The sequence below is a fragment of the Saccopteryx leptura genome, chromosome 1, assembly GCF_036850995.1.
Source record: "Saccopteryx leptura isolate mSacLep1 chromosome 1, mSacLep1_pri_phased_curated, whole genome shotgun sequence".
Lineage (NCBI taxonomy): Eukaryota > Metazoa > Chordata > Mammalia > Chiroptera > Emballonuridae > Saccopteryx > Saccopteryx leptura.
In genome coordinates, this window is record NC_089503.1 from 259,836,946 (window position 1) to 259,963,701 (window position 126,756).

The 126,756-nt window shown below is 50.5% G+C and overlaps 7 protein-coding genes across 13 annotated transcripts; 3 read left to right on the forward strand and 4 right to left on the reverse strand.

Moving 5' to 3' along the window:
* The first annotated feature begins 2,464 nt into the window (after window positions 1–2,464).
* On the forward strand, window positions 2,465–16,374 carry PIK3R2 (phosphoinositide-3-kinase regulatory subunit 2). Of its 5 annotated transcripts, none has more exons than XM_066349833.1 (17): window positions 2,606–2,741; window positions 4,063–4,175; window positions 4,286–5,031; window positions 9,215–9,307; window positions 9,625–9,675; window positions 9,752–9,883; window positions 9,961–10,156; window positions 10,821–10,906; window positions 11,056–11,164; window positions 11,253–11,351; window positions 11,487–11,667; window positions 11,754–11,879; window positions 13,480–13,622; window positions 13,820–13,996; window positions 14,515–14,586; window positions 14,757–14,927; window positions 15,181–16,374. In XM_066349833.1, the coding sequence occupies exons 3-17, from the start codon at window positions 4,710–4,712 to the stop codon at window positions 15,386–15,388; spliced, it is 2,166 nt and encodes a 721-aa protein (XP_066205930.1). In that variant the 5' UTR covers window positions 2,606–2,741; window positions 4,063–4,175; window positions 4,286–4,709; the 3' UTR covers window positions 15,389–16,374. The 5 variants fall into 5 exon arrangements, with proteins under 5 accessions (XP_066205957.1, XP_066205930.1, XP_066205920.1 ...); XM_066349844.1 differs by having other exon boundaries at window positions 2,619–2,741; window positions 4,078–4,175; XM_066349823.1 differs by lacking the exon at window positions 4,063–4,175.
* Window positions 16,375–18,465: 2,091 nt separating this feature from the next.
* IFI30 (IFI30 lysosomal thiol reductase) lies at window positions 18,466–22,803 on the forward strand. Of its 3 annotated transcripts, none has more exons than XM_066349885.1 (8): window positions 18,466–18,603; window positions 18,850–18,912; window positions 20,021–20,203; window positions 20,292–20,366; window positions 20,780–20,872; window positions 21,662–21,786; window positions 21,995–22,048; window positions 22,133–22,803. In XM_066349885.1, exons 1-7 carry the CDS (start codon window positions 18,547–18,549, stop codon window positions 22,011–22,013), a joined length of 615 nt encoding a protein of 204 aa, XP_066205982.1. In that variant the 5' UTR covers window positions 18,466–18,546; the 3' UTR covers window positions 22,014–22,048; window positions 22,133–22,803. The 3 variants fall into 3 exon arrangements, with proteins under 3 accessions (XP_066205982.1, XP_066205966.1, XP_066205974.1); XM_066349869.1 differs by having other exon boundaries at window positions 18,482–18,603; window positions 21,662–21,814; XM_066349877.1 differs by lacking the exon at window positions 18,466–18,603 and having other exon boundaries at window positions 18,635–18,912; window positions 21,662–21,814.
* Window positions 22,804–24,650: 1,847 nt separating this feature from the next.
* MPV17L2 (MPV17 mitochondrial inner membrane protein like 2) lies at window positions 24,651–27,518 on the forward strand. The gene is made up of 4 exons (XM_066349911.1): window positions 24,651–25,452; window positions 26,175–26,345; window positions 26,991–27,067; window positions 27,193–27,518. The coding sequence occupies exons 1-4, from the start codon at window positions 25,266–25,268 to the stop codon at window positions 27,376–27,378; spliced, it is 621 nt and encodes a 206-aa protein (XP_066206008.1). The 5' UTR covers window positions 24,651–25,265; the 3' UTR covers window positions 27,379–27,518.
* A 687-nt stretch (window positions 27,519–28,205) lies between these two features.
* RAB3A (RAB3A, member RAS oncogene family) lies at window positions 28,206–34,131 on the reverse strand. Its single transcript, XM_066349899.1, has 5 exons — window positions 33,991–34,131; window positions 32,651–32,878; window positions 30,824–30,942; window positions 29,882–30,006; window positions 28,206–29,013 (listed from the first exon to the last, which is right to left on the reverse strand). The coding sequence occupies exons 2-5, from the start codon at window positions 32,876–32,878 to the stop codon at window positions 28,823–28,825; spliced, it is 663 nt and encodes a 220-aa protein (XP_066205996.1). The 5' UTR covers window positions 33,991–34,131; the 3' UTR covers window positions 28,206–28,822.
* Window positions 34,132–43,650: 9,519 nt separating this feature from the next.
* On the reverse strand, window positions 43,651–82,584 carry PDE4C (phosphodiesterase 4C). Its single transcript, XM_066370933.1, is given in 20 exon segments — window positions 43,651–43,869; window positions 44,130–44,190; window positions 44,192–44,250; window positions 45,931–46,113; window positions 47,064–47,193; window positions 47,416–47,485; window positions 47,488–47,586; window positions 47,589–47,615; window positions 48,181–48,274; window positions 48,354–48,478; window positions 48,819–48,850; window positions 48,981–49,034; window positions 49,112–49,177; window positions 50,098–50,201; window positions 50,203–50,290; window positions 60,001–60,055; window positions 60,058–60,239; window positions 60,296–60,350; window positions 82,308–82,409; window positions 82,560–82,584. Coding segments are annotated over 20 exon segments (1,830 nt in total).
* Window positions 82,585–83,318: 734 nt separating this feature from the next.
* On the reverse strand, window positions 83,319–113,651 carry IQCN (IQ motif containing N). Its single transcript, XM_066371646.1, is given in 6 exon segments — window positions 83,319–84,236; window positions 88,904–89,163; window positions 89,166–89,687; window positions 90,051–91,896; window positions 91,898–91,992; window positions 113,597–113,651. Coding segments are annotated over 6 exon segments (3,696 nt in total).
* A 5,981-nt stretch (window positions 113,652–119,632) lies between these two features.
* On the reverse strand, window positions 119,633–121,593 carry JUND (JunD proto-oncogene, AP-1 transcription factor subunit). Its single transcript, XM_066349923.1, has one exon. The coding sequence runs from the start codon at window positions 121,342–121,344 to the stop codon at window positions 120,304–120,306; it is 1,041 nt and encodes a 346-aa protein (XP_066206020.1). The 5' UTR covers window positions 121,345–121,593; the 3' UTR covers window positions 119,633–120,303.
* Window positions 121,594–126,756: the final 5,163 nt, after the last annotated feature.

Sequence of the window (126,756 nt, forward strand, 5' to 3'; positions counted from 1 at the left end):
GTGACCTGGACAGTCTGTAATTTCCCTCCACCACAAAACAGAGTCATCCCCATGATGGACAGAATGCTGAAGGCTGCTTCCCATCAACATAGCCTCCATTTATAGACCAGTCTGGCTAGAGTCTGCCTCCAGTCCTTTAGGCTTAGGGGATATGAGAATTGGGGCTTGAATTGATGAGTAGGAGTTTACCAGATCTGGGCAGAGGGGTCACCCACTCCACTGGGGAACACTAATGGCCCAAGAGGCAGAGGCCTCAAATGGCACTGCCAGCACCGAAGAATGTCCACCGTGTTCACATGTTTGATGCCCACCAGGGTGAACACTAGAACATGAAGTGTCTGAAACACCCCCTACACCCCCTGAGCATTCCCTCAATGTGTCAGATCCTCCCTGGGATGAAATTCGACTAGAAAACCCAAATTGGGAGTAGTGAAGCCCAAGTTTGAATCTTTTTATTATTATTATTATTATTTTTACAGAGGCAGACAGAGAGTCAGAGAGAGGGATAGATAGGGACAGACAGGAACGGAGAGAGATGAGAAGCATCAATCATCAGTATTTCGTTGCGACTCCTTAGTTGTTCATTGATTGCTTTCTCATATGTGCCTTGACCACGGGCCTTCAGCAGACCGAGTAACCCCTTGCTCAATCCAGCGACCTTGGGTCCAAGCTGGTGAACTTTTTGCTCAAGCCAGATGAGCCCACGCTCAAGCTGGCGACCTCGGGGTCTCAAATCTGGGTCCTCTGCATCCCAGTTTGATGCTCTATCCACTGCGCCACTGCCTGGTCAGGCAAGTTTGAATCTTGACTTCACTGTTTGGCTCTGGGAAAATGGCTTCTCCACACTGTGCCTGAGTTTCCTTGTGTTTACAAAACTAATCCCAGTGACTTTATTACGTACTTACTATGTGCCAAGCTCCTTTACTTGGCTTCTCAGCCAGCCTTGAGAAGGCTGGAGCTGGTGTACAAATAACTGAGGCCTGATGAGGGGCAGAGACTTGTCCTACAATTGCATGCATGGTGAGAGACATGCAGCTAGGCCCTGCTGTGGGCCTTGTCAGCAGGGGAGCTTCAATGCAAAGTTCGATATGGGTACATTTGACTCCAGCCAGTGTGCCATGTGACCCACGGGCATCTCAGCCTGTTTCCCATTTGGAGGTGGCTGGCAAGATTGCTGTGCCCCACATGGTTTTGTGCACTTTCCATACTGCGACCTGCTCTGTGTTACCCCCATCCCTCCCCCAGCACTGCCTAGTGTTGGAGCTAGACCAGGGCTGTGCATGACTTGCTTGTTTCTTCCACCGTGGAGCTGACAGTGAATAAAACCCACACTGACAAAAAGGAGGTCTAATGTCTGGATTTGTGACCAAGGTGCCAAAAAGAGAAGAGTGGGGTGGGGACGGGGTGAAAACAGATCCTCGGTTTGAAATAATTTGAAGTGGGTTTTGAATGCTGCATAGGAATTCACTGAGATTCTCCCGGATGGCTTCTCTGGCCCTGGCCTCCTGATGCTCTGTTCTAAAGTTTCATTCAGCTCTGGTTGGATAGCTGGGTTGGTTAGAGCGTCATCTGGAAGCGCACAGGTTGCCGGGCGATCCCGGTCAGAGCGTACAGGAACAAATCAATGTTCCTGTCTGTCTCTCTCCACACCCTACTCTAAAATCAATTTTTTAAAAAAGTTTAGTTCAGACATTTGCGGCTCTGAGCACTGTTAATAAATCATTTTTGTGTCCTTTTTATACTTGTTTGGGCTGTGCCGTAAAATTACCCCGGTTTCCACCCGAACCCAGCCGTCTGCATTTGGTCCCCTGTTGGGGGTGTTTTCGCCCTGGCTGGGCTCGAGTTTGTTCAGCTGTTTCCGGACGCTCTGAGCTGCCATGGAAACGCCGTCAACCCCAGTTCCGGCTGGGTTCACAAATTTCTGTAATAGCCTCTTACCCACTCGGCCGCCTCCTCTTTTACTGAGCGCGGCGCCGCATCACCCGCCCTCTGGAGCAGTCCATTCTTCAGCAATTTCTCGAAGCTGGTGGTCTGTCTCTGGGTCTGAACTACGGCCTCATTTGGGAACTTCTGGACGCTCTGATTCTTTCCAGAAGTTCCGCAGTCTCGGGGCTTAGCCTCTGTTCGCTAGAGCACGCTCGGCCATTTCCGGAATTGCTCGGGCATCTCTAAATTCGGCCGAGCCCAGTTGAGCCCAGCCGATCCCAGCTTTCGGATCACTCGTGTGACCGATTATGCTCGGCCATTTCCGGGATCACTCGAGTGTTTCTAAATTCGGGCAGCCCAGCTGAGCCCAGTCTCGGGAATCACTCGTCTGATCTGATTGCGTTCGGCTATTTCCAGAATCGCTCTGGCGTCTCTAAGGCCAGCCGAGTCCAACCGAAGCTAAACTCGGAATTCACTGACCCGATTGCGCTCGGCTGTTTCCGGAAATGAATGGCTATCTCAGGGCCACTCGCTACTCTCCAATCCCTTGGGAATATGTTCGGCCCTTTCCGGAAGCACTCGGAAGTACCCAAGCTCCGCCTTAGACTCTCGTCTCCCGTCCCACCCGAATATGCTCGGCCATTTCCGGCGAAGGTTTGCTTGGCGGTTCGGAACCTCGGCGGAGGCGGAGGCGGAGGCGGAGGCGGGGATCCCGGGGTGTGCGGACCGCGGCGGCGGTGGTGGAGCCTCGGGGTCTGGTTTGGCTCTACGTTGCGGCCGCCAGGCGTTGGCGTTAGCGTTGGCGGCTACGACCAGTAAGTTTGGGCCGGCTAGTGTGGCAGGCGGGGCTGGGGTTGCGTGTAAATGCGGGGGTACACCTAGGCAGAGTGTGTGTGGGCCCGTGGGACCTCGGGAACCACAGAAAACAGGAGGCCTCGGGCTCGACCTGGCAGCCATGCAGTCACCCCACACGATGGGGCGGGACGGGGGCCTCCAGACTAAGATCAGGCGCTGGAGTCGCGGCCTGGAATGAAGAGAAGCCCTTGGGGCGTCGAGGAGCAACGAGGGGCTCTAGGCATCGTGTGGGCATAGTTGGGTACAAAGGTCGGGGTCGGCTCCACTTCCGGTCTCTGGAGTGGGCTGCGGAGTTCACGCAGGCCTGAGTGTGCGTCTGAACTCTCGTGAACGCGTAGGCTCAGCGTTGAGCCGCGGAGCCCCCGCCAGGCCTGGCTCTGCTACCTCGCCTCTTGGATTCTAGAAGTGCTGTGTCCCCGTCCGTACACCTGGCGTGTGCAAACGAGTGCAGTTAAGTGGATCCAGGAGGTTTCCTAGACATTACCTTTCTGGACCTCAGTTTCCCCACTGTAGATTGAGGGCACGGGGGCCAGGGAGCAAGTAACTCGGGGCACCTTGGAATGTGGAGCTCCCTGCTCAGACAGCTCCTGGGGCTCCATGGCCGTGGCAGTGGTGGTGGGGTAAAGCTCCAACTCTGCCTGGCAGAGGCCCTGCATGGTAGTTGGCTTTCTTAGAGCTGCCCTGAATTCTTGGCAATTAACTTCCTGCTTTCAAGCCTTTGCATATGACCAGTGCCCCCTCCTGTCTTTAGTGAGGACCTCCCACCCGCGCCTCTAGAAAGCACCCCTCCAATTCAACCTCTCAAGAGGATAGAACCTGCAGAACCAAGACTGGGAATGTGTGTGTGCTGAGCTGTCTCCCTGAAACTGGCAGCTACAGTGCTCTCCTGCCATCCACCCATCACTCTGGGGCTAAGGTCCCCTCAGCCTCCTACCAGCCCCTCATGTCCTGCTCTGTCAGCCAGGACTCCTGCTTTTGCAGGGATCAGAGATTTCTTTGCCTGTGTGTGTGGAGGAGGTACTCTGCTGGTGCCTCCTTTCCTACCCGTTTGTGCGCCTCCTGTCTCCTGGGCTCAGCAGCTCCGACCCTTCAGAGCTCTCACCACACCCTGAGCATTCCCTGTTGCCTTAGGCGCTCTGAGTCTTAACTATCTGGCCATGTGGCTGCTACCTCCTTTCATCTATTCTGGGCCTTGAATTTAGGCAAATCTGGGGTTTTGAATGGTAGCTTTCTGGCCAAAGACCTCCCAGCCCTGAGCCTCAATTTCCCCATCTCTAACAGAGATTGTTTACCCAGCATGCAGTATGCCTGGGGCAGGTATTCCAAGGAAGGGCACTTTACAGCTGGAGAAACGGAGATGCAGAGAGAGACAGGAAATAGCCCAACGTGACCCAGTGAGTCAGGGGATTCCAACCCAGGATTTGGGCCTGTCTCTGAGTTGGGGGTGGAAGGAATCAGGCCTGGCTTACACTGCCTTGCTCTTGCCTTGCCCATCTTCCCCTAGGTCAGCGTCCCTCGAGCATGGTGACAACCTATGCACTTAGCCCCCTTGTCTGGCGCAGCCGGAAGAGCTGCCAGCGTTGGGCACCAATGGCTCTCTACGTGAAGGAGTGAGTGGCCTAGCCTGGCCAGCCCTTTGGATTGAGGGGGCTCACAGTAACTGAGAGACCAGAGATGATGTTGCCGACCGCCTCCCACCACCTGACAAATGATGGACCGAGCAACAAGTGACCCTTGTAAGGGTTGTGGAACAATGACAGGAAGCAAGGCGTGAGCATCCCCTAATAGTCACCTGTAACTTTTTGGTGGAATTAGAGGTCTGAGCACCTTAAGCTGACCCAGTGGACCCTCCTGGTCCCCATCCCAGCTGATGGGGCCACTGGGGCTCTGAGCAGCCACTTGACCATACAGAGCCCCCCCTACCTACCATGGCTGGTGCTGAGGGCTTCCAGTACCGTGCCCTGTACCCATTCCGCCGGGAGCGGCCAGAGGACTTGGAGCTGTTGCCAGGCGATGTGCTGGTGGTGAGCCGGGCAGCCCTGCAGGTGCTGGGTGTAGCCGAGGGCAGTGAGCGCTGCCCGCAGAACTTAGGCTGGATGCCTGGTCTCAATGAACGCACTCGGCAGCGTGGTGACTTCCCCGGTACCTACGTCGAGTTCCTGGGGCCTGTGGCCCTGGCCCGGCCTGGCCCTCGCCCCCATGGCCCCCGCCCACTGCCTGCCAGGCCCCAAGAAGGGCCCCCTGAGCCAGGTGAGCTGCAGGTAGGGGCCCTATAAGGGGTGGGGGGTCCCCTTCTTAGATCCTCAGTTTCTTCATCTTTTCAGTGAAGCAGTGGTGCCTCTTCCAGGGGAGGAGGAATAAGGACATTTCGTCAGTTAACAAGTGTTGACCACGCTGATGTCAAGGGCTGGGTGCAGTTCACAGTGTTGGGAACACAGGGGTGGACATAGGCCTGGCCCGGCCTCATGGGCCTGGTTTAGGAAGTGACAAGAATGTGATTAGCTGATGACAAAGGCTGTGAGGAGGGAGCTGGGAATAAAGGGTTCCAGTCAGTGGGCCTAGCAGGGCAGATGCCATAAGGTGGGAATGGGATGGGTTCAGGGAACAGACAAGCATGGCAAGGTGGAATGAGGAAAGGAAGGCTAATAGGGGCCGTCCTTCAAGGACATCATGGGATTAATTTTGAAGAAAGTGGGGGACTTTTAGTAGAATTCAGAGGCTCAATTTAGCTTCATTTATGTGGTTTGCAGCCTGGATCCCTTGAGGTACTCTCTTTGTTACCCTGGTTTTACCTGGTTTTCAAAATGAAGGGAGCCATGAAGCACAAAAAAGGTGTGATGCTCAATAAAGGCCATGCAGTGCCTGGCCAGGCGGTGGCACAGTGGATAGAGCATCAGACTGGGATGCAGAGGACCCAGGTTCGAAACCCCGAGGTCTCCAGCTTGAGCGTGGGCTCACCTGGTTTGAGCAGGGCTCACCAGCTTGAGCCCAAGGTCGCTGGCTCGAGCAAGGGGTCACTCGATCTGCTGTAGCCCCCCGGTCAAGGCACATATGAGAAAGCAATCAATGAACAACTAAGGCACCACAACAAAGAACTGATGCTTCTCATATCTTTCCCTTCCTGTCTGTCCCTATCTATCCCTCTCTCTGACTCTGTCTCTGTCACAAAAAAAATAAAGGCCATGCAGTATGGTGCGGTATAAGGACCCCATAACGTCCCCAAAGATCCTTGGACATCCCCCCTTTCAAGGGGTGTGCTGGGAGTAGAAACTCAAGGACACTAAGCATACATTGAAATTTCTGTATATTGGGCAGGGGGTGGGTTCTAGCCTGGGAAATCAAGGCTCAGATTGTGGGGAAGAGATTGTGACTACTGAGTGCCCAGTGTGATCTGCTCTGACCTCATGGCAGCCCAATGAGGCCCATGTACAGATGGGGAGACTAAAGTGTAAGGGGGTCAGACCACTTTCAGGACCACCCAGTAAAGGCAAAGGTCTTAGAAGGTACCATGTCCCTGACTAATGACCTGTCTGGTTTTCTGCCAGAGGGACACTGATGCCCACAGAGCCCCATGCCATGGCGTGGAATGGGGGAGCCAAGGCTGTGTGGTGTTATCTTGGGATTTGTAGCATCTGGCGTCTCCAAGCCCAGGCCTGTGTCCTGCCTGGGCCTGGAGGAGCAGGAGGCAGCCACATCCGGGCTCCCAGCCAGAATCTCCCTCTCCCCCGGTAACAGCTGCCTCCCTTCTCTGCCTGGCCCAGGTCCAGCTTCCACCCACTCAGGGTGGCAGCCCCGCCTTCTAAATCTTCCAGGGCTGAGTGACATGGTGGGGAAGGGCCTCTCCAGGCCTCAGTTTCCTTATCTGGAAATGGGGAGGATTGGTCTCTGTACCTTCAGGCCCTGCCCCTCCAAGACCCTGGGACCGCTGGAGAGCATGCTGCAGTTGCCTGTGTTTCCTCATTTCCACCCCAGGCAGAGTGCTGAGTGCAGCGCCCCAGTGTCACCTGGGCTCTGCACCCACAGTGAGGTTACTCCCACTCTGAGCCTCAGGTCCTCATCCATAGAATGAGGTTACTCCTGTTGTGATGGAACCTTCCCATTTCACAAACTGGTCACCAACAGGTTTCAGAGTCAAACTGCAGAACTGGCTGCCCCACTAGCTGGATCTTTACCTGCCTCCTCTTCCATTGTTCTTTCACTGTTTGTTTGTTTGTTTTTTGCCTTTTCATAGCTAGGTCTTTACAGCTTGAGGCACCACCTGGCCTATCACTCAGGGAGGCCCCACAGGCCCTGGCTTGCCCCTGTTGTGTACCAGGGTGTCCCTCTGCATCAAATGTTGTCCATGCAGGCAGAGTTCCTGAATGCAAAGGGCCCCCTCGGAAACTCACAGCCTGAAGGGGCTGGTCCAGGGAAGCCCCTGGAACTCTCTGGGAGTGATTTCAGCATTTTATTTATTAATTTTATTTTATTTTTAGATTTTGTTTTTATTCATTTTAGAGAGGGGAGAGGGAGAAAGGAGGAGGAGCAGGAAGCATCAACTCCCATATGTGCCTTGACCAGGCAAGCCTGGGGTTTCAAACAGGCAACCTCAGCATTCTAGGTCAACACTTTATTCACTGCACCACCACAGTCAGGCCTATTTTATTTTATTTTTAATTTATTGATTTTATTTATTTATTTATTTTTTTACAGAGACAGCGAGAGTCAGAAAGAAGGATAGATAGGGACAGACAGGCAGGAATACAGAGAGATGAGAAGAATCAATCATCAGTTTTTCGTTGTGGCACTTTAGTTGTTCATTGATTGCTTTTTCATATGTGCCTTGACCCTGGGGCTACAGCAGACCTTGGCTCCAAGCTGGTGAGCTTTGCTCAAACCAGATGAGCCCGCGTTCAGGCTGGCGACCTCCGGGTCTCGAACCTGGGTCCTCTGCATCCCAGTCTGACGCTCTATCCACTGCGCCACCGCATGGTCAGGCTTTAATTTATTGATTTTAGAGAGAGAGGAAGGGAGAAAGAGATAAACAGCTGTTGCTCCACCTAGCCGTGCATTCATTGGTTGCTTCCCATATATGTCCCAGCCAAGGATCAAACCCACAATCTTGGCGCATCAGGACGATGCTCCAACCAACTGAGCTACCTGGCCAGGATGGTTTAAGCATTTTAAAAAGTGGGGAGATACCTTTTTCAAGGCAAAATGACTTAGAAAATAAGGAAATGTCTTCAGAGTGAGGTATTCTGACCTAGACAGGGATGTTTTCTTTTTATTCTTTCTCAACCACTTTGTTGTTCCCACTGAGAAGGAAGAGATGTTGCCAGTTTCTCAGTTGAGGAAACTGAGACACAGAAACAGTGGGACCTGTGCCTGAGGTGGCACAAAGAACAGTAGCAGGGGCTGAAAACTGCTGTATGAGTTTCCTGGGCCCACTGGCACAATCTCCCATAAACCAAGTGGCTTTAAACCACAGGAATGTATTTTCTCACGGTTCTGGAGGCCAGAAGTCCAAGATCAAGTGTCAGCGGGCCACACTCACTCCAGAGCGTCTAAAGGAGGATTCTTTCTGTCTCTTTCAGCTTTTTTTTTTTTTAGGAAGCATTTTTTATTTATTTATTTATTTTAATTTTTTTACAGAGACAGAGAGAGGGATAGATAGGAACAGACAGACAGGAATGGAGAGAGATGAGAAGCATCAATCATCAGTTTTTCGTTGTGACATCTTAGTTGTTCATTGATTGCTTTCTCATATGTGACTTGACCGTGGGCCTTCAGTAGACCGAGTAACCCCTTGCTCGAGCCAGAGACCTTGGGTCCAAGGTGGTGAGCTTTGCTCAAACCAGATGAGCCCATTCTCAAGCTGGTGACCTTGGGGTCTCGAACCTGGGTCCTCCGCATCCCATCCCAGTCTGATGCTCTATCCACTGCGCCACCGCCTGGTCAGGCTCTTTCAGCTTTTGGTGGGTCCAAGTATCCTTTGCTTAAGGCTGTATCACCCTAGTCTCTGCCTCTGTCATCACATGGCTTCTCGTATAGACACCAGTTATTGCATTTAGGGCCTTAAACCCAAGATGATCTCATCTCAAAGTCTTTCCCTTAATTATATTTGCAGAAACCCTATTTCCAATTAAGACCACAGTCACAGATACCAGGGATTAGGATGTGGACATCATTTTTTGGGGACACTAATCAAACTACTACACCTGATCTCTGAAGTTGTATGACTGATATTTTGATATAGAAGATTGTTTCCCACTAATGTAGGCCTCCTAGCCTGAGCCACAGGGCCTCTGGCTTCCTCAGGGTGGTGGTCCCCAGATGCCAGGCTCTTGCCTGAACTGGACCCTGCCTGGAGTTGCCCCAGCTGATGTGGAACAGGCCAAGAAAAGGGCTAGGGTCCTTCTAGGGACCCCATCAACATGCTGTCCCCTCTTGCCAGGCCTCACACTCCCTGACCTGCCCGAGCAGTTCTCCCCGCCTGATGTGGCTCCCCCAATCCTGATGAAGCTTATGGAAGCCATTGAGCGGACAGGTAAGCCTCAGCCTGGCTGCAGTCCCTGGACTCCGCTTGCTTATCCGTGGTGATGGGCAACTGATCCCTTAACACTGCTGTTGGGCTGTCTCTGCATAAGAGTAGGCTATGCCCAGAATATCTGGGCCTACATGTTGAGCTGAGGAGGGACTGACTCCCAGGGGAAGATGGGACTGTAGACACCAGACCTGTCATTGCATGGTCTACATCCTGTACTGACAGCTCTCCCTTTTATCTCTGGGAGGATTAATAGCCACCCCAGTCCCCGTATGGGGTCAGGGAAGCATTTGACAGCTCTCCCGCTCCTCCCCCTTCAGGGCTAGACTGCGAATTCCTCTACAGGCCTGAACTGCCAGCCCCCTGCACAGGTGAGGAGAAGCTTCAGTGGATGGGGGAGGGAGGTGACCCCAACAGCCCCACCTACTTGACCCCCTGTATCCACAGACTGGTCCCTGAGCGACATAGAGCAATGGGACTCGGCAGCCCTAGCAGATGGTATTAAGGGCTTCCTGCTGGCGCTGCCTGCGCCCCTCGTGACACTGGAGGCCGCTACCGAGGCTTGCCGTGTCCTGCGGGGTGAGCCTAGTGGGGATCCCTGGGCAGGGAGGGGCCGGGGCTGAATAGCCCGGCTCACTCTGGCGATCTGTCTGCAGAGGCCGCAGGGCCGGTGGGGCCGGCGCTGGAGCCCCCGACACTACCACTGCACCGTGCGCTTACACTGCGCTACCTGCTCCAGCACCTGGGCGGGGTGGCCCGGCGCTCCCCCGCCCCAGGTTCCGCTATGCGAGCCCTTGGCATTGCCTTCGGGCCGCTGCTGCTGCGTGCACCGCCAGGGGTCGCACCTGTCGGGTGAGCAGCCGGTGCCTAAGGGGGCGGGGCCTGGGAAGTGACTCAGGTTTAGGTGGAGGAGGAAGGGCCCCCAGGCAGGCGTCCCCAAACTACACCGGCGGGCCGCATGCGGCCCCCTGAGGCTATTTATCCAGCCCCCCACCGCACTTCCGGAAGGGGCACCTCTTTCATTGGTGGTCAGTGAGAGAAGCACTGTATGTGGCGGCCCTCCAACGGTCTGAGGGACAGTGAACTGGCCCCTTGTGTAAAAAGTTTGGGGACCCCTGGAAGGCTCTGTTGGGGGTGGGTAACAGGCCACAGCTGCTATAATGGGGGCAGTAGGAAGGAAAGTAACAAGGGAGTGAACTTGGGCTTCAGGAAGACCCAGTCCCAAAGGGCTTGGGACCTAGACCAGAGGAGAGGCACTGTGTGTAGTGCCTGTACCTTTGCTTCTACTTCTCCCACCCTAGGTGCTGGACTCATTTAGGCCTTGTGTGAGCATTTATTGAGCGCTTACTGCACATACATAAGCAGCAGTTGGCTTCCCATGCCTGCCTGCATCATCTGCCCTGCTGCCCAGGTTTCATGTGTACCCACCCCCCAGGTGTGCAAGCACATTCAGGACCATGTGCACACCTGTGTGCAGATACCCCTACCCAGCATTCACTGCACTCCCTTCCCCCAGGACCGAGTCCAAGCCGGACTTCCCAGCTCTGCTGGTGGAGAAATTGCTTCAAGAATACCTGGAGGAGCAGGAGATCACACCCCCAGGTGACTCTCCCCTTTGTATCATTTCCCTCTCATTGTTGGAGGGCCATGAGTGCTGACTCGAGGCCCCACCAGCATCAGCAGGCTTGGTTGCGCTGGGGGCTGACCCCAGTATAGAGATGGTGCTCATTGTATGTTTTCTTGTCCTCCAGCTCTGCCGCCTAAACCACCCAAGGTAAAGCCAGCCCCCACAGGGCTGGCCAATGGGGGGAACCCACCTTCCCTGCAGGACGCTGAGTGGTACTGGGGTGACATCTCCAGGTAGGGTTGTGAGGTAGGGCCATGTGATGGGCAGGGCCTGAAGGACAGGGTCTCTTGTGGGTGGCCCCGATCTTGGGTGTTCCTACAGGGAGGAGGTGAATGACAAACTCCGGGACACACCTGACGGCACCTTCCTGGTCCGAGATGCCTCCAGCAAGATTCAGGGGGAGTATACACTGACGCTCAGGTATACTCACTGTCCCTTTTGGGATGATTGGGGTAAGAGATGGAATGGAGATGTGTGTGATATCAGGTCTGGGAAACCTGGGAGTCAGGCTGGGGGTCCCACTGGGTGCTGACATCTCCTCTTATCTACCCCTAGGAAAGGCGGGAACAACAAGCTAATTAAAGTCTTCCACCATGATGGGCATTATGGATTCTCAGAGCCTCTCACCTTCTGCTCCGTCGTAGACCTCATCACCCACTACCGCCACGAGTCACTGGCTCAGTACAATGCCAAACTAGACACACGCCTCCTATACCCTGTGTCCAAGTACCAGCAGGTCTGGGGCCTGAGTGGGAGACAGCAAGGGTGGTTCTGGGCCTCAGTTTCCCAGGTGGCTTCATTGATCACACTGGATGTCCTCAGGACCAGATTGTCAAAGAAGATAGTGTGGAGGCAGTAGGTGCCCAACTCAAAGTCTACCACCAGCAGTACCAGGACAAGAGCCGGGAGTACGACCAGCTCTACGAGGAGTACACACGCACCTCCCAGGTACCTTGGGCCAGCACACATGGGGAGACTGAGGCACGGAGGCCAGTGGTGAGGCCATGGGGACAGATGACTACTTCCAGGTCACATAACGGTCACTTAACACTGGGGACTTCCCTAAAAACATAGAAGTAAATGTACATGATTATAAAATAAAAAAAAAAGAACAAATGGGCCTCTCAAGAACAGCTGGCTAGGACCTAGGATGTGTGTCAGTTGAGCCTGTGCCTCTCTCAGGACCTCAGTTTCCCTGTCTGTAAACTGTAACTGTGGGTCTTTTTTTTTTTAATTTTAGAGAAAGAGGAAGGGGGTGAGGAAGAGAAACATAAATTTATTATTCCATTTATTTATGCATTCATTCATTGATTTTTATATGTGTGTGCAGGGATCGAACCTGCAACCTTAATGGTTCAGGACAATGCTCTGAGTTACTCGACCAGGGCCAGAACTGTGGATGTTAATGCCTTCTCTGTCCCCTTAAACCTAGAAGTTATTCATAGTAATGACAATAATCTAATGTGGAGTGAGGCAGACAGTCAGGAGGTCGCGTTAAAGAACAGCATCTTCTAAAACAGGGAAGGTGAGGTTTTCTCACTCTGGGACTGTGATGATAAACTCCTTTGAAAAATTGAGGTGCAACTTACTTAAGGCAAATATCCGTCAGTCTGGGAATGGCTTAGTCTCTCCTGGGGCTCCTGAGGGATTTCTTGTCCCCTTTTTACTAATGGGTCAGTCAGCTGAGGCTCTGAGCAGACAAGATGCCTGTCTGGCATCTGCTAGGAACATCATGACCCTGGACATGACTTAGGCCCTCTGAGCCTTAGTTTCTCCATTACTAGTTCTGACTTTACCTGGCCTGGTAGCTCAGTTAGGTAGAGCATCGTCCCAATATGCCAAGGTTGCAGATTCAATCCCCAGTCAAGGCACATACAAATATTAACCAATAAGCGCATAAATAAGTGGAACAATAAGTCAATGTTTCTCTCTCTCTTTCTTTTTCTTTTAAAAAATTTTTTTAAATCACTAAGTTTTTTAAGAAATAAAAAAGATAGGCCTGACCTGTGGTGGCGCAGCGGATAAAGCGTCGACCTGGAATGCTGAGGTCGCCGGTTCGAAACCCTGGGCTTGCCCAGTCAAGGCACATATGGAAGTTGATGCTTCCTGCTCCTCCCCTCCCTCTCTCCCCCCTTCTCTAAAATAAATAAATAAAATCTTAAAAAAAAAAATTAAAAAAGATAGTGTGGCTTTATAGGAAGCTGTTGGCAGGTTCTGTGAGATGGTGCACAGGAAGTGGTTGGTACAGCATCTACTCCAAAGGAGAGCCCAATGAACTGTAGCAACTAGATTTATCATTAATTCTCAGCAGGACTAACAAGTTCAGGAGTTTTTAAGTTGCCAAAAGGAGGTCATAAAGGAGGAGTGGGTTTGGGGAGTGGGGAGTTGAAGGTTGAGTAGGTATTTGGTGCAATAGGAGCTAGAGGAATGACATGCCCAGTGGATGGAACAGCTTGAACAAAGTCTCAGTATTGGAGTTGGGATCTTCCATCACCCTCTTGACTTGAGAAGAGTCCCAGAAGATACTAACATTCACTCCCTCCTTCAGGAACTTCAGATGAAGCGCACTGCAATTGAGGCCTTCAATGAAACCATCAAGATCTTTGAAGAGCAGGGCCAGACTCAAGAGAAGTGCAGCAAAGAATATCTGGAGCGCTTCAGGCGTGAGGGCAATGAGAAAGAGATGCAGAGGTGAGTCTGGCTCCTCTGCCCTGCCCTACTCCACCCTATCTAGTACAGTGTAAGTTGGGTAAGAAAGGAAGTAGAGGGGACAGCTGGGGTTCCAGGAGGAGGAAGGGTCAGTTGAAATGGGCTTTGAAGGTGAATAGGAGTTCGCCAGAGGCAATATCAGGAAGCCACCTAATGTCTCTGAGCCCCTCCTCTTCCAGGATCCTGCTGAACTCGGAGAGGCTGAAGTCTCGCATTGCCGAGATCCACGAGAGCCGCACAAAGCTGGAACAGGAGCTGCGGACACAGGCCTTGGACAATCGGGAGATTGATAAGCGCATGAACAGCCTGAAGCCAGACCTCATGCAGCTGCGTAAGATCCGAGACCAGTACCTGGTGTGAGTGCCCTGCATTTGCCCATGGCCTCGTTGAGAGGACATTGGCAAGGGTTCTTTTCCCACTTGGGCCTTAGATTCTTCTGTGCACCTGCTGTATGCTGAGCACTGTGTGGAGCAACCATGCATATATTTTTGTCCTCTCCAAGTCCTTTGTAAAGTTTCCCCTTTCTAGCTAGGGAAGCTGAGGCGCAGAACAGGTAAGTTCAATACGGAGGCTAACAGCACTGTGTGCAGCCCCTAAGACTGAGCCTCTGGTAGTGACAAGACCCCGCTGGGTGGTGAGTTCTGGAAGCTCCATAAATGTTAACAGAAACAATAAATAGGATGTTTCCTGGCAGAGCCACCCAGGATCTGCCACCTTCAAGTTGCCCTTGGATAAGCCAAGGCTGGCCCCTTGTGTCAGCTGGCAGTATTGCACCTAAACCTCTGGTCAGCCCTTGCCTCCAGCCAAGCTGGACTGGATCCCTATGGGCTGGCCCTGCCTCTGCTGCCCAATCCACTTTTCCTCTTCTTCCCAGGTGGCTCACCCAGAAAGGCACCCGGCAGAAGAAAATCAATGAGTGGTTGGGAATCAGAAATGAGACTGAGGAGTAAGTGGCTACATGAAATGGGGTAGGGAGGGCTTCCCAGAAGATGGGCCATTTTTGGTGGGTTTTGCAAATGAGTAGGAGTTTACCATGAAGGGAACATTGCACAGGATATGGGGAGCCTCAAGAGGCACACGAGTAAGTGACCAGGCCCCTCCCTACCTCCCCCACAGCCAGTATGCACTGATGGAGGATGAGGATGACCTCCCCCACCACGAGGAACGCACCTGGTACGTGGGCAAGATCAACCGCACGCAGGCTGAGGAAATGCTGAGCGGCAAGCGGGATGGCACCTTCCTCATTCGTGAGAGCAGCCAGCGCGGCTGTTACGCCTGCTCTGTAGTGTAAGTGCCTGTGGGGGTAGAGGATCCACAATGTTCCTTCCAAGAATTCTTATTGAGCACCTACTGTGTGCTGGGCCTTGGGAAGAAGACCCCCAAGACTGGGAAGAAGGGATTATTGGGCATAGGGGAGGAAGTGGGGACAGTATCCAGGGCCAGAGATGACAGGGTGTAGAACAGGTTAGGTCCAGGAATTGTGGAAGCTGCTGGGTGAGCCCGAGTGGTGCCCACCTGACCCCATTTGTCCACACCACAGGGTAGACGGCGATACCAAGCACTGTGTCATCTACCGCACAGCCACTGGCTTGGGCTTCGCAGAGCCCTACAACCTGTATGGATCTCTGAAGGAGCTGGTGCTGCATTACCAGCACACGTCCCTAGTACAGCACAACGATGCGCTCACTGTCACCCTGGCTCACCCCGTGCGAGCCCCGGGCACTGGGCCCCCACCAACAGCCCGCTGACCCCAACAGCACAAAGCTGCCTGGGCCCAGGCAGCTGCAGCCCACGGCTCCATCTTTCTGTCTCTATGTTTCTTTCAGGTTCTGTCTGTCTCTCTTCTTTGTGAATCTTTCCCTGTGTCCATCTTTTTTACTCCATGTCTTTACAACCTGTCTTCATCATCTCTCTTCTCTGTTTGCTTGTCTCTCTCTTGCTTTCTGTGAGTCTCTGTCACTCTGTCTTTTTATTCCCATCTGTTGTTCTCTTTGTCTTAGTCTCTGTACCTCTGAGTCTGTGTTAGGGGAGCACACCTCCTCTACCCCATGTTCTCTTTCCCCATGGGTACTGTCCTCCCCATGGCTCTGGCTACCCTTGCAAATCCCTGGGGTCCCCTAAGCCCCACCTACCTATACCTGCCGTGTTTACAAAGGCCCCTGGGGTGCTCAGCCCCAACCTGGGTGCCCCAATTTTTAAGCCATAGACCTGGAGTCAGGGCAGGGAGGAACTTTGCTGGGCTGTTTCCAAGAACCTCAGCTGTGACATTTGGGGCCGGGCGGGTCCCGCCCCACAGACCCAACTTCCCCCCACAGACCCAACTTCCCCTCCAAACCCTGAAGTGAAACCAGCGACTGGTTATCCCCACAATGGCGCTGCTGCCAAGAAGGCCCCCGCCCCAGGAAACAAAATTATTAAAAATAACCTTGTGAGCTGGCCCTACCCAGCCTGGGGCCTCCACGAATTGAGACTGCTATAGGTACTGCTGGGGCAGCTGAGATGTGCCACTGCCCACAGCACCTCCACTCAATACTCAGTTCAAGGCTTCTTGATTATGTTGGGTTCTGATTTTATGTTTCCTTGACTGTAAAGCCCATTTTCTCTCCTTTTTTGGGACGAGAGCCCTGGTTTTCTATGCTGCCGTGGACCTCCTCCTGCCTGCCCAGCTAGGCTGGCAGGCGGGTTTTGTATGGTACCTTGATACTGATGTGAATATAAAACATTGAACTCAGTGGATGGCTTCTGTTGTCAGTGGAACTTCTGTGTTTTGGGAGCCCTGACATTCAAAGAGTCACAGAGAAATGGGTTTGAGTTTAACTCAGGCTGCCAGTGAGGGCCACCAGCCCCTGTCCCCCAGTTCAGCTGCTTATGTCCAGAGAATTTGAGAGACCTGACCAAGGTCACACAGCAGACAGGTTCAAACCCTGAGCCCTGCCCCATACCCTGGCCTGCTCAGGGGAGCCCAGATCCCAGCCCAGCTCCTTACTGGGCCCCAGGCTGGCCCTAGGTTTGAGTCCCAGCACTCAGCCACCAGCTATGCCCCTGAAATGTAGCTCATTTCCAGTTGTAGTCAATAGTCACAACCCATGCTACCCAAAGGGTTCCTCCATGTTCTTGATGCCTTCAGGCCCAGTCTCTCCCTGCTGACTCCCCTTCATACCTGCCTCTGACACTGAAGCCCAGTGGACACTGAGCTGGGTGCTTAGTGTCTATGACCCAGACTCCTGTTTACCATCCCCAAGGTCCCTGTCCCTTGACCCTTCCTACGCCCAGGGCTGGGAGCCTTCTGCCCTTCCCTCCTTTCCCCATACAGCACCAATCAGGGCCCAACATGCCTGGGACACTGACCCAAGTCTGGTTCTCACTGGGCTCTCCAATGGACAGGAACTGCCTGACCTCAGCCCCCATGCCATCCAGGCATTGTTCCTATTCTGTGCCCAGTCAGGAGGCACCCCATGACTGCAGCCCAGGGCACTGTCTCCCCTGCGGTCCCCACCCATGCTCATAGGATAAAGGTCACCTTTTCAACCCCTCACCCCAGCCAGTTGAGTGAGCCTGTAGTGGGGGGGAAGGGACAGATAATAGACCCGGGAGTTCTCTAGCCAGTGTCTGCACTCCCCCACCAGCTAGGTTTCCGTGATAAAGTTGCCTTCCTTCTCTGATCCTTAGTCTCCTTTAACCAAGTGGAGTCTATAGTTGTTACCTGGGCCCCCAACAGAATATCTCTGAGGGTCACATAATCAGATGGGTGGGGTTATATGTATGAGTCCATCCAGAATTATAGCAATTATATTTATAATTTCTCCCATTCTGCCCTGCACAGAGCACCCAACTAGCTCCCAAAACTGTTTCATTTTGCAGAGGTTTCAGGAAGGAAATGGGTTTTGCTAAGAGTCCAAAGGGGATCATCCAGCCATGGGAAATTCTGGCTCCCAGCCTGCTGCTGTGAATATCTGTGCAGGCTGGCGCTTCCCTAGACGGGAGAGGAACACAGGCTGCGGCTCTGGGAACTTGGCTGTATTCCAGGCTAGGTGTGGGCATTTCCTCCTATGGAATCCCATCCTCTGTGACTGCATTTGAGGCCCTGCAAAGTGTGACTATTTCAATCATTCCCCAGGCTGTTCTGTCTGCCTGCACCGCTGTCCTGTTTCAACCCCTCCCAGGGTCACAGCCCAGCTGGCCCCGTCCCCACCCCCAGTCAAGGGCAACTCTTCCCTCTGCCTGAGCCCTCTATGGTGGCTTTATTTCCCAAACCTCCCTCTTTTCCCATTTTATAGAGCAGGAAACAGGCTCCATGACTTGAGGTGCCCAGCACAGTCCTGGGGCTAGCTGGGGTCTGGCTGAATCTGCTGGTTTGGCTTCCTACACGGCCACCCTCATGGACAGAGTACAGGCTTTCGGTAATTACCACTCGAACCCTTGTTTATATCTCCCAATGGGAGCTTGCTGAGGAACAGGATGCACCCCCGTCACCAGTCACTTCTCCCCCTTCCCCGCCTCAGGGGTGGGGAGGCCAAGAGAAATGAACACTCCTCTTGCTCTGGCTTCTGCTTTCTGGCCCAGCTGTGGGCCAAAGCTGAGTCAACGCCGCTGGACTTGTATCTGGGCTGTGGAGCGGGACAAGGGGCGGGGGCAAGGGACAGGGCCGGTGGGTTGGGAATGATGGGGGTCCGGGACTAGGCTAGGGAAAGGACCTCGGGCTGCGTAGCCAGTGCCTACTCCCAGGCAGGGGGTCGAGCCCCTACCCCTGGTCCTCCTTAGTGCTCGGGCTCCCGGGCTAGAGGCGGGGCCGTGGCGCTAGGACACACTTCCGTCTCCCTCGGTCATCCCACATCTGTTCCAGGCGCTTCGGCCCCAGCTTCACATGTCTGGGCTGGGCTGATCCGCGGGGACGGGGTGGGGAGTAATGAGAACCGCAGAGCGGCTGGATGACCTCGTGACTGCTGGCCCAGCACCCGACGGGGTAGGGGCGGGGGCGAATTGGAAAGGCAGACCCAGAGAGAGAAGGGCAGGCACCTAGAGACGCCAGCTCGGCTCCGAGAGGCGTGGGCCCCGGGAGGCGGGTCCGACCTAGGGGCAGGGCCACCTCCTGGTTAAAGACTGCTTCTTTCTTCCCCGACGCTGCTCCCGCTGCCGCACCTGTACCCACGCTGTAATGGCCTGGTCGCCACTCCTGCCGTTCCTGCCGGTACTGCTGCTGCTGCTTCAGGTCCCGTCGGCTGTGCGCGCGTCCCCGCTGGACACTGTCGTTGAGCGGGAGACCCCCTGCAAGGTAGGAACGGCAACACTGCGGGAGGGCCAGCGGAGACAGGCATCCATGCTGGGTAGGTGGCTGGTCCCTTCCCCTAGATCTGGCTGGGGCAGCCCAGGGTCTGGACGGAACACACCAAGTCAGTGCCAAAGCCCGCCCTATTTAATCCCAGGCACCGCGGCCACACTCTCGGAGTCCTTTCGCTTTCCCATCTCAGGCTAAGAAGCTCGGCTGTCCCCACCCGCCTCCATCCCCCCCATCCCCGCCTGCCCCACGCAGGGGTGCATGGACGCCTACTGTGTACATCTGGGATGAGAATTGGGTCTCCTCTTGGAGGCTAGGGGAAGCCCAGACAAGCCTGCCTATCGTACCCACATCCCTACTGGATGCACTTGGACTGCTTCTGGTGTCCAGCAAACACATGCCCCGGAGGCTGAGCAATTTATTCACAAACCTGGCCTGCCCCACTCAGCTGAAGCCGGAAGCCAGCACTTATTAGGTGCCACCTCCTCAGTGGACTTGGGAGGGGTTCATGTGGGCACCTTTAGAGGAAGAGGAGTCAGAGCAGGTGTAGGTCTAAGGCTCTGGGCACGAAGTGGGAACAAATGAGCATCCATTAGTCTTCTGTGGTATGCACCTCCAGGAAGGCAGGATTGAGGTCAGGGACCAGAAATGTGCTTGCCTTGAATCCTTACTGCAAATGGTTTTCCTGGGTCAGAGGTTTTACTTCACTTGAAAGAATACAAGAGCCATGCATGAATTAAGTGCCTACTGTAGCAAGTCTGTCACATCCATTTTGCAGCCAAACAGATTTAGGGACACAGTAAAGTCTCAGAACCAGGAGTGCATTCAGAATGGAGCACTTACTATTAGCATCTCCCTTACTGCAAAAGAACCAAGAAAGGCTATACTTATCTGACCTGTGGTGGTACAATGGATAGAGAGAGTATCGACCTGGAATGCTGAGGTCACTGGTTTGAAACGCCTGGCTTGCCCCATCAAGGCACATATGATAAGCAACTATGAGTTGATGCTTCCTGTTCCTCTCCTGCCCTCTTTTCTCTCTAAAATAAACAAAGTCTTTAAAAATAGGGGTGCTACACTTGATCACACCCCTTCCTCTGCACAGGCTGGTGACCTGTGCCCACAGGTGCCCATTGGGAAGTCCCCCTGGCCACCTGTCAACGTGAGCCTCTACTATGAGGCGTTGTGCCCTGGCTGCCGGTCCTTCCTGGTCCGAGAGCTGTTTCCAACATGGCTGATGGTCCTGGAGATCCTCAATGTCACACTGGTGCCCTATGGAAACGCCAAGGTACCTGGGCACCAAGGAAACTGAAGCTTGTGGCCATGGTGGAGGGGCACCTGGCAGACTGGCCAGCATTCACTCCACTGCCTTACAGGAACAGAATGTCAGCGGCAAGTGGGAGTTCACATGCCAGCATGGGGAGGAGGAGTGCAAGCTCAACAAGGTGGAGGTGAGCAGCCCCAGAGTCCCACGTGGGGGGCACAGAGGCCTGGGAGGCTATGGTGGTAATAAAGGTGAAACCCAGGCTCTGGCCAGGTAGCTTGGTTGATTAGAGCATCAACCTGATATGCAAAGGTTGTCAGTTCGATCCCTGGTCAGGGCACTTATAGAAATAAATCAGTGTTTCTCTCTCTCTCTCCCCCTTCCTCTTTCTCTAAAATCAATAAATTAAAAAAAAAAAAGGTGAAATCCAGACTCAGAGGGGATTGGAACCAGCTCTCTTCCCTGCCTGTGTGCCTCCATTTAATCACAACTTCATTCATCTCTTTGTTAGTGGACATCCATGATTTTTACCTGAGTGCTTTTAGGGTGCTCTGGGCTCCCTCACATCTTTGCCTGCCCACTCCCTAACCCCACCCTCAGGCCTGCTTGTTGGACCAGCTGAAGGGGGATGAGGCCTTCCTAACCATTGTCTGCTTAGAGGAAATGGATGACATGGAGAACAATCTGAAGCCAGTGAGTGACACCATTTATACAGCCCGGTTGGGGGACCTTGGCCTTCTCTGCGCTCAGATAAATACAAGTTCAATTCCTGGCCCCAACTGCCACTCTCTGTATAGCCCCAGGGAAATGTTCTTCCCTCTCTAAGCCTCAATCTCTGACTCAAGGGAAGAAAGATCTTTGGGGACATGGGTAGATCAGGGAGTGCTTTCTCTAGGAAGAGCCTCTGAGCTGGGCTCCAAAGAATAGGAATGCACAGGGACACAGATGATAGTCCTCCTCTGGGGTATGGGTATGACAAAACAGGCTTGCCCACCTCTCTGGAGGATTGTGAAAAAGAACTCCCAAAGGAATGACTCATCTTCCCTGATTATTTATTCATTCATCAAACATTTAGGCCACCCAGGAAGCCTTACTCTGAGACATCCCAGTCCTGCAGAACCATAGTGGGGCTGGCAGAGTACAGAGGAGGAGAGAACCCTCAGTAAATGCTGAGGGAACTGGAGGATGGGGTGTTCCTGGTGGAGGGAACAGCACAGATAGAAGCTCTGAGGAAAATGTAGGGGTCAGGGACTGTGGGTCTGGTCATAGGGAACTCAGGAGCACCTAAGGCCCCTGCCTCAGGGGCTTCCACTTAGGCATGTATGAAGCACCAGCTATTTACCAGCATTGTTACATTGCTGTATACCCAAGTGTCCCCTATTGCCAGTAAGAAAGCAGAAACTTGGCTTGGGGGCCCATGGTGGGAATGTTGGGGAGTTAACAAGATGAAGCTGAGGCTAACTGGCCCTCCTCTTCCCTCAGTGCCTGCAGATCTATGCGCCAAAGGTGTCCCCAGATGCCATCATGGAGTGTGCAATGGGGGACCGTGGCACACAGCTCTTGCACATGAATGCCCAACTTACAGATGCTCTGCAGCCGCCCCACGAGTATGTGCCTTGGGTCGTTGTCAATGGGGTAAGAACACTTGTAGCCTTCAGGTTGGCCCCCAGGCAGTAACCAGGGTGATGGATGTGCCTACCAATCTGGGAGGCAGGATGGAGGGGCCAGGTTAGGGCCATTTGCAGCCCCTTCTGGACCTGGCATGGGTTGCTCAGGGCAGGTGGCACTTGTGAGCTCCTGTCTTGGTTTGTGCAGAAACCTTTGGAAGACATGAGCCAGCTCCTATCCCTCGTGTGCCAGTTATACCAGGTAAGTCAGACAGGCAACAAAGGAATTCTACAGGTGTGGATAGGGTCTCCTTTCAGGCCCCCAGTTCACAACCGTCTCCTTCAGGGTGAGAAGCCAGATGTCTGCCCACTCATGGCAAGCTCCTACAGGGAAAGGCATGTCTGCCTCAAGTAATGGCTCCTGCCCTTGGATGGAGCTGAAGGAAGAAGAATGAGTTTCCACCTGCCCTCATTTTTCTGATTCCTGACTCAGCAGCTATGGCTCGTCAACCGGATAACTTACACATTCTATGAAGTCCTGACTCAACATTTTGACCCAAGATCAAAAAACTTGCCCCACTGAGAATGGTGCTACATTGAGGCTAGTTTAATAAACCCTACTAGATGTTGTGACAACATTCCTCCATTTTCCCTATCCTTCCTAGCCTGTGACAACTGCTTTTCTTCTGTTAGAGTTTTACTTTTTTAGATTCCATATATAAGATCATACAATATTTGTCCTTCTCTGACTTTCACTCAGTATAATGTCCTCTAGTTACTCCATGTTGTCACAAATAGCAGGATTTCCTTTTTTCTTTTATGGTCAAATAATACTTGTGTTGTCCCTTATGTTCAAAAGAATCTCAAAGAAAGAACTTCCTTGGCAGATCTAGTTAGATTTGCCCTGATAATTTACACAGGAGAATTCAGTTTGCTTTGCTGGAAGTTTCTGTAAGGAATTTCAGGTTGGACTCTGAAAACCCTTTATCATTGGCTAACTAAAGGTGAGAAACTCTACCAGGTTTTCCTTGCAGTATCTATTCTTCTTGGTGAATTACTTTTTTTTGATACCCCCAAAATATTACGAGAATCTTGGTGGGCCAAGATCAACTAGAAGACTGACCCTGCATACCAGCCAGGTACGCAGAGGTGGATTAGGGTTGGTTAAGGCCCCAAGTGCAGAAGAAAATATTGGGCTGCTTACATTAGAAAAAAGTATAAAGTTGGGGGTTTGCAGGGCCCTTCAGAAGTCAGGGCCCAGGGTGTGCGCTTGGTGCTCCGCCGTTAAATCCATCTCTACAGGTACGAACAAATTTTCCTGGGGTTTGTAACATCAGCTCCCAAAAGTGAAACTTGGTTTCTTGAATGTGATTGTTGACAAAGTTTACCTGACTTTGTCTCATGAATCATAATTTGACTTTTTTAACCTTGTTGGAGGATTTCCAGCAAGATACAATAAGATCTAAAGTCTTGATTATGAGATTGAGGTACTAGACAGCACTAGGCAATGCTGAAGGACAGTTTTTCAAAAAAAAAAACGGTAAAATCCTGATTCTCCTATAGATGTAAAAATGAGGACATGTTAAAAATGATTATTAACTCATTATTAATGAGGAGAACTAGTCAGGTGTTAACACCATTTTAAGAGATCCACAGAACAGACATATCGAAATATTAAAATGAACACACAAAGTTAGACAAAAATAATTGGAGAAGAATGTCTCTCTACCTGGCTGAATTCATTTGCATATCCATAGGCAAAAATTACTTTTGCTGTTATCAGTTATAACTATAGAGTTATAAAAAGTTTCCACAGAAACAATACCCTAAAGCAGTGGTCCCCAACCCCCGGGCCGTGGACCAGTACCGGTCCATGGGCCATTTGGTACCAGTCCGCATTGAAAGAATAAATAACTTACATTATTTCCGTTTTTTTTATATTTAAGTCTGAACGATGTTTTATTTTTTTTAATTTTTAATTTTATTTTACTTATTCATTTTTAGAGAGGAGAGAGAGAGGGAGAGAGAGGAGAGAGAGACAGAGAGAAAGAAGGGGGGAGGAGCTGGAAGCATCAACTCCCATATGTGCCTTGACCAGGCAAGCCCAGGGTTTTGAACCGGCAACCTCAGCATTTCCAGGTCGACGCTTTATCCACTGCGCCACCACAGGTCAGGCCTGTTTTATTTTTTTTAAATGACCAGATTCCCTCTGTTACATCCGTCTAAGATTCACTCTTGACGCTTGTCTCAGTCACGTGATACATTTATCCGTCCCACCCTAAAGACCGGTCTGTGAAAATATTTTCTGACATTAAACCGGTCCGTGGCCTATAAAGGTTGGGGACCACTGCCCTAAAGGATGTCCTGTAATACAGGACAAAGAGAAAAAAATATTTTTTTTTTTAGTAAAGTGACATGTACTAAAAAGTTGAGTTTTTGCAGGCCATAGTCTTTGTTGCAACTCTTCATTGTAGTGAAAGTAAACAACACAAACGGTCATGTATGTGTTCCAATAAAGGTTTATTTTAAGGTCACAGAAGTTTGAATTTCATATAATTTTCACATACCCCAGAATATTATTTTGATTTTTCCTGACCAATGCAAAAATGTAAGAAACATTCTTAGCTCTTGGGCCTCACAAAAGAGACAGTGACAGGATTTGGCCTGAGGGCTGTAGTTTGTGACACCCTATTCCTGTCGGTAATGCATAGATTTCCATTGAAACTGACATTTTTCCCTTACAAGAACACAGGAAGTAACATGGGAATATAATTTTATGTGCAGCAGGAGAGTTTTTGCGAAATAAGTTAATGCATGTAATGTTCTGGGAACAGTGCCTAACACTTTTATTATTATTCTGGCACTAAGGTCAAATGCCCAGCTAAAGACCAAAGTCAATTTCTGGACCTGACTCCCACTGGGCTGCACGCGTAATGGAACTGTAGCTCCGCCTCCAATACCAGAAGTCTGTGGGATTAGATTTACGACCGGTAGCTGTAAGGCCACAGTTCTGAATTCTCTCTCAGGAATTCCGCGAGAATCTGGAAGTCTGGAGGTCTACTAGACCAGACAGCATGGTAACTATCTAAGATTGACCATCTCAACGCGGAAGGCGGGACAACAGGCTTAAAGGTGGTCTGAGATTAGCCAGTGCAGTATTGAGTATGAGTGTGGCTACGGTTACCCGTTGGCGTTTGCAGAAAGGGGTGAGGAAACGCGTGTGAGACGTCAGCAATTGGCAGGCGTAGTGTGGCGCGATGCTTGCTTGTGATTGCGCCATACGCTGTGTGGCTTCGTTCAGCGATTGGCCAAGAGATAGTATGTCGGCCTTTTATTGGCTAACATCTCTCGGGGCGGGCAAACTGGAGCACTGAGCGGTCAGCGCTTGGCCAGCGGTTGGATATTACGGTCACGGTACGCACGATTGGTCGGCACCGGCAGGTTGGTTTGTAGCACTGGTTCCTGGTTCTCCGCACGCGATGGCGTCGGGTGGCTGGCGCTGGCTGCGTGGCTTATGGGCGGCGGGCAAGCCCATGTTTCAAGGCCGTGCGCTGCTTGTTACCAACACTCTGGGTTGCGGCGTGCTCATGGCGGCTGGGGACGGGGCGCGCCAGTCCTGGGAGATCCGCGCCCGGCCCGGCCAGAAGTTCAACCCACGGCGCTCAGGTAAGGAGACAGGCGCTGGTGGCTTTTGACTTCAGGGAAACTTTGACCCAGACCTCAGCTTTGAAAACCCCTAGACCGGACCCGCGGGCCGTGACCTCTAATCCGTGGCCTGTGTACCCGGCAGGACCCTTGATCTCCACGTGCACCCTAGAACCTGAAAGCTCCTACCTGGTTCTCCCCTCCCACTTGGGGTTCTCGGTTTCCTCCTACCACGGTCTCTGTCCTATCCCTTCCCCAGGTCTCCATTTCCTTGGGGGTCTCCGTCCCCTCCTAAGGGTCTTCGTTCCCTCCCATACTTGGGGTTTCAGTCCACTCCCACCCTCGGATCTCGTCCCCGCTCGCCCCCTAGTCCGTTTCCCTATCTCCTGCATTGAGGTTTTGTGCAGTAGCCTAAGAAGCTGCACCCCGGGGTAGTCAAGGGCGCGCGGCATCTGGACCCTGCCAGCCTGGGATTGCAGCCCTGGCCCCAAGGTTCCCTACTCTCTGTGCTTTGGTTTCTTTCACTGGAAATAGGGGCAATGGTAGAATGCCCTCTCAGGGTGGTGGAGGGATGAAGTGAGATGTAAATGCAGTCCCTGGAATGGTGCCTGGCAGTGCCCCCCCCCCCCCCGTAATGGAATAATATCTGGGTGGGCTCTGGGAGGGCGTTGGGCTTACCCAGGGAGGGAGTGGATTGGGGGAGGGGGGTGCCGTGGCCCTCCTGACTCTTGGACTGCCCTCAGCGAGCATGTTTGCTGTGGGCTGCAGCATGGGCCCCTTCCTGCACTACTGGTACTTCTGGCTGGACCACCTGCTCCCTGCATCGGGCCTCCGTGGGCTTCCAAACATCCTCAGGAAAGTCCTCATAGACCAGCTGGTGGCTTCTCCCATGCTGGGTGTTTGGTACTTCTTGGGTAAGAAACCCCATGAGCTTGAGCTTTGCAAATCCTTATAGGTCAGGAGGGGCAGAGCTAGGCTTGTGTTAAGAAGGATGCAGAGGTACATTCTGATGTACTTCCTGTGTGGGTGGGCCCAGACGGGAGGTTGGGTCACAGTGGTGAGAAGACCTTGTGGGGGCAGGTATGAATGGTAGAATCAGACAATGGTTCTAAGTACAAGAGGGATGAGGACAGTGTCTGATGGAGCTGCCCTGGGAGGTTCCCAAGGGAGAGGAACTCAGCTGAGATTTGAAGGAGCCAGCAGGTAGAGGAACAGGCCGAAGGAAGAAGAGCTGAGGCTGGGGTTTGACAGGGCACGATCACCCCAGCAATTACCTCTAGGAATAAAGTCCTAACTTGTTCCCTACCTTCCAGGCTTAGTTTCCTCATCTGTGAGGGACAGGTAATATAACAGCCTCAGCATCAGGAAGGGTGTGTCTCCCTCATTAGGACCCACTTGATTTGTGTTGTTTCCCCACACCTACCACCCTATTGTACTGCCACTGCAAGACTTAAATGTCAGGCCCCTCTACCTGGGACACTCTGTCTCTCACAGGTCCTGCCCCACTGGTTCCATCATTGGGACTCCCCAACCCCTGATACTTTTGATTCCCTCCCCAGGTCTTGGTACCCTAGAGGGCCAGTCTCTGGAAGAAAGCTGCCAGGAGCTGCGGGACAAGTTCTGGGAATTCTACAAGGTGGGCATGTCATCACAGGCCTCACCCAGCCCATTCTTTCTCCTCCTCCTTACATCTCTGCCACCCTACCCCTCAGAGCATCATTCCTGGCCCTGACCTTTACTACCCTCTCTCCTTCCCCACAGGCTGATTGGTGTGTGTGGCCTGTTGCACAGCTGGTGAACTTTCTCTTTGTGCCCTCCCAGTTCCGAGTCACTTACATCAATGGCCTGACACTGGGCTGGGACACATACCTCTCCTACCTGAAATACCGGGTGAGGGCAGCGGGCAAACCAGGCACCCAGGATACTCCTCAGGGGCCACACTTGTGAGCCCCAAATGGCAATACAGCTTCCCTCCAGGGCGAGGGTTTCCTGTGCCCTTGACAACCCACACTCCATGGTGGACGGGCAGGGAGCTGAATCCCAGCAGGGGTGAAGACTTGAGCCCCTCTCAGCTGTCCAATATGACCTTGGCCAGGTCCCTGCCACACCTTTTCAGCAAGGCTGACCTCTCCCCCCACCACACACACAGGTGGAGGGCTTGGTGAGGAGTCCAAAGGTATGAATGTGGCATGTGATCAGACCCCCTTGTGTGGATAGATCCCAGGCCCCCTGATGCCCCCAACATGAGTGGTACTGTGCAGACTGAGCTGCCGCATCCCCTCAACAGGATGCCAGACAGGTTAAGACTGATTTCCAGCCAACCACCCACCTGGACGGATGGGGTAGTAAGCTAGGGTCTTGGGCCGAGTTCCAGCCCCACCCCCCACACTTGGGTATCTGATTGGGCTGCCTCTTCCAAGCCCACTACCAGACCTTAACTTCTCCATTGGAGCACAACCATGAAAATGGACAGTCATTCCTCAGGTCTTCTCACTGGGAGCCTCTGTGACCAGGCTCAGCACTGGGCCCTAGCCAACCAGCCAGTCCCAAGTACCAACCCCTCAACACTACTGTGGACTGGACTCTGAGCTCTAGAACAAGGTAGGGAGCTAGCCTACAGCTGGCTCCCAGGATCTGGAGCCTTAGGCAGGGCCGTGTAGCACCAGTGTGATCTTCTGGTCATGGACTGTGGAAACTTCATTAAATTATCTCTGACTGAAAATGTCATGGGTGATGACAGCCAGCACTGGCAGGCGGCACTCATAAACACAGCATCGTCCATTTGTTTTATTGGGTGTGTGTAGTGTCACGACATCTCCTGGGGGGCTGGGGGTACATTTGACACTCATGAGGTCAGACAGGTCTGTGGAGTTGTGTTCCCAGGGTGTTGAGTAACCACAACAGCCCCCTCCCCCCCAAAACATAAATTTGGGGGCCAGGAACTAGGTGGGCTATTGCCAGGCTCTGACCTATCTTGTGGTCCATGCTGAGATCTCACTGTGGCCTCGGCCCACCATGTCACAGCCAAGAAGCTGGCTAGCCTTGCTACCTCCTATCACCCCGCCCTCAGGTGTCATCTGGTCCCTTCTTCAAAACCAAGAGCTATTGATGGGGGTGAATTTTTAAAGGGGAGGGGTCTGGAGAGAAGAGCGGTGAGTTCACAGGGCCACGACACGCCACAGCAGAGCAGAGACGGGGCTTTATGTATATAGGATGGTGCAGGGGGTGGTGGTGCCAAGCCCCCAGGGGACATCTCCAATAAATAAATAAATAGCTACAATAATAAATAAGGGTGACAGGCTAGGGCTAAGTTAGGGCAGGGGTCTCGTGCCCATGGCTAGGAGGGGCCTGGTGGGAGGAGGAGGGTAGGGCAGGGACGGTGGGCCAGCTCTCAGCAGGCACAGTCCTGGTGAGGGGGTGCCTGCTGGTCCGTGAGCTGTGGGCCCTGCTTGGTGCCGGTGATGGCAGGGTCAGCTGTGTCAAGTGACTCAGACATCTTTTCGCAGATGACGTCTACTAGGCGCTCAAAGGTCTGCTTGACATTAATGTTGTCCTTGGCACTTGCCTCAAAGAACTCAAACCCTGTGGTCAGGAAAGGGAGGGGTGAAGACCCTGGGCCCCTCACTCCCAAAGACACTTCTCTAAGGCCAGAAATAACCTGGAAGTTCCCAGTGCCAACTAACTGTAAAGGCACTGGCAAGTCCCATAAGGAAGTAACATTGAACGGGGTCACACCTGTGTTTTCTGCATTTCTTAATCCTACAACTATCCCCTTCTCATTGTCCCCAGGGCCCTGGCAAAACCCACTGCCTTGTTCCCACCACCTAGTCCAGCCCCATACACTGTCCCTGGTGGCATCTGACATTTAAATCCAGCCGTGCCAGCCCCTGCTCACACTTTCTGTGGCTCTCTTGCCACTGGAAGAGTCCAGCTCTTCCGTTTGGGGTCAGGACCTGTGTGATTGGCCACAATCCATCTCAGTTACCCTCATGCTGCAGCTGTGTCAAGTGTTTGCCAAAATGCATAGGCTTTCCCTCCTCTGGCCTTTGCCCAAGTTGTTCCCTCTGCCTGAAGAACCTCCCTTCCATCAAGTACCAGATGCAATGTACCCACCCTCCTCCACAAAGCCTTTGAGGCAGTCCCCACTGAACTTCCCCAGCCCAACTCCCTCCATCCCACAGAGCTGGAGGCCTCTTGATCCAGCAACGCCCAGTATGAGGCTGGGCAGTAAGGGTGTCAGAATGACTCACTCCTGCATAGTGAACTACAAATCTATCAAGGTCTACCTCAGATGGCTTCTAGGTCAAGGCTAGTTTGCAGAAAGTATAAATTGGGTTAGAATCTAGGCCCCATCTGGCTTTGCTGTGAGACCCTGGGCATGTCCCCTTCCCTCTCAGGGCCTCGGTGTCCTTCTTCTAGTCTGTAGATGTCCAGTCCTCTGGGTACTCACCAAGGTGGTCAGCCAGCTGCCGGCCGCGTTCTGACGACACCACTCGCTCATCCTCCATGTCACACTTGTTCCCCACCAGCAGCACCTGGGCGTTATCCCATGAATAGGTCTTGATCTGGGTTGACCTGGAGGAGAGGCAACAAGTGGCATAGGGCTGAGAGGAACTGAGCTCTGCTCCCTCACCTCACAGCAAACGCCCTATTAATCGTTATTCCTTGAATATAGTGGGTTATCCCACAGCCTCTGTCCTGCCAGAAATACTGCTGTCCCTGGGTGTCTGCTTCAGCAATTCCCTGATCTTCAAAATCTCTTAGGCAGCTTCTCCCACTCTTCCCAGATCCCTGTCCCCAGAGAAAAGTTCTTCTTCCTCAGTAAAATCAGAAATTTTCTTAAAATTTATCATTACTTCTATGCAGAAATGTTTTTTTTTTTTTAAGTGAGAGAGCAAGAGGGGCGGGGACAGGAAGGGAGAGAGATGAGAAGCATCAACTCATAGTTGCAGTTGTTCATTGATTGCTTTCTCCTACACACCTTGACCAGGGGGCTCCAGCTGAGCCAGTGACCCCTTGCTCAAGCCAGCGACCTTGGGGTTTCAAACCTGGGTCCTCAGCATCCCTGGCTGATGCTTTATCCACTATGTCACCACCTGGTCAGGCCCAAAATGGAAGTATTTATGTCCTTTAACCTGTATAAACTGTCCTTTTAGTTTCTGTCCTCTCCTCCCCACAAAACCTTTTTTCCTATGTTAGTTTCTTTTATTCCCATTATTTTGAGCCAGTGATGCTGTGTTTTAATGATTATAGGTCAACAACATGTCTGGGACACCAATATTGTTATTTACATATCTGCTGGGGGGCTGGGGTGCCCTCATCAACCTACATCCCAGGCTTTTGCACCAAACCCGGCTCAGAAGACAGCCTGAGTGGGTGAGGATGTGCTTACCAGTCCTGTACGGCATTGAAGGACTCCTCGTTGGTGATGTCATACATGAGAATAAAGCCCATGGCACCCCGGTAGTAGGCTGTAGTGATGGTTCGGTACCGCTCTTGCCCTGCAGTGTCCTGGGAAAGAAGATATGGGATCAGAGACGACCCACATGTAAATTCCTCAGTGGAAATGAACTCTGAGATAGTCCAGTTCAGCTCCCTCAAGACCCAGAGAAGAGCAGGGCTTGCCCAGAGGTACAAGGGGCTAGGGAGAGCCAGGCTGCTGCCTGCACCAAGAATATGGTGCTCGATCACCCTAGAGTCTGGTACTTGCAGAATCACTCCCTCATTCATCAATACATATGTACAGGGCACTACCATGTGCCATATACCACACTGGCATTGGGGACACAGCTGTAAACAAAGTAAATAAAAATCTACCCTTGTGGAACTAAGCTCAATGCAGGAAACATAATAAACACATGAAAAAGAGGAAAATGTCCTATGTCAGAAAGTGATAAAGATTGAGGAGGAAAATAAGGCCTGACAGCAATGGGCAGTATGGGCTGAGGCAGGGTTTTAAAACCTAAAGGAAAGGCCCTGGCCAGTTGGCTCAGTGGTAGAGCGTCGGCCTGGCGTGCAGGAGTCCCAGGTTCGATTCCCGGCCAGGGCACACAGGAGAGGCACCCATCTGCTTCTCCACCCCTCCCCCTCTCCTTCCTCTCTATCTCTCTCTTCCCCTCCTGCAGCCAAGGCTCCATTGGAGCAAAGTTAGCCAGGCGCTGAGGATGGCTCTGTGGCCTCTGCCTCAGGCGTTAGAATGGCTCTGGTTGCAACAGAGCGACGTCCCAGATGGGCAGAGCATTGCCCCCTGGTGGATCCCAGTCGGGCGCATGCGGGAGTCTGCAGACTGCCTCCCCATTTCCAACTTCAGAAAAAGACAAAAAGAAAAAAAAAACATTAAAATGTTTTTTAAGGAAAACAAACAAAAAAAACCCTAAAGGATCTGGCCTGTGGTGGCACATTGGATAGATTGTCGACCTGGAATGCTGAGGTCACTGGTTCAAAACCCTAGGCTTGCCCAGTCAAGGCATAAAGAAGCAGCCAATGAACAACTAAAGTGAAGCAACTATGAGCTGATACGTCTTACTCCATTTCCCCTCCTGTCTCTGTAAAATCAATAAATAAAATAAAATAAAAAACAAAAACAAAAAAAACTAAAGGAAGTGAGGCATGTGGCAGTAAGGGGAAGGACAATCCAGGCAGAGGACACAGCCAGGCCAAAGATGCTGACGTGGGACTGCCCAGTGTGTTTGAGGAACAGTGAAGAGGCAAAGGCAGCAATGAAGGGAGACAGACCAGGCAGGGTCTCCTAGGCCAGAGGAGGGGTGTGGGGTTTACCCAGCATGAGGAAGGAGACCTGGCAGCTAACAGGCTCCTTCAGGTCTCTGTGGGGTTGGGGGAGGCAGTCAGGACCGTGGGGGAGATGGCTGTGCCTGTCCCAGGCAATGAGGTTGGGAGCCAACATTTGGTGAAACCTCAGACACTCACATGGAAGAACCTGCAGATGAGAAACTGAGGCACCAAGCTCAGTGATGCTCCTGCAGATATCAGGTAAAGGAAAGACCCAGCATTGCCCCCCCACACACACATCCCTGCAGAGTACTGATTAGGGCATTAGGCTCTGATGAAGGAGCAGGGGCTCTTTCTTCTGTGCCTTTGATACACAGTACGTACATGGTAAATGCCCAGTTGTGTGAATTAATGAAAGAGATAGGCAAAGCTGGGGCTGCTTTTCCAGGAAGGGAAAGTGTTGGAGCCAGGAGCCCCCAGCTGGACCCACCCAGATCTGCAGCTTGATCCTCTTGTCGTTGCGGTAGATGGTCTTGACCTTGAAGTCTATGCCCACGGTGCTGACAAAGGCAGGCGTGAAGGAGTCATCTGCATAGCGGAAAAGGAAGGATGTCTTGCCCACGCTGCTGTTACCAATGATAAGGATCTTGAACATGTAGTCGAAGTTCTGGTCCGAGGACTCCTTCTGTCCATAGCGCGAGTCTGTAGCGGACGCCATCTGGGGATGTGGGGCGCAGGCTAGTGTGAAGGGTCCCCTACTATTCCTAGGCCCAGGCCCAGAATGGAGAAAACTCCAGAGCCACCGAGAGAAACTACTGTGCCACCAGAAGCCCCAGTACTAACTGTGGTGCCCAGGGAAGAGGGCCCACTGTGACCTTGAAAAGAGGGGAAGGAGGCAGTATTTCAGGAAGGAGCTCAGAGAAGCCGGGATGGGGTAACCCTTGCAGCCCCCTCCTGCAGGCCTGTGCCCCAGGTCAGCTGTAACCCTAAACTCTATGGCTGCTCTGGGAGGGGGTGACTGAGGCTGGCCCCGCCCCCCATTAATCATTTATGTTCTTCAGAACCTAACGAAGAAACACGTGGACCGTCTGAAGGGACGCACGTATGCAGCCCCTCTTCCCCCCCCCCCCCCCACTCTTATGCTGAAGGAGACCAAGCTGAGGCAGCTGCATCATGTGATAGGGGTGGAGCGTGCACACACTGACGTGCACACAGCACGGTACACACCCATAAACGCGCGTGCACAGGAGGGTCGAACTTAGTCGTTACATAGAGACGCAGACACCTGTCTGCACACCGACATGCGTATACAAAGATGCAAACCCATACGTGCACACGGCGCTCTCCACTCATGCAAGTGTGTGTACGTAGCCCACATGGGCACGCATCCCCGTGTACTTATACACACGGCCATGCACGCACACGCACAATCCATGCGTTTTCCTCCAGAAGCGTGCAGCAAGGACACACTTGGATCAGGACCCTCAAACGAGCAGAGCCAGGTACACATGCAAGGGTACACACGGGCACCTACCCCCAAACAGGCGGCCGAGCACACGCGTGTGCACACCCCGCGCACGCGCACGCACAGCTTCCCGCAAGGCACTCACCTCCCCTCCCCCTCCGCCGCAGAGGCGGGGGTTAAGGGGAATGAGGGTCGGGCAGGTGAGGGGAGCCAGTGTCCTACTCCTCCCCAGGTCCACGACCGCTGCATCCTCTCTCCATTTACCCTCTGCCAACCTCGGCCTTCCCCCTTGCCTCTGCCATCAGCCAGATGACGGTTATTTAGGTGCTTTGAGCGGTAGCGCATTGGGCCACCCAGGAGCTCACCTTGCCCTGCACCAATGCGGTGGCGACCTAAGCGACGAGGACCTTTTTTGGCAGCGGCGGTGACAAGCTCCCAGCACGCTGATGCGGGGCTGCGCGGCAGCGGCTCGAGCCCCTGCAGTCTGCGGTGACGTCCTGCATAGAGCGGGGCGGGGCCTCACATGCAGATATAGCAGTGACGCCATCCTGGGGCGGAGCCGAGCTAGAAGATGTGGCCCTCTGACGCCCGCAGAGCTAGGAGGGGCTGGACTCCAACACAGATTGACGTACAAGTGGGGCGGGGTCCAGCGTGCGTATCCAGTAGAGGGTGGTAACGTCACAGGAGGAGAGAAATCTCCTGCCGGCTCCGCCTCTCCCGTTATGGAGGCGGGCCTTGCGCCAACCTCTCACTGGCTTAAGCTTCGAGTGCTGGATCGAATAGCCAATCAGAGGTTATTATCTTCCTTCTGTCCAATGGTGGCTCCCGAGCTGTTGTGGACGAGGCTGAGGCTTTGGCTGAGGTTTTGGCTGAGCCTGGATCGTGAAGCAGTGTTCCTTCTCCCTGCTACAGCTCACCCCAGGTGGGAAACTCCGGCAATCCCCATCCAAGCCAGGATGCTCTGACCCCTGGTCAATCGCACCCTATTCCCAATTTCAGAAAAGAACAGAGGTCGAGAGCTGCTCCATACCCCCTACTTACGGGTTTTAAAATAAATAAGTACAAGATAAGAAAAAGTGGAAATAGGAGTTGAGAGAGACCCCATCCATTTTCTGAAGTCTAAGACCCCCATAGTGGGCTGGGCTGTTTTTGAAATAAAAGAAGAAATAGGAAACAAGAGAGCCACCTCTCCCCACCAATTCCCAGAAAAGAAAGAAAGGGGCTGATGGGCGCTCTGACAAGCCCTCCCCTACCTGCGCCCCATTTTCCGGGGAAAAAATTCTAAGAAAAGGCGGAAGTAGAGCAGAGAAATTGCCTGCCCCCTAAACCTGTGAAGCCTACAATAAAAGACCCGGGAACAGAGAGGGTGCGAGCGAGGCTTAGAGACCCAACAAAGAAGACGCGGAGCTAGAGGAGGCCTCACCCATCCCTGGTTCCTGAGTTAAAGACAGAGCCGGAGAGACCCCTTTCCTCTATCGTGGGGAAACAAGACTCCGAGTGGAGACTAGGGGATGGATGATCCATCGTTGCCCTGTGCCCCTAATCTTGAGGAGGAAAAGTCAGAATTGCGAGTGCGGGAGAACGAGACCCTCGCCCCCATTCTAGGTCCCTGTCCCCACCTCCCTCTAGTCCACAGACCCAGCTGGGGCGTATGGCCTCAAAATAATCCTGATCCACTGATTGCTCCCCAGGAGGCAAAGTCGGGCTGGGAAGCTCCTCCTGTTTATAAAATGCTCCCCAGTCCTGGCTAGGTAGCTCAGTTGGTTAGAGCTTATTACCCATGAGCCAAAGTTGGGGGTACCATCCTGGATCAGGGCACAAACAGGAAGCAACTAGTGAACACACAACTATGTGGAGCAATAAATCAATGTTTCTCTCTCTCTCAAATCAATTTTAAAAATTAAAAAAATAATAATAAAAGCTCTCAAACTGCGGAGACCAGAATAATTTAGCACATCACGGCTGCGGCCTCAATCCAGGCATGCCCCTAGCGTCCTGAAAGTATGAACCGTCCCCGGAGCTCTGCTTGCGTTTGGGAAACCTGTTTTACCTAAGGGTAACATTTTTGTCCCTCTCCCCTACTTCAACCATAAAAGCATCTCAATCCCACTGCAGAGAACTGAGAAAATTCAGAAAAACATACATACCTACGTAAGTCTACCCCAGGTTCTTCTCCCTTCCCGCAGAGACTGGCAGCCAAGTCTCAGCTCTGGGTGGGACTCTGGGTCCGGCTGGTCCAGGCACGCAGTGGAAATGAGGACCTGCGAGGCAACTCTGCTGGCTCCCTGACCTTCCTTCTTCAGGCTTCATATGAGGGTGGTACTCAGAAATACCTGTTTTTACCTCAGGGAAAAAAATCCCACAACAATGTGCACCAGCTTCTGCCCAGAGAAATTTGTGTTTTAACATAAAACAATGCAAGGCCTTTATTACTACGAATGAGCATTTAGCTCTGGAATTAGGAATGGTTGAATGAGGGGATATATTTTGGCTGTCTCCTGCATGTCAGTGGCGACAGAGCTCACTGGAGGAAGCACCTCAAACCCTCCCAGATCCCTCCCCACTCAGAATAAAGTCCAAACTCCTCCCCAAAACCCAGGTCCCTGTAAGGTCCCCACCAGCTACCCTCATCTCATCTTTCCTCTCCAGTCAGACATTCCTCTGGGTTCCAGGTGTGATGCTGCCTCAGGACATTTTCACCTGCCCTTCCCTTTGCCTGGAGCACATTTTCCCCAGCCCTCCCCTCATTCTCCCCTCACCTGGTTCTCTCATCCCCTTCAGGTCTCTGATCAACACCACCTCCTTCCAGAGGTTTCACCCTGTCACCTCCTACCATGTTATCATATTTTTTCTTCCTGACACATCAGGAATGACTATGTTGATGTGTTTATTCATTAACCATCTGTGAGCTCTGAGAGCACCTTGACCTGTGACACAATAAGTGACCTGTGATGAAATGACATGGATAAATGAATGAATGATTGCAGGAAGAGTGACTTTGACCAGGGATTTTACAGAATACCTCCCTGAGGAAGTGACATTTAAGCAGGAATCTGAAGGAGGAGGAAGAGGAGTTCGAGAGTGGGGGAGAAGCAACTGAATTCAAAGACCCTGAGGCTGGAACTCACTAAACAAGCTTAAGCAGCAGCCCCTCTCCAGTTCTGTTAGGGAGGTGAAGCAGGCCTTTTTCTCCCTTAACAGAGGGCAAATTGAGGCCCTGAAAGTCACCCTAGGGATTCACAAAGGCTGAAAGTTCCAACAGGCCCTGAAGACCTTCTGCCACCTTCTTCTTTGGGTCTAGGGTGGGCCAAAAAGGCAAAGACCCCAACAGCATAAAATGGGGGACTTGGAGCAGGTGAGAGACTTCAGTCCCCTCTCTATGGACCTCAGTTTCTACATCTGTGAAATGGAAGAAGAAAGAGGCAAAGTTGATTTGAACTTTAAGCATGTATCTCAGTGCTTGGCTCAGGACACACTTTCCTTAAATGTTACCTGTTGTTGCGAGTATGGGACCCTCGCAAAGAGCCCACTTTATCCATGAAGTGACAAATGCTTCAGGATGTTAAGGGACTTGTTGAAATTGGCAAAGTCTATCTTTGGGGACACTGAAGATGGTGCAGTGGACCTGGCCCAGGCATCCTGGAATCATGGTCTGGAGAGCATGCTGGACATGAATCAAAGAATCCCTTAGAACTTTCATCAGTGTCAGCACAGGAGGGAGGGTCAAAGACGACATCCCTGAGGAGGATTTACTGAGTTGAGACCCAAAGGGTGAGAATGAGGAGGAGAAGAAGCATTCCAGGTGGTGGGTAGAGCATATGCAAAGGAGGCCCTGAGGTGGAGCCATGTTTGGGATATGGAAAGCCAGTGTGGGTAGAGTGCAATTAGTAAGAGGGAGTTGGAGGAATGCCTCTGGCCCAGATTGAAGGGGCATATATGAGTGCTCTTATGAATGGGTGGAGAAAAACCCAGGGGAAATAAGGTGAAATGCTGAAGGCAGATGGTTTATGGGTGAGGTTATAACTGAATTTTTAAAAATATATTTATTTTTTATTTTTTAGTGAGAGAAATAGACAGGGACAGACAGGAAGGGAGAGAGTTGAGAAATATCAACTTGTAGTTGTGTCACTTTAGTTGTTCATTAATTGCTTCTCATATGTGACTTGACCAGGGGCTCCAGCTGAGCCAGTGACCTGTTGCTCAAGCCAGAGACCTTTCTGTTCAAGCCAGTGACCATGGGGTCATGTCTATGATCCCACGCTCAATCCAGCAACCCTACATTCAAGCCAGCAACCTCAGGGTTTTGAACCAGGGACCTCAGTGTCCCAGGTCAACACTCTAGCCACCGTGCCACCAGCTGGTCAGGCAATTTATTGATTTTTTTTTTTTTTTTTTTTTTTTAAGAGAGAGAAAGGCAGGAGGAAGGGAGGAGCTGGAAGTATCATCTCTCAGTTGCTTCTTGTATGTGCCTTGACTGGGCAAGCCCAAGGTCTCTAACTGAGGACCTCAGCATTCCAGGTTGATGCTTTACTCACTGCGCCACCACAGGTCAGGTTATAACTGAATGTTATTCTTCATATTTCCATTATTTCCAAACTAGCTGTACCCAGCCACGCGTTGCTGTGGCTCAGTCTGGTTAAATGGAAAAGAAAGAAAAGAGAAAGCACACGTTTCTAATATGTTTAATTTCACAATGCTTGTGGGTATACAATATTTTTTGTTGTTCCATTGTCTGGTTTGCCGAGTCTAGAACACACACATATAATTGTCCATGTGAGAAGCAATCTGTGTAGATCTAAAGCGCATCATTCTAAAGATTGGCCCTGAGCTTTGTTGATGGTGATTGCAAACGCCAATCAAATTGGAAATTGCAATTTCTTAAATTGAAATGGCATATCCGTTGGAATCATAAGAATGTGAGGAATGAGGACATCTTCACCTTTGAAAGGTCCTGTCAAGATTCTTGCTTCTGGCCCTGGCCGGTTGGCTCAGTGGTAGAGCATTGGCCTGGCGTGCGGGAGTCCCGGGTTCAATTCCCGGCCAGGGCACACAGAGGAAGCGCCCATCTGCTTCTTCACCCCTCCCCCTCTCATTCCTCTCTGTCTCTCTCTTTCCCTCCCACAGCCAAGGCTCCATTGGAGCAAAGTTGGCCCGGGCACTGAGGATGGCTCTGTGGCCTCTGCCTCAGGCGCTAGAATGGCTCTGATTGTGGCAGAGCGACGCCCCAGATGGGCAGAGCATCGCCCCCTGGTGGGCATGCCGGGTGGATCCTGGTCGGCGTGCAGGAGTCTGTCTGACTGCCTCCCCATTTCCAAATTCAGAAAAAAAAAAAAGATTGTTGCTTCTACGACATTGCTCATTTTTTACAGCGCACAGACCCAAACACTTCATGTTTTACCATGAAATTCATCAGTGATTTCAGCTTCTGTCTGAAAACACGTGCTGTGATGTCATGCCTATCCACTGGCGACTGGCCAGGAAGTAAGAGCTGTTGTATATCGTCTCAAGCTGGATTGCATGTGAATGTAATGAATAGGTCTGGATGCCCATGGTGACGAACATACGCAATTGCATCTTGAGCATACTCATGCATATGACGTGGACTGCCTGTATATGAAGATGGCAAAATCATTAGTCTTCCAATGTTAGTTGTATTACTGTCATTTACAACTGCATCTCGCAAATGAATGGTATTCTTCAGAGCGAAACTTGGTCTGATTCAAACGGATGAAAATCAAACGTTCTGTTTAGATTTTTGCATACATATCTACGATGTATTGGTGAAACAACTGACAGCATTTCCAAATGTGATTGTCTTCATTCTCTTGAATCGTTAATCGGTATGAATAAAAGTTTATTGCGCTGCATTTCATATTTGTTTCTTCGCCACTGACTGGATTTATCATCTTAACGTTGAAGTGATATCCATTGGCACCATCCCCAAAATGATTGGATATTGCAGGGCATCATAGCATTGATGAGTTCCTGCAACTTTTGTCAATGGATTGTTTCTCCAATGAAGAACAATATCTCTAGGTTGGAATTGATCTCTGACTAAAACAATTGCCACTTCGTCTATAGTTGAAGCATTGAATCTTCGCACATGTTCTCCAGCAGCTGTTTTGTCAGCATGAATAACAATCTTGTGTGTATCAGATGGCATCATGTCAATTGCTGTTTTGAATAAACACACTAAATTGTTTTTTTCATGAAGAAGCTCTTGCAGTTGGGAAACGATGGACCTTTTTATGCCAGTAGAAATTCCACAATGTGCATTCAATTCATCATTGCCATTACCGATGAAATACATTTGTAGGAATTTGGTAACAGAAGCAGGGAGCTGGCTTTACGATAAATTTGACCTTTCACTTTGAAAGTCGGCATGAATTGAGCTGTTACAATTTCTGCACCGAACAACGTCATTTGGAAGCATGAGTTCTATTTCCCGATGTCACATAGGAAATGCTTTTATTTGGCGGTATATCCGGCAAGCAAAGTTTTTTTTTTTTTTTTTTTTTTTTAATAAATATTTTATTTATTCATTATAGAGAGGGGAGAGAGAGAGAGAGAGAAGGGGGGAGGAGCAGAAAGCATCAACTCCCATATGTGCCTTGACCAGGCAAGCCCAGGGTTTTGAACCGGCAACCTCAGCGTTTCCAGGTTGACACTTTATCCACTGCGCCACCACAGGTCAGGCTCCAGCAAGCAGAGTTTTTAATGGCTCTGGCGGTTCTCCAGGTTGAGGCAGTTTAATTTTTCCAGCGGTGCTACACATTCTTTTTGTTTCTCCATTAAATGTCGGAGCCTTGCAGTAAGGACACACTTCAGTCATAGTGCCGATGAGAACATGCCGGCTCAAACTATAATCATCAGCCTGACCAGGCGGTGGCGCAGTGGAAAGAGCATCGGACTGGGATGCAGAGGACCCAGGTTTGAGACCCCGAGGTCGCCAGCTTGAGCGCGGGCTCATCTGGTTTGAGCAAAAGCCCACCAGCTTGGACCCAAGGTCGCTGGCTCCAACAAGGGGCTACTCGGTCTGCTGAAGGCCCGCGGTCAAAGCACATATGAGAAAGCAATCAATGAACAACTAAGGTGTTGCAATGCGCAATGAAAAACTAATGATTGATGCTTCTCATCTCTCTCTGTTCCTGTCTGCCTGACCTTGTCTATCCCTCTCTCTGACTCTCTCTCTGTCTCTGTAAAAGAAAACAACAACAACAAAAAAACAAACAAACTATAATCATCAGCTGGGTTGTACCAGAATGCAAGGCTATTGTAATCGCGTGATTGCTGAGCACGGAGTCGTGTTTGACACTGATCTGCTGTTTTTCATTGACGTCTTTCAGCCACTCTCAGCCTGTTGCGTTCATTCTGTTGAGGATGAAGCAGATCTGAAGCTGCAGAATGCTATCGCCATGCTCACAACTGTGCTTCCTCAAGTCTGGCTGCATGTAAATGGATTGTAAATCGGAAACATTGAAATGGAATTGTAAAATATTTAGTATAGCGTGTGTTGCTTTTATGTCCAACAGATGGCGCTGTTTTTCAAAAAAAGCATGGTATTTTTTGTTTTTTTTGGTTTTTTAAATTCATTTTTAGAGAGGAAAGAGAGAGAGAGAGAAGAGGGGAGGAGCAGGAAACATCAACTCCCATATGTGCCTTGACCAGGCAAGCCCAGGGTTTCGAACCGGCGACCTCAGCATTTCCAGGTCGACGCTTTATCCACTGCGCCACCACAGGTCAAGCAAAAAAAAAAGCATGTTTTTACCTGTCACAGGTGTGACATCTATATATAATAGTAGGTATATAAAAAAGGGTGTGTATTTGAATGCAACGTTGTATCAAAATTTCAAAGCAATCGGTTAAAAACTTTTGGAGATTTAAGATTTTGAACAAATGAACATTTACATTTTTATTTACATAGATTATCTATAGTGAACCTGTATTACTTGTAAGTAAAGGGGGAGGGAGAAAAAGTTGTAAATAATCATCCCCTAAATCTCTGCCTTTTATAGGTCTGGAAGGAAACACACTAAGTTCATGACCTAGATGATGGTTAATTCTTCATCTGTGGAACTTGATCATTTATTGTGATGATGATGAATTATCAATGGAATAATTTAGTAATGAAGCCAGCTGTTCTGGAAGCCAGAGGCTGCTGCGAGGAACTGTGTAATGCATAAATTTTCAGGCATGCTGGGAAGAAAGTTGAGGGGTAGAATACTGAGTCTTCCAGGAATTGAACCTGAGACTTGAACACAGAACCGCCTTGTCTTCTACCAGTGAGGCCGTTCCCACCCAGGCTGAGCTCCAACAAGCAAGATGTGGCGGGCCAGGCAAGCAGGAACCCCCAAATTCAGCGCACCTCTTGCCACCAGGGGGCGCCACTGGCTAATGTACAGAGCTTAGCTGCGTGGCCTTGAGCAGGCAACAGGATCGCTCTATGCTTCAGTTCCCCTATCCATTAAATAGACGTAATACTAGTTTAGGGTAATAGTGTTTATTTATCCCAGAAAAATGTTCAGTGCCTCAAATTTCCAAAATATTTCAGAGTGGTTACAGACAATATCCCTCAACCAAAGTTTACACAAATGCTAGGATCAGGCTATAGAGGGGAAATTAAGGCCTAGGAGGCCTCTCTAGGGGGAGTCTTGGGCCCCCTAAGAATCAGGAGATTCTGCCCTGGCCGGTTGGCTCAGCGGTAGAGCGTCGGCCTGGCGTGCGGGGGACCCGGGTTCGATTCCCGGCCAGGGCACATAGGAGAAGCGGCCATTTGCTTCTCCACCCCCACCCCCTCCTTCCTCTCTGTCTCTCTCTTCCCCTCCCTCAGCCAAGGCTCCATTGGAGCGGAGATGGCCCGGGCGCTGGGGATGGCTCCTTGGCCTCTGCCCCAGGCACTAGAGTGGCTCTGGTCTCGGCAGAGCGACGCCCCGGAGGGGCAGAGCATCGCCCCCTGGTGGGCAGAGCATCGCCCCTGGTGGGCGTGCCAGGTGGATCCCGGTCGGGCGCATGCGGGAGTCTGTCTGTCTGTCTCTCCCCGTTTCCAGCTTCAGAAAAATACAAAAAAAAAAAAAGAATCAGGAGATTCTGACGGGGAGGATTATGTGCTTTTGTTATTGTTCTATAAGAGGGAGAATGTGGGGGGGCCAGCAGGGGTTCCTGGGGCCAGAGAGAACAAGTACACCCAGAGACACCACTGAAGACAGAAATTACTGAAGACAGAAATTACATCTACTTAAGCAATAACTGATGCACAAGCAGCAACAGGCCACATCAGTCTTCAGAGATGTCCCCACACAAAGCCCTCTCTTTGCTGCCCCCTTACCATCCCATCCAGAGCTTCAGAACACCAGAGTTTGAACTGGACAAAACTTAGTGCCACACATTCCCCCATTCAAGGCATTCTGCAGGGAGAGGAAACGGGGAGGCAGGCAGACAGACTCCTGCATGCGCCCAACCAGGATCCACCAGGGGGCGATGCTCTGCCCATCTGGGGCGTCGCTCTGTTGCAACTAGAGCCATTCTAGCCCTGAGGCAGAGGCCACAGAGCCATCCTCAGCGCCCGGGCCAACTTTGCTCCAATGGAGCCTCGGCTGCGGGAGGGGAAGAGAGAGACAGAGAGGAATGAGAGGGGGAGGGGTGAAGAAGCAGATGGGTGCTTCTCCTGTGTGCCCTGGCTGGGAATCGAACCTGGGACTCCTGCACGCCAGGCCGACACTCTACCACTGAGCCAACCGGCCAGGGCCTAAGTCTCTCCTTTTACCCCAGCCCTCACCCCTCAGGGCTGTGTGTGTGTCCTCCAGATTAAGATCCCCTCCAGGATCCACCACACCACTCAGCACAGATGTTTTTAACCCCCATGAATGCAGATCCCTCTCCCTGCAGGCCAGGGAAAATGTATCCCAGCCTGACTCCACACAGTCCAGGACAGACCACACCCTAAAGCCACACTCCCCCATTGACCAGCCAGGGGTCAAGCCAGAACTCAAGGGGTAGGCTCCACCAGTCTTTTCCCTCCCCCATGCCTAGTGCTTGCCAGCTTGACTCAGTTGCCCTCCAACCTGGGACTTTTCCACTGAGGCCGTGTGCTTGTCACACATGGGGCTGATGTCCAGGCCTGACTCTCGCTCACGGTCGCCCTGCTGGAAGAACTCAGCCATGATGCGGTTTGTCCACTGGCAGTACAGGGGCAGTGGCTTAGTGGAGTTGCTGAGGTCAGCACAGTGCACCAGGTTCTGCAAGACCTGGGGAGGCCAGAGCTCGGGAGGGCTCAGGCCAGACCACACCCAGGCCCAGTTAACCCCTACTACAGGCTGGCCCCATGAATACATCCCTCTTACAGATAGGAAAACTGAGGCCTGGAAGGGGAAGGAGGGCTGAGGCACAATCATGTGAGTCTTGGTGCTTCCATTTCTTCAAGTTTGACACATAGTCAACACTTTCATAAATGCAGCTAAATGAGAAGCATAGGAACCGAGGCCCTGGGGTCTGCCTGGCTACACACTTGGATGCGGTCAAAGTAGTTGTCCAGCAGCAGAACTCCCAGGCTTGTCACCTTCTTGGTCCACCATGGTCTTGAGGTCAGCTAGGAGGTTCATGTGTTTGGACATGTCAGTGGCTAGCACCTGGGGGCAGGTGAGAGGGGAGTGGCAGGTATGAGAACTGCACCCACCCTACCCTTTACTCCCAAATGTCACACCCACTCAGACCCTCAGCCCTCTGAGCTACAGTGTGCTCATCTGTGAAATGAGGAAATGCAATGAGATTGGCTGCAAACCCAGCTCAGAAAAAGAGCTGAGTCAGCAGTCAGAGCTTCAGGGTCACTGGGCTCATGGGGGTGCATCCCAGATTTTAAAGATTCAATATGGGAGCTGAGGTGAGGTATCCTGAGGGCGGCAGTGAGGCCCAGCCCAGGACATGGCCTGTACAAAGGCCCTGGCACTGGACGGACTGAGAGACAAAGAGGAAGCAATTATAGTTGGAGTAAGTGAGGTCGACAGGAGCAGAGAGGGCCTCAAGGAGGAGTTCGGCAACTTATCTAGAGGTCCATGGGAGCCACAGGTGGTCTGGAAGCAGGGAGGGACCCAACCTGGTGCTCCCTAAATCTCCCTGTGGCCACTGTGCGCCTGGAAGGACTGTTTTCAGCAATTTGGAGAAAAATTCAAAGTTTGGCCCCAAACACAGCTGTTTAAAAATTAACTTTGCTGGACCCGTGTGGACTCAGCCCAGGAGAAACCATACCCAGCCCATGGGCTTCTCTGAGAATCAGACAAAAGTCTCAAAAGTTCTCAAACCTCCAGTCAGCCCCAAATGATGCCCAGCACCTAAGGTCCCGACTCTCTCTCACCAAACTTTTAGTTTCTCTTCACAGGGAGCTTTGGCTTCCTCTGAGCTCTGCCCACATGCTGTTTCCTCTTCTGGGAACCCTTCTCACCAGCCCCCACATGCCCCACCCTGGGGGTCCCATATTCAGTGCTCCCTCCTGGGGAAGCCCTATCTGACCTTGTGCATGTCTCCATCACAGTTCTGTCTACAGATCATTCATCACAGCTCTGCTTGGGGGTCCCCATTATGGCTCCCACCACATGTCCATTTTCCCCATAAACCAGAATCTCAGAAGGCCAGAACTGTCTCAGTCATTGTACAGTGCAAGCACACAATAGGTGCTCAATAAATGCTTGTAAAATGAATGAATGAAAAGCAAGATCCCAAAACTTACTCATATCTTCCAACCTGGAAACTATCAAATGGACAGACTAAAGGCTCAGAAAAAGTTGCGTCTGAAACCCAGAAGCTCAGTTTCCATATTGCTGTTTGTGAAACACAGCCAGGACCAAGGACCTGGTCACCCCACTCAGGGCTTAGAGGGTCATTGCCCCATAGTTTTGTTTTGTTTTTACAGAGACAGAGTCAGAGAGAGGGATAGATAGGGACAGACAGATAGGAACGGAGAGAGATAAGCTTCAATCATTAGTTTTTCATTGCGACACCTTAGCTGTTCATTGATTGCTTTCTCATATGTGCCTTGACCATGGGGCTACAGCAGACCGAGTCTGCTCAAGCCAGCGAGCTTGAGCTTTGCTCAAACCAGATGAGCCCGCGCTCAAACTGGCGACCTCGGGGTCTCAAACCTGGGTCCTCCACATCCCAGTCCGACGCTCTATCCACTGCGCCACTGCCTGGTCAGGCCATTGCCCCATGTTATAGACCAGGAAACTCAGACTCAGAGCAGAGATGTGTCCAGGTCTGACTGAACCTCCAATCTGGCCTAGCTCACCCCACTCCATACATCGCTGTGGCCTCACCATGTCGACGATCATCCTGCACATACTCAGCCACTGCTTGGTGCTGAGGCTCTGGAAGATGTTGCAGTTCTCTGCCTGCAGTAGCTTGAAGCCCACAGCCAGGTGGTGGTTCTCCAGAACAGAGGCATCATTGTACATAAGCGCAAGCTCTGAGTTTGTGGAGAAGGTGGAGAGCCTCAAGATCTGCCTGATCAACCCACTTCACCAAAAGGTAGGTTTGGTGAATTCTTGGCAAACTCCTACTCATGCACTGAAGCTTCACTCTAATGCCCCCTCCTCCAGAAAGCCTTCTATGACCCTGTTTCTCTCTCTGGCCATGATCTGACTCCATAGGGCTGGGGACAACCGTGTTCAGCTCTGCCTCCTGAAGACTGGCAGCTCCTTGGGGACTTGGCATGGCAGGAGACAGTTTGTACTAAGTGCTGGTTGAATAAATAACAGCATCTGTCCACACAGACTCTGGAATCCTTGGGTGAGAGGGCTCTACTCTCATCCCAAGCTCTTCTGAGATGTATACAAGAGGTGCCCAATAACTGCTTATTGACTGAGTTTTTCAGATACCTCAAAGGACCCTAAACTTTAAAAAGCTCAGTGGGGCCTGACCAGGCGGTGGCGCAGTGGATAGAGCGTCAGACTGGGATGTGGAGGACCCAGGTTTGAGACCCCGAGGTCACCAGCTTGAGCGCAGGCTCATCTGGTTTGAGCAAAAAGCTCACCAGCTTGAGCCCAAGGTCACTGGCTTGAGCAAGGGGTCACTCGGTCTGCTGTAGCCCCCCACTCAGGGCACATATGAGAAATCAATGAACAGAGATCACTAAGCTGAACAGTTATTATTGATTGTCAATAAGCCTCAGCCCTGAGCCCAGGCCTTAAGAGGCCCAGTCTGGAAGGAAGTAGTGTGGGGGTCAAGGACAGACCAGACACGCAGGACAGAGATCAGGTGAGTTCAGAATTGAGGGCACCCTGGAAGATGGGACATTTGAGAGAGGGACTGAAGTTCAGAAGGAGAGAAGGCATAAAAACAGTGTGTGCTGCTGCCTGGAGGCTGAGTTCCTAACTGAGGGCCTGTGATGAACCAGAAACGGGAACTGCTCAAGACATTTCAGATTCCAGCAGACGCGCTTGTCACCTACCTGCTGACTCTGGAGGGTCACTACCATGCGGATGTGGCCTACAACAACAGCCTGCATGCTGCTGATGTGGCCCAGTCTGCACATGTGCTGCTGGCCATGCCTGCACTTGAGGTATGGCCCTATGGGCAGGCTGGGCAGGTGCAGAGTAGGGAGAGCCCGCCCCTCACCTTTTATACTCATGCCTGCTCAGGCTGTATTCACAGACCTGGAAGTCATAGCTGCCATTTTTTTTTTTTTTTTTTTTTTTTTGTCATAGCTGCCATTTTTTTAAGTGCTATCCATGATGTGGACCATCCGGGAGTCTCCAACCAGTTTCTCATTAACACCAGTGAATCGGAGGCCCTGCCTCCACCTGTCAATCATATGATTTCCAATGGTTCCATCCCTGCTTTTTGAGCCTAGTCCCTCCTGATCAGTCTGGACCCAAAGCGTGGGATGGTGGCTGTGGAGAGGCTGGCACTGTGGGGGAGTCCATGAAGGCTGCTGATCTGGGACATGGGCCTTGAGGGCTCAACGGGGGTCCCCTGAGTAACTCCACCTCAGTCTGCTGGTCTGGAGGGAGAGCAGGGTGGGACTCAGAGAAGCCAATTCCCCTGCTAGGGTTGTACTGTCTAGTTTCAGGTCCTGGACTTTGCTAAGCCTCAGGATTAACCTATTTCATTTTTACCTGGATCAAAGTAAGCTCAAAGCAAAATACCGTCCCCCCTTCACACACACAAAAGCGAAGTCCCTATATTGCCTGTAGCTACCCCTCTTTTCATAGCTGATCTCAATAACCTCTTCTGATGGTCATGGCTCCTGAAAATCTGAGGCTCAGTGTTTTTCTCCAAACAGGCCAACGTCCTTTCTATCTCCCAAGCTGGAGACCCATCTGCCTGGTTTCCTCTATCTCCTTTTTGGAAAACTTTTACTCATACTTCAAAACCCTAGTTTTAATTTCCTCCACCTTCTGGAAGTCCCTTCTGTTCCTCCCTCTGGTCCAGCCTTCACCCATGAGACTTGGGGTGTCCATATCTGGCTCTGTCTCCCCCAGATTGAGTTCTGTAATAGAAGTCTTTCTTTTCTTCCTTCTTCCTACCCCGGCATGCTGCCCAGGCAGTGGCCCACCACAGCTCACCCAAGAAGGTTTGGGAGATGTACTCTGACACCTGGTTCCCAAAATGGCTGGTTTCTGACAAGTGAGTCAACTCTCGGTTCAGTATCCGCTTGAACTGTAAGAAAAGGTGAGGACAGTGATGAAGGGGCACTGTGGATGGAGGCAAGTGATCTCAGCTCTCTAGCCTTCCTCACCTTCTTGGAGGCCCTCTCCCCCACTGAGTGCCGGGTCTGCAGTGCCTCCAGCTGATCCAGACACCAGTCCAGCTCTTCCAGTGTCCCCAAAGCCAGATTCTTCCCAGTGTTCTCTGGGGGCTGAGCTGTTAAGGGCCTGTCCCACCCCCACTCAGGGACCCACACCCTTCATACCTCCATCTCTATATTTGGACCCTAGAGCCTTTCCAAGTAGGGCCACTTAGGACCCCAGAACGAGTTGCAGATCTGTCCCTAAGTGGCTGTGTGACCATGGGCAGTTCTCTGCCCTTTTCTGGGCCTCACCTTCCCCATCTACAACATGGGCATGGAAGATTCCATCCCTGAGGGTGTTTTGGGAGTGTTACAATGAGCGCAGCCTAAGGTCTCTTGGGCCGAGGAGGTTACCATGGAGAAGAAATTGACAGTGGTCCCACAGTGAGAGGAAGGAGGAGAGAGGGGACTGACTGCCAGATGAAGGGTTCCTGACAGATGCCTGCCTGCATGCAGTACAGTCTGCTCAGGGGCGGTCTGCCTCACCCATATGGCCCGCCCCCACCTAGCGCCAGCCCCTCCACCCAGCCCTGCTCTTCTCTCTGCCAGGCTTGACCCTCGCCACTCCAGGTATACTTGGCTGCCCTGAAGCCTTGCAGGTGTGCTAGCACCACAACATTGCTCCGCAGACTGGCCAGGACCAGTCGGGAGGGGGGATGATCAGTATTGTAAAGGGGGAAGGTGTCGACTTCACCTGCTTGGCTCACACAGGGAGGGGGGAGGTGTGGACACCCACCTGGGCAAAGTGTGTCACAATCATGTCTTCTGCATGTCTGTGGGAAGATGGGATATCAGAAAGGGCGACCAGGGAGATCGCCAGCGTGTTCCCATCTTCCAGCTTTTGCCCACACTATACCCTCAGCTGAGCACATCCTTCCTTCATGACTCCTCCTGCTGGCTCCCTACTGGGCTCAACTTACCTGACCCTTCCCTGAAAGCCACTACAGTCCCCTCGACCTCAAACATGGGAGAAATGGAGTCCTGAGGGCAGCAGGGATATTATATTTCCCTTTCTATTATGGCTACCAGGAAGCTCAAATCAAGGTGTCTGTTCAGTTGCTACTAATTGTCTGTAATGTTTCTGGATTGCCACCCAACACCAGCTTATAGTCAAGCACAGATCACCAGATAACCATTCTAAGAATACTCAACTGGGCCCTGGCTGGTTGGCTCAATGGTAGAGCGTCGCCTCTGCGTGTGGAAGTCCCAGGTTCGATTCCCTGCTAGGGCACACAGGAGAAGCGCCCATCTGCTTCTCCAACCCTCCCCCTCTCCTTTTTCTTTCTCTCTTCCCTTCCTGCAGCCAAGGCTCCATTGGAGCAAAGTTTCCCCAGGGGCTGAGGATGGCTCCATGGCCTCTGCCTCAGGCGCTAGAATGGCTCTGGTTGCAACAGAGCAACTGCCCAGATCGCCAGAGCATCGCTCCCTAGTGGGCATGTCGGGTGGACCCCAGTCAGGCGCATGCGGGAGTCTGTCTGACTGCCTCCCCGCTTCTCACTTCAGAAAAATACAAAAAATACAAAAAAAAAAAAAAAAAAAAAAAAAGAATGCTCAACTGAATAAGTGGCTGCTTGGCAAACTCCTACTTAAACTTCAAAGCCCAGTTCCAATGGCCACTTGAAGGAGGTGTGCTGAGTGGAGGAATAAAAGAAGGTGAAATAGACAAGAAGGTGTCATCCCAGCTCAGACTCACAGGTCACTGGCCACAGAGGAGTTCCAGGACATGGGCTTAGGCGAGAGCTGGTAGTCACTGTCTGAGCAGTACAGGAAGGACTCATGCCGCTGGCTATGTTGAGCCAGGGGCCTGGACGACCTGGCCAAAGCCAGGCCCGACCTGAGGGTCCAGGGCTCTTCTCCCACAGAAGAGCACATTTTTCAGGTCAAAGCTGGAAGCAGGGGGGGCATGGTCAGAGCCGAGGGTCCTGGCGTGCAGATGGCCTGTGTGGTTCAAACCTGTTTTTTCACATCCTCCCTGGAGCTTAACTGCGGGCCATGAAGGAGTAGCCTACAGTTTGTCCACCTGCCTTACAGTCACACCCCTACTCAGGGACCCAGCACCCCTCATGCCTTGGTCTCCACGTCTGTACCCAAAGCCTCCAGGGCATGAGTTCAGATCTGTTCCCAAATGTCTGTGTGACCATAGGTAGGTCTCAATTTTTTTTTCTGTACATCAACGGCCCTGTCTCTGATATAGGCGTGGTCTAGGCTTCTCCAAGGGCGCTTTTAGGGAGTTAAAACTGAGCATGAGGACAAAAACTGGGCGTCCATATTACTGAGGAAACTGAGGTCCCAGTTTCTTGGTAAATTCATTGGGACTGGAAACGGCTTTCTCGCTGTCCTCTCTGGAGGGGACTGGGTCCTGCCTAGGTCCGATCAGTTGCAAGGTTCCCCACAGCAGGGAGAGGCCCCGCCCCCAGCCCCCTTGGCCACGCCCTGGAACACTCTGTTTCCTCCTCCAGGCCCTACCCTTAGCCTATTTGTTCCCGCCCCAATCTCGTCAACTACGCCCTCAGATCTTGTACTTCCCTGCTTGATTTTCACCCCAATGCTCTGCCTATTCTCTTCCACCTCCGGGCTTCTTGCATGGACTGTGCCCTCTTCCCGGAGCACCATCCTCCCCACAACAACCCCTACTCCGAGCAATCTCCAGTTCCTCCCTCCCAGCTCTCTCATTCCTGCGTCTCCCTCCCGCACACCCTGACTAGGTAATGGGGAATCTATGCTCATACTCCTTGGGGTCAGAGGTCAGAGAAAGAGTGGGAGAGGATGTGGGCAAGAACAGAGGTCTGAAGAGGGAGTTAGCAACAGGGGAGAAGGGCTGCCTGAGGGTCACGGACTGTTAGAGGGATCAGGCAGGAGACAGATAGAAACCGGGACCGCCCACAACTTGGGGCTTTTAGCCAAGGGCCAGTGTCCACCTGGTCCGCCACCAGGTCACCCATCTGGGATTCGGCAGGATTCTGTCCGGTTCGGCTGGATTTGGGCCAACTCGGTCAAGCAGAGTCGGGTTTACTAAATTCTAATGGGTGTGGTCCAGCTGAGTTCGGTCGGATGAGGTCGTTCTACTGACTTGCCTACGTCCGACCATGCTCGGGCAGGTTCGGAGACGTTCGGACACATTCGGCTATGTTCAGACTCACTCTGGTAAATTCGGGAGTGCTCGGCTTTCTCCCGCGGTTCTGCGCGAATTTGGCTTCAGCAGCGGCTAGAGTAGCCACTACTGCGCATGCGTCCAAGCTCACGCTTTGCGACGTCAAGAAGAGGGCTGGTGGGGCTCCTTAACCCTAACCCGCCTGGCAAGGGGAGCAGGGTCCGGCGGAGGGACGCTCTTGGGAGTCGGGCGGGGCGGGGATAGCGGTCGATACTCTAACCCACGCTCCGAGGGAGAAGTCTAGGGCTGGCGACCTCTCTCCCTCCTCGCCTCTCCCAAAAGGTTCTGGAAAAGCGCACCCATTGATAACTAGGAAAACTGAAGCTGGGACAGGCCAACAGGGTGCTGGGTTCGAATCCAGTAAGCCGGCGCAAAGGGTTAAGGGTTGGTCGCAGCCACGGAAGCTGTTTTTCTTTCTGCTCTAAACTTAGCTGATAGAGGCGGGGTCAGGTTGTGGTTCCATGACGCGGGCGATGCAGGGCGAGGTCGCCCTCACTTTGGAAACCGCACGTCTATCCATGGGTTAGACAGGTAAACTGAGGCACAGGGATCTTGAGGCACCATCCTCTACCCTGACCTTCTGGGACCCAAGGGCACTCCCTCGACCACCACCAACCCCCACGCTCTCTCCGGAGCCCTGGGCAAGGACTACCCTTAATAGGCATCTGGAGGGTGTCTGGGGGCGCTCTCCTGGATCTAGGACCCCCTTCCGGGCTGCAATAGGGCTCCATTCGGGACCACGGCCACGACTGCATGCAACCTCGCCAGTTGTCACTGGCCATGACTTTGGAGAAGGGACCTTCAATCTCTGAGCCGCCAGGTGCCAAATTATCAAGGGGATGTGAATACAGCACGAACCCGGCGCAACATGCCAGACACAATCTGCGCCCACAAGCCCCACCTCCGATCCTAGCCTCGCCCCACACACACCACGGATTCACAGTCGCTTCCTGAAGGGCCGGGTTTCGAACCCAGAGAAGTGTCGAGTCCCCGGAGGACGCCACCAAGTTTCGCTCTCACTCTGGGAAGCGCAACTCCTGTCTTAAGCTGCGGATGTTCTGCCTCGAAGGCCTCCATAAAATCGGGTCTTCTTCCGGGGACACCGAGGGTTCCTGAGAAGCCCTCCGGCCATATTGTCACTGGCGCCGGACGGATGGAGGAGAGCCGACGAAAGGGAGAAGTGACCATCGCCTCGTCTCAACTCACTCCCGGGACGTTCAGGCTACCTGCCCAGGCGGGAGGGTCAGAGGGAGACGTGAGCTTCTGCTCATCCTGCTCTAGGCCCCACAGCTGCAAAGGGACAGCTAGCTGGTAAACCCGGCTTGCGTCCAGGCTGAGGGTGGAGGGAGACAGAGATAGGACAGGAGGAGACAGATGCTGAGAAAGAGTGTCCATGCCCTCGCCCTCGATCCATCCCCAGCTGTCCCTGTGTTCTTCCCACCTCCAGCCTGGCGGTTCCCGTGACCCCTCTAGCCCTCCTCTCACCTCACCACAACCGCTGTGCCACAGTGAAGCGCCTCTGCAGGTGGATGCTCTGGTTCACCAGGAGCTTCCTGAAGAGCCCAGGGGAGCTTTGAGGGGAGTCCCTGGGAAAGCCAGGCCCAGGAACCGGGGCAGGAGCGGGTATACCTTGCATCGCAGCAACAGCATAGAGGCGGGACGAAGAGTGAGCCAAGGAAACTTCTGGACAGCCGTGGGGGCGTGGCCGGAGAGGAGCGGGACAGAATGCTCACCCACCCCGCCTCACATCTGGACCATCCCAGGAAGCCCCACCGCCACAAATGGGGAAACTGAGGCTCAGAGCTGGGTGCCACTCACAGCTCCCCCTCTTTGGGGGTGCCCCTGGGGGCCCAGAACCCAGATCTCACACCACTTTCCTCTGCAATCATGACTCATATTAGTGCAGCTCTCTGAGCTAACATGTTGGAAAAGAGTGAGATGCAGAAGTCAGAAAGTGAAGCACCCTCCATTATGAGTGGAGCACTGGAGGCACTGAGTTTGCCGAACAGCTGCCCAGATCCTACCCAGTACTCCCAGCCCCACTCTGTCCATTTTCAGATAGAGAACTGAGGGGCTTCCCAGAAGCAACACACCCTTACTTCTTTGCCAAGTGAGGAACTGAGGCATAGAGCAAGGTGGCAACAGACACAAAGCTTCATGGCAGCGCAGAGGGACCCAAAGCCAGCTCCTCCTGTCCCAGTTGCTCCCCTCCTCAAGTCCCCATATGACCCCTACCTGCTCTGACATACCCCAGGCCCTGTCTCTGGATCCTTTTCCCTCTCTTGCTGACTCTGCCGGACAAACATCCACACTCCATTCCAGCCAGATCTTCTGTTCTGTGAAGCATCAGCTGGCTCCCCTCAACTCCCAGGAAGGCCCCAGGAAGCCTAAGAAGGGAGCCCTCACCTCTGGTGTCTGGGGAAGTCAGGGACCTATACCAGGTGTTCTACCCTTGGAATGTTGGGGTCAGTAACCCTGCCCTGTTCTGCAAAATAGAAAACCAAGTCTCAGAGAATATCTCAATCAGAAGCAGAACTCAGAATGGCCACCTCATAGGCAGAGGCCACTGAGGTCCAGGGAGACTCAGTCTCTCAGCTGAGTCCACACAGAAACTCTGAGCCCAATTGTGTCCCTGCTGTGGGATGACACCCCCACTGCCTGGGCCTTTCCCCTGGGGGGAGACTGTACTAGTTGTAGCACACCTAGAGAAAGATGAGGTACAGCTTTGGGTAATTGGGGCTTCAAAGAGGGACACTGACACACCAGAGGAAGGAGACCCTGATCCTCTCCTGACCTCTTTTTTTTTTTAAACATTCTTATTTTTTTTCCAAATTTTATTTATTTATTTATTTTTACAAGGACAGAGAGAGAGATAGACAGGGACAGACAGACAGGAACGGAGAGAAATGAGAAGCATCAACCATTAGTTTTTCGTTGCGCGTTGCAACACCTTAGTTGTTCATTGATTGCTTTCTCATATGTGCCTTGACCGCGGGCCTTCAGCAGACTGAGTAACCCCTTGCTGGAGCCAGCAACCTTTGGTTCAAGCTGGTAGGCTTTTGCTCAAACCAGATGAGCCCGCGCTCAAGCTGGCGACCTCGGGGTCTCGAACCTGGGTCTTCCACATCCCAGTCCGATGCTCTATCCACTGCGCCACTGCCTGGTCAGGCCTCTCCTGACCTCTTAACCACACTATTGTCTTCATTGTACAGTTGAGAAAGTGGAGGTTCAAAATGGGTCATGCTGGGTCCCAGGAGAACAAGGAGTCTCAAAGGTCTGGCTGGGAACCTCCTCTTGCTCCTATGGCCCTATAGCCAGACACCTGGCAGGAACCAGACTCACTGTCCCCAAGACAAAAATACCATCTGTAGCTGCTGTGACTATACCTAATTATAGCTGGTCCTCAGGGGATAGAGGCTGCCAGGGTCAGCCTGGTAGAGACAATGGGGCTAGTGTTCCTTTAAGGTGCCTTGACACCACCCCAGTTCCATGGGAGCGGTTTGTAATAGTCTTATCTCCCTAAGGAGAAACTGAGGCACAGAGGAATTCAATCACTCCCCTAAAGTCACAGACATGAAATGGAAGGTTAAGACTAAACACATCAATACAAATAGCTCTTCCTACTCACCTGGCTCTCAGCCAATAGCTGTGAGTGTAAAAGTCACTTGATTTTGGAACAACTCTCAAAAGTGAGGACTGGCCTGACCAGGCAGTGGCGCAGTGGATAGAGCGTCGGATTGGGATGCAGAGGACCCAGGTTCGAGACCCTGAGGTAGCCAGCTTGAGTGCGGCCTCATCTGGTTTGAGCAAAGCTCACCAGCTTGGACCCAAGGTCGCTGGCTCGAGCAAGGGGTCACTCGGTCTGCTGTAGCCCCATGGTCAAGGCACATATGAGAAAGCAATCAATGAACAACTAAGGTGTCACAACGAAAAACTAATGATTGATGCTTCTCATCTCTCTCCATTCCTGTCTGTCTGTCCCTATCTATCCCTCTCTCTGATTCTCTCTCTGTCTCTGAAAAAATAAAAATTAAAAAAAAAAAGAAAGAAAGCAATCTGTCTGATCAAAGACCAAGATCTGAAGGCTTAAAAAAAAGATTAAAAAAACAAAAGTGAGGACTGTTTTGCTCATTTTGGGGGATGGGGAAGCTGAGGCACAGAGTAGTGTGTTCAGCTGCCTAAGGTCACACAGCCACAACAGGCTACCCAGACTGTGCCCTCTCTCACTTAACGCTTAACTGCCTCCATCCTTTCTGAAGTCCCAGAGGCTCCTCTGACATTAATGTTTTACCAAAATCTTAATATTAATGTTCCATTAATAGAGTAAACATTAAATATTTTATTAATAATTTTAACAGTAATATGTTATTAATAGCTTTTTTGATGGAGAAACCGAGCCACAGACCTGAGACTCAGCATTGGAATCTGGCCTGACTGAACCTGGGTGGTCCCAAGCCCCACTGGATAAAGGGCAGAAAGAAGCTGAGGGATGGGTGGACCCAAGGACCCTCATTCTGACTTGTCCCTGTGTGCTCCATGACCTGAGGAGGTGCCCAGCAGTCTCTGGTGCCCTTAGCACATCACTGTCTCAATTCTCCTGATTTGAGCCTCCCTGCCCTGGGAAGGCACTTTTCTGCCACCAGGCAGTTCCATGGAGATAGGATGAGGGTCCTCATTTTACAGACAAACTGGAGAGAAGATATGACTCCCCTAAGTCCCCACAGAGACTCTAGACAGAGAGAGGAGAGTCGGGGCTATGTCATGTTGTGTAGATGCTCACTTGAGTTTGACCTCACCTTCCTCTTCTCCAGGCCCTTCTGCATTGCCCTCTGATACGGCTCTTCATTGCCCTCTGATATGAATCCAAATCTCTCTGGAAGCTCTGTGATGCCTGACCCCTGCTGGCCTCCCTGCTCTCTTCCTCCTGCTCATTCTGCTCCAGCATTACCCTGCTCTTTGCTGTGACCCAGCCAGTCTCATTCTCAACCCATGCCTTGGCTCATTCTCAACCCATGAACACTTTTTCCCTGCTGTCACAGGTCACAGCTGAAGCATCACCCACTCCAGGAAGCCCTCCCTGACTAGCTGGTTAAATATTCTCAGAGCACTCTCCTCTCACAGGTACAATTTCACATTTACTGTCATGATTATTTGATTTGTTTCTGCCTTGCCCACCAGCCCTTCAAGGGTAAGACCAGGTCTGTCTTGCTCCCAGCTGTGCCCTTAGGGCCCTGGCATTCAATAAGTTCTCAATAAATGCTTGGGAAATAAATAGGAGCCTCCCCTCCCACTCTCCAGCCACATTGGTCTGTATTCAGTTCCTCATTTACCTTATCCTCTTGAGTTTGAGGCTTTGCACAATCGGTTCCATCTAATTGGCATACCCTGCCCTGTACTCCCACTAGCTGATTTCTCTTTATCTTTTAGGTTAAGCTTAGATGCCACCTCTTTCAAACAGTTCTTCTTCACACCCAACCCTTCCAAAGCTGGGTCAAAAGCCTTCTCTCTCCAGCTGGTATGAGTTTGTCTCTGCCATCAGCATGTGAGCATCTGCTTGCCCATGGCTGTGTCCCCACTACAGGGTCTAGCACACAGTAGGTAGCTAATAAATGTTTGCTGAGCAAGGTACTGGGACTTTCCTAGGTGCAGGTGATCCACCTGGGGCAGCAGGGAGGAGAGCCACAGTGGGGTACCACCCTCCCACACAGAAAATTCTCAACGTAATGCAGAAAGTACAGATGCATGTTTGCATTTCACTGACACTCTCTGCTTGCTGGGGAGCACCCAGCAGATTAGCCTTGAACCCTGTTGGTCTTGAAGCTTAAGGATGAGCTCCTTCCCCCACATCAGCACATATAATATATACATGGACAGGATGCACAAGTGCTGGTTGACAGGGACACGACACAACCCTTCCAGAACCTTCCAGAATCATGTGGGCTCTCCCCCTTGGCAGGCCCAAACTCAGTTTCTGTTCTTTCTTGAAGATGGAAAATCATGAATCACCATGAGAGGGAGGGCAGGATTAGCTGAGGGCTAGAGGGGTAGTGGCAGGGGGTCTGCTGGGTCACCTGGGAAGAGTTCCAGCCCCCTCTGGACCATGAAGCCCAGCTGTTCCAGATTCTTCCAGGGCTGCTGGAGCACCAGGCTGGAGGCTGAGGCCAGGCTTATTGGTCAAGAAACCAGTAGCCCCAGGAGGTCCATGGACCAAGGTGGGAGAAAATGAAGATCTAGAGCGGAAAATGACTCTCCTGAGGTCACCAGTCCAAATCTGGCCTCTTGTGATGTCCCTCCTACCCAAGGAGGGCAGGGGGCTACTGGGCCCTGCTCCTGGGTCCTTGAGTCCTGGCCCAGCAGCTGGAGACTCTGGCCCCCTCAAGGCCTCTGTGCACCTGCTGCAAAGGAGGAGAAGCAGCCTTGCCCCACCTCAACCCCCCTTCTCCACCCCATCCTTTCTTAAGGGAAGAAGCATCCTGTGCTCAGGCTCCCTCAAGAAGCTTCTCCTCCTCCTTCCTGGGACAAGGGGCGGGGCGATAGGGGGTGTTGGTGGCAGGACAGGCCACAGAGGAAGCTCCTCCCCGCCAGAGCTGAGGACAGCCCAACCTGGCCCTTTCAGATGCTTGCAGTGGCCACAACTCCACAAATACCCAAGAACACTCCAGGGTCTGGAGGACCTCAACTGGGTTAGAACAAGGACAGTGTCACACTGGTTCCACATACCACAAGGACCACAAGGGGAAAACACAGGCACATACACAACTGGTGTACATACAACCAAGCACAGCCAGTCACCCACAGAGATGCAGCTGGCTGTGGACACTCACACAACAGGTCGGAACACTGGTTGCAATTACTCAGACTCACACACATACTTAGATACAACCACACCTGGCACATCCAGGCACACACACCCATAACAATCATGGCATCACCATCCCCAGCTTCACTCAGCATAAAAACAGTTTTTTCCTCTAAAGCAGGGGTCCCCAGCCTGACCTGTGGTAGCACAGTGGATAAAGCGTCGACCTGGAAATGCTGAGGTCGCCGGTTCGAAACCCTGGGCTTGCCTGGTCAAGGCACATATGGGAGTTGATGCTTCCAGCTCCTCCCCCGTGTCTCTCCTCTCTCTCTCTCTCTCTCTCTCTCTCTCTCCCTCTCTCTCCTCTCTAAAATGAATAAATAAAAAAAAATTTAAAGCAGGGGTCCCCAAACTATGGCCCACGGGCTGCATGCGACCCCCTGAGGCCATTTATCTGGCCCCCGCCGCACTTCCGGAAGAGGCACCACCATCTCAGCCAAAAGCAGGCCCATAGTTCCCATTGAAATACTGGTCAGGCCCTGGCCGGTTGGCTCAGCAGTAGAGCGTCGGCCTGGCGTGCAGGAGTCCCAGGTTCAGTTCCCGGCCAGGGCACACAGGAGAAGAGCCCATCTGCTTCTCCACCCCTCCTCCTCTCCTTCCTCTCTGTCTCTCTCTTTCCCTCCTGCAGCTGAGGCTCCACTGGAGCAAAGATGGCCCGGGCGCTGAGGATGGCTCTGTGGCTTCTGCCTCAGGCGCTAGAATGGCTCTGGTTGTAACAGAGCTACGCCCCAGATGGGCAGAGCATCGCTCCCTGGTGTGCGTGCCGGGTGGATTCCCAGTCGGGCGCATGCGGGAGTCTGTCTGACTGCCTCCCCATTTCCAGCTTTGGAAAAATGAAAAAAAAAAAAAAAAGAAAGAAATACTGGTCAGTTTGTTGATTTAAATTTACTTGTTCTTTATTTTAAATATTGTATTTGTTCCCGTTTTGTTTTTTTACTTTAAAATAAGATATGTTAGGCCCTGGCCGGTTTGCTCAGTGGTAGAGCGTCGGCCTGGTGTGCGGAAGTCCTGGGTTCAATTCCCGGCCAGGGCACACAGGAGAAGCGTCCATCTGCTTCTCCACTCCTCCCCCTCTCCTTCCTCTCTATCTCTCTCTTCCCCTCCCGCAGCAAAGGCTCCACTGGAGCAAAAGTTGGCCCGGACGCTGAGGATGGCTCTGTGGCCTCTGCCTCAGGCGCTAGAATGGCTCTGGTTGCAACAGAGCTAGCCCCAGATGGGCAGAGCATCGCCCCCTGGTGGGCGTGCCAGGTGGATTCCCGGTCGGGCGCCTGCGGGAGTCTGTCTGACTGCCTCCCCATTTCCAGCTTTGGAAAAATACAAAAACAAATAAAATAAAATAAGATATGTGCAGTGTGCATAGGGATTTGTTCATAGTTTTTTTTTATAGTCCGTCGCTCCAACGGTCTGAGGGACAGTGAACTGGCCCCCTGTGTAAAACGTTTGGGGACCCCAGCTCTAAAGCATTGGCCTCAGCCAAACAGCAGAGATCCCCGCCCTCTGGAGAAACAAGGACCCTCCCCCACTCTCACCAGGTTCCTTGCTCCCCTCCCCCACGCCTAGAGAGGGCCCTGCCTCCGCCCACCTACCTCTTGTGGATGGAGGTGGGCCAGGGGCTCCATGACTTCTTGAGCTCTGGCCGGAGCCCCGGGCCGGCTCACTGCAGCCCGCGGACTTGTCCGGGTCAGAGTGGAATCGCTTCTGGATACGGATGGGGCGTCGCGGCTGCCGCCACAGGTGCTTCGGAGATCTGGCTAAGCCTTGGCGGCTGAGAAGGCGGTCCAGTTCGCTGGATGCCTCCGCCCCTGCTTTTACCCCCGGGGTCTCCCTGCGCCAGAGGAGGTGAGTGAGCCGTCCGGGAACGAGGAGTGTCAGTGTCTGCACCCTGGTCCTGCCAGGGCCGGAGGCAGAGGCGACTGCGAGGAGATGTCCGTGCCAGCTGTAGTGAGCCGGAAAAGGTAGAAAAACAGGGGCTCAAGGTGGGGCTGACACCGAGTAGCTGTCCGTGCCCAGTGGTGCTGGAGGATAGCGGGGGAGGGAAGCAAAACTTGGGCGTGGGGTTTAAAGATAGGTGCTGGGGAGATTCCTCTAGTGCTGAAGGAAAAAAGTCAAGACATGGGCTTGTAGTGGAAAAGAAATTGTCTTCCCGGTTGCTGCCAAATGACAGCAGAAAGAGAGGGTTTGGGAAACCCCCACGCCAAGGCAGTGTCCCTTCTTTTGGTGCAGAAAGGGAAGAAGGTAATATAGATTCAGTGGATGAGACAGCGAGTTGCTGTCTTCCACCTGTCGGTGCTGAAGTCAGGGCAGGGAGTCAGGGGTTCCTGAGCACCTCCCGACTAGGGCGCCGTCCGCCCTGGAGGTGCTGAAAGCTGAACAGCGGCGGGCCCTCAACCCTCCCCAGTAACGGTAGCAAGGAGTCTGGAAGCAGAGTCAAGCGCTCTGTTCTTCAGAGGTAGGCAAAAATAGCTGTCTCTCCATCAAGCTCAGCAAGGTAGGCTTAGCATTCAGCCACAACTGGGGATTCTTTGGAGTCCTAAAGCGCACCCACACAGGGTAGGGATACGGGAAGGACAGAGAAACTTGCATGCCTGGGATGGGCACACAGAAGCCGCTTCTGGTCAGGACTGCCAACAGTGGGAGTGGGGAGAGAAGGACACCCTTTTATAGCCACACTGATACCCAGACCCTCAACGGAAATGGCAAGATCTCATTTGCCCTGCGACACTCCAGGGGTCCCACCTCACAGGCCTGCCCCTCCCTTCCCCAGTTCTAGAAACTCAAGGCCCTGACCCCCAAACATTCTTTTTTTTTTTTTTTTTAGTTTTTTTTAAAATTTATTCATTTTAGAGAGGAGAGAGAGAGAGAGAGAGAGAAAGGGGGGAGGAGCAGGAAGCATCAACTCCCACATGTGCCTTGACCAGACAAGTGCAGGTTTCGAACCGGCGACCTCAGCATTCCAGGTCGAAGCTTTATCCACTGCGCCACCACAAGTCAGGCCCAAGCATTCTGATCTCAGGTAATTTTCTGGGAAGTGGCAAATGGAGGGTGAGAAAAATTTCTACCGTGTTTACCTGAAGTAAACATGAACAAGACTGGGGTGGATAGTATAGGCTCCAGGCTGGAGTAGCGAGGCCTTTAAGGCCTTGGTGTAGAAAATTTGAGAACAAGAAGAGCCCTGATTTTTGCAGAGGGCCCAGAGGATATCTCAAGGATATTTTCCATTGGAGATTCTACCCTTTACTCTAGTTTCATCCCCTGTTTGGAAAAATAAGAAATGTTTGGCCCAGGGAGTCAGACAGATTGAGCTCAAACCTTGGTACTGCCATGTCTCACTGGGTGATGAAAAACAAATGACTTCTCCCTGTCCTTTACTTTCCTGGATCAGTTCTTGGCCTCCCTCTTAGTCTCCTCTCCCCCAATTTGGGCCATTGGTGGGGGATATGTGTTCTGTTGCTGGTCAGCTATCACTTCCCTTCCCCAAGCCTGTTTTCTATTCTGGAAAGTGGGGATAATGATGGTATCCCCACCTTGTGGTATCACGGCAAGGATGAAAATGGATGTCACATGTGAAGGGTCAAAGACCAGGAGCTGTCTATGCCAATACCTCCTCTCTCTTGCCCTCTGCTGGTGTCCACCAATGCCTACTATATCTACTTCATAAATAACTTCAGAATCTGCCAACTTCTCTCCAGTTCATGGCTTCCACTCTGGTTCAGGAACTACCATCTCCTGCCCAGAACTGCCTCCTCACTGGGCTCCTCCTGCTTCCACCCCTGCCCCTGACAGCCCTCCCCACAGCAGCCAGAGGGAAATTTTAAAAATGCCAATCATATCAATTCACTCTTTTGAAAACCCACCCAATGGCTCCACATTTCACTCCATGAAGTTTTGTTTTTGTTTTTTATATATATACAGGGACAGAGATAGAGTAAGAGAGAGGGATAGATAGGGACAGACAGACAGGAATGGAGAGAGATGAGAAGCATCAATCATCAGTTTTTTGTTTTGACACCTTAGTTGTTCATTGATTGCTTTCTCATATGTGCCTTGACCACAGGCCTTCAGCAGACTAAGTAACTCCTTGTTCGAGCCAGAGACCTTGAGTCCAAGCTGGTGAGCTTTTTGCTCAAGCTAGATGAGCCCGCAATCAAGCTGGCGACCTCGGGGTCTTGAACCTGGGTCCTCCGCATCCCAGTCCGACGCTCTATCCACTGCACCACCACCTGGTCAGGCTCACTCCATGAAGTTTTGTGTGGTCCAGCTCCTGCTCACCTTCCCAGGCTCCCCTCCTACCTTCTAGCCACACTGATCTGTATTCAACTCCTTATCTATCTTCTGGTTTTCTTCAACCTGACAATTTGTACAATCTGTTCCTTCTAATTGGTATACTCTTCCCTGTGCTCCTTCTGGTTGATTTCTCTTCATCTTTTTAAGCCACTTCTTCATCCTTAGATGCCACTTTTTCCAAGCAGTCCTTTCTCACCCTCTACACTCCATGGCTGGGTCAGAGCCTCCTCTGGGCTCTATGGCACCCTCACCTCTTGAGTTGGTATTAGACCATCTTCACCATCAGCATGTGAGCACTTGCTTGCCCATGGCTGTGTCCCCAGTGCAGGGCCTGGCACAAAGCAAGTGTTTAATAAATACTTCATGAACAAGTTAAAGAAAGGTCCTGCTAGACGAGGCATTTTCCTTTCCTGTGATTGTCCCCTTGATCCCCATCTGCCTCCTCACCTGCCTGAAGCTGGACCATGGCTTTGCACTGTCCCTTGAGCCCCAATGGTGAACACTAGCACTGGACTCAATTTCTCCAGGGGACTTTTGACGGCTTGACAGCGGTGGTAGCAATGGGATCCCTGAGAAGTGTCTCCAGATGACACCATTGCCAAGGGGACTCAGAGTTGCTCAGTCAGAATCGACAGACTCTTGGATCTGCTAGGGAGACAGTGAGAAGCCATGAATGAGTTCCCGGGCATGGGACCTTCCTAGGACCCTGGGTACCATGAGGCTTTGAGATCCCTTCACCCAACTATCTGAACTGTCCCAGAGAGCTATATCTCAATCTTACTCCACCCGCCTCAAGTGAATTTTCTTTTCTGAGCCTCAGTTTTCTCATCTATGAAATTGGGAGATGAACCTCAACCCTGCAGGATGCAAATAGTGCCTGACCCACAGAAGACATTACAGCAATATTTATTTATTAATCAATTAATACACAATATATTTATATTATACCATATATACTGCTATCTGTCATAATAATGGGCACTTGATAGTATTTCATCAATTATATTATTTATTAAAATATGAAAATTATAAACCCTAGCCTGTTGGCTCAGTGATAGAGCATCAGCCTAGCATGTGGATGTCCTGGATTTGATTCCCAGCCAGGGCACACAGGAGAGGTGCCCATCTGCTTCTCCACCCTTCCCCCTCTCACTTCTCTCTCTCTCACTCTCTCTGTCTTTTCTCCTTCCCTCCTGAAGCCATGGCTCGATTAAAGCAAATTGGCCCAGGTGCTGAGGATGGCTCCATGGCCTCCTCCTCAGGAGCTAAAAAAAATAAAATAAAAGGCTCCAGTTACAATGGAGCAAGGGCCCCAGATGGGCAGAACATCGCCCCCTGGTGGGCTTTCCTGGTGGATCCTGGTAGAGGCGCATGCTGGAGTCTGTCCCTGTCTCCCTCCTATCACTAATAAACAAAATAACAAATAAAATATGAATATGAAATTTCAGTAAATAAGTTAATAATAACAGTACCAATAGCTAACTTTTCTTACACACTCATTCCACTTTGTGATGTTCAAGAATCTCTTGTGGATCAGCTCATGAGGTCACAATGAGGCCTTTTATACCATTATCTTCATATTACAAGTAAAGTAACTGAGTCTCAGAGCTTTAGTAACTTGCCTAAGGTGGCATTTGGTAAATAGTGGAGGTGGGATTCTGAATTCTGACTCTCAGTTCATTTCTTGAAGGAAATATTGAATATGAGAAATTAAATGAGGTGTTGTTTGCAAGCATACTCTGAGTAAACACTTGAGACATTTAAAAACCAAACAGAACCAGCTGCAATTAATCAGTTGGAGTGCAAGCTCTCCAGCCCAACATATCTGGGATGGGTTCAATTCATGCTGCGTAGTCTAGAGCAAACATGCCTCAGTTTTCTCATCTGTGAACGCCGTGGGAGGAGGCAGAAAGATGAAAACGGTATCAATTTCTCAGCGTCATTGGTAATAAAAGGACAGGGGCCACACGCTCGGCACAGCCTGGGAGCTGTCCTCGGTACTGACCCCAGGGAGCGGCATCAAAACTGAAGCTCAGGAGTGTGTGCGGGGGTGGGAGTGGGGGCGGGGGGTTAAGAAAGTACATGGGGACACAAGAGAAGTGAAACTCAAAGAGACGGCCCAGCCTTTTCCTACTCTGCTTCTGGACCTCAGCAATGAGTCTGTCTCCACCATCAGACTAAATGTTCAGATTTGGAAGCTGATGTCCAAGCCCCAAGGCTGATCAGAGCTAGGGGCTAGGGGAGTAGAGGAGCTGAGAGGAGTGCACGTTGGTTCAAACATCAGAGTCTCTACTAGGTGCAGGCAAACTGCATAACTAGTTTTCTCTTATTTCTCGGTCACTGAGGAGGACATTAATGTTCAGAGAAGAATGACTTGCCGGAGGCTGCTCCACCCACCCCAGCTCTTTGCACAGATTTGATCCTTCTAGGGACCCAGGATTCCTGGCCATCCCTCCCATTTGAGCAAAACTGACTGTCCCACCCTCTCCCATGGGCACCTGAATTCTGATGCAGAAATCTAAGTAATCAACACTTGGCTTTCCCCAAGAGGAAGAGTTCCTAGAAGATGAGAGTGTATTCAGGGAAAGCAGAGTGGGGTATGTGTGGACAGTGGGTCCCTCCCAGGGTAGGAAGCCCATTGATGTCAGTTGCCCATTTTCTGCTTGGAGAAACTGAACTCCAGATGGAAAGCTACTTGTCCACATTCATATTTATCTATTCAACAGATATGAAAAAATAGTTTCTGTAGTGCTAGAATAAAAATTAAACCATGTAAGGCCCTGGAGAGTGATGGGGAGATAATGTCAATCAGGAGTAGTTAGGAGACTTTCCGAGGAAGTAACTTTAAACAGAGACTTGAAAGAGGAGAAGCGGTTGATCAGGAGAGATCTTGGGAGACAGCACACCAGGCAGAAGGAACAGCACATGGAAAGGCTCTGAGGTAAAACAAGCTGGCAAGTTTGAGGAATATTGGAAGATGGGAGTGGAGCGAAGAGTTGATGCAGATGGGGTGAGGAATCCAGAATTGATTATGGGAGTAGAAAGATTTTGAGTGAAGTGATTTGCTTATGATTTTAAGAAGCCTCTTGTGCCAGAATCAGAAAGTAGAAACTGTTGGAGGCAAGCCAGAGGTTAAGCAGCAAATGGTGGGACATGGACAAGCACAGGTCCTGGGAATGAATTTGGGATGTGTTTTGGAGGCTGACAGACAGATTATGCCTATAGGGTGTTCAAGGATATTAAAGTATAACTAGTGTTTATGATGGGTTACTAGTCATTTCCCAGTTAACTAGAAGTCATACAGTTACCTGGTGGGTGGGACTACCATTACCTGGATGGGGAATATTTTGGAAAAAACATCAAGATCTGGACCAATTCAGTCTGATGTGAGTATCATGTGACCCCCAGGGAGATCCAAATGTTTGTGGGGAGCCCAGCTAGTTTGGGGCTCAATAAGGGGGGTGATCCAGCCTGTTGCATTCTCCCATTTAAAGCAAGGTGGAATGAGGATGGGGTCTCTCAAAGCTGCAAGAAGAGGAGGAGAGGGTCTTCCTGGCCTCTCAACTGCAGCATTATTCAACCTGCCACTCCAGGCTAATTGCTTTCCTGGTTGAGAGGCTGGAGTGGGGACCAAAGGCCTGGCAGTGGCAGGAGAGCCTGCATGGAGAAGGGTTTGGAAGAAAGCTGAGGAGTTGTCTCTGGATTTGCTCATCTTACCCATCCCTGAGATCCTGACAGGTGCTCACCCTGGCTGCAATCTCAAGTCCTGCCTTTAAGACAAACCCTAAATCTATTCTTTGCCTGCTCCAGTGGCTCCCAGCATCCCTAGAACAAAATCCACACCTGAGACCTTCGTACCCTGGTCCCTGTCCACCCCACTGCCACCTCTCACTTTCCTTCATGTCCCCTCACTCAATGTGCCCCAGCCTCACTAACCTTGTTGTGCCTGCTCCTTAGACCTGCCTCAGGGCCTTTGTAGAAGCTGTACCTTCTGCAGGGAATAATTTTCTCTCAGCTCTCTCCATGGCTAGCTGCTTTTTTCATCCATTTTCCAGCTCATTTGTCACCTCATCAGGAAAGCCCTTCCAGCCCAGCCTGGGAAGCCTCATTCACAATCACCCACTCCTACACTTTCCTGTCTTAGTTTTACATCTCTCTCCCTAGCCTATGAGCTTGTGTGTGCCCCCTATGCCCAGCACTAGGCCAGGTACACAATAGGTGCTTTATGTGCAAAGGGAATGACTAGTGCTATAAATGGAATGTTTGAGGACTGCCAAAGGCTCCTCACTTTACAGAGGAGGAAAGTGGGGTTGTGGAAAGAGGGACACGAGAAGGTAGGCTGCCCCCTTGCTCCATGGAGGGAGGGTTCAGTCTCTTCTAGCCCTGCTCCAGAGATGGGGCATGGATAAATGTGTTAACGTGTGGGACCTTACCTGCTGGTGGTTCATCTTGACTTTTCTCAAGCAACACAATTTTAGCCCATTTTTTACACAAAAAATTAGTCCTAGAGAGGTTACCAGCCACTCAGGTGTTGATAATCAACCTGGGATTCAATTCCACCTTCTACTGGATGAGCTCACTACCTGCTCACTACCGTCTTTAAATCCTGCTTTAGTTTCCCACAATGGGGCCATTGGCCCTGCCTCAAAGTGTGGCCTCCTCTCCTTGGGCAATTAAAAACCCTGCCTCCAGACCTGAAGGGTCCCTGTTTCCCTTGCCCCACTGGTCTCTTGCTCTCAAAAGCAGTGGCTGTAGCCCTGGGCTGGACACCTGGATTGAGTCTCAGGCTTCTAGTGACCTGGGCCTTGATTTTCCCACTTGAGTCTCCAGGCAGTTCTGGGTGTTTCCAAGTAGGGGGATGCTGGGACAGCCCTCCCCCATGGCCTGTATAAGGTCACCCTCTATGACTCACCTCACTTAGCAAGAAGGAGAGTGCTGTTCCACTGTGTCTCATGCTGCAGGCGTCTCTGAACCTGGGGAGTTGGATGTGAAACCTCCAGTTCCCGGGAGTTCCAAGAGTCTAGCCATGCTCCCCAGATAAGAAGCTCACTCCCATACCCCGCACTCTCTCCTGGAGCCCACAGATGTCCAATTCAGGTAGCCTGGGCCACAGCACGGGCACCAGTGTGGGACACCATTTGAACCTCTGCAGAGGCCTGCACCTAGGGACAGGGGCTGGATGCCCACACACACTCCCCTTCCCCGCTCCCTACTGGGATTAGCAGCCCAGGACCATTAGGTCCCTCAGGAGGAAGTCCCCTGGCCCAGGTCCCATGGGGAAGGCATTCAGCTCCCAGACCATTTTTGAAGATTTGGAGCCCCTAGCCCACCCCCTGACTCACACAAGCTCTGTGATGACCAGGCAGGCCTGACACTCACTGCCTCTGCTGAGTCCTGTGACCAGCCAAGGAGGAGGCAGAAGAGGACTGAGCCCGCCCAAGAGGGCGGTCCAGGGTTTCCCCAAGAAGAGTCCCTTAACTACCTGAGTGCCAGGCCCAAACTGGACATACCCACATACCACCCTTAGGATCGAGCCAGGAAGTGGTGAGCTGAGTGACAAGGAGGACATGAGGGTGTCACCAAGACAGATGTAAGAGAGAGTGGCAGAAGGGTAATCAAGTGTGTGGGGTTGGAATAGAGTAGGTGGGTGTTAATGAGAGAGAGAGAGAGATGGAAACACAGAGAACCATAGAAAGGCAGAGAAAAACAGAGAGATGGAGAGAAAGGGGGACAGAATGACAGAGAGAGACAAAAACAGAGAAAGAGAGGGAGAGAAAGGGAGAGGAAAAAGACAAACATTGACAGAGGAAGATGGAGAGACACAGAGCTAGGAACAGAGAGACAGAAAGACAAGAGACAATGAGACAGAGAGGACACTGCTTCACAGCAGAGCCTTTGAGGGTTTGGGGTGGCCCTCAGGAGTCCCTGGAGGCTCCAAGAGAATTGCTCGCTGTGCTGTGCTGCCCCAGGCAGGTCAATGATCCTCTCTGGTCAATAACCCCTTCACAAACAGGAGAGGCTGAAGCTGCAGCTGAAACCCAGGTCTTCAGGAAAGATTATGGGAGGCCTCTGGCCAGGGGCAGGGGGTTTCTGTGGTGCTGCTGCCTCCTGAGTTGTTAGGAGTTAGTGTTTCACCAGAACTGCCACCTGCTGGCCCCAAGAATCATTAGAGCACGACCCTCCCTCAGGCAGACTTTCCCTCAATGTGCTGGGTGACCTTGACTCTGACCTCTCTAACCACTCATTTCACAGAAGGATAAACCCAGCCCTGAGAGGGCAGCTCCAGGCCCCAGTTCTAGGCCAAGGGGCTCAGAACTTCCATGTCCCCGGTAGAGAAGCCTAAAGTTCCTGGTGGGGCGGGGAGTAAGCAGCAGAAAGAGTCCATTGACTTGTGAAGGGTCCCCAGACCCAGGCCTGCCCCTCCGAGAGACTTTGTTATCCCTCCAGTCAAACTGGAAAGGAGAGTGTGGGTTCAGCTCACACCTGGAAAGCAGGGCTGAGCAGTGGGGGTAAGCGCATTTGAGTCCCTGTTCTCTGCATGCTTCTGGGCCTTTCCTGTCTCCAAGCCTTTGCATGGGCTGCGCCTGTCTCCTGGAAAGTCTTGTCCCCCTGCTTATCTGTCCCTTAAAGACCTGAAGGAAGACCAACCAAAAGATCAACCAGATCCCAGTTTGTGTGTGTGTGTGTGTGTGTGTGTGTGTGTGTGTGTGACAAAGAGATAGACAAATAGAGGGACAGACAGACAGGAAGAGAGAGATATGAGAAGCATCAATTCTTCATTGCGGCACTTTAGTTGTTCATTGACTGCTTTCTCATATGTGCCTTGACCAGGGGGCTACAGCAGAGTTAGTGACCCCTTGCTCAAGCCAGCGACCTTGGGCTTCAAGCTAGCGACTTTGGGCTCAAGTCAGCAACCATGGGGTCATGTCTATGATCCCACGCTCAAGCCAGATGATCCCGTGCTCAAACCTGGGTCCTCTGCACCCCAGTCTGATGCTCTATCTACTGTGACACTGCCTGATCAGGCTGCTCTAGTTTTTTTTTAAGTGCATTTTTATCTTTTTGATTTTGAGTATATTTGTCTACAAGGAATTCGTTCAGTTTACTATGTTTTCTCTGCTCTCATTGGCCACTCTTGGGAGTTCTTGCAAAGTGAGAAAAATCTAGAACTCTGTTTACAAATGCAGCAGATCTCTGGGGATGCATATGAAATGGGACACTTTGTGAAGATGGTTTATATCTTGTGACTTTAAGCAAGAAATCATCACACTTTGTGTTTGCACTCTTCTTTGAACATTTTGGAGACATGTTAGTTTGAGTGACAGGTTTTTTAGATGTCCCTAAAAATTCTTGGCCTCTATTGAACCCCTGGGGCCCTGGGTGGTCCTACCCTGCCACCTTCCCACCCTCATTGCCTTCCCAGTAATACCCTACTCACCCAGTTAGGCACCTCACTCTCAAATGCACTAGGCATGATCCTACCTCAGGACCTTTGCGTGGTCTGTGCCTGCTACCTGGGTTGCTCTTCCCCTAAGTAACTTCATGGCTCCTCCCTCACATCTTTCAAATTAAGATCTTTGCTGGCTACTTTTTCTTTTTCCTTTCTTTCTTTCTTTCTTTCTTTCTTTCTTTCTTTCTTTCTTTCTTTCTTTCTTTCTTTCTTTCTTTTTACAGAGATAGAGAGAGAGTCAGAGAGAGGGATAGACAGGGACAGACAGACAGGAACGAAGAGATGAAAAGCATCAATCATTAGTTTTTTGTTGCGCATTGCAACACCTTAATTGTTCGTTGATTGCCTTCTCATACGTGCCTTGACCGCAGGCCTTCAGCAGACCGAGTAACCCCTTGCTCGAGCCAGCGACCTTGGGCTCAAGCTGGTGAGCTTTTGCTCAAACCAGATGAGCCAGTGCTCAAGCTGGCAACCTCGAGGTCTCGAACTTGGGTCTTCCGCATCCCAGTCCAACACTCTATCCACTACGCCACTGCCCAGCCAGGCTGCTGGCCACTTTTTAAAAATTTCAAACCATTTGCACTCATAATTCTACCCCTTATTCTGTTCTACTTTGTTTTTTTATAAACTGATAGATATATGAGTTTACCAGAACTTCCAACTGCCCTTTTGTTGTCCCACCTGGCTGCCTGACTTCACCCTTACTTACTGGACAATCGTCCCTGAAGCAGAAAAGTTCCAGAAAGCTGATCAACCACCCAAGGAGGAGCATTCCAGAAAGCTGAAATCCCAAAACTGCAGAAGGGAACATACCAGAACTTTTTTTTTTTAATTAATTAATTAATTTATTTATTTATTCATTTTTTTTAGAGAGGAGAGAGAGAGAGACAGAGAGGGAGAGACAGACAGAGAGAGAGAAGGGGGAGGAGCTGGAAGCATCAACTCCCCTATGTGCCTTGACCAGGCAAGCCCAGGGTTTCGAACCGGCGACCTCAGCATTTCCAGGTCGACGCTTTTATCCACTGCGCCACCACAGGTCAGGCCATACCAGAACTTTTGACTCAGTATCCCCTCAGGCTCTCCCAAACTCTATGAAATTTGTCTCATAATCTGTAACTGGTGCCCTTCTCCCCCCGAGATTTCAATAAAGCCTCCCCTTCCTTTCAATAAAGCCTCGTACTCTGGTCTTCTTGGACTTCCATGGATTCCAACATTTGGTGCCAAAACCCGGGACAGGGTACTAACTGCCTGGATGATCCCTCTTTGCTGTCCAAACTTACAACCAGGGAAGCAATGGGCAGTGGCAGCTCATCCCGGGCTTACTCCCTGATTCTGTTTGGATGTGTAATTGTAGGTTGATTGGCCGGCAGTCTAACCCTGTCCTGAACCTCTGCCGGACCAGAAGGTAAGGAGTTTCTCCCTTCCCTCTCCCAATTGGCTTTAATTTGACCCATAAGTTCCTAATCCATCATGGGACGGCTTTCTCGGGTCAGCCTCACATTTTGAGGGGTTTGCCATTTTTCTGTCCCAGGGACAGCACATTCCAAAAGTCTAAGTGCTTAGCCAAATCCCTCCACATTCTCTTTGAGCTCCTTCTTAGGTGGTGACAACCCCTAAGCAGGACGACTCCACATTCCCAAGAGAGCTTTCTCCTTTGAGATTGTGATTGGAGGTGGGGAACGCTCTCTCTAGATCACTAATCTCCACATTGGGCTCTTTGGAGTCAAAGCCATCTGACCAAACCCCGTTGGTCTGTCTTCTACTCATTTTCTTTTGCCATACTGCCTGACCACAATATAAACTAGACAATGACTCCCATGGGCCTGAAAACAGGACCTTTGATTACAACATCCTGAGAGATCTAGATAATCTTTGACACCGGACTGGGAAAGCTTCAGAAATTCCTTACGTGCAGGCTTCCTTCTACCTTCGCTCCTGTCCTTAATTTCTGTGCCACTTGTTCTACATGCAGGCCGTTTTTGGCCAAAGAAACCTCACCTAAAATCTCCGCTCCTAATCTTTCCTTCTCCGTGGACTCCCAACTCTCTCCCCTTCCTGCCTGACCCCTGGGGGCACCCCTCTCTTGGGACCCCTCTCTGGTCCCTCTGCAAATCTCTTTCACTTGAGTCTCTTCCCTCCAGAAAGCCCCCTCCCCTCTCTTCACTGAATCCTCTTTTTCATTCACCTACAAATACTATTCTCTCTTTCTCCTTCCCTGCTGGCCAGGGGCCCCTCCTTTCTCCACTATGTTCTTAAACCCTTCCTCCCTCCTTAAGGATGGGCGGCTCTGTCTCTTTTTCTTCTTCAACCCATCCCTCCCTTCTCAGAGACTGGCTGTGCCTTCCACTACCCCTCGTTCTCTCCTCTCTCCTCAGAGCTCTAAATCTTTTAACTCCTCTGACCACGTGGCGCCACCATCAGCACTTTAATCTCCTTCTCCTCCTCCTGCAGATTCTGATCCTCCTTCTTTCCATCCAGCTGCTCACACTGTCCATCTGTCTGCTTTCTCTCTTCCTCCCCTCTAAGCTGACAACTCCCTGCCATCTCAAAAAGCTTTAAAAAGCAGAGTTGTCTATTGAGTTATGTGAGTAAGTAATCTGTCTTGTCTCTTTGTCAGAAAATATCTCTAGTATAATTTGAATTGAAACAAGTAAAGCATGCTCATTTAAATTTCTCAATTTATAATTTATATGTAAAGTCTTTGTTTAATGTGTAACTGTGTCTGTTTCTAAGGCCTTAAACCAATAATTACCAACCTCTTAAACCAGGCTTACTCATCCCCACAGACTCTCCCTACAATACCCTCATTCTTCCTGTTCGAAAACCTTCAGGGACTTATCACCTCATGCAAGCCTTATACTTAATCAATGAGGCAGTAATTCCCCTCCATCCAGTAGTCCCTAATCTCTACAAGTTACTGTCACACATTCCCTCAAACACCACTTACTTCATGGTCCTAGACCTCAATAATGCCTCTACACACTGACTTTTACTTTCTGTTTGTATTCACCTGGACTGACCCGGACACTAATGCAGCCCAGCATTTACGTGGACTGTCTTACTCCAGGGGTTCAAAAACAGCTCATACCTGTTTGGGCAGGCACTAGCTCAGGATTTAACAACATGCAATCTTAAAACTAGTACTCTCTTATAATATGTAAATAATCTACTCCTCTGCAGCCTCTCCCTCCCTACCTCAAGGAGACACATCGCCACCCTTTTTAACTTCCTCACTATGAAGTAATAATATTGTGTCTTCTCTGGTAAGGCTCAACTTCACTCTTAGTCCATAGTCTATCTGGGCATCGCCTTAATCCCCACCACCTGAGGTCTCAACCTAGATCAAACTCAGACCCTCCACAGAATCCAACCACCTACCACCACAGATCAAATCCTTTCTTTCCTTGGTCTAACAGGCTTCTTTAGACACTGGATTTCCAATTTTGCTCTCTTAGTCAAGCCCCTCAGTGATATCTTCTGAGCATGGCTTTTAAGGTATATAATGGCCAAGGAAGTAACAGAAAAGGCAAATAAGGCCCAAAAAGAAGTCAGGAAATACCAGCTTTTGGCATACACTCTTAAAGGTTCCAGCGCCCTAAAGGGCTTCATAGGATTCCATCAGGGCCCTGCTCCAGAGTGGAAAGAAAGGTCATTGAACTGAAGCCTGCCAGGCTTCCTGGCCTCATCAAGGGACACATCATTGCTGTAGAAAGAGGGACATGAGAAGGTAAGCTGCCCCCTTGTTCCATGGAAGGAGGGTTCAGTCTCTTCTAGCCCTGCTCCAGCTACCTGTGACCTGACCTTGCCCAGCATGCTGGGAATTGCCACTGAAGGCCCAAGGACATCGTTCACGAGCCTAAGGTATTTCTTTCAAGTAGCAGATAAACTGATCTCATTTCTTGTAAACACAAGGGCCATCTACTATGCCTTGCCTGAATATTTGAATTTTATTTATCCTTCAAAGATCTCTACTGTGGGTATTGACAGTCTAATTTTGTTGCTTTATTTTTTTTTTTTGTATTTTTTTGTATTTCTGAAGCTGGAAACGGGGAGAGATAGTCAGACAGACTCCCGCATGCGCCCGACCGGGAACCACCTGGCACGCCCACCAGGGGGCGTCGCTCTGCCGCGACCAGAGCCACTCTAGCGCCTGGGGCAGAGGCCAAGGAGCCATCCCCAGCGCCCGGGCCATCTTTGCTCCAATGGAGCCTTGGCTGCGGGAGGGGAAGAGAGAGACAGAGAGGAAGGAGGAGGGGGGTGGAGAAGCAAATGGGCGCTTCTCCTATGTGCCCTGGCCGGGAATCGAACCTGGGTCCCCCGCACGCCAGGCCGACGCTCTACCGCTGAGCCAACCGGCCAGGGCCTGTTGCTTTATTTAATGTATAATATCTCCTTTATTCCTCTTGTCTCAATGCCCCATGCCTATTGTAGGCTGGGACCTACTGCTAATTCCAGCTAGAAGCAGTGGTCACTAGAACTTAAACTCTAACTGCAAAGTGTAGAAATGTAACCACCCTTTTCCTAAGTGCTTGCAGGATTTACTGGTTACTCAGAAAACTATTCAAAGACTGTCCAAGAGGCGCTTCCAGTAGTACATCACCCAAGGACTGACTTTCACGTGGACAGGTCCACACACTGTGATCCTGACAACTTCCACTGTTGCTAAAGTAGAAAAACAGCATAACACCTATATGTGTCTCCCTACTAATTGGACAGAAACCTGTATCCTAATCTATCTCACCCCAAATATCAACCTAATCCCACCCTATGAGCCCCTTCCAGTTTCTAGTACACTACCCATTAATCTAAGGACCAAATGAGCTGTACAGGTAATCCCTCTTCTTGTTACTTTAGGAATCTCTGTAAAAATAGGTCTAGGGGCCTGACCTGTGGTGGCACAGCGGATAAAGTGTCAACCTGGAATGCTGAGGCCGCCAGTTCAAAACCCTGGGCTTGCCTGGTCAAGGCACATATGGGAGTTGATGCTTCCTGCTCCTCCCCTCTTCTCTCTCTCTCTCTCTCTCTCTCTCTCCTTCTCTCTCTCTCTCTCCAATAAAAGTGAATAAATAAAAAATCTAAAAAAAAAATAGGTCTAGGCCCTGGCCGGTTGGCTCAGCGGTAGAGCGTCGGCCTGGCGTGCGGGGAACCCGGGTTCGATTCCCGGCCAGGGCACACAGGAGAAGCGCCCATTTGCTTCTCCACCCCCCCCTTCCTCTCTGTCTCTCTCTTCCCCTCCCGCAGCTGAGGCTCCATTGGAGCAAAGATGGCCTGGGCGCTGGGGATGGCTCCTTGGCCTCTGCCCCAGGCGCTAGAGTGGCTCTGGTCACTCGTGGCAGAGCGACGCCCCGGAGGGGCAGAGCATCGCCCCCTGGTGGGCAGAGCTTCGCCCCTGGTGGGCGTGCCAGGTGGATCCTGGTTGGGCGCATGCGGGAGTTTGTCTGACTGTCTCTCCCCGTTTCCAGCTTCAGAAAAATACAAAAAAAAAAAATAGGTCTAGGAGCCAGGGGACTGGCCACTGCCCTGTCTTATTCCCACACACTCTCTCTCTCTTTCTAAAGCCCAGCGAATTCATAAAAAACAAACCGAGTCATGGAATCAGTGGTTTCACACAAACTGGGTGTCTTGACTATTGCCTTTCATTGGTCCACTCACTCTCCTATTTATTTTTCTAACTTTTTCTTAACGTTTGTTCACTAGTTTCTTACAGAACCGCATGCAGACCTTCACCAATCAGAAAATTGGAAAAATCTACCTAACCCTACACACCAACCTGAAACCTGCCCTCACGAAACAGAAAAATCTGGAACCCTATAAAAACACCCCTACTCCGAACAATGGTGGACAAACCCCTTATTCTCGATGCTAGCACCAATTATAGGACCAATCCTAATTTTGTACCTAATTTTAATGCTTGCCTCTTTCTTTATCAAGTTCCTGCAGGCTCCAATGAGAGAAATCTCCAGGATTACCTACAATCAAATGCTTTTACAACCCCTACTCCAACTATCCCGGGGCGGGGGGGTCATGAAGGAGGCCCCAATAGGGATAACAGCAGGAAGTAGCTCCAGAAGATGGCTGGTCCGAGACAAACCTCCTTCCTGAACCACATACCCTTTCCGTCCCCCACCTCTTTTCCTTTTTATCATACCACAGAGTTGAGAAATGATATATGAATTTACCAGAACTTCCAACTGCCCTTTTGTTGTCCCACCTGGCTGCCTGACTTCACCCTTACTTACTGGACAATTGCCCCTGAAGCAGAAAAGTTCCAGAAATGCCCAAGAAGGAGCATTCCAGAAAGCTGAAATCCTAAAACCGCAGAAGGGAACATACCAGAACTTTTGACTTGGTATCTCCTCAGGCTCTCCCAAACTCTTAAAATTCACCTCATAATCTGTAACCGGTGCCCTTCTCCCCGGAGAAGTTCCCGGCAGGGTTCCTTTCTTTCTTTCTTTCTTTCTTTCTTTTTTTTTTTCAGAGAGAGAGAAAGAGAGAGAGGAGAGAGAGAGAGAGAGAGAGAGAGAAGGGAGGGAGGAGCTGAAAGCATCAACTCCCATATGTGCCTTGACCAGGCAAGCCCAGGGTTTTGAACCAGTGACCTCAGCATTTCCAGGTCGACACTTTATCCACTGCACCACCACAGGCCAGGCTCCTTTCTTCCTTTCAATAAAGCCTGTTACTCTGGTCTTTTTGGACTCCCATGGATTCCAACATAAACAAATATGGAAATTATTTATAATCTATCTTCCAACATAACTGTATTACCCTGAATATGACACACACTAGGTACTTTTTTTTTTATTCAGTGAGAGGAAGTGAGGCAGAGAAACAGACTCCCACATGCACCCTAACAGGGATCCACCCAGCAAGCCCACTAGGGGGCGATGCACTGCCCATCTGGGGACACGCTCCCAACTGAGCTCTTCTTAGCACCTGAGATGGAGGCCATGGAGCCATCCTCAGCCCCTGGGGCCAAGTTGCTCCAATTGAGCCATGGCTACAGGAGGGGAAGAGAGGAGAAAGGGGTGGCGAAGCAGGTGAGCACTTCTCCTGTGTTCCCTGACCAGGAATAGAACCCAGGACATCCACATGCTGGGTTGGTGCTCTACCACTGAGCCAACTGGCTGGGGCCACACTAGGCACTTAAATAGCATGAAATTAAGAAGCACTGAAGAGGCCCTGGTCGGTTGGCTCAATGCCTGCAGCCAGTGGTTTGAGTGGTTCCAGTGTCAGTCAGCCTGGGCGCTGAGGTTAGCCAGGTGGATCCCAATCGGGAGGCATGCTGGAGTCTGTTTCTCTATCTTCCTTCCTCTCGTTTAAAAAAAAAAAGAAAAAAGAAAGAATATAGAAAGGTCTTAAGAGCTTTAGGCCAGTGGTCCCCAACCCCCAAGGACCATTTGGTACCAGTCCGCAGAGAAAGAATAAATAACTTACATTATTTCCATTTTATTTATATTTAAGTCTGAACGATGTTTTATTTTTAAAAAATGACCAGATTCCCTCTGTTACATCCGTCTAAGACTCACTTTTTTTTTTTTTTTTGTACTTTTCTGAAGCTGGAAACGGGGAGAGACAGTCAGACAGACTCCCGCATGCGCCCCACCAGGATCCACCCGGCACGCCCACCAGGGGGCGATGCTCTGCCCACCAGGGGGCGATGCTCAGCCCCTCCGGGGCGTCGCTCTGCCGCGAGTGACCAGAGCCACTCTAGCGCCTGGGGCAGAGGCCAAGGAGCCATCCCCAGCGCCCGGGCCATCTTTGCTCCAATGGAGCCCTGGCTTCAGGAGGGGAAGAGAGAGACAGAGAGGAAGGGGGGGGGTGGAGAAGCAAATGGGCGCTTCTCCTATGTGCCCTGGCCGGGAATCGAACCCGGGTTCCCCGCACGCCAGGCCGACGCTCTGCCGCTGAGCCAACCGGCCAGGGCCTAAGACTCACTTTTGATGCTTGTCTCGGTCACGTGATACATTTATCCAACCAACCCTAAAGGCCGGTCCGTGAAAATATTTTCTGACATTAAACCGGTCTGTGGCCCAAAAAAGGTTGGGGACCACTGCTTTAGGCCATACTTGGGGTGGAGGGGGAGGGTGCTGCCTTTCCTGGCACATTCTCAGGTCTGTGTCTCTCACTGGAGTACGATCCCAGAACTGCCGCAGGTAACTCCAGCCATTCCCCGGAACCCCCATAAACCTGCTAGGGCCGGAGGCGGCTCCGTTCAGGGGCTTGGTTAAGTGGGGCTTCATTGCACGTTCAAGGAAGTGGAACTCAGGCAGCCAGAGTGGGAGGTGGGGGTGAGCTCTGTACTGGACAGCCAGAACTGGGGAGGGAGGTTGTCTCTGGTAGTGGGGAGGTGGGCGCCAACCCTAAGCTTGTAGAGCTGGGGCTGGGTTGGATGGTGGAAGGCTGCCTCTAAATTTAAGGGGCTCTGGGAGTTGTTGAGTCTTCCCCTGAACTAGGGGTGCTGGGGTGGATGGTGCAGCCTGCCTCTGAACTCAGGGGCGGGGGCTGAAGTGGTTGCTGGAGCTTTCCACTGAACTAGGAGAGCTGTGGCTGAAGGAAAAGAAGTCCAAGGTTTGGAAGTTGAGGCCTCGGTCTCCCTCCTAACATCTGGAAAGAAAATACCAAAGGGTACAGGGAAAGAATGATTAGTAACAGGGTGGGAGACCCCAGTCCCATCCCCTCTCTGGATGCCTATTTTCCTTGTTACCACAAATAGTAAACCTGCTTCTTAGGGAGACCTGGAGGACTTAGTATACTCCGTAAGTGCTCAGTGGGAAAATGAAGTGCCCTTGTTTGAAGCTCCTTGTTTGAAGTCCCACAGCCTGGGTTCCAGTCCAGGTCATCTCTTGCTTTGGGGCTTCAGAAGCCTTCTGAGTACAGGAAATTGTTAAAAGCCAGGCAGCCCGCCCTTGCCGGTTAACTCTGTGAAGAGTGTCGGATGTGCATCAAAGTTGCCGTTTCGATCACCTGTCAGGGCACACATAGGAACAGCTCATTGTTCCTGACTCTTTCTCCCTCTCTCTCTCTTTCTTCTCTATTCCCCTTCCTCCTCTCTCTCACTAAAATCAATAAATCTGCCTGACCAGGCGGTGGTGCAGTGAATAGAGCGTCGGACCGGGATGCAGAGGACCCAGTTGGAGACCCCGAGGTTGCCAGCTTGAGCACGGGCTCATCTGGTTTGAGCAAAAGCTCACCAGTTTGGACCCAAGGTCGCTGGCTCCAGCAAGGGGTTACTCGGTCTGCTGAAGGCCCGCAGTCAAGGCACATAGGAGGAGAAAACAATCAATGAACAACTAAGGTGTCGCAATGCGCAACGAAAAACTAATGATTGATGCTTCTCATCTCTCTCTGTTCCTGTCTGTCTGTCCCTGTCTATCCCTCTCTCTGACTCACTCTCCGTCTCTGTAAAAAATAAATAAATAAATAAATAAATAAATAAACTCTCAGAAAAGCCAGGCAGCACTCTGGGTGACTCTTAAATCTTTTGGACTCAAAGTTTTTTGTCTGTAAGACATCACTGAGATGCAGTTAGCATCTCTGAGAGTTCACACAGTTCTCTGCACATGTGGGTGCACAGACCCACCTCAGAGCTCCCCAAAGGAGGGTCAGCCCTAATCCTCTTCTGCAGGTACCTGGAAGGTCCCCATGGTTAACCCCAGAGTTTTGATTTTCTTTTTATTGATTTGAGAGAGAGAGAGAGAGAGAGAGCTACATTGATTTGTTGTTCCATTTATTTATGCATTTATTGGTTGGTTCTTCTATGTGTCCTCACCAGGGATCTAATCCTCAACCTTGGTGTATCAGGATGGCTCTCTAACCAACTGAGCTACAGCCAGGGCCTAAATTCAGAATTTTAATAGGGGGAACAGAGGCCTGAGCTCTGGGAACAGTCCGCAGATCAAAGCTCTGCAACCCCTCTCCTTCCCCCGCTGCTGCCTTGAACGTTTTTCCAGCTGCTCCCTGGTTCTTAACCCTCCTAGGCATGGAGCCCAGGGGCCAGGCTGAGGGTTGGTAAATATTTCATGGCCACCTCCCAGTTTCAGCCTGCTGGGCACCCTGGCTGCTTCTGAGTTCATTCATCAAACACTCCCTACCCCACCCTGTCTACTCTGCCCTGAGTGGATCTTTGTGTTTCCTCTCTTGCCTCCCAGAGGACATAAATGAGGAAATAACATCCAGCACTAGGCTCAGGAGGGGTCTGGGTCCTCATGCAGACCCACCCATCCCATTTCTCTGTCCAGTGTCCCAGGTCCTGTGGGGATGGTCGCTGAGCCTAGAAGAGTTGTAGTGCCCTGACGTTCATTTCCATTTTACAGATGGTAAACTGAGGCTCCGAAAGGTAGAGTCTGGCCTGAGGTGATAAGCAAGGTGGGAAGAACACCCATTAAGGACTCCAAGGAGTCAAGGACTAAAGAGGCCAGCCTTCCAAACTGCCTCTCACTATCCCTTTTTTTTTTTTTTTCTTTTTTTTTTTTTTAGAGAGTGAGGGATAGACAGGGACAGACAGACAGGAACGGAGAGAGATGAGAAGCATCAATCATTAGTTTTTCATTGCGCATTGCAACACCTTAATTGTTCATTGATTGCTTTCTCATACGTGCCTTGACCACGGGCCTTCAGCAGACCGAGTAACCCCTTGCTGGAGCCAGTGACCTTGGGTTCAAGCTGGTGGGCTTTTTTCTCAAACCAGATGAGCCCGCGCTCAAGCTGGCGACCTCGGGATCTCGAACCTGGGTCCTCTGCATCCCAGTCCGATGCTCTATCCACTGCGCCACCACCTGGTCAGGCTCACCATCATTTGAGGAAGAATCCAGATGATGAGAAGTTTTTGCTAAAATGAGGATAATGCAGAGACCACAGTGGGCCCTAGGCTGAGCCCAAACTCTGGGGAGCTGAATTTTGTTTTTTAGCTGAACTTTTTATTACTATTGATTTAGAAAGAGAGGAAGAAACATTGATTTGTTGTTCTACTTACTTATGCATTCATTGTTGTTTCTTGCATGTGCCTTGACCTGGGATCAAACCTGCAACCTTGGTGAATCAGGACAATGCTCAAACCCAGTTAGCTACCCAGCCAGTGCTCTGGGAGCTGAATTTTTAAAGAGAATTGAGGAAAACTAGTGGGACTTGAAAGAGGAGGTAGTGGAGGACACTAACTGCTGAGTGCCTGGCACAGAGCGGGTGGAAGCTCATGAGCTGCAGAAGAGTTGAACAGAGGTGAGGTGGAGCTGTGTCTATGTCTTGTGCCAGGAGTTTGCTTTGCCCAGACTCCTAGACCAGGAGGCTGGCATGGGCCAAGTCAACAGGCAAGTTCTAATCCAGTTCTAGCACAGGCTGGGAGACTAGTGTAAGCCTCAGTTTCCTGAGCTATGAAATGGGGATAAATATGGTGCTTTCTGAGTGAAGCCCTTACCTGCAAGTTGTGTCATATTACGTGGTGGCCTCCACTTTGATATTACAGGCTTGGGACTGGGACACAGGTCAGAGTGAATGATGACTTGGTGAAAGGGAAGGTGATGCCAGAGTTCAGCTCTTGTTGACTCATTCTATTATACACCTGAAACTAATATCATGTTGGATGTCAACTGTAATTTAAAATAAATTTTAGACTAAAAGTTCAATTCTTTGCCCTGGGAACTGTCTTACAGGGCAGTAGAAGAAAATTAGTCACATGCCCAGAATTTTTCCTGGGTCCCAGAGATGCTTAGTGACACGGAATTGAGCCCTTGTCCCCCCTGCTGTGGTCCTGGGGTCCTCCTTCCCTTGGGAATTGGCTAACAGAAACAGGTGTGAAATGGAACCTCCTACTGGGCATGAGACAGTCACAGCTTCTCATTGGCTCAGGTCTGGCTGGAGTTACTGAAGTCATAGCCTCAGAGCTGAAGTAGGGAGTGGAGGACTGGGGTGCTCCAGCTGTTCTCATGATTCCCCACCTTGCTTCTGGAGACAGGGGGAGGGCTGGCAAACCAGCAGGGCCCCTTTAGCTGAACTTTTTATTATTATTATTATTATTATTATTATTATTGATTTTAGAGAGAGGGGAAGGGTGAGAAAGAAACATTAATTTGTTTCACTTACTTATGCATTCAGATGGCAGGGGGCTTGGCAATTTGCCCCCCTCCAGCTTTCTAGAAGCCTGTCTTCCTTCTTACTTGTTCTTACCTATAGGGATGTCATCAGAAGCAGAGAAATCCACATCAGGTTGTAGCAGCAGCACCAGAGCCAGCAGCCAAAGCAGCGGTAGCAGCTGGGAGCCTGCCATTCCTGCATAGGGAGGACGAAGAGCGGCCTCTGCACAGGTGTGATGTGTGGCCAGGTGACTGCTTTATACACCTGCGCAGGAGAGAGGCAAAGGCAGAGCCTCAGAACACAGTGCCCTATGGGGGGTGCCACCGTTTTCCAGTGGTGCCATACCTGTACCCTCCACCTGGACCCCCATGTTGCCTAAAAATCCCACCTGAACCATGACCCCAAAGCCCTCAAATTCTGCCCATCCCTTCAGGACACTGCTGCTCCTTCCACTTCTCCTCCCCCAGCACCCCCACAGCTCTGTGGCCCCTCCATAGCTTCCCCAAACCCATGCTGTCACCCCTATGCCCTTCTCCAACCAGGCTGCCCCCTCTGGGTGCTTTCAGCCCCCTCTTCCCCTCCCTGCCTTGTCCCTGACCCTAGGGGTTGAGAACACCTGTGTCCAGCTCTCTCTCACCCAAACTGCAACCTAGCATCCCGACCAAATCAGTACATGGCTAGAAGCCCCTAGTATTTCCTGACCAAGACACCATGCATTCACCTATAGGGTCTTCTAGGGCCAAGGGGTTTGCAGTGACCTTTCTGGGCCAGGCCCCCAGATATTGCCTTCTGGAATGTGTTAGAGACACCACTGCAACAGTCATGGACAGATTCAGCAGCTACACTGGAGGCGCTGACCTCTGGAAATAACTTGAGTCCCCATCTCAGACACAGACCTTCAGTGCCAACTGTGTGGTTGGAATCTTTAGGGTTCTCTCCCCAGTCCAGGTGGTTCAGATTACCCCCATCCCCCCACACCCATGCCCAAGACACCCTTATGAGCACAGGTAGACCAAGACCCAGGCTGTAGAGGGCTTTATTCATTAGATCAAGAAAACCACATGGCACCTTCCCAGGTATTCCCCCCACTGGGCAGCCAAGGTCTTAGACTCCTGGCCACTGCGTGTTCCGTGGGTTGTCCCATGCTGCTGGCCCCAAGAGCGCATCTGTGGTGAGGGAGGCCCGGGTATAGTGGCCACGCCAGGTGGCTTGAAGCATCTTGGCTGCTGTCCTTTGCTGTCTCTGCCAGCGACGTACACCGAAGCCCCTCCAGGCAGACTGGATGACTGTGGCTGCCTTATTCTGGCAATGGATGTTCTGAGGGGTCAGCTGGGTGTCATAGCCCCGAAGTTTGCCTGCCTGGCCCATGGTGCCTTGACCCATGCCCTGCACTACCCGCGTGGGCAGGGTATGGCCGCACATGTGGCACGTGCGAGGGCTGAAACCCATGAGCATTACTGCACTGAGCGGGCTCCCCAGCCTGGGACTCAGGGACTGGCAGAGGGCGCAGAATTCTGGCGGGCAGGATTGGAAGCAGCGGTGCTTGGAGGTCGGCCTGGTCCTGCCACCCACCTCACACAATGTGCCAGGGAGCAACATTTTTTGGGCTTGGCTCCGTCGGAAGTAGTAACCTCGCCATGTGGCCTGGATGACTGTAGCAGCTCTGCAGAGCTTGGCCAGGTTCCGCCGCACACAGAAGCCACGCCAGGCAGCCTGGATGATGATAGCCCACTGGTGCCACACCTTGATGGTACGGCGCACCAGGTAGCCACGTGCACACGTCTGTATAGTGACTGCGGCTTGCACTATTATCTTCTCCACAGCCTGCACTGATGCCACCAGCTCCCCCAACTGACTGGGATCCACCGCTGCCTCGCTGCCCGTGACGTCCCATGGCACAGTGCACCTGGCTTGTTCCCACGCACCGCAGGGGGCCTCAGCACCGTTCATGGGCCTGACCGCAACACTGGGGATGACATAGTTCCACGCTTGGCCACCAGCCACACCGGCGTCCACAGGGCCCTGGAGTACAGTGGAAGTCAGGGGTGCCCTGTGACTGTCCACAGGAGTGACAGTGCTACAGAAATCCTGAGGTTTCCGTAGTAACTCCTGGTTAAAAAGGAGCCACCGGGAACCGCTTGGTGAGGATTCATAGCCTAGAGATACCCCCCAAACCCTGTGGTGCAACCCAGGAATGGCCACCTCATGCGCCAGATTGCTGGTATGGATAATTGGTTTTACAGCCAGCAAGGCACCCGTGGAGCCTTTGAGACCCTCCTGTGCTGACCTGGAGGCATGCTCCCCCATCTGCTGGGAGGGCTCAGAACAGTCTAGCATTCGGAGACAAAGCTACCATGCAGGGACGTGTAGGACTTTCTAGAGCTAAAGAGGCCATCGTGGCTGCTCTGAGCCAGGTTCTCTGACACTGGATTCCAAAATGCACTGGGGACAGCTTCCACCTGGAGCTTACCGGATGCTGCTCTGCTGGCCTTAGATGGATATGGCAGCACATGTAAGCCCACACTGGTGGTCCCTGGCCTCCAGGAAGTGCTTGGGGTCGGGGTCCCAATCCCAGATACAGACCCCTTGTATAAACTGGATGCCATGGAACTGCCACGGGCCAGCTTAGCCAACCCTGATGTTACTGTAGAAGGCACCATCCCATGGGAAAGGCTCCGGGGCATGTGAGCAGCCACAGGGCTTGGGAGTCAAGGAGCAGTTGAGGCGCTCCAGGGGACTATGTTAGTGTCCAAGAGGCTCCCACGGACAACATGAGCCACTGAAGCCTGATGAGCCAAGGGGGACCCCACAAGAAGTCACAGAGTGAGAATTGAGGACCCCACAACTGGTTGTTGACCCCTGATTCAGAGTTGGGGTGACACTGCTGTCCTTGGTGTGATTGGCAAAACTCAGACTGAGGAGGGACAGGGGCCATGCCACTCATCATAGACTTGGCTTGGCTGGGAAACACCTCCACCAATGGCAGCCTTTGGCCTTTGGGAACAGTCTTGTCTTCAACCAGGAATTCATGGCCATTGTTGACATCTGGTGCCAGGGAACTCTTGGACATCCATGGGGTTGCCTCAAGGACCATGGACTCTCTACCGGATCTGGTCCCCGGGATAGAGCCTTGTCCAGGTCCTCCAATTTCATCATGACCTGACCATCTCTGGTCTCAAAAGCCTTTGTCCCAAGAGCATGATTCAACTGTGAGGCTCTCTGCAGAACCATGGGCATTTTATAAACTCCTCTGGTTCTGTCACTAGCTTCTAAGGTCTGGGAGTAAGCTTGAGCCAGGCGAGTCACATGAGATGCCTAAAAAGGGACTGTAGACCCCTCCTCAGCCATGGCTCCATGGGAAGGACAGGGGCTAAGTCCAATGAGCATAAGTCCTGAGGAAGGTGGGGGGGCACGTTTCCAACTGTGGAGGGTGGACTAGCTACACTAACCATGGACCCTAGAACCAGTTCTGACTCTGTCCCCCAGTCATAAATGCTGGGACCACACTAGAGGCCACAGAGCCAGAATAGACACTTGGGCCCACATCACTCGCCACTGAACCCAGGAGTGGCCTCGGAGAGGTTAGACTAATGGTCGGTCTTACAAAAAGACATGGCCTTTCCCACCAGCACCAGGTGCTGTAATCAGCCTGGGGGCATCCCACTCACCACAGAACCTGGAGGTTGGGTTCTGGTGATGTCACTGGCCACAAAACTTGGAGGAAAACTCTGAGCCACACCACTAACCACAGAACCTAGAGGTAGGCTATGGGCCACAGCATTGGCCATGGGATCTGAAGGAAGTCCCGGGCCCATGTCACTGATCACACAGCCTGGGGGAAGGGTCTGAGGCACACAACTGACCATATAACCTCGTGGAAGGCTGGGGACCATGCCACTGACCACAGTACCTGAAGCTATGGCTGTGGTCATCCTATTTGTTACAGAACCTGGCACCAGAAGACTGGCCATGTGCTTCACAGGCTCCTGGCTGAAAACATTCTCACTGGATGTGATGACTGTGGACACAGGAGGACACTGGTGGTCTTTAGATATTGGGAGATCAACATTGTCCAGAGATATGCGGAGGTCCACATTAGCCAGGAAAATCTGGTCGGACTCAGACCCTGTCTAATGGGCACTAAAGCCTGAGAGGTGCTAGAACCCACCTCTGAGACTTGTTCATGAACCAAAGGGGTACCTGCCACAGAGGCCCAGGATGCCATGGGAACCATGCCACTGCCCATCTGAGACTTCCTGGGGCCCACAGCAGTTGCCACACTTCTCTGGCACATACTTCTTGTCATTCCAGGAGACACAGGTCCTTGAGACATAGTTAGCAACTTGCCAGCAGCCACCAAGACCATGGGAGCATGCCAGAAGCCATGGTGCCCTGAGACATGCTTTTTCCCATGCCCCTGAGTAGACTGCCCTGAGATTTCCTGGCTTCCTGGCCTAGACAAAAGTCCTCTCCACTGGTCACAGATGCCTGGTAGAAGTTTGGGGCTAAAACAGAAACAACAGAATGTTCTATCATGCTTTGGTGCCTCCCACCGACACCAAGTGGCTGATGAAACCCACAGGACTTATCACTGAGCTCAGGGGCCGGAGGGCTTGAGGTCATCTCATGACCCATCAGATGATCTTGACATGGATCCACCCCAGCAACCAAAGATGCCTGGCTTAGCCCCTGGCACATGCCACTAGCCCCAGATGGACATGTTGTATTTGAGGTGACTTCAGTGAGAAAGGATGGATGAGTTAGTCAAGGGACCACTGTATTCACCCTTGATGATAGTAGATCTGAACTCACCCCAGGGGCCCAAATTGGCTGACTAAGTGCACAACCCATACCACTCACCACCGGTGGCTGGCCTAAGCTGGGGGCCACACTAGTGCCCATACTTGCATAAGCTTGGCTAGGGGTCATCCCACCGGTCATAGATGGCTGTGCTAGCTGGGGGCTGCTCCACCAGTCATAGATGGCTGGCCTAGGCTGAATGTCACCTTACCAGCTATGGAAGGCTCAGATAGGCTGGGGAGAACCTCACTGGTCATAGAAAGCTGGCCTGGCTTTGAGGCCACCTTATTGGTTACTAATGGCTGGGATGGGCTTGGGATCATCTTACTGGTCAAAGATGTCTGCTGATATAAGGGAGGGACCACATCACCTCATGTTAAACTTCTCTTCAGTCCTGTCCTGGCACAAGCTATCTTTTGAACCCATAGAGCTTTGGCTTGAGGATATATCCCTGTCATTCTGACCACCTAAGCCCCAGCGGATGCTCAAGGTCACATGATTGAACACTGAGCTATGGTACAGAATGGGGATTGGTTCTGAGGCTGGGGAGGGTGGGGGTGGAGGTTTGGGGTCATGTGCCCATGGCCTACTCTTTCCATCTCTTCTAGGTCCACAGGCCTTGAGGACCCCCCCCATGGCCTCCCCAGAGAGGAAGTCACCATCCAAGCTGGCCTCCCAGGACTACTCCTCCACCAGGTCGGCATCGGTCAGGCTGGCCACAGACAGGGTGGGAAGGCTAAGTGAGCTACAGCACATGAGCAGCCCTGGGGATTACTCACACTTAGGCCACAGTCTGCGGGGCCCTGGGAGAAGCTTATGGTTAGGTCACTGTTTGAACTCTGTGGCAAACGGATCACCAGTTCACTGAGTATATGGTCAGGCACCAGCTCCTGTGGGCAGCGTGTGCCGGAAATGATCCACTGTGTTTGATTCTTCTCTTGCCCAGGGGTGGCTATATGGGGAAGGGTGGGCATTAACCGACTTCCTTGGGGAGGCTTCCAACAGATCAGGATCTCCCTGACTCTCGAATGCACAGTGATGACCAGGAGCCATGGAGCCAAGCAAGGGGCCTGGGGTTCTGTTATAGGCTTTGGGAGTTGGTGGTGGGGTTAGGGGTACTTTGCTCACCATGGTGGCCCTTGGTAGACCTGAGGTCATCTTGTTGATCATCTCACTAGTGCTTACAGAAGCCTGTTTGTGATTTGGGGACCTAGTCCTCTGCATGGTTCTATCAGGGACCTCAGATGCCTGTTGCAGACTTTTGGCTGCTGGTGGCTGATACACCCCAGGGGTCCCCCAGGAGACCCCAGAGGGCTTACACCAACAAGCAGACCTCCCATAGGTGGTGGCACACTGGTGGGAGTAGACGGCCTTCCCTCACCCACAGTGCTGTCAAGCTTGCCTGGGGTCACCCTGCTCACCCCCAATGATGCTGAATGATGTGGGGCCACCCTGCTGGCCACATGTGGCTTGTGAGAGGTTGGGGCTGTGCCACTGGCCACCAATGACTGGCTGGTGCCTCGAGCCATGCCATTGGCAATGAGCAGCTTCCACAGATGGCGGGGGAGCTGCAGAAGGAATGATGTAGGCAAAGTGGGGTCTATATCACTTGCCCTGGGATTGAGATCTGAAGCCAATTCACCAGCCCCTGGGTGCAAGGAGGAGTCCATGGGGGGCCTCATCTCCCATAACAAAGTAGGATCCAAAAGATTAATCAGGGGAAACTGAAGAGTGATGATGATCACCCTAGTGACCAAGGAGGTACCCGCCAAGAGCACAGAGAAGCAGGGTAACCTCCTGAACATGGCCTCATCTCCTATCTCCTCCAACAGCCCAGCTGGCCAGCCTGTGACAAAGCCCGCCCAGGTCCCACCCTGGAGAACCTTGACCTTGCTGGGCTGTGGTCTCACAAGGCCCAGGGTGGGTCCCCACTCAGCTGACGGTCTCCCTCTGTAGTCCACCTCCACTGGAGCTGGCGTCACCATCATCCCACTTTCCAGTGTTTTTGAGGTGGCCTTAGGGAGGACAAGTCCAGTCTTGAGGGCTACTTGAGACAAGGACTGGCTCAAGACAGCACCCAGCTCCCCCTGACACAGGGCCTGGCTTAGGGCAGCCTGCTCCTCCTCTGTCAGGGCCTTGTTGAGCAAGCCCCCAGTTTGCCCTGCATGGCTTTAGTAAGTTCTGCCTGTAGCTCACCCTGGGAAAGGGCACGGGACAGTACAGCACCCAGCTTGCCCCAGGACAGCACCCTCACCAGCACTGTGCCCAGCATGCCTTGAGGTAGGGCCTTGGTCATTGTGGTGCCCAGGACCTCCTTGGACAGGGCCTGATTCAGGGCCGCCCTCACTTTTCCCTGAGAGAGCGCTTTCTGCAGCAGAGCACAGAGGTCCTCCTGGGAGCTCAGCACAGCGGCCAGCTCAGCACACAGTGAGGCAAGCTGGGAGGCCACCATCTCCTCTTGACAGGGCATGGCTGGACTGATAGTTGATGGCTGGGCTTGGCTGGCCTTACTGTCACCCCGGAATTCAACATTGCATATGGGGTGTCCAGCAGATGCCAGCAGAGGCACCAGCATGCTCTGGGTCTTAGAGGTTCTCTGATGTGGGCTCTGGGGGGCTTTGCCCCAAGCATAGCTGTGGTTTGGGGTCTGGGTTGGTTGGTTCTCTGGCTTGGCTTGGGGCAAAGTGTCAAAAGAGTTGGCATGTTGGCAAGGCTGAGTGGAGGCCTTGAATCCAGCCAGGAGTGTCTGGGACTGGGCCTTGATCTGACATGTGCCCAAATGGGCCAGGGACAGGGCCTTAGTTAACTTGGCAGGTGGATGTGTCTGAGCTGGGTGCTTGGATTGACACATGCCCAGATTTGCCTGGGGCAGGGCTGCTGTCAGCTCAGGGAGCAGATGACCCTGAGGTGAGGGTGTGGTTGAACAGGTAGCCATCTGTGCCTAGGGCAGAACCACAGCCATTTCTATAGGCACACACACCTGGGACTGAGTCTTCCTGACATCTCTCTTCGGGCATGCCTGTGATAAGACCTTACTCCCATCCTCAGCCACGTTGGTGTTAGACACAGTTGCCATTTTCACCTGCTTCTGGGAGGTCTTGATTTTCTCAGCTTCTGAAAAAGGCCTAGCTGGAGCTTTGGAAGTTCCAGTCTTCAGATATGGTGGGGGGCAGTATTTCACCTTTTCCTCAGTCAAGTGCGAATGGGACAAGACTTTGACCATGCCTGCCGTCTGCGTCGCAGTCACCACAGCCTTGGCCTTTGGTCTGTTTAGATATGTGTGTGACGAAGTATTGGAAATCCCAGCTGCCATGACTGCTGGAGGTGAAACCTTCAGATTTCCAGCTTCAGGAGGAGGCAGGCACAAGGTCCTGAGGACAGTGGCCACCGAGCGTAACTGTGTTGGGGTCTTGTTGATCATGGCCACCAGGCGTGTCTGGCGAGGAGTCTTGGTCGTTGAGGACCCTGGGAGTGTCTGAGATGGGGTCTTGGCCATCATAACCACTGGACATGTCTGCAGTGGAGTCTTAGCCATCATGGCTGCTGGGTGCATCTGGGGCGGGGTCTTGGCCATCATGGGCACTGGGCAGGGCTGGGTTTGGGGCTTGATAATTGAGGTCATGGCAGCTGGTTGTGTCTGGGGTGTAGTGTTGGTCATCGTAGCTGTTGGTTGTTTCTGAGCTTGGGTTTTGGTCAGAGGTGCTGCCAGGCATGGCTGGGGTGGAGTCTTCGTTATCACTATTGTGGGTACTGGGCATGGCTGGGTTGGGATCTTGTTTAAGACTGTTGCTGGGCATGCCTGGAATGGGGCCTTGGCCCCCAGGGCTCCTGGGTCCACCTGGGTTGGGGTCTCAGCTATTGTTACCGCGGGTGCTGGGCATGGTTGGGGTGTGGTTTTGTTCATTACGGACACCAAGCATGACTGGAGTGTGGTCTTGGTCACTGCGGCTGCCAGGTATCTCTGGGGTGGGGTCTTAGTCATCGTCATGGTGGGCGCCAGGCACGGCTGGAGTGGGGTCTTGGTCATCACAGATGCTTGGCCTGTCTGGGGTTGCGCTTTGAGGATCTCTGATTCCACATGGGCCTGGGTCTGGGTCTGGAGAAGTCTGTGAAGTGCCTGGGCATATCTGCCACATGGCAGTGGCCCTGGGGCTCCTGACTTATTGGCTCTGGCAGTTCCTCGCTTGCTCTTCATCGTATCCCCTTCTTCATGGATAGGACGGGCACTTTTGATGGTTCTTGTTAGCAGGCATGGGTGGCACTCTGCATCTAGACTCACTGGACATGGAAGTCTGATAGAGACAGTCTGGTGTGGAAAAGTGATGCTGGGACCTCCAGTGGCACAAGGAGCCTGCATGCCGGACTGTGGAATGCCTAGGGGCTGCATCAGGGCTGGCTGGGGGGCACAGACAGCCAAGTTGTCAGTAGAAGGGACCTGAGTCTCCTTACTCATCATGACAGGTGGGGCTGGAAGACACCTTGCCTCTTCTGAATGCTGGAACCACACCTGCTTTGGAGGGTGGTAAGGAATATCCCCTTCATCCACGTTCACTTTCTTCTCCCCTGCCTTGCCAGACCGGAGGAGGTGCCTGGTGTTGAAGCGTCGCCAGGTCTCCTGGATGGCTTTAGCTGCCAACATCTGGGAGGTCAGCTTCTGTCGGAGCCGGTGGCCCCTCCAGTTGGCTTGGATGAGGGTGGCTGCACGAGACAGCTTCATGTCCACTTCATCCACCAGGATGTTCTTAAAGGCCTGGCTCTCGACCACAGCCCGAAGGCGTGGAATCTTGTTCTTGTCTGGCTGTTGCAGGGGGTTCTCCCTGGATGCAGGTGCCTCGCACTGGGGCTGTGGACACAGTGTCTCTGCTTTGTCTTGGAGACTGGGGATGGGCTGGGGCTGGTAAGAGTTCTGCCCATTGGATGACAACTGTAACTGTGTTGCTTGCTGCATTGTCTTGGTTCCCAGGTGGGTCAGCTCTGCCTGTGGAGGCAGCAGAAGGTGAGTCATAAAGTGGAGTCCTGCAGACAAGAGGGATCCTTGTTGGAATGCTTGCCCAGGATATAAATTTTGTTCCTAGCACCTTGAAATCTTCCTCCTGTCCATTGAAGTCTCCCTCTATCCTGGCTTCCTGGCCACCTGTATGTGGAACATACTGAGAGTACAGCCCTGATCACACTCTTGGGAATTTCTTTTGTGTATGTGTTATTGTTATTTGTCTCTCCCACTTGACTATGAATTCCTATAGGACAAGAAATGGGTCTGAGTCATTTCTGTGTCCCCATCTCAGTCATAAGGTCTGGTTCCACCCTGTAAATTGGTGAGTGTTGGGTGAGTAGCTAACTTGACTAATGAGTTCGTGAGTAGATTGCAAGTTGGAAAGATAGATGGATGCATGACTAGATACTGAATAGGTCTATCAGTCAATGAATGAATGATAGATCAGTTGGAGGGATGGATAAAGGATTGGGTAAAAGAATGGATAAGTAAATAAACTTATGAATTTATGAACAGATTAATAAGTAAAGAAATGGACACATGGATGGATAGATGGGTGCATGGAGGGACAGACAGATGGATAGATGGATAGGTGAAGAGACCATTGGTAGACTGATGAATGGATCAGTGAATGGGTGGGTGACTGACAGATGATGTATAGATAAATGGCAGATAGAAGGATGGGCAGAAGGAAGAATTAGGAGATGCTGCGGTTTTCAAATGACTTGGTACAGAGAGAGTTGGGACACTGTCAAGCAGCCCTGATGCATAACCTGAAATCTAAGTTTGGCTAAAGTGCCCCCTTCTGACTGGACCAGCCAGACCCTTGCCCAGCCATCTTCATACGTTGGAGTGTCATAGAATTGTAGAAGGAGCAGGAAGAGAAGGTGAAATCTCAGAAGCCAGCTTGGAAGAATAAGCAGCCTTCAGCCATTCAGCCCATACAACATACAACCACACTACCCTGGGCTGGTTTTGTCTTCAAGACCAACGTGAAAAGAAATATTAAAAGCAAAACAACAGAAATCTCAAGGAAAAAAAATCTTTTTTTAAGTTCACATAGATGAATGTACAAGAAAGCTTATTTCAGTGTTATTTTGTACATAAAACCAAAACAACTGGGATGTGAGGGTGATCTGACTTCAATATCTGTCACCCCATTGATTTCCCAGGGTTGATTCAGCTGATCTGGCTGGCTACACAGGTGACCCCTTCCTCACTCGCTGCTTCATGTGCATGCCTCCCAAATCTGCACACGCAGTTGAAGAGGACCTTCCCCGATAGAGGAGAGGACCATTCCTCAGTCAAGGGTCTATGAATAGCTGTGCTCCCCTGCTAGAACCTCCAAACAAGCTCTCAAGGTCCATTTGTAGGAGAATGTAGGGTAGTCAAACTTTTAAGACTCTAGACACATCCAAATGAGGCACTGCATGTGGCAGTCTGCCTTCTTAAAAATAAAGAGAGAGAGAAAGAGAGAGAGAGAGAGAGAGAGAGAGAGAGAGAAAGAAAGAAAGAAAGAAAGAAAGAAAGAAAGAAAGAAAGAAAGAAAGAAAGAAAGAAAGAACCAAAAAAGTGATTGCTAGGGGGTCAGTTACAAGTGCCTTAAGAAGAGTGTTCTAGCTCAGCCTGTGCTGGCATAGTGGAGAGGCCGTCTACCTGGAATGCTTAGGTCACCAGTTTGAAATCCTGGGCTTGCCTGGTCAAGACACATAGAGCAAGCAATGAACAACTAAAGTGAAGAAACTATGAATTGATATTTCTCACTACCCCCTCTCCTCTCTCTGTAAAATCAATAAATAAAATCTTTTTTAAATAAATCAAAAGGAGGCCCTGGCCAGTTGGCTCAGTGATAAAGCATTGGCCCGGCATGTGGAAGTCCTGGGTTCGATTCCCAGCCAGAAAACACAGGAGACACGCCCATCTGTTTCTCCACCCCTCCACCCAATCTTTTTCTCCCTCTTCCCCTCCCGTAGCCAAGGCTCCATTTGAGCAAAAGTTGGCACAGGTGCTGAGGATGGCTCTGTGGCCTCTGTCTCAGGCGCTAGAATGGCTCCAGTTGCAATGGAGCAACACTCCAGATGGGCAGAGCATCACCCCCTAGTGGGCTTGCAGGGTGTATCCCAGTCAGGCACATGCTGGAGTCTGTCTCTCTACCTCTCCACTTCTCACTTCAGGAAAAAGAAATCAAGAGGAATTTGTTTTTGTTTTTGTTTTTAAAAGATGAGTGTTCTAGAATGTCATCATTGTACTGTTTAAAAGAGTAAAAACTGAAAACAACCCAAATGCTTATCAACAAGAGGTTGTTTAGGTCTGATCTGTGGTGGTGTAGTGGATAAAGTGTCGACCTGGAACTCTGAGGAGGCCGGTTTGAAACCCTGGACTTACCTGGTCAAGGCACATACAGAAAGCAACTATTATGAGTTGGTGCTTCCTGATTCTCCCCCCTGCCTTCTCCCTCTCTGTCACTCTCTCTCTTTTCTCTCTAAAAATCAATCAATAAAATAAAATAAAGAGGCTGCTTAAATTCATCAACAGAGCCTGACCGGGCGGTGGCGCAGTGGATGGAGCGTCAGACTGGGATGCGGAGGACCCGGGTTCGAGACCCCAAGGTCACCAGCTTGAGTGCAGGCTCATCTGGTTTGAGCAAAGCTCACCAGCTTGGACCCAAGGTCCCTGGCTTGAGCAAGGGGTTACTTGGTCTGCTGAAGGCCCGCAGTCAAGGCACATATGAGAAAGCAATCAATGAACAACTAAGGTGTCGCAATGAAAAACTAATGATTGATGCCTCTCATTTCTCTCCGTTCCTGTCTGTCTGTCCCTATCTATCCCTCTCTCTGACTATCTCTCTGTCACTGTAAAAAAAATAATAATAATCAACAGAACACTGATACAACGGTATGCTACCCAGCCATCAGAAATGGTATCCAGATCCACAAGAATGGCTAACATTTAATATTTGGCCCTGGCTGGATAGCACAGTTGGTTGGGACATCATCCCAATGCACCAAGGTTGCAAGTTCAATCCCCAGGCAGGGCACATACAAGAGTCAACCAGTGAGTGCATGAATAAGCAGAGCAGCAAAATCTATTATTTCTCTCTCTCTCTCTCTCTCTCTCTCTCTGTCTCCCCCTTACTTTCTCTAAAACCAATAATTTTAAAAAAGAATACTTTGAGGAAAAATATGAGGTTTTTAAAAAGTGGACCACCTTGGTCGGTTGTCTCAGTGGTAGAGTGTCAGCCTGGCATATGGATGTCCTGGGTTCGATTCTTGGCCAGAGCACACAGATGCACTCATCTGCTACTCCACCCCTTCCCCACTTGCTTCTCTCTCTCTCTCTATCTCCCCCTCTCTCTATCTCTCTCTTCTCCTCTCCTCCTGCAGCCATGGCTTGATTGGAGCAAGTTGGCCCCCAATGCTGAGGATGGCTCCATGGTCGCCTCACCTCAGGTGCTAAAAAATGGCTCTGGTTGCGAAGAAGCAAAGTTCCCTGATGGGCAGAGCATCACCCCTAGTGGGCTTGCCAAGTGTATCCCAGTTGGGGTGCATGTAGGAGTCTGTTTCTGCCTCCCCTCCTCTCACTAAAATAAAAAAAAATTAAAAATGGACCTTAGGGGAAACTGTCAATATCTTAAAGGCAACTCAATCCATATCCATGCTGATGAATATACTCAAAAGGTCTAACAATTAATATTCTTCCTAAACCAAAAATCATCCAAATGTACATCAACAGAAAAATAAATAAAACAAGTGCCTATTAATATATCAGTATAAATAAATAAATACCAATAGAAATATTGACTTATTTATAAATCAATGTATCCCATTCAACATAGCAAGGAGAATCAGCACAGCAATACATGTATCTCAAATATTATTTTGAGTGAAAGAAAAAAAAAAGAGGGCAAATTGGTTATTCCAAGTATAGGAAATTTAAAAAGGGAACAGAAGCTGTGGCCGGGTAGTTCAGTGGGTTAGAGCATCGTCCTGATACACCAAGGTTGTAGATTAGATCCCTAGTCAGGGCACATACAGGAATCAACCAACAAATGCATAAATAAGTGAAACAAGTCAATGTTTCTCTTTCTCTCTCCCCCCCCCCTTACTCTCTCTAAAATCAATAACTAAACTTAAAATTTAAAAAGAGGGAACAAAAGAAGTTAAGCTCTGCTATTAGAAACCAGGATATGAGTGGCTGGGTGAAGGTATGAGGAAGCTTTAGGGACAGTCATGTGAGTTTGTGTGGATTGTGAAAATGAAAACTCATGAATAAGATGCAAATACTCTAAAGAAAAATGACCAGTTATCAAAAGAATACTATAGCCAAGTAGGGTTTATTGCAAGAATGTAAACTGGTTCAATATCTATAAATCCCAAGGTAATTCATTATATCTAGAAATTAAAAACACAGCCTATGATTTTTCAAAAAGTATCAAAAAGGTGTTTTATCAAATGCAATGATTTTTTTTTTTTTACGGGAACAGAGAGAGAGAGAGTCAGAGAGAGGGATAGATAGGGACAGACAGACAGGAACAGAGAGAGATAAGAAGAATCAATCATCAGTTTTTTGTTGCGACACCTTAGTTGTTCATTGATTGCTTTCTCATATGTGCCTTGACCGCGGGCCTTCAGCAGACCTAGTAACCCCGTGCTCGAGCCAGCGAACTTGGGTTCAAGCTGGTGAGTTTTTTTGCTCAAGCAAGACAAGCCCGTGCTCAAGCTGGCGACCTCGGGGTCTCGAACCTGGGTCCTCCGCATCCCAGTCTGATGCTCTATGCACTGCACCACCGCCTGGTCAGGCACGGTGATTATTATTTTTTTTAAACTTTATTTGTTGATTTTAGAACTACCAATTTGTTGTTTCACTTATTTATGCATTCATTGGTTAATTTTTAATTTTTATTTATTTATTTTTTATTTTACTTTTTTACGGGAACACAGAGAGAGAGAGTCATAGAGAGGGATAGACAGGGACAGACAGACAGGAACGGAGAGAGATGAGAAGCATCAATCATCAGTTTTTTGTTGCGACATCTTAGTTGTTCATTGATTGCTTTCTCATATGTGCCTTGATGAGGGAAGCCAGGGTTTCAAACCTAAGCATTCCAGGTCAACGTTTTATCCACTGCACCACCACAGGTCAGGCCATTGGTTAATTCTTTTTTTAAAAAAAAATTTTTTTTTAATTTTTTTTTTTTTTTACAGAGGCAGAGATAGACAGGGACAGACAAACAGGAACGGAGAGAGATGAGAAGCATTAATCATCAGTTTCTCGTTGCATGTTGCGATTTCTTAGTTGTTCATCGATTGCTTTCTCACATGTGCCTTGACCGCGGGCCTTCAGCAGACCGAGTAACCCCCTGCTGGAGCCAGCAACCTTGGGTCTAAGCTGGTGAGCTCTTTGCTCAAGCCAGATGAGCCCGTGCTCAAGCTGGCGATCTCGGGGTCTCGAACCTGGGTCCTTCCGCATCCCAGTCCGACGCTCTATCCACTGCGCCACCACCTGGTCAGGCTAAAAATTTTTTTATTGGCCCTGGCCGGTTGGCTCAGTGGTAGAGCGTCGGCCTGGCGTGCAGGAGTCCCAGGTTCGATTCCCGGCCAGGGCACACAGGAGAAGTGCCCATCTTCTTCTCCACCCCTCTCCCTATCCTTCCTCTCTGTCTCTCTCTTCCCCTCCCACAGCCAAGGCTCCATTGGAGCAAAATTGGCCCGGGTGCTGAGCATGGCTCTGTGGCCTCTGCCTCAGGCGCTAGAATGGCTTTGATTGCGGCAGAGCGACACCCCAAGATGGGCAGAGCATCGCCCCCTGGTGGGCATGCCGGGTGGATCCCGGTTGGGTGCATGTGGGAGTCTGTCTGACTGCCTCCCCATTTCCAGCTTCAGAAAAATACAAAAAAAAATTTAAAAAAAATTTTATTGGTTGATTGAGAGAGAGAGAGAGAGACAGAGAGAGAGAGATCAGAAAGAAGAGAGTGAGAGAGAGAGAAGAAAAAAAGAGAAGCATCAACTCGTAGTTGCTTCACTTTAGTTGTTCATTGATTACTTTTTGTATGTACCTTGACTGGGGGCTCAATCTGAGCCAGTGACCACTTGCTCAAGCCAGGGACCTGGGACTCCTGCACTCAAGCCAGCAACCTCTGGGTTTCAAGACGAGGATCTGAGCATTCTGGGTGGATGCTCTATTCACTGTACCACCACCAGTCAGGTCATTGGTTGATTCTTGTATGTGTCCTGACTAGATAGCAAACCTGCTACCTTAGCACATTGGGATGACATTACAACCAATTGAGCTACCTGGTCGGGGCTCAAATACAATGGCTATTTCTAATAAAAACTTATAAAAATTGATAGAATACTATCTGAAGACAGAAACGCTAACTACAAAACCACAGAAAATGCCACTTTAAATGGTGAAATCTGCCTGACCAGGCAGTGGCACAGTGGATAGAGCATCAGACTGGGATGTGGAGGACCCAGGTTTAAGACCCCAAGGTCACCAGCTTGAGTGTGGGCTCATCTGGTTTGAGCAACGCTCACCAGCTTGGACCCAAGGTCGCTGGCTTGAGCAAGGGGTCACTCAGTCTGATGTAGCCCCTCGGTCAAGGTACATATGAGAAAGCAATCAATAAGCAACTAAAGTGTCGCAATGAAAAACTAATAATTGATGCTTCTCATCTCTCTCCATTCCTGTCTGTCTGTCCCTATCTATCCCTCTCTCTGACTTTCTCTCTGTCTCTGTAAAAAAAAAAAAAAAAGGAGAGCTAGCTGGTACAGGGATTATCTGTCTAGAAGGCACAAGATATTCTAATTTAAATATATATCTATATATTCTATATTTAAATATATTATTATCATTAATATTTTAATTTTAAAATATAGTTTATATATTTATATAAATATTTATCTATATATTTTTGAAAGATTTTTTTTTTGTATTTTTCTGAAGCTGGAAACGGGGAGAGACAGTCAAACAGACTCCCGCATGCGCCCGACCGGGATCCACCCGGCACGCTCACCAGAGGCGACGCTCCGCCCACCAGGGGCCGATGCTCTGCCCCTCCGGGGCGTTGCTCTGCCGCGACCAGAGCCACCCTAGCACCTGGAGCAGAGGCCAAGGAGCCATCCCCAGCGCCCGGGCCATCCTTGCTCCAATGGAGCCCCGGCTGCGGGAGGGGGAGAGAGAGACAGAGAGGAAAGAGGGGGGGTGGAGAAGCAAATGGGTGCTTCTCCTATGTGCCCTGGCCGGGAATCGAACCCGGGTCCCCTGCACGCCAGGCCAACGCTCTACCGCTGAGCCAACCGGCCAGGGCCTGAAAGATTTTATTTATTGCCTGACCAGACAGTGGCACAGTGGATAGAATGTTGAACTGGAACACGGAGGACTCAGGTTCGAAACCCGAACATCACTGGTTTGAGTATGGGCTCATCTGGCTTGAGCGTGGGTTCACCAGCTTGAGTGCGGGGTTGCTGGCTTGAGCCTGGGATCATAGACATGATCCCATGGTTCCTGGCTTGAGCCCAAAGGTTGCTGGCTTGAGCCCAAAGTCGCTGTCTTGAGCAAGGGGTCACTCGGTCTGCTGTAGCCCCCTGGTCAGGCACATATGAGAAAGCAATCAATGAACAAGCAATCAGTGAACAACTAAGATGCCACAATGAAGAATTGATACTTCTCATCTCTCTCCTTTCCTGTCTGTCTGTTCCTATCTGTCCCTCTCTCTGACTCTGTCTCTGTCAAAAATATATATATTTTTTACTTATTAATTTTTTTAGAGACAAGAGAGAGATAGAGAGAGAGAGAAAGGCAAAGGGGAGGAGTAGGAAGCATCAACTCATAGTAGTTGCTTCTCACATGTGCCTTGACTGGGCAGGCCTGGGGTTTCAAACTGGCAATCTCAGCATCCAAGTCAACTGTTTATCTACTGCATCACCACAGGCCAGCTAATCTTTATCTATATTTTTTATCTCCTGTCTTTTCTTTTCTTTTTTTTTTTTTCTTTTTTTTTTTTTTTTTCATTTTTCTGAAGCTGGAAACAGGGAGAGACAGTCAGACAGACTCCCGCATGCGCCCGACCGGGATCCACCCGGCATGCCCACCAGGGGCGACGCTCTGCCCACCAGGGGGCGATGCTCTGCCCATCCTGGGCGTTGCCATATTGCGACCAGAGCCACTCTAGCGCCTGAGGCAGAGGCCAAGGAGCCATCCCCAGTGCCTGGGCCATCCCCGCTCCAATGGAGCCTTGGCTGCGGGAGGGGAAGAGAGAGACAGAGAGGAAAGCACGGCGGAGGGGTGGAGAAGCAGATGGGCGCTTCTCCTGTGTGCCCTGGCCGGGAATCGAACCCGGGTCCTCCGCACGCTTCTCCTGTCTTTCTAAGGCACATGGCTACAGACAAAAACCAATAGTTTTTGGAAGACAAGATGGCGATGGAGTAGGTGGATGTACCAACTTCCACCTCCCAAAACTAAAGTGTAGATTACAAACTAATTTTAAGAACCATCATCTGGAAAAACCAATTTTGGACTAAACTAAGAGGACTCTCCAACCAAGGAACACTGAAGAAGCCACACTGAGACTGGTAGGAAAAGCAGAAATGTGGAGAGGGCTGCCCAGCTCCCCAGAGCAAACGGCAGCCAGGAGAGGTTCACATGGTGGGAAGTGAATTTAGCAGAGAAGGGAGGGTCCTGAGTCCCAGCCTGCAGCCCCAGAGCCTAGAAGAGGCATATGGACAGCTGGAAATAAGACAGGATACTGTCTGTGAGAAAGAGACTGATTTCTCAGACCCAGGATTCTTCTTAAAGGGACCGCGCAGAAAACCTCTCTCACAACCACTCACCCGGGGCTCCTGGGGATGGGGAGAGAGGAGAGGACCAGAGTAGCAAGAAGAGAGTGTAATCTAGGAGGCACAGGGGGAAAAATTTGAAAGACAGCCACCCTAACCTCTGGGATGAGTCATTACCCAAATCTGAAGTGAATATTTCCCCCTGGAAACAGCAATACCAGCAAAGGGAAGGAGGACACCAGCCAAACAAGCTCTCCCACAGCACTCAGAGCAGAGTCGCTTAGAAGGAGGGAGCTTTCGGGACTACAGTAGTGAGTCTTAGGGTCTGAGCTGCAGTGCCCTCACCCACACAGCTGAGGGCTCGCAGGAGGGAGGGTGGCGGTGGGACATGAAAGTGTGGTTCTGTTGGCAAGGGAGGAAGCCAGCTGGCACCACTGAGGCCCAGGTGTGAGCTCAGTCTTGCCGGGCTGGGGAGGAGGGGATGTGTAAAAGTGGTCAAGCCCAGCTGCAGGCCACCTGCAATCCAGCCTGCTGGGGGGGAGGGCAGAAGCCCAGAATGGGGGGAGACCTGCCCTTGAGCAAGGGCGCAGGAGCATACCTTGCCCCACCCACAGAACTGAGGCTTGTGGCTTGACTTGGGAACCTGCTTCTCCCGCCAGGGTGGAGCCAAAAGCCCAGAACAGGTGGAGTCCCACTATTGAGCGTGGGCACGCAGTCCTGCCCGGCCTGTGGAGCCAAGACTTGCAGCCATCCCACTAGTGGGCTCCTCCTGCAAGGGTGGGGAAAAAGCCTGGAATCAGGTGGAGACCCCCAGCTGAGCAAAGGTGCTCACTCCTGCCCTCAGGGTCAAGCATAACGCCACCCATGGGGGCGGGGTGAAGGCCAAGGCCACGAGGCTTATACACCCAAGCACGTGATCACAGCCACTCCCGTGAAGGAGAGGTAGAAACCACAGCAACAGCCCCAGTGGGCAGGCACCAGCAACGCCCATACCTGAATGCCCTAGGCAGCAACAGCAGAGGGGGTGGCAGGCCTGCAGACAGACCACACCTAGGGAACACAGAGGCCACACCCAGTGGACTCCAGTGGCCAAAACCTTCTTTTACACAGACAAAATGAGAAGGCAGAGAAATGCAACACAAATAAATCAAGAGAAATCCCCAGAAAAGGACCTGAATGAATCAGATATAACCAAATTACCAAATACAGAGTTTAAAATAATGATTTTTAGGATGCTTAAAGATATTAGAACAACAATAGATGGTCATTATGAACACCTAAATAAAGAGATAGCAAATATAAAAAAGGACATTGAAATAATAAAAAAGAATCAGTCAGAAATGACAAATACAATATCAGAAATGAAGAACACAATGGAAGGAATTAAAAGCAGGATGGATGAAGCTGAGAATCAAATCAGCAAGATAGAGGACAAGATAAATAAAGGCATGGAAGCAGAGCAGAAAAAAGAAAAGAGACTCAAAGTCTGAGGAAACTCTAAGAGAGCTCTGTGACAACATGAAGAGAAATAACATCTGCATCATAGGGGTTCCTGAAGAAGAAGAGAAAGAACAAGGGATAGAGACTTTGTTCAAACATATCATAGCTGAAAACTTCCCTCAATTAAGGCAGGAAAACATCTCAAAAGTTGAAGAAGCACAGAGAACTCCATTAAAGAGAAACCCAAAGAAATCTACACCAAGACACATCATAATTAAAATACCAAAGCTAAGTGATAAAGAGAAAATATTAAAAGCTGCTAGAGAAAAAAAAGACTATCACCTACAAAGGAGCCCCCATAAGGATGACATCAGACTTCTCAACAGAAACACTTGAGGCCAGAAGGGAATGGCAAGAAATATTCAAAGTAATGCAGAACAAGAGCCTACAACCAAGACTACTTTATCCAGCAAGGCTATTGTTTAAAATTGAAGGAGAAATAAAAAGCTTTCCAGACAAAAAAAAATTAAAAACTCAAGGAATTCACTGCAACCAAACCAAGGCTGCAAGAAATGCTAAGGGGCCTGTTGTAAACAGATCAAAGGAGAAAAAGAATATAGCAAAAGAGGAATACAGTTTTAACAAATAAAATGGCAATAAACAATTACATATCAATAATAACCTTAAATGTAAATGGATTAAATGATCCGATCAAAAGACATAGGGTAGCTGCGTGGATAAGAAAACAGGACCCATACATATGCTGTCTACAAGAGACACACCTTAAAACAAAAGATGCACATAGACTGAAGATAAAAGAATGAAAAAAAAATATTTCACGCAAATGGAAATGAAAAAAAAAAGCTGGGGTAGCAATACTTATATCAGACAAAATGGACTTTAAAACAAAGGCTATAGTAAGAGATAAAGAAGGTCACTACATAATGATAAAGGGAGCAATCCAACAGGAAGATATAACCATTATAAATATCTACACACCTAATATAGGAGCACCTAAATATATAAAGCAGACTTTGATGGATTTAAAGGGTGAGATCAACAGCAATACTATAATAGTAGGGGATTTCAATACCTCACTAACATCACTAGACAGATCCTCAAGAAAGAAAATTAACAAAGAAACAGCAGACTTAAAGGACATACTAGCCTGACCAGGCAGTGGTGCAGTGGATAGAGCGTCAGACTGGTATGCAGAGGACCCAGGTTCAAGACACTGAGGTCGCCAGCTTGAGTGCAGACTCATCTGGTTTGAGCAAAATCCCACCAGCTTGAACCCAAGGTTGCTGGCTCCAGCAAGGGTTACTCAGTCTGCTGAAGGCCCGCGGTCAAGGCACATATGAGAAAGCAATCAATAAACAACTAAGGTGTTGCAACATGCAATGAAAAACTAATAGATATCTTCAGAACCTTTCACCCTAAAGCAGCAGAATATACATTCTTTTCAAGTGCTCATGGTACATTCTCTAGGATAGACCACATGTTAGGGCACAAAAGTGGTCTCAACAAATTTAAGAAGATTAAAATCATATCAAGCACTTTCTCTGATCACAATGGCATGGAACTAGAAATCAACCACAACAGAAAAACAGAAAAATACTCAAACACTTGGAAACTAAATAGCATGTTATTAAATAACGAAGGGGTGAACAATGAGATCAAAGAAGAAGTAAAAAATTCCTAGAAATGAACAATAATGAGCATACATCAACTTAAAATTTATGAGACACAGCAAAAGCAGTCCTGAGAGGGAAGTTCATTGCATTACAGGCATACCTTAAGAAGCTAGAAAAAGCTCAAATAAACCACTTGACCCTGCATCTAAAAGAACTAGAAAAAGAACAGCAAGTAAAGCCCAGAAGTAGTAGAAGGAAGGAAATAATAAAGATCAGAGCAGAAATAAATGACATAGAGGCTAAAGAAACAATACAGAGGATCAATGAAACCAGGAACTAGTTCTTTGAAAAGGTAAACAAGATCGATGAACCTTTAACCAGACTCACCAAGAAAAAAGAGAGAGGACTCAAATAAATAAAATTAGAAATGAGAGTGGAGAAATAACAACTGACACAACAGAAATACAAAATTGTAAGAAAATACTATGAAGAACTGTACGCCAAAAAACTAGACAACCTAGATGAAATGGACAAATTCCTTAAAACATATAATCTTCTAAAAGTCAATCTGGAAGAATCAGAAAACCTAAACAGACCAATTACAACAAATGAGATTGAAACAGTTATAAAAAAAAAACAAAAAAGAAAAGTCCTGGGCCTGATGGCTTCACAAGTGAATTCTACCAAATATTCAAAGAAGAACTAACTCCTATCCTTTTCAAGCTATTTCAAAAAATTCAAGAGGAAAGAAGACTTCCAAGCTCCTTTTATGAGGCGAGTATAATTCTGATTCCCAAACCAGGCAAAGACAACACAAAGAAAGAAAATTATAGGCCAATATCCCTGATGAATTTAGATGCTAAAATCTCAACAAAATATTAGCAAACTGAATCCAGCAATATATGAAAAAATCATGCACCATGATCAAGTGGGATTTATTCGTGGGAGGCAAGGCTGGTACAATATTTGCAAATCAATCAATGTGATTCATCACATAAACAAAAAGAAGGAGAAAAACCACATGATAATTTCAATAGATGCAGAAAAAGCATTGGATAAAATCCAGCGCCCATTCATGATCAAAACTCTCAGCCAAGTGGGAATACAGGGAATATACCTCAACATGATAAAGGCCATTTATGACAAACCCACAGCCAACATCATACTCAATGGGCAAAAATTAAAAGCAATCCCCTTAAGATCAGGAACAAGGCAGGGGTGCCCCCTTTCACTACTCTTATTCAATATAGTTCTGGAAGTCCTAGCCATAGCAATCAGACAAGAAAAAAATAAAAGGCATCCAAATTGGAAAAGAAGTAAAACTATCATTATTTGCAGATGATATGATATTGTATATTTAAAAACCCTAGGCCCTGGCCAGTTGGCTCAGTGGTAGAGCGTCGGCCTGGCGTGCAAAAGTCCCGGGTTCGATTCCCGGCCAGGGCACACAGGAGAAGTGCCCATCTGCTTCTCCACCCCCCCCCTCTCCTTCCTCTCTGTCTCTCTCTTCCCCTCCCGCAGCCGAGGCTCCACTGGAGCAAAGATGGCCCGGGCGCTGGGGATGGCTCTTTGGCCTCTGCCCCAGGCACTAGAGTGACTCTGGTCGCAACAGAGCGACACCCTGGAGGGGCAGAGCATCGCCCCCTGGTGGGCAGAGCGTCGCCCCTTGGTGGGCATGCCGGATGGATCCTGGTCGGGCGCATGCGGGAGTCTGTCTGACTGTCTCTCCCTGTTTCCAGCTTCAGAAAAAAAAACAACCCTAAAGTCTCAGTCAAAAAACTACTGGACCTGATAAACGAATTCAGCAAGGTGGCAGGATATAAAATTAATACTCAGAAATCAGAGGCATTTTTATAAACTAACAATGAACTGTCAGAAAGAGAAATGAAGGAAGCAATCCCCTTCACCATTACAACCAAAACATAAAGTACCTAGGAATAAATTTAACCAGGGAGATTAAAGACTTGTACTCGAAAAATTATAAAACATTGATAAAAGAAATCAGGGCCTGACCAGGCGGTGGCGCAGTGGATAGAGTGTCGGACTGGGATGCAGAAGACCCAGGTTCGAGACCCCGAGCTCACCAGCTTGAGCGCAGGCTCATCTGGTTTGAGCAAAAGCCCACCAGCTTGAACCCAAGGTCGCTGGCTCCAGCAAGGGGTTACTCGGTCTGCTGAAGGCCCGCGGTCAAGGCACATATGAGAAAGCAATCAATGAACAACTAAGGTGTTGCACGTGCAATGAAAAACTAATGATTGATGCTTCTCATCTCTCTTCGTTCCTGTCTGTCTGTCCCTGTCTATCCCTCTCTCTGACTCACTCTCTGTCTCTGTAAAAAAATAAGTAAATAAATTTAAAAAATTAAAAAAAAAAAGAAAGCAGGGAAGATACAAACACGTGGAAGCATATGCCGTGCTCATGGTTAGGAAGAATAAACATCATTAAAATGTCTATATTATCCAAAGCAATTTATAAATTCAATGCAATACCAATTAAAATACCAATGACTTACTTCAAAGATATAGAACACATATTCCAAAAATTTATATGGAACCAAAAGAGAACACGAATAGCCTCAGCAATCTTGAAAAGGAAGAATAAAGTGAGAGGTACCACACTTCTGGATATCAAGTTATACTACCAGGCCATTGTACTCAAAACAGCCTGGTACTGGCATAAGAACAGGCATACAGATCAATGGAACAGAACTGAGAACCCAGAAATAAACTCACACTTTTATGGACAACTGATATTTGACAAAGGAGGTAAGAGCATACATTGGAGTAAAGAGCCTCTTCAACAAATGGTGTTGGGAAAATTGGACAGCTACCTGCAAAAAAATGAAACTAGACCACCAATTTACACCATTCACAAAAATAAACTCAAAATGGATAAAAGACTTAAATGTAAGTCGTAAAACCATAAGCATCATAGGCAGTAAGCTCTCTGACATCTTTCGCAGCAATATATTTACCGATTTATCTCCACGGGCAAGTGAAATAAAAGACAGGATAAACAAATGGAACAATATCAAACTAAAAAGCTTCTGCGCAGCTAAAGACAATAAGAACAGAATAAAAAGACAAACTACACAATGAGAGAATATATTTGACAATACGTCTGATAAGGGGTTAATAACCAAAATTTATAAACAACTTATAAAACTCAATACCAGGAAGACAAACAATCCAATCAAAAAATGGACAAAAGAAATGAATAGACACTTCTTCAGAGAGGACATACAGATGGCATATGAAAAAATGCTCAACATCACTAATCATTAGAGAAATGCAAATTAAAACCACAATGAGATATCATCTCACACCAGTCAGAATGGCGCTCATCAACAAAACAACACAGAATAAGTGCTGGCAAGGATGTGGAGAAAAGGGAACCCTCCTGCACTGCTGGTGGGAATGCAGACTGGTGCAGCCACTGTAGAAACCAGTATGGAGATTCCTCAAAAAATTAAAAATCAAACTGCCTTTTGACCCAGCTATACCACTTTTAGGACTATACCCCAAGAACACCATAGCACTGTTTGAAAGGAAGAAATGCACCCCCATGTTTATGGCAGCATTGTTTACAATAACGAAGATCTGGAAACAGCCCAAGTGTCCATCAGTGGACGAGTGGATTAAAAAGCTTTGGTACATATATACTATGGAATACTACTCAGCCATAAGAAATGATGACATCGGATCATTTACAACAACATGGATGGACCTTGAGAACATTATACTGAGCAAAATAAGTAAATCAGAAAAACTTAAGAACTATATGATTCCATACATAGGTGGGACATAAAAATGAGACTCAGAGACATGGACAAGAGTGTGGGGGTTACGGGGTTGGGGGGAGGAGAGGGAGGGGTTTGGAGGGGCACAAAGAAAACCAGTTAGACCTGTGGTGGCACAGTGGATAAAGTGTCAACCTGGAAATGCTGAGGTTGCCAGTTCAGAACCCTGGGCTTGCCTAGTCAAGGCACATATGGGAGTTGATGCTTCCTGCTCCTCCCCCCTTCTCTCTCTCTCCTCTCTATAATGAATAAAAAAAAAGAAAAAAAAGAAAAAAAAAGAAAACCAGTTAGAGGTGATGGAAGACAATTGGACTTTGAGAGATGGGAATGCAGCATAATCAAATGTCAAAATAACCTAGAGATGTTTTCTCTGAACATATGTACCCTGATTTATCAATGTCACTCCATTAAAATTAATTAAATAACAAAAAAAAAAACAATAGTTTTTCTGTATTTGATGCAAAATCAACTGGAAATGGAAATGGGGTATACCATTTATAGTAATGTCAAAAATTATATAATTCATAAAAACAAATTTTACGTAAAAGCCAAAGGAGTTATATGATGGCCAAGAAAGGAGACACAAGTCATCTGAGGGATGTGCTACAAGGTTAGGAAGAAAGAATTCATATAACTTACTTATTATGCAATGTCACAATTCACAGAGAGCAACTTATGTCCAATTAGAATCCCAACAGGGGTTTTTTGAAAATGGAAGGAATGATTTCAGTGTTCAAATGAAATAATTGAAAGTTTATCCCAAGATCATGAACAAGAAGACTAGCAACGAGGACTCTGACTTGACAGATATATAAATATACACAAGAGCCATCATAGTCAGAGTATGGTCCCTACTCAGAACAAGACAAACCATTAAGAAATAAAGGTGAAACCAAAGTTTATCTCAATATAACAATGGTACATTGTATTTTTTTTTTTCATTTTTCTGAAGCTGGAAACAGGGAGAGACAGTCAGACAGACTCCCGCATGCGCCCGACCGGGATCTACCCGGCACGCCCACCATGGGGTGACGCTCTGCCCACCAGGGGGCGATGCTCTGCCCATCCTGGGCATCGCCATGTTGCGACCAGAGCCACTCTAGCGCCTGAGGCAGAGGCCACAGAGCCATCCCCAGCGCCTGGGCCATCTTTGCTCCAATGGAGCCTTGCCTGCGGGAGGGGAAGAGAGAGACAGAGAGGAAAGCGCGGCAGAGGGGTGGAGAAGCAAATGGGCGCTTCTCCTGTGTGCCCTGGCCAGGAATCGAACCCGGGTCCTCCGCACGCTAGGCCGACGCTCTACTGCTGAGCCAACCGGACAGGGCGGTACATTGTATTTTAATTCAGGTGGTGAAAATCACAATATAAGGTACAAAACAAATGAAGGCAATCCATCTGCGAGAACAAAGCATAGACTCCTATCTCACACTATAGTCCAAAAAACTCCAGATGGATTTAAAAATTATGAGAACTTTAGAATATGTGTATAACTTGTGAATTAGGGAGCTTTTACAAACTAAATAGGAAACTCAAAAGATCTGAAAAAGGTAAATGTTTGATTTCATAATGAAAAAATGTATGGCAAATAATGTCATAAAGCCGAAGACAAAAGACTGGGGAAATTATGTGATAAAGAATCCAAGTTAACCCGGGCTGGTTGGCTTAGCAGTAGAGCATAGGCTTGGTGTGTGGAAGTCCCAGGTTTGATTCCTGGTCAGGGTACACAGGAGAAGGAACCATCTGCTTCTCTACCCCTCCCCTTTCCTTTCTCTCTCTCTTTCTTTCTCTCTCTTCCCGTCCTGCAGCCATGGCTTGAATGGTTTGAGGAAGTTGGCCCTGGGTGTGAGGATGACTCCATGGCCTTGCCTCAGGCACTAAAATAACTCAGTTGCCCAAGCAACAGAGCAGTGGCTCCAGATGGGCAGAGCATCGCCCTGTAGGGGGCTTGCTGGGTGGATCCCAGTTAGGGCTCATGTGGGAGTCTGTCTGCCTCTCACTTAATAAAAATTAAATTAAAAAAAATAAGAATCCAACTTAATTGCCTGCTAACACAAAAATAACCACACTTTTTTTTGGAACAATATAACAGAACCCAAAGCCTCTACAACATTACATTCACAGTGCCTAAGCTATATTGAAAAATTATTAGACATATGAATAAACAGAAAAGTGTGACTCATTTTTCTAAAGAAAAGGTTATCAATGGAGTATAACCCCAAGATACTCCAGGTACTAGAATTAGCAGACAATGATTTTAGAGCAGCTAAAAATTATGTTACATAGGAAAATATGTTCACAATGAGTGAAGAGATGGGGCACCTCATCAGAGAAATAGAAAAAAGAGATATTAGAAAAGAGCCAAAGAAAAATAGACATTCAGACCAATGGGACAGAATAGAAAGCCCAGAAATAAAACCACATATATATAGTCAAATAATTTTTGATAAAGGGGCCAACAACACACAATGGAGAAAAGAAAGCCTCTTCAACAAATGGTGCTGGGAAAACTGGAAAGCCACATGCAAAAGAATGAAGCTGGACTACAGTTTGTCCCCCTGTACTAAAATTAACTCAAAATGGATCAAAGATCTAAACATAAGGCCTGAAACAATAAAGTACATAGAAGAAGACATAGGTACTCAACTCATGGACCTGGGCTTTAAAGAGCATTTTATGAATTTGACTCCACAGGCAAGAGAAGTGAAAGCAAAAATTAATGAATGGGACTACATCAGACTAAGAAGTTCTTGCTCAGCAAGAGAAACTGATAACAAGATAAACAGACAGCCAACTAATTGGGAAATGATATTTTTAAACACCTGCTCAGATAAGGGCCTAATATCCAAAATATACAAGGAACTCCTAAAACTCAACAACAAACAAACAATCCAATAAAAAAATGGGAAGAGGATATGAACAGACACTTCTCCCAGGAAGAAATACAAATGGCCAACAGATATATGAAAAGATGCTCATCTTCTTTAGTTATTAGAGAAATGCAAATCAAAACTGCAATGAGATATCACCTCACACCTGTTAGATTAGCTATTATTAACAAGACAGGTAATAGCAAATGTTGGAGAGGCTGTGGAGAAAAAGGAACCCTCATACACTGTTGGTGGGAATGTAAAGTAGTACAACCATTATGGAAGAAAGTATGGTGGTTCCTCAAAAAACTGAAAATAGAACTACCTTATGACCCAGCAATCCCTCTAGGGGGTATATACCCCAAAAACTCAGAAACATTGATTCGTAAAGACTCATGCAGCCCCATGTTCATTGCAGCATTGTTCACAGTGGCCAGGACATGGAAACAACCAAAAAGCCCGTCAATAGCCTGACCAGGTAGTGGCGCAGTGGATAGAGCGTCGGACTGGGATGCTGGGATGCGGAAGACCCAGGTTCGAGACCCCGAGGTCGCCAGCTTGAGCACGAGCTCATCTGGGTTGAGCAAAAAAAAAGCTCACCAGCTCGGACCTAAGATCCCTGAGCAAGGGGTCACTCGGTCTGCTGAAGGCCCACGGTCAAGGCACATATGAGAAAGTGATCAGTGAACAACTAAGGTCTCACAACGAGAAACTGATGATTGATGCTTCTCATTTCTCTGTTCCTGTCTGTCTGTCCTTATCTATCCCTCTCTCTGACTCTCTCTCTGTCCCTGTAAAAAAAAATAAAAAAATAAAAAAAATAAAAGCCCGTCAATAGATGATTGGATAAAGAAGATGTGGCACATATACACTATGTAATACTACTCAGCCATAAGAAATGATGACATTGGATCATTTATAGCAAAATGGTGGGATCTTGACAACATTATACGGAGTGAAATAAGTAAATCAGAAAAAACCAGGAACTGCATTATTCCATACGTAGATGGGACATAAAAGTGAGACCAAGAGACATTGATAAGAGTGTGGTGGTTATGGGGGGAGGGGGGAGAGGGAGAGGGAAGGGGGAGGGGGAGGGGCACAAAGAGAACTAGATAGAAGGTGACAGAGGACAATCTGACTTTGGGTGATGGGTATGCAACATAATTGACCGACAAGATAACCTGGACATGTTATCTTTGAATATATGTATCTTGATTTACTGATGTCACCCATTAAAAGTAAATAAATAAATATAATAAATTTAAAAAAAAAAGAGAAAAGAGCCAAGTGGAAATTCTAAAACTGAAAATATATAATACCTGAAATTTTAAAATTCTCTGGATGAGCTAACCAGCACAGGGCAGATGACAAAAGAATCAATGAGCTTGAATATAAATAGATAAAAATTACTCAATCCAAAGAACACAGAGGAGGAAAATGGGCCCTAAAGCAAGAATTAAGCACCTGTGAAACAACTGAAAAGATCTAACATACATGTACTTTCAGTCCAAGAAAAAAGAGAAGGGCATAAATAATATGTGAAGATATCAATATTTGTTGAAAAAAAATTTTTTATACATTTAAAAAGCTCAGATTAGACGCCTGACCTGTTGTGACGCAATGGATAAAACGTCAACCTAGAACACTGAGGTCACCGGTTAGAAACCCTGGGCTTGCACGGTCAAGGAACATATGAGAGTTGATGCTTCCTGCTCCTCCCCCCCATTCTCTCTCTCTCTCTCTCTCTCTCTCTCTCTCTCTCTCCTCTCTAAAATAAATAAATAAAATCTTGGCCCTGGCCGGTTGGCTCAGTGGTAGAGCGTCGGCCTGGCGTGCGGAAGTCCCGGGTTCGATTCCCGGCCAGGGCACACAGGAGAAGCGCCCATCTGCTTCTCCACCCCTCCCCCTCTCCTTCCTCTCTGTCTCTCTCTTCCCCTCCCATAGCCGAGGCTCCACTGGAGCAAAGATGGTCCTGGCGCTGGGGATGGCTCCTCGGCCTTTGCCTCAGGCGGTAGAGTGGCTCTGGTCGCAACACAGCGACGCCCCAGAGGGGCAGAGCATCGCCCCCTGGTGGGCAGAGCATCGCCCCCTGGTGGGCGTGCCGGGTGGATCCCGGTCGGGTGCATGCGGGAGTCTGTCTGACTGTCTCTCCCCGTTTCCGGCTTCAGAAAAATACAGAAAAAATAATAATAATAAATAAATAAATAAATGAAATCTTTAGAAAAAATAAAAAGCTCAGAAAATCATAAGCAAGATAAATACAAAGAAATACACACCTGGGCTCGATCAAGTCAATATCCTGAAAAACAAAAACCAAATCTTTCTTTATCCTTTTTGTTTTGTTTTGTTATTGAGAGTCAGGGAGGCAGAGAGAGACTCCCGCATGCGCCCTGATTAGGATCCATGGGGCAAGCCCCCTACCTGGCAATGCTCTGCCCATCTGGGGCCTCTGCTCCATTGCTCAGCATCTGAGCCATTTTAGAACCTGAGGCAAGGCCATGGAGCCATCCTCAGCGCCTGGGACCAACTTGCTAAAACCGTTTGAGCTGTGGCTGCAGGAGGGGAAGGAAGAGAAAGAAAGAGAGAGAGAGAGAGAGAGAGGGCGAAGGGTGGAGAAGCAGATGGTTGCTTCTCCTGTGTGCCTTCACCAGGAATCAAACCCCTGACTTCACAAAGATCAAATCTTGAAAGAAGCCAGAAAAAATAATACATAATATACAGTGGAGCAACCTTATTAATCAATCAACTTTTCATCAGAAACTATGGAAGCCAGAAGAACCACACTGGTAGCAGTCTGGGCCCAATCAGGAGACAGAAACTAGCTTAAAATAGGGAAGTTCTGAAAGACTAACCATAAAATAAAATGAAACTCTAGATGGTTTCCTAGGGCTGAGGAAGTGTTTCCAAGGAAGGGAAAATTTGGAACAGGTTCAGACCTGCTCAGAGAAAATGTGGTTTGGCCCACCAAATGGCAGAAATGTTTGCTGGTTTGGCCATGCCATAGCTGGTCTGGAGTTGCTGGGCAAGGAAAAGGTGGAGGAGTAGATGATCAGCAACTGGTGATGTGAGCACGTTGGGAGTCCAGGTGCTGGTGGTGGTAGGAGGCCTGCAGTGCACGGGCCACCATGAGGGCTCTGGTTTGGGAGTCAAAAAGGCTGGAGAAATGTTTTCACCAGATTGAGGTCCAAAGTCACAGAAGAATGATGATCTGTACCCACGACTGGGGCTGTTTCCTCCCAGAGAGTCCACACCTCCACCTCTGACCCTCCCTTCAGGCCAGCCTCTTCTTTTTGCAATGTTTCAACCACACCCTCTACCGAGAAAAGTTAACGTCATACTCATGTGGAAGGAGACTAAGGAAGTCCTTTATAAGAGTTCATATTGAGAGGTTTATTTGAAGATTCAAATAATCCAAAAGGAGGCATAAGAGGGGGAATACAAGACTAAAACAGAGACAACATAAATAAAAATAGTAAAATGGTAAACATAAATTCAGCCAGATCATTGAGATGATAATGAACTAGACACCTCAAGATAGAGTTGACCAGAATCAATTCATTTTCAAAGACCCCCTCGTTTCATGATGAACATTCTGGCTTCACCTGTGTGATGGCCTGAATGTCCAACCCCCTAACCCTAGCCCCAAAACAGCTGGGCCCATTCAGAACAAGGGGTAATGTGAACTGAGTCATAAGAGCAAACAGACCTGAGGTCAACTCCCCTGTGGGCAGGCACAGTCATTGTCCCCATTTCACAGAGGAGGAACCTGATGTCTGAGAAGCCAACATACTGTATGTCTTATTTCTTTATGTTGTTTCTGATTTGCTGCCCATATTAGACTATGAGCTGCCCATAGGTGGGAACATCTGTCTCTTTGTTTGCTCTTGGATTCCCAGAGCTTAGAACAGCCCCACACAGTAAGTGCTCAACAGATGTTTATGGGTGAACAAATGGATAGATAGATGGATGCATGAATGGATGGGTGAATAGATAGGAGGGATACATGAATAGATGAATGGATGGATGGATGGGTGGATGGGTGGATGTAGCCCAAGCTTCAAAACTTAGGAGTTGGCAGCTTCAGGATCTGAACTGGTCCATCTGAGGGTCCATCCTGGGGTTTTATCAACCATGTGATTCAGCCCTTTTGATGAATCCAACCAGAATGAGCAAACGGACAACAAAGTAAGAGAAATGAGATTACAACAAACACACAAGCTGAGTGGCTAGCTCAGCAATTTTGAGTAAATTCTTTTGAGCCTCAATTTCCCTATGTGTCACATGAGCTAAGCTCACTTTCACCAGCTCCCAAGATGTGAAAAACTTTCCAGGCTGGGCCCACAGGGTTTTGAAAGACCATCAGGGTTTTGAAAGACCTTAGTAGTGCCCCTGCTCTGAAGAGTTGGTGTAAAGCTAGTAGCCACGGCCACCATCATAGCCGGCTGGCCCATGTAGGTTCACATTTGATTCGGGCAGTCAGTAATGAATGGAGCCAAGAACTGGTGGGCCATTACCTTTAATCCTAGCTTGCACCCGGCGGGCAAGAAATACATACAGTGGACTCCAAAACCCACTCATTCAGTGCTCACAAAGCTACTGACTTATCCGTTTCCTAGAATCTAAGGTTTCTAACCTCACCAGCCTCATTCATCTGTTTCCCATCTTCTTCTCTCTGCACAAACTCTGCACAAACTGGCTTGTTCTTCAGCACTCCACCATCTTGGTTGCTTCTCCTGGCCTCCTCCACGTGGCCTTTCTCTGCTCTCCTACAGCATGGGCTCCTCCTAGAACGTAATCACTCTTCTCCAGAACAATGTGATCTCTTTTGGCGTGAAAGCCCTCCTCCAACACACATTAATATAATCACGCCCATCCCAAGCAAGAAGGGCAACTAATATCATCACCTGGGCGACGGACTTCCATGTGGGTGGCGCCATCTTTAACAAAGTGAGCATAATATATTTTATCTGCCCAACAGTTGGGGAGTTGACTCCGCCTTGGAGAGCTCTGGAAGGCCCAAAGGACTCCAAAAACACTGGGGGTCAGGAAAGAATGACCAAATCCCCATGCACCACCCCAACAAAGCCCTCCAACCGGCCCCACTCACCTGCCCCTGAGCTGAACCCAGCCAGCCTGAATGGCCAACCTTGGAGCCCTGGTGTCACGGTGGCTTTGTGACTCAAAGCCAACTTCTAGCCAATCACCAGTGGCTCCTGGAAAGAGGGGGTTCTAGAAGGCAGACTCAGGGGTAGGACCTGGGTCAGAGCTGAATCATGGTGGTTATTACTATGTATTACCTCCCCATCCTAAGCGGAAAGTTAGGGCTTGGAGCACAGGAGTGACCCAAAATCTCCACCTCCATGTGTCTGGAAGCAGCCTCACTCTCTCATCCCTTAGGCATTTGCTGAGCACCTCCTTTGGGCTGGGACCTGATCTGAGCCTGTGGACACAACTCAAATAATTTGGGGCTGTGAAACTTAGAAAGGGACCAAAGAGGGATGGAATGGGCTGACCCACAGGGGAGGAGTTGGCAATGGGAGAGCTGGAGGAAGGGTGTCTCAGGTGGAAAGTACAGTATAGGGAAAGGCCCTCAGTGGGGAACAGCATAATGAAGAAACACAGAAGCTGATATGAATGGAGGGGAAAGAAGGTAGCAAGGGAAGGTGGGGAGGAGTCACAGATGGGGCCTTGGAGAGGCGAGTTTGGGTTTTATTAAGAAGGTGTCCAGGAGCCATGAGAGGGTTTAAAACAAAAGAAACTGATTTACTTTTTTGTGGTTGTTGTTCAGTGAGAGGAGGGGAGGCAGAGAGACAGACTCCCACGTGTGCCCTGACCGGGATCCACCTGGCAAGCCCACTAGGGGGCACTGCTTCATTGCTCAGCAAGTGAGCTCTTCTCAGCACCTGAGGCGGAGCCCATGGAGCCATCCTCAGCACCCCAGGCCAACTCACTCCAATGAAGCCATGGTTGCAGGAAGGGAAGAGCAGGGAAAAGAGAGAAAGAAGAGAAAGAAAAAGAGAGAGAGAAAGAGAAGTGAGAGGGGGAAGGGGTGGAGAAGCAGATGGGCGCTTCTCCTGTGTGCCCTGACCAGGAATTAAACCCCAAACATTGACATGCTGGGCTGATGTTCCACCACTGAGCCAACCAGGCAGGGCTTTGACATACTTCTTAAAAGGCCAAAAGGTATCTGTGTCTGGCTCTGAGTATGAAGGCTCCTTAGGGTGGGGCTGAACCCAAGGCCCCTTGGGATCTACACACGGCCTGGTGGATATGGGCATTGGCTCTTAGCCACAGTCCTGGACAGGGAAGTGAGCTTGCCAGTCCCAGTCACCTCCTGGGGCTAGGCCAAGGTCTGGTGTGAATCACTGCTGGCAGGGCTGGGGCTGACATACACTCTGGCCTCAGCTCAGCAGGGTCCCGCCAAAGCCACAACAGCTTGGCTAAGGGGCCTCTGCCTGGCCTCCCTGGGGAGCCGCTGGGAGGCACCAGAGCAAGAGGCCAGCTGTGGATTGGTCTCCGGAAAGATATAGACTTGTCTAGTGGGTTGGAACTTTCAGCCCAACCTCCTAAACCTCTGGGAGAGACTGGAGATTGAGTTAATCACCAAAGGCCAAAGATGAAATCAATTGTGCTTATACATTGGAACCTCTGGGGTTCCAAGAGTTTCCTGCTTGGTGAACACAGAGGTGCTGGAGGGTGGCAGCCCAGAATGGGCATGGAAGCTCAGTGCCCTGTACCTTGTTTTATGCGTCTCTTCCATCTGGCTGTTCCTGAGCTGTATCTTTTATAACCCGTGATCTAGTAAGTAAAATGCTTTTCTTGGCTCTGCAGGCTATTTTAGCAAATTATCAAACCTAAGGATTATTGCTGGTTGGTCAGAGTACAGGTGGGCTAGCTGGAACATATGCTGATGTCTGAAGTAAGGGTAGTCTTGCAAAAATTGAGTCTTCTAACTGCAGGGTCTATGCCAATTCCAGGTATAACTGTCGGAACTAAAACTGTAGGGAACACAGTTGATGCCTGGAGAATTGGTTAGAGTAGGGGGGGGAATTAAAACAAAAACAACCCCCCACACACACACACACACAAATTGGCATCAGAAGCAAGAGTAAATACAGTTTGGGCAGATCTTCCAACCTCCTTGGACCTCCCCTTCTCTATAGATTGGGGAGGTTACAGGGAGCATTTGAGTATTAACTATGTCATTGTTGTTCAGCCCCGGGAGAAGGTACCTGAATTTGATTACACCTATATCACAGCACCTCAGGTAAAAGCCAACGGTGGGGGGAGACTTGGCTGAAGTCACAGGGTGGCAAATTGGCACCCAAGTTGGGATGTGGTCTCCTGAAGAGTGAAGCTCTACCCTCAAAACGTGACTCCTGGTCTCCTGTGTCAAAGACACCATCTCAGTATCAGCCCTCTTCTCACTTCTGGGGCCCATCCTGAAATGTCTGCCTGAAGGTGGTACCAGGTGAAGTCACATGGTTAAAAACCAACCCTGCCTGACCAGGCGGTGGCGCAGTGGATTAGAGCGTCGAACTGGGATGTAAAGGACCCAGGTTCGAGGCCCCAAGGTCGCCAGCTTGAGCGCGGGCTCATCTGGTTTGAGCAAAAAGCCCACTAGCTTGAACCCAAGGTCGCTGGCTCCAGCAAGGGGTTACTTGGTCTGCTGAAGGCCCGCGGTCAAGGCACATATGAGAAAGCAATCAATGAACAACTAAGATGTCACAACGAAAAGCTAATGATTGATGCTTATCTCTCTCCGTTCCTGTCTGTCTGTCCCTATCTATCCCTCTCTCTGACTCTCTGTCTCTGTAAAAAATAAATTAAAAAAAAAAAAACACAAAAAAAACCCAACCCTAGCCCTGGTCAGATAGCTCAATTGGTTAGAGCATTGTCCCAAAACGCAAGGTTGCAGGTTCGATCCCATTAGGGCACACACAGGAACAGATGTTCTTGTCTCTCTCTTGCTCTCTCCCTTCCTCTCTCTAAAAGTCAGTAAAATAAACATTAAAAAAAAGCAGCTCTTGAAGGCTCAAGTGGGCAGCCAGGGTGACAAGGGTCTAGAGGTAAAGCCTGTATGTTGACGTTCCACTCTGATGACCGAGGGACTGTGGACACGTGGCATTCCTTCTTCATACCTACAAATTGGGCACGATTCAGCCACCTTCTGACCAGACCTGGATACAGTAAGCGTTTAACACAGGCCTACCAGCCCAACTTGCCCTGTATCTTGGGACACCAATGCTCAGGTCCCCAAGGTCCCAAGGCAGAAACCCAAGGCCCAGGGTCTTTGGCCCACACAATAGCAAAGCCCAGATGAGGTCAGGTAAGAGGGCAGCCTGGCAGTCAGCATTCTCTGGGGGTAAGAAACCCAGGTCCAAATGTTCCTATACAGTCTCCTTAAAAAGCTGTGTGACCTGAGCTAGTCACTCAGCCTCTCTAACACTTAAGTTTCCTCAAAATAGAAGGGAGAGGGTGCATTCAGGGTGTACTTGGGAAACCCTGGACTCCCAAGTCAGTATCCTAAAAGGGAGGTTCCACAGAAAGTACCACACTTCCAGTCCAAGAGGAACACCTGGGTCAGAACCCACCTGTGCCACTTTCCTTCTGGTCCTCAGATTCAGATTCTCTATCACCTGCCCTAACATAATAAAACACCTTGAGTACTGACTATAAGCAAACACTGCTCTGTAAACAAACTTTATGGAGTAGGTTTATGATTGTTCTCCATTTCACAGCCAGGGAAACTTTGGCCCAGAAGGTTCAAGTTTCTGCCTTTTCCTTCCTGCCTCGGGCTGGGGCTGTCCCCTTTCCACCCCGCAGTCAATCCTTTCAAAAGGGACAACCTGCAAAGTTCCCAGGCAATAGCTGGTTGGAGTCTCCCGCGTCCCCCGCCCAGCCAGGACATAAGTCGGCCCCACGCCCAGGCCCGCCTAGATGGCGCTCGCCGCGCGCCGGAGCTGCGGGCCCCTCCCGGGTGCCGGCTCCCCCTCCTCTGAGCAGGGGAGGACAGAGGAGGGAAGGAGGCCTGGGGGAGGGGAGCAGGCCAGGCCTCGCCCAGTCCATCAAGCCCCGGCGGGGGAAGGAGGAGGCGGAGACCTAAGCTGGCATAAGGAGACTTTACTGAAAACAGAAAACCGGGCGAACCAAGTTATTACAAACAGGAATGTAGACTCGTAGCAAAACAAAACGGGGGGAAAAAAAACAAAAACAAAAAAACAAATGGCGGAGGGTGTCGGAATGACCGGGGAGGTGGCGGGGGGCAGAGAGCAAGGAAAAGGGAAAGGGAGTCTTTTTCTTCTTCCCATTTCTTTTAAAAAAAAAATCCAACACAACACACACACACACACAACCGTTTGTTCCCGAGTAGAAACATAAATAGGGCAGAATCGAACACTGTTCTCTCTTCCAAATGCAATAAAAAAAAAAGTAAAAGAAAAGGCAACGCAGGGCTTCTGGCTGCACCCCCTCGGAACCCTCTTCGGCAGCGGAGCGTACAAAGCGGCGGCCGGGCGCGCGGGTTTGTGCAACTCCGGGTGGCCGCGCGCAGAGGGCAGAGGCAGCACGAGGGCGGGGTGGGAGGGGTAGTCATGCGCTTGCCCCCGGGGAGCAGGGGGTCCAGCTTGTCGAGTCGGAGGCGCCCTCTTCGAGTCCTGGCACCAGCCGGGGGCGTCCCCTGGGCCACGCCCTCTCCAAATCCTGGGCACCGACGCACCCCCCACACGCCAGCCCGCCCCTCCGGAAGGGGGGGCTGCGCATGCGCTCCGCGTGTGGGCTCAGTACGCGGGCACCTGGTGCTGGGGCAGCAACTGGCAGCCGCTGTTGACGTGGCTGAGGACCTTCTGCTTGAGCTGCGCCACCTGCTCACGCAGCAGGCTCGCGGTGGACGCCAGCTCCGTATTCTGGCTCTTGAGCGTCTTCACTTTCTCCTCGAGGCGCGAGATGCGCTCCAGCTTGCGCTTACGGCACTTGGAGGCAGCGATGCGGTTGCGCAGACGCTTGCGCTCCGCCTTGATGCGCTCTTGAGTGTCCATGTCGATGGGCGACAGCGGTGGGCTCTCGCCGAAGCTCGGGACGTCGGGCACCGTTTGCGGCTCATCCTTGAGCGCGGCGAGACGCGGCGGCCCCAGCGCGCTCGGGGGCGGCGGCGGGAAGGGCACAGGCTCGGCGGCGAAGGCGACCGTCGCAGCACCCCCCGCGCTCCCGGTACTGCCCGCGTAGCTGCTCAGGTTCGCGTAGACAGGCGCCTCGGGCGTGGCCGCCGCCGGGGCCAGCTCGCCGGTAGGCGCGGCGCCCGCGGCCGTGCCCGAGGGTCCCCCGGCCGCTGCGGCAGCAGAGGCCGCGCCCGCACCCAGCTGATTCTGCTTGTGCAAGTCCTCCAGGGCTTTGACGAAGCCCTCGGCAAACTCCTGCTCCTCGCTGGCCGCCACCTTGGGGTAGAGGAACTGCGTACTCGTTGGCGTGGTAGTGACCAGCCCGTTGGACTGGATGATGAGGCGCTCGAGTTCAGGCGAAGCGAGTTTGAGCAGCCCTAGGTCTGGCGAAGTGAGCAGGCCGTCGGGGGGCGCCGCGCCAGGGGCGCCCTCCGTACGCAGAGGGGCCGGAGGCGGCGCGGCCGCGGGCTTTAGCGCTGCTGCCACCTGCTCGCTCAGGCTTAGCGTCAATGCATCCTTCTTCATCATGCTGCCGGCCGCTGCCGTCGGGGGCGCCCCGGGGAATAGGCGACCCGGGGACGCGAAGCTGCCACCAGCAACAATGCCACTGACGCCGCTGCCCAGGCCGCTTAGCGCCTCATCGCCGTAGAAGGGTGTTTCCATCCTCCGCCTCCCCCGCCGCGCCGGTCCGGGGGGGGAGGGGAGTGGCCGCGGTCTCCCGAGGGGCCCGCGCCCCCCCGTCCGCTTGGGCCTGCGCCCGCCCCGGCAGCAACAGCTACGCCCGGCCCTCCGCTGGCGGCGGCTCCTGCGCCGCGCACCCCGCGCGCCCTCTTAAAGCCTCGGCCCAGTGCGATGAGCTCACTGCCCCCGCTCGCCATTGGGCGCGAGTGACGTCTCTCATTTACATTGGGGGTAGGGCCAACCCATCGGTTTCCCCCACCCGTTGTTGTTGCCCCGGTGACGCGCGGTAAACCGCACAACAGCGCGTTGCCTTGTGGGTTGACGTCATGGGGGCAGGACGCGCGACTGGGCGGTGTCACTCCGCCCCGGAGCTCTGTGTAAGACCGAGGTCGGCTCCGAGTGCTGCCCTCGCAAGGCACGTCCCGGTTGGCGTGATAGGCCCGGCCACCAAGCGCCCTCCTGTCCTGGAGGCCCGCCCCCGCCCGGCGGGGGCGTTGCCAGTCCCGTGGATGGGGGAGTAGGGGATCCCAGATGGATAAATAACACCGTGGCACCTCCCCTTTCACCGCGTAGACTGTGCCTCTCCTTAACGCCTCGGCCAGGCTTTGTGCGTGCTGGGGTCTGAAGGCCTGGAGGAGTAGTGGCCATTTGCTCCTCGGAATGTGGGCCGGATCTTCACCCACCCTGAACCCAATGTCGGGTGGTGTGTTTGCTCCAGAAAGACTGGAGGGAAGAGGAGAGCTGCCAGAAATAGCTGGGAGCGCTTTGATTCTAATACTTTTTTTTTTTTTTACAGGGACAGAGGGAGAATCAGAGAGAGGGATAGACAGGGACAGACAGGAACGGAGAGAGATGAGAAGCATCAATTATCAGCTTTTCGTTGCGACACCTCAGTTGTTCATTGATTGCTTTCCCATATGTGCCTTGACCACCGTCCTTCAGCAGACCAAGTAACCCCTTGCTGAAGCCAGCGACCTTGGGTCCAGGCTGGTGAGGTTTTTTTTGTTTTGTTTTGTTTTTTTTTTCAGGCTGGTGAGCTTTTGCTCAAACCATGTGAGCCCGCGTTCAAGCTGGCAACCTCGGGGTCTCGAACCTGGGTCCTCTGCATCCCAGTCCGACGCTCTATCCACTGCGTCACCGCCTGCTCAGGCTGATTCTAATACTTTTCATGAGGAGCAGTCTAAAGCACTGGGTCCGAATTTCTTGACAGACCAGCATCAGAGGGTCAGCGAGTGACCTGCCTGCGAGGCCAGGGCTGTGAGCAGGCCTGAGCTCTTATCCACCCGGTAGAACCCTGGTGTCCACGTCCCTAGGCAGCCGCCTATATTTTAATTCTGCCAGGTTGACTGTGGGTTCTCTGGTGATAGTTCCCCCCAAGTTTTTCCCTAAAAAACTAGCATGCACACACAAACTTTCCCTAGCCTAGCACACTCACACAAAGTTTCTTCCTTAACCCTTGCTTGAGCTGTTAAGACAGGAATCTCAGCAGGTTACCTGCTTATTACCATTATCATGACTGTTAGGACTTAATGAGCCACCATAAAGGCTGTCTGAGGATTGGATATGAGGGAGGTGGGAGGGGACAAACCCCAATATTCCCCAGGGATCCTTGGGCTATCTGAGCCTGACAGACAGCCCCTGCACATGACACCCCCCCCCCCCCATGGCTTCCACAGCACTCAGGATGGAGTTCACTCCTCAGCCAAGTGGTGGAGGCTCCACATCCTGCTTACCTTTCTGACCTTTCACCCTTACCCTCTCTGAGCCTTTGGCATCCTAGCTCCTTGCTCCCCAGGGCCTATCCATGTGCTTGCTATCTGGTGATTCCTTGACCCAGTGCAAAAGTGTGTCCTCAGAGAGGCCCCTCCTACTCACCTTGTTCCCACTATATCCGTTGAACCATCCAGATCCCCAGAAGGCAGGGACATTATCTATCCTTGGCCTGGTGGGTCCCCAGCTCCCTGCACAAGGCCTAGCATACCACGGCTGTTAAAGAACACTGCCTGGCCAGGTTTGTGGCGATCTCTGGCTTTGGTTGTGTGACTGGCCCATGGGCAGGAGCACCACCACTCACAGCTCCCTTCCTCACCTGGTCCTGCCCCTAATGGCTTTGGAGCAAGGCCATGAAGGAGGTTGTGATTATGAGCAAGGGGCCAGGCATGTGGGTGTGCGTCTGTGTACATGTGTTTGTCTACGTGTGCCTTTGTGTGTTCATGTGTGGAGCAGAGTACCATGTGTATATGTATATATGTCTGTTTCCAGGCATGTGGGTCTCTGTGCACTCCATCCAGATCTGTCCTCTTGGGTCCTAGCCTAAGCAAAGGAACCCTGTTGGAAGGGAGTGCAACCCCAGCCTGGAGTCAGCCCTGCCCTGGGACCCATCTCTGGGGCAAGATTGGAGGAGAGAGGGCCATGCTTCTCTCCTAGGCTCCACCCTGACCTTGGGCCTTGACCTTGATAGGTAGGTGAATGTCTGGTGAACTGTGGCCAGAGCCAGCCTGAGCTGAAAGATTGACCCCAACAGGCCTTGGGAAATGGAGGCACAGGTAGGCTGAGGCAGGTTACCTTTCTGAATTCTAGTTACCTCTACATGAAAATGGAGCAAATAATCCTACCTACCTCATGAAGTATTGGGATTTTTACTGGATTTACAGAAATAGAATGGGCTCAATAAATGTTCTTAATCATTGTTTCACTTTATTATTATTTGGCCAAATTAACTGTGGTTCTTTGGTCTGGAGTTCCCTTAGCCTAGAGTGTCCTTCCTTAGCCTTCAGGCAAACTCATCCTTCAAAAACTACTTCCAACGTTCTTTCCTTCACGAAGCTTTCCTTAAGCATGCCCCTGGGACTTCTTTAGACACCTTCCGTCTGTCTGGACCCTGTCCACCATTTGTGTCTGGTTCTGTATGCCCAGAGGTCCTTGAGGCTGGGTGGGGAGAACCTGTCTTGGCTTCTAAGTGTGGGGCGCCATCTTTGGCCAATTTTGCCAGCTCCACTTTCTTTTATCTTTTTTTTTTTTAATTTTTATTTAGTCATTGATTTTAGAGTGGGAGCGGGGGGCGGAGCGAGAGAGAAACATCAATTTGTGTTTTCATTTATTTATGCATCATTGGTTGATTTTTTTTTAATTTTTTAAAATTTATTCTTTTTAGAGAGGAGGGGGGGAGGGGGGAGAGAGAGAGAGAGAGAGAGAGAGAGAGAGAGAAGGGGGAGGAGCCGGAAGCATCAACTCCCATATGTGCCTTGACCAGGCAAGCCAGGGTTTTGAACCGGCGACCTCAGTGTTTCCAAGTTGACACTTTATCCACTGCGCCACCACAGGTCAGGCCATTGGTTGATTCTTGTATATACCCTGACTAGGGATCAAACCTGCAGCCTTGGCATATCAGGATGACGCTCTGACCAACTGAGCTACCCAAGCTGCCCAACCTTGGTTCTGCCAATCTTACTTTCTAAGGCCTGACCCCAGCTCAGGCTCCTCTGCTGTGCACTTACTGTTCCCTCTGACCAAATGCCCTTTCCTACACTCTCTTTCTTCCCAGCCAGGGAGCCCTCTGGGATACTCTAGTCCTGCCCCTTCATTTGGACTAGCATTGATCCTGCAGAGCTGAGTAGGAGGGCTTTGTCCAAATCTGCACATGAGACTGGTGGCTTCTTGGGCAGGTCAAGGAAGGCCCTAAATCAGGCATGGTCAACATACGGCCCACAGGCCACATTCGGCCCACGATTAAATTTTTAATATTGTCCGCTACTTTAAAATCTCAGCTACTCAGAAGCGGAAGCATCTTTGATTACTGGAAATAGAGATATTTAAGAAGATAGTCACATGCAGAAAAGAATTCCACGTGGGACTAATCTAGGGTTAACTTCCAATAATTGGTCGAATGGATTCGCGATTTATTTATTTATTTATTATTATTTTTTTTTTTTTCATTTTTCTGAAGCTGGAAACAGGGAGAGACAGTCAGACAGACTCCCGCATGAGCCCGACCGGGATCCACCCGGCACGCCCACCATGGGGCGGCGCTCTGCCCACCAGGGGGCGATGCTCTGCCCATCCTGGGCGTCGCCATATTGCGACCAGAGCCACTCTAGCGCCTGGGGCAGAGGCCGAGGAGCCATCCCCAGCGCCCGGGCCATCTTTGCTCCAATGGAGCCTTGGCTGCGGGAGGGGAAGAGAGAGACAGAGAGGAAAGCGCGGCGGAGGGGTGGAGAAGCAAATGGGCGCTTCTCCTGTGTGCCCTGGCCGGGAATCGAACCCGGGTCCTCCGCACGCTAGGCCGACGCTCTACCGCTGAGCCAACCGGCCAGGGCCTCGCGATTTTTTATTTTTATTTTTTTACAGAGACAGAGAGTCAGAGAGAGGGATAGACAGGGACAGACAGATAGGAACGGAGAGATAAGAAGCATCAATCATCAGTTTTTTGTTGCGCGTTGCAACACTTTAATTGTTCATTGAGTGCTTTCTCATACGTGCCTTGACTGCGGGCCTTCAGCAGACCGAGTAACCCCTTGCTCGAGCCAGCGACCCTGGGCTCAAGCTAGTGAGCTTTTTTGCTCAAACCAGTTGAGTCCGTGCTCAAGCTGGCGACCTCAGGGTCTTGAACCTGGGTCTTCCGCATCCCAGTCCGATGCTCTATCCACTGCGCCACCGCCCGGTCAGGTGATACTTACTTTTTTAAAAAAAATTCCATCATAAAGATTTACAACTTTTGCCTGACCAGGTGGTGGCGCAGTGAATAGAGCATCGGACCGGGATGCCGAGGACCCAGGTTCGAGACCCCAAGGTCGCCAGCTTGAGCGCAGGCTCATCTGGTTTGAGCAAAAGTTATTAGCTTGGGCCCAAGGTCGCTGGCACGAGCAAGGGGTTACTAGGTCTGCTGAAGACCTGTAGTCAAGGCACATATGAGAAAGCAATGAATGAACAATTAAGGTCTCGCAATGCGCAACGAAAAACTGATGATTGATGCTTCTCATCTCTCCATTCCTGTCTGTCTGTCCCTGTCTATCCCTCTCTCTGACTCTCTCTCTCTGTCTCTGTAAAAAAAAAAAAAAAATTTAACAACTTTTGTACTTGCCTGTACTCGATATGAACTGTTTGATGTTTAGCGGCGATGTGAAACTCACATTCTTTAGGTGGAGTTTGCCAGTGCGCACCCAAGGTCAAACAATTCGTTATTTTTGTGGTCAAGTGTGCTGAATCAAGTGGCATTGTAACATACACAATAGCTGCAGTTGGTAACTGAAAACATGTCCAGGCTGTTTTTAAAACAAAATAATTGTTTTATTTACGATATAACCTTTCAAGCTCATTCTATTAATTAAATATTGTTTCGCCTGACCAGGCGGTAGCGCAGTGGATAGAGCGTCGGACTGGGATGTAGAGGACCCA

Coding starts and splice junctions, on each gene's coding strand:
- PIK3R2 (XM_066349833.1), top strand. CDS start 4,710: ATGGCTGGTGCTGAGGGCTTCCAGTACCGTGCCCTGTACCCATTCCGC. Junction 9,308..9,624: donor GGAAGCCATTGAGCGGACAG/GTAAGCCTCAGC, acceptor CTCCCCCTTCAG/GGCTAGACTGCGAATTCCTC. Junction 14,928..15,180: donor TGTTACGCCTGCTCTGTAGT/GTAAGTGCCTGT, acceptor TCCACACCACAG/GGTAGACGGCGATACCAAGC.
- IFI30 (XM_066349869.1), top strand. CDS start 18,547: ATGAGAACCGCAGAGCGGCTGGATGACCTCGTGACTGCTGGCCCAGCA. Junction 18,604..18,849: donor CTGGCCCAGCACCCGACGGG/GTAGGGGCGGGG, acceptor CTGCTGCTTCAG/GTCCCGTCGGCTGTGCGCGC. Junction 21,815..21,994: donor CTTGGGTCGTTGTCAATGGG/GTAAGAACACTT, acceptor TGGTTTGTGCAG/AAACCTTTGGAAGACATGAG.
- MPV17L2 (XM_066349911.1), top strand. CDS start 25,266: ATGGCGTCGGGTGGCTGGCGCTGGCTGCGTGGCTTATGGGCGGCGGGC. Junction 26,346..26,990: donor GGGTGTTTGGTACTTCTTGG/GTAAGAAACCCC, acceptor TTCCCTCCCCAG/GTCTTGGTACCCTAGAGGGC. Junction 27,068..27,192: donor AGTTCTGGGAATTCTACAAG/GTGGGCATGTCA, acceptor CCTTCCCCACAG/GCTGATTGGTGTGTGTGGCC.
- RAB3A (XM_066349899.1), bottom strand. CDS start 32,878: ATGGCGTCCGCTACAGACTCGCGCTATGGACAGAAGGAGTCCTCGGAC. Junction 30,943..32,650: donor GGATCAAGCTGCAGATCTGG/GTGGGTCCAGCT, acceptor CTTCTTTCCCAG/GACACTGCAGGGCAAGAGCG. Junction 29,014..29,881: donor GCAGCTGGCTGACCACCTTG/GTGAGTACCCAG, acceptor TCCTGACCACAG/GGTTTGAGTTCTTTGAGGCA.
- JUND (XM_066349923.1), bottom strand. CDS start 121,344: ATGGAAACACCCTTCTACGGCGATGAGGCGCTAAGCGGCCTGGGCAGC.